Source organism: Manis pentadactyla, chromosome 15 (assembly GCF_030020395.1).
Source record: "Manis pentadactyla isolate mManPen7 chromosome 15, mManPen7.hap1, whole genome shotgun sequence".
NCBI classification, from domain to species: domain Eukaryota; kingdom Metazoa; phylum Chordata; class Mammalia; order Pholidota; family Manidae; genus Manis; species Manis pentadactyla.
Window position 1 is genome coordinate 5,669,065 of NC_080033.1, and position 144,179 is coordinate 5,813,243.

Consider the following 144,179-nt stretch of genomic DNA (forward strand, 5'->3'; position numbering starts at 1 on the left):
GTTTCACTGGAGATGGCTGGTAATTACAGATATGCTTTGGTTATGTAACTATACTCCTATTATGTTAATGTGTGTGTGCAATTTAAGTAGTAGCTTAAAACCTATACATGCTGAAGTTACTCTACAAGAAGATATGTCAAAGAAATAATCAATCTTCCCATGTTTTCTTCCCCCTGCTACTTCTATAGCTTTTCTTCTTCCTTCCTAATTACAACCCTTAAATAGAATTCGTGCCTCATATCAAATTTACCGAGTATCATAATTCTTCCAAGTGGTAAAGATACCTCAAGACAAATGCTGGGCATAGAAGCCACAGGGCATAAATATGCAAAGAAGTAAAAAGCTAACCTTTTCAAACAATAAGGCTTCCCTCTCACTTACCAACTTCACATTTCCCTGTATGGCCCCGGAAGATGACTGGTTAGCCAGAGACGGGTAAGATTCCTCAAGGGAGGAACAACCTAAGACAGGCACAGTCGCAGGGGGGCCATCAGGTGAGAAATTGGGGATCAACAGAGGTGAGGCTTAGAATCTCACCCCCCCTGTTCTGAGAGAAATCTTCTGCATACGTGGTGGATGTTTTATTGCCCTGGTCTAGCTTGGATTAACACATAGTCTACAGGCACACACCTGATCATCTACATTTGCTCTCTTACAACACTAAATAAACTATGTTTTCTACCTTTATCTTGTATCTACCTACCACTTAAGCATTTTATTAAAAATAATAATAATAAAGAGAGAAATGTGGTATCCACATATAAATCAAGTATACAAACCAAATGAGTATTCATATTTGAACTGACTGTTTAGAGTTCATAATGCATGAGCAAAACCGAAAGTTTCTGTGATGACTGCCCTTGTACTGTTCACTATGTAACTTATTCATTATGTAAGAATTTGTTCTACATGTAAGAACTTGTTTGTTATGCCTCAGAAGATTGGAGACTGACAAAAATTAGGCTTGGGGTGGATTAATGATTGTGCATTGAGCATTGACTCCCCTATACAGAATTTTATTGTCGTTAAAAACCATTTGATCAATAAATAGGAGAGATGCCCTCACAAAAAAAAAAAAAAAAAAAAAGGACAGACTTCCAATGGTAAAATAAATAAGTAACCAGGATGTAATGTATAGCATAAGGAATATAGTTAAGATATTGTAACAGCTTGGTAGGGTGATAGCTGGAACCTAGAATTATGTATATAAATGTTCTACCACTGTGTTGTACACTTGAAACTAATGTAATGTAATACTGTGCGTCAACTACCCTTCAATAAAAAATAATTATTTAAAAAAAAAAATGGGTCAAGGATGGAATTCCTGTGCAGCCCAAACAACATTGAAAGCACACTTCTTTTCCCAAAATTTGTATACTAGTTAAAAAGTCAAGAACTGCTCTAAGTCTCTACGGAATTTAAGAAGTGTTATGGACTGAGTGCCTCCGCTCCAAAACGCCTCTGGGTTGCAGCCCCACCCCACAATGATCCAAAGCAATACTTGCTCCATTTTGTCATGACATCATGTGCCTCCTCACTCAAGGATCGTAACATACTCCTAATTTGCTCACGTAAGCTCATGAGCAGACCTGGGGCACTCACAATTACAAGTGTGTGTGTGTGTGTGTGTGTGTGTGTGTGTGTGTGTGTGTAAAATGTGTAAGAATAAAGCTAGGAATGGGGTACATTAAAATATTAACTGTTTAGGTTGGCACAATTATAGGTGATCTCTTTTCTTTGTTTCTATTTTCCAAATGTCAGATATTGTGGCTACATGATGTTTATATACTTTATTCTCTTGACTGCAAGAAAGACATGAGGTAAACACATAGGCCAGGAGCACATAGATGTGCTGCACACGTACTCGCCAGATGCCGCATGAGCCCCGGGAAAGGCAGCCTGGCTTGGGTTCCTGGTCCTACTACCTCGTACAAATCACCTCAGCCCTTCTTTTTAAAGATCTGTACAATGGGTATAGTGCCACCTGTCCTGGCCTGCCTCTGTGGGTTTACTGTGGGGCTCAATGCCCATGAGGTAAGTAGAATGCTGTGCAAACAGAAGGTATATGGATGGGTAGCCTCTTTGAATTGTCACCTTTAGACTTCCCAGCACATCCTCGCATTCAGTGGGTGGGATAGTGAAAGTGGTCATGTGGAGTATGCCCACATGCCAACGAATAAAAGTGTAGTGAAATTAGCCCAGCTACTGCCTACTTTATAGCCACTGGGGCAAGACAGAGAGGGAGGCGGAATGGCTCAAGGACTGACCTTGGAGTCGGGGAATCTGTGCTGCCACGTGGAGTCCTATCAGCTCTCCTGGTCTCAGTCTTTCCATCCGAAACTTGGACGTAACTACACTAGTCCCGGAGGGCTGAGGTGAGCATCACATGGCTTAATCACCGTATTCCCATCCTCACCCAGCTGATACTGGGTGAGCAAACTCACTGAGTGATACTGTGTGTGAGTGTGCTAGAGAAACTGCAAATGACGCCTGTTTAGGAAGAGAAGCGGAAGGGAAGAAACATAGGAAGTTGTATTAGGCGCCCACTTGGTGGCATTTCTAGACAGCATGGAGTTTGCAGCTTACACATGGCTTTGCAACAGGCTTTAAAACTGGCAGGGAGAACAAGGGTTATCAGCCCCATTTCACAGATGCAGAAAACTAAGGTTTGCAATTCAAAGTTACCTGCAATCAAAGTCACCCTACAGGTGGGCACTGATGAGCCAGGCTCTTGGAAACCAGTCTCTTTCCCTCAACCAGGGCGCCTCCAACTGGGTAGAGGGGGCCGGCAGGGTGCTGGGACCGCGGCAGAGTCAGCCCTGTCCCGGAGGTGTGAGGCCCTGGTGATGAGCATGTCTCTGGGAAGGAGCCAGACTGAGGGTCAAGTTTTGACTCCATCGCTTCTTGGCTGTGTGACCTCATCCAGGCCGCTTCACTCTCTCTCCAAGCCTCAATCTCCTCATCTGTAAAATGGGGAAATAAACCCTGCAGGATGCAGGACTGCTGTGAGTCTGATGAAACAATGTCTATAAAATGCTAAGGACAGTGCCTGGTACAGTGCGAACATCAAACTGTAGCCACTATTGTTACTTTGGCACTTCTCCAGGGCTCCACAGGCAGCTGCTCAGAACCGACTAAATGACTAACCAGAGCCTGGCACTTCCCTGGCAGCGCATCCCGAAACAAGCTACCAGTTTAAGAATCAGACACGAGGTGGTTGGAGGACCCGAGGATCCACACACCAGCATGTGGTTATCATTTGTGCTGCTCAGAGCTTCTGTTCCGTAACGCAACTCCCGCAAATGCCTTTGGGAATTAACAAAAGCATAAGGTGAGAGCACCAGTAAGCCTGCTGGCATCATGACAGTGGCAGATCAGGGAGGAAAGCAGCCCTGGGAGGCTCAACTGCAAGAGAGAAAGGCAGGGCCCACCATCCCACCCCTCCTGAGACGGTCACAGAGGCTGACTTTTACGGCATACAGGGCGCGCCCAAGACCTTGCCGGTATCTTCTCATGACATTTGCACAACTCCGTAGAGTAGGCACTGCCATTAACCCCCTTCAACAGAAGAAGAAAGCAAAGCCTAGAAAAGAAGTGGAGTGACCCAAGAACTCACAGCTGTACAGGAGGAAAGGAGGCAAAGGAAGGAGGATTTGAACCCATTCTGGAGGCGGCCCTTTCAACCCTGTGCCAGACTTTGAGTCTTCAGCCCTTTACAGTTCACTGCATACTGTTCTCTTGTTGATCCTCTGGTTTGAAGTGTGCCTCACCCAGCCACCCACCCTGCCCTGAGGTCCTAACCCCCAAACCTCACAATGTGAGCTTATTTGGAAACAGCATTGTTGATGATGTAATTAGTTAAGATGAGGTCCACTGGAGTAGGGTGGACCTTAATCCAGTACGACGTATCAGGGGAAATGCGGAGGCAGACACGCAGAGGGAACCCCTGCGAAACGGAAGGCAGAGAAGGGGGTGACGCTTCTATAAGCCGAGGGACACCAATGCTTGCCAGCAAGCCACCAGAAACTCAGGGAGAGGCCTGGAAGATTCTCCCTCAACCCTGAGACGGAGCCTTGGCGGCACTTTCTATGGCAGCCCTCGGAAACTAATACACAGCTGCTCTGGGAGAGAGGGTCAGTTCTATCTATAGGCGGGGAAAGGAAGGCTCAGAGAAGTGAGGGTTTAGAGGCCAAACAGCCAGCAGGTGAGAGGTTAAGAAGCCCTCTGTGTTGTTCTCCTGTTCAAATGATTGTCGCATTTGATTCGAGTTGCTCCTGCTTTTTATGATATGCCCCATTTTGCAGAGTGCTTGACAGTTTACAGGAGTTCAGTACACATGGACTCAATCGCACAATAACCATGCAATCTTTGGTAATGGCAGGGGACGTGGCAGGAGCCACATCCTCGGGGGGAGGGCAAGTAAAGAGGGAGGAGGGTGGGTTCCCGAAGGTGGAAGTTTAGGCAGCATCCACCGCACGTTCGCCTGCCTGGACGTGACCTTTGTTCCTGCATCCCTTATGTTCTAGCAGTCAAATGACCTTGGTCTGCAGCACAGTATCCCTCTTGTCTGGTCTAGCAAATATAAAACAGTCAGAATCCAAGGTGAACACATTCACAGGTGCCTCAGAAAATACCTGAAAACAGTCCAGGTGCCACCTAGCAACCAAGACATAGGATGCGGTTCCTCCATCAATTTGGGCGGCAAACAGACGCGAGCAGGCATTTCCAACCTAAGGAAGCAGCAGAATCTTGCCTGGGTCTTTTAGAAACACAGCCAAGAACACCCTCCATCGACTTTGTCCTTGGCTCACAAGGAAATCCAGTTCTGCCATGTATTTTCAGCCAAATGACAGGCTTGAAGGCAAGAGCGACCAGTTTTTTCTTAACAGAAATGTATTTGGAGATGAGCTCCAGACCTCCAGCAAGGAGCGCTGCGCTGGAAGGCACCCAGTTCTGCAACACGCAGGGGTCTCCGGTGAAGGCGAGAGGGTCTGGTGAGGGCCTGCAGGGCAGAAGCTGCACCAGGCTGACAGAAACGCCGGCCCCGAGGCCCTGGAAAGCTTCTGCACAGCCCTTCTGTGTTCTCCTTGCTTGGGGTCTTGCCTAAGAGTCCCTCGCCCCAAATATCTCACCTCTGGGGCACACACTTGCAATGTGCTGTAAGCAGAAGAGCCGGCAAGCACGCACTGTCTGTCGAGCATTAGGTCAGACACCTTTTGTGCCTAAAGTCATCAGATTCCTTCGCTTAGGAACTGCTGGGAGATACCATTATTCTCTCCATCTGCCATAGGTAACTGTCCACGAGGGGAGCAAGCCCGTGGGACCCAAAAGCTGGAATTTCTGACCCGGGTTGGGGCCTTAGCAAGTTTGGGGGATATCGGGGATGTTTCTGCAGAAGAGCCAGCACCATTGCTGAGTCCTGAACGGTAAGCGGGAATTTTGCAGGAGGACAGGGACGAGGCAGGGCGTGAGAGGTGGAGAGAAGTGCATGAATAAAGGCCAGGAGGCAGCAGAGACTCCGGTGTTGGAAGAACCGCAACGGCCCGGCATGGCTGGGGGGATGACGGTGCAGTCGGGCAGCTAGTGGGAGCATCTGCCTGCCCAGTTTCCTCCCCCCTGCCCTCAAGGCCCAGCCTTGCTGCCCTCCCCTCCCCTTTATGCTTGGCTGGATGCAGCTTCTTCTGTGCTTGGATATGCCAACCCCTCTCCCCCCAGCCTCCAGGCCCTTGCCCGGGCTTGGTGCACGCCGAGGTCACATGCACTCAGCTCTCTCCCCTGTCTCTCTGCGACTGGAATTGTCTGGCTCTTCACTTTCACCACCCTGGCTGCTCCTGGAGTGCAAGCCCTGGTGTTCTCACTTGTGAAGTGGATTTTAAAGCCCAGCCTTTGCAAGAATGTGCTGGTTGGATGACATATTAATTTCCAATTGCTGCTGTAACATAGGACCACAAACTCGGTGGCTTAACACAACACAAACGGACTGTCTTACAGTTCTGCAGGTCAGAAGCCTGAAATGGGTCTCTGTGTTCAAGTCAGGTGTCGGCAGGACAGGTTCCTTATGGAGACTTTAGAGGAGAAGCCCATTCCCGCTTCCGTCAGCCGCCTGCGTTCTCTGGCTAGTGGCCCCGCGTCCCATCGCCGTTGCTCTGTCTCCTGTGCTGCATCCCCTTCTCTGCCTCTGGCTCGCCTGCCTCCTGCTGATGAAGACTCTTGGGATTGTATCAGGCCCACCCAAAATATCTAGGGCAATCTTATCATGAAACCTTCGACCACATGTGCAAGGTCCCTTTTGCCATATAAGGCAACACACTGAAAGACCTCAAGGATTAGGATGTGGCCATCTTGAGGGGCCATAGTAAATCCTCTAGCAGTGGCGGTAGGAACAAGCACCCAGCCCTCTCCTCTCATCTCCACGTGACCGTGGGTTCGAATCGCCTGTGGACAGCCCTACCTGCACGTTCTACCATCACTTCAAGTCAAACTCACGTCTAAGCGTATCAGTTTTTGCACAGCAGCTTCCGCCCGTGCCGCTGCTGACTAAACTGGTAGTGCCAGCACCCCCTCTCCCGGCCTCCCGGGTGAAAAGACCACCGTCATCTGACTCTTGCTTCTCTGGTAGTGCCGGCACCCCCTCTCCCGGCCTCTCGGGTTAAAAGACCATCATCATCTGACTCTTGCTTCTCCTTTGGCTTTTGTTTCTAGTGACTCAGATACCCCTCTTCTCTCTTATTCCACTGCCCCCACTTCTGTCTGGGGCTTACCTCCCGTGCCTAAATGTGTCCCGTGGCCCCCTGGCCAGACCCGCTGCCCCAAGTCCGTGCTCCAAACTGATGTGCACAGGGGCACCACACATTGCCTGCTTTGAAGCGATGCTTTTAAATTACTCTCCCCACACCCAGGTGTGCCTCTAAGGAGCGTCTAACCCTTTAAAGGAGGTGCATGCCAGCCAGTTGCCACCTGCCATAGTTAAGTGGAATGTCCACGGTTTCTTCTTAAGTCTTTCTCTGAGTTCGAGTTTGGGCATCGGTTTCAGATGCTTGGCTTCATCCTCTCCAGACTTCCCAGGCTGGCGCTGGAGTTGAAGCCTGTAGCCTTTTTGAAACTGACAATCACACCCTCACTCAGCCTCGCCTCTTGGGTCATTCCACCTTCTCTGCTGCTGCTGTTCAACATTAATCTTCCTTTTATCAAGTCACCCTTTTGCTCTGACACAGATAAGGGTGCCTGGCAAGCTCAGCATCACATGATTTTTCCTTCATTTATTCTTTTAAGCAGACCTATCTCTGTATAAGTTTTGCGATGGCATACGATGAAAGATACCCATATAATTAAACCACGACTATTAACATGAAGATAAAAATGCAGGGGTCACATAATGAGGAATTAGGGGCACTTACATCAAATAAGTGAGTGCATTTGGATAGTGGTGTTCACAACGGTCCAGGTAAGGAGAGATCCACAGGGAAGGGCGTGGGTAACATAGTTTAGTAAAAGGCGAATCGCGCCAGGTTGCTGGGAGGCGAGCTTTTTCCTACCTTCAAACAGAAGGATGACATCGTCTCACCGACCAGCTTCAGGAGACTCCTGCCCAGATGAGAGCGTCTTGCATGTCTGCGTGGTCCCACAGGGGAACCTCTGGCCACGTGTGGCTACTGGCCTTTGAAACATGCCTGATAGAATTAGGGAACTGGATTTTTAATTTGACTTAATCTTAATTCACTAAAATTTAAATAGCCACATGTGGCTAGTGCCATGCATATCACAGAGCTCAATCATAGATGTTTATGTAAATAATGTTATAGAACACTGTAGATAATGCCTTTAATAGAAGATATTATTTTATAATAAATTATATCAATTATTGTATTGTTAATTATAATTGTTTTATTAATATATGATCATTGTTCATTATTTTATTATATCACCAAGCTCTCCATGCTGTAGCAGTTTGCTGAGGCTACCATAATGAAAGCTCCCAGACCAGGAGGCTCAAACAGCAGAAGCCAACTTCCTCACAGTCTCCAGGCCAGAAGGCCAAGGCCAAGGGTCAGCAGGGCTGGTTCCATTCCGGGGCCTCTCCTGTGGCTGCAGGTGGCCATTTTTTCATGAGTCCTCACATGGATTTTCCCCTGTGCATCAGCAGTGTCTGTACATCCTAATTCTCCTCTTTCTTAGAGGGACACCACTCAGATTAAATCAGGGGCACCCATAGGCCTCATTTTAACTTCTTTAAAGGCCTTCTCTCTAAACACAATCACATTCTGAGGTCCTGAGGGTTGGGGCCTCAACAAATGAACTTAGGAAGCCCATTTCCACTCAGAACAGGGCCCTCTGCATACTATTCAATGGCCGGTGGGAAAAGACACTGAATCAGAGGCCACGGCCACACAGCCCAGCTGTGGGCCTTCCCAGTGTCATGCTTGGGACCTGGATGGGCTTCTGGGAATGGAAAGATCACATGGTGAATGCTCAGCCCCCCTCCCTCACCCACAATATCAACTCAGACTCCTGTGCTTGGCAGCAAAGCCCTCCAAGAATCGGCTCCATTGACCAGAACCAGCCTATTTCCTCTCCCGCTCAGCCAGTCGCCTCTGCTTTGTTAGGTCACACCTGTCAGCCCTAACCCACCCCAGACTCGCTCCGACTTCGGGGATTTGGTTCGCACTGTCCCTCCTGCTTGTAATACCTTGTTTTATTTTTTTCACTCTGACTCTGTATCCTTCCAATCTCAACAAAGTCCCACCTTATGCTTGAAACCGCCTCTGGACATTCACTCTCACTTAATATCATTCTTTCTCATTTTCAAATCCGGTGGCACCTGAAAACAACACCCCATGACTGAACGCTAAGCTTCTCATGTTTCATAGGTCTTAGTCTTGCTCAGAAACTAGATCATAATCTCCAGGGTCAGGAAACAAAGCCTATTCCTTCTGTAGACCTGACATCCTAAAATAGTACAGCACACAGCAGGTGCTCAATAATGTCACTGCTGCTTGGTTGACAAATATAAGTATTTTTTTGTCCCTTTCTCACTTCTGAACTGTTTGGAGAGATTAACTTTTTTCCATCTTAAAGTACAGTTGCACATTTAATATCTGGTAGCAAATCTGGGTCTGGGGCATATCCGCTCTGCTTCATGTATTAAATTTACAATAAAGTCAGGACAGATGGCTAAAAAGATATATATCTTTTTATATCTCTGATATTATTAAATCTTGTAGTTGGAGGGCTCAGAGAGCCCAGGAAAGTTTTCTTTTAATCTCTATAGGCTTTATATTCTGTAGATGAAATTATAGAACTGGCCTGAAAAGCAGTTGGTGAAATCGTTTACCAAAGGGTAGGGGGAGGGAACATTATACTCCTCCTTCTGAGGGTCACAAGTTATAAACATGCTCAAGCTCTCCAAGCCCAGAAGAGCTGTGTGGGCCTGGCAGATAGCTGAGTTTGGCCCAACTGCAGTTCTGAACAGAGGCCTGTAAATATTTCAGAAGAGAACCCTCAGGAAGTTGGTGGGTGTTACCGAAGAGTGGCTGTGGACGTTCGTGTTGGCAAACAGGCAACAGTTGTCTGTCTCTGCCCTGTGGATTGACTCGCCTGCTGTGGGACCTAGGATTCCTTTGTTTTCCTGGTGACTGTCTTAACCCATATGGCTTCTTTTAAACCACTAGTTCTCAACTAGGGGAGGTTTTCCCCCTCACCGCCACCCCCATTCCAAGTAGGGTGGCATTTGATAATGTCTAGACATACCTTATATTGTCACAGCTGATGGTGGAGATGCTCTAGGCTTCTCACAGGTAAAGTACAGAGATGCCACTAAACATACAACCATGCAGAGAAAGGATTAGTCAGCCACAACGTGAGTTGTGCCCAAGTTGTCTAAAGTAGTAATACCTTGTTTTAGTATAGCTTGTTCATTCATTCAACAAATACTTGACTGTCAAGCAGAAAATATTAAAGTGGTCATATCTTCCTGTATTCACCTACTTAATCAAGTATGCCTGTTTAATGAGCAGCTATTCTGTACCAAGTACTGGGATCTCGAGCAGCACATTCAAGGGCTTTCTTCATTTAGGTCTTACATTCCCCTGGAAGGGAGACAGAATCTAACCAAGTCAACCAACAGATGAACGAGATCATTTCAACCAGTGATAATGCAATGAAGAATATCCGGCAGGGTAAAGGGAGAGCAAATGACCCGGGCAGACGTGGCTGTAGGGGATGCTACCTTCAGGAGGGGCCTTGGGGGGGCCTCTCTCTATTGGTGGCATGGAAGCTGAGACATGCATGAGAAGCAAGCAGCTCTGTGACACTCTAGAGGAGTGTGCAAAATAGAGGAAGCAACAGGTTCAAAAGCCCAAGACAGGAAAGCCTTGGGTGGGTGCCAGGAACAGAGATGCGTGCCACAGAAGCTGGGATAGCGGAGGTGAGGTGGGGGGAGTGAGGCCGGTGAGAGGGCGGGAGTTAAGACTGGGCAGGGCTGCACCAGGCAGGGAAAGGCATGTAGATGCTGTTTCAGGGCAGTGTTAGGCTGTGGGAGGATTTAAGCAGGGTGGAGGCGACCTGGGCAAGGCGGTGATGAGCCCACTAGGGCAGCTGGGCAGAGAGTGCCCTGTGGGGTCAGGCAGGAGGGGGGACGTCCAGCTCCGGCTACACTGCCATGAGCAGAGATGAAAGGAAGTGGGTGAACTGGGGAAGTGTTTGCAATGAAGTCCCCGGACTCGCTTGCAGCTGACCCCTTACTCAGTCAGCCACGGCTGCCGGCTGTAGCTGCCCCATCTCTGGTCTCTGTGGGTCCTGAGAACCTCTGGTCTGCGTCCTCAGCTGAGCCACACTGACGTGCCCTTGGCTGACTTACGTGTCTCAGCTGCAGCTGGCCAGGTCCCCCTCTACTCAGAGCTGAGCTTAGTTTAGTGCCCCCTCCCATCTGGATTGAAATCTGGACATTGGACTTCTGCAGCTGGAGCCTGGAACCATGCCTGACAATTTCTGCTGCTTCCCTGGAGGGTGACACCCTTGGGACCACCATGTGGCACCCCTGACCCTGCAGCAGCCTCTCATGGGAACTTAGACGTCTGTCTGGCCTCTGCTGACCCGGAGGCTCTGCGCACCACTCCTTCCTTTGCTCACAGTAATCCCTGGGAAGGGGTCACGTCACTGTCCCTCGCCTCCACCAAGATCTCTCTCTCCTCGTCCCTTTGCTCTTGAGCGCCTCTCTGCCTCGATGCTCTTTTTCCAGTGTTTTGCCTCTTTCATGTCCCAGCTCAGTGACACTTGCCATTCCGTAAAGTCTAAAGTCACTGTACCACATGCATTCTCAGTGGGAATGACACCCCCTCAAACGGGTAAAGACTGGTTCTTGGAGGATGGAAAAAATCTTATAAATAAATCTGCAAGCAGATATATAAAGATATATATACAAGACATAGATGGATGATATGTAGGTAGAGTGATAGATATACACAGATGGCATACTTCTGTTTCATAGAGGGGTTTGATTAGGGGGGGGGAAGTCTGTCTCCCTGGGGAGTAATAATGAAAAGGAGATTGCAAACTGCCTGCCCCTCCCCTTACTTGCCAACATATTCCCTTATTTAATTCCTTCCAGGAACTTACTACAATTGGCAAATACCCTGCTTATTTTTGTTCTCATCAGTATTTGCTGCCCCTTGCAGCCTTCTGAATGTAAGCCCCACGAACCCAGGCCAGGTGACCCTCTGTTCACCGCTGTACCCCAGCACCTGCGCAGTCTAGGCACACAGAAGTTAGTCAACACGTATTTGCTGATACTCAATTACCTCTATGACCAGGGAATGATTTCAAATACTAGAAGAAGGACCCACTAGCCCAACTGGACCCCTCTTGGATTTCATCCCCTCACTTAAATATTACCAGGTCTGTTGGGTCCTTTTTAACACAGGGTTTAAGGATAAGCCTCCCCATCTGCCCCACAGCCACATTAATCTCTCAGCCTTGGTCTTGACTATTCCGTGTTCCCTTTTCCCTGACCACTTAGAACCCGGTAACCATGCAGTCCAGCCTGTCTCTGCACCACTGAGGTACCACAGTGAATATGATATGGATATCTGACTCATTAAATCAGCATTTTCAAGAAGAGCATTACAATAGGCTACCCATCTTGGAAATTACTCAGCAGAGGGAATGCATGATTATGTGATTCAGTTTAGCAATGACCTGATCCCGGTGAGCATCTGCAATAGAAAAAGAGACCCTAAGAAAGCAAACCAAAATGTTCACAATGTTGACCATCTCTGGAATGTGGGCTTGAGTTCATTTTCTCCCTGTGTTCTTGGTTAACTTAGGACTTCCCTACAAGGAGCGTGTGTTTCTTTTATCATAATAAACAAAGGTTTTCGATGGTTGGGTTTTTTAAAGACCATGACACCGCAGTCTCAGGCATAGATACAGGCGTACTCTGGGCCCATAGATGCAGGACCAGTCCTAATAGGTTACAGGGTGACCCCACAACATTTGGGGGGGGTTTCTGTATGTATTGAAGCTTTTGGACTTTGGGAATCCTGCTGTTTAGGCAAACAGCCCCAGCTTTCTTGACAGGACAATACCGACCATCCGCTGCACAGAAGTTCCTCAGCTTTTTCAAAGGTGTCCCTGCCTCCCAGAAGTACAAAAAAGCACTTGTACTGTAAGGTGCTCACCGCACAGAATGCAGAAACCAGCCAAGCAAACAAAAAGGATATTCCACGTATTTTAAAGTACTTCCCAGGGGCATCCTGGCTCCCTGAAGCTGACATCATGAAATCCTGACACAAGAAGATTTCTTAAGGAAACGCCTCTTGAAACCTACGCCCCAGCCCTTCATTTCCTCCTCGCAGGGCTGCCGTGACTGGCTTCCCAAGAGCTCAAAGTGTCCTTTGTCCTGAAGGGCTTTCTAGACCCTGGCTGCTCCTGTGGTGCCGGAAACCAGTAATACATCCAGTTCCCGCTTTGCTGTCCTTCAAGGTTCCATTAGGGGTTCTTGATTTTTATGTGATCGAGAAATGCTTTCAAATACAAGAACTCCTGGCAGATACAAAAAGACTCAGTGCAATACTAGATCCGGCGATTCATTCATAATTACAGTGCCCGTGGGGCAGCTGGCCAGCGAGGCCGCACAGAGGCGCCGAGCATCTGGGATTAGACCGGTTCCAGCCATGAGCCACTGTCGGCCCTGACCTGGATCTCATATACCCACAAGGTGACCGAAACGGCTCTGTAGCAATGTTCACACTCCCGTGTAGCCGAAGTGAATTGTATTGGACACACCCACTAGAATTTGCTGGCCCGCTTGGGAAGGGTTCAAGGCAAAAATGGTATATTGAGGCGCATGGCTGGAGAACCATCACAGACCTTAAGGTGTTTCTTACATCCACTCTCCTATAGGACAGGGACTCTTAGGACTCTCATTTAAAACAGACAAACCTGGAGAATAGTCATTTGCTAAAAGACTGTATCTGGCTGCCCAGGTCTGCCTAGACGGAAAAGAAGAGATTATTTGCTGGGGAAAAACGCCATGCTCACCTCCTCCAGGGCCCACATGGAATCCACCACGGGCTTGGTCTTCTTCTGGTTGTAGAGCCCGATGAGCTTGTCCACCACTCCTCGAATGAGGCCTGCACGGCCCTGTTTGAAGAGCACATTTACAAGGGAAAACCCCGCGATGACTGTTCTCTTCGTACCGCTTGATGGGGTTCACTTTCTCAACCTGCCACCCCTGGAAGGAGAGAGGGTGCCACGTTACAAGGACTCGAGGCCAGGCCGGGTTTGTTGCGCTGCAGGGTGAACAGGGCTGCAGGGACCAGGTTCCCGCTGGCCACGTGGCAGCTCTAACTGCTGACGCATCTTCCTAAGCATCCATTTGGCCAGGCACTACTGTGAGCGCACGGTGATGCTTATGAGAAGAATCTAGGTGGGAACAACTACGAGGCCTTATGTCACTGGAACATGAAGGCATATGATGAGTGTCACCATCAGCTGTAGGGCTGAATGCTGGCTCGACAGCACGCTCCCTGTTACTGCCTGTGATTCATTTTTCTCAGCTGCATACGGTGGCAGGATATTGCCTCCGAGGTGTCCTGGGAGGATTGAGTGTAAAGCGTTAGGCTTAGTGAATGGTGGTGGTGGTGGTGACAGGGTCGGTGAAGAGAGCAGAGTGGCAGAGAAGTTCCAGAGTGTGGCGGCGACTCGGTGGGAGTGACGCTTCTGACTACAGGAGCGGGTTTTCTAGCGGGGAGTGGCGGCAAGCCTGCAAAGGTGGGTAGGAGTCCGTCAGATGAAGCAGAGTGAGGCAGGGTAAGGGAAGAGGGAGCAGCACGGCAGGGCCACCAGGCCCTCGTATCAGTGCTTCTCACCTGGGGGACGTTGGACCCCCCATGGGACATATGGTAATGTTGGGGGCCTTCTTTTGCTGAGATGCCCGGAGGGAAAATTAATGGCATCTAGTGGGTAGAAGCCAGAGATGCTCCTAAACATCCTACACGCACAGGAAAGCCCCTCACACAAAGAATTATCCAGCCCCAAATGTCACTAGCCCCAAAGTGCTAGGTGGGACACACTTAAGTAGCAAAGATGGCTGCTCTTTCTAGTCTCTCATCTCCCACAAGAAAGTAAGTAGGTAATCCATTAACAAACTACAGAAATGGTTATTTAACTGCTTTGTTCTGATTTAATGCATTTCCTTGGGTGCTGGTTAGAATTTAGGAATTCAAAGTTCCAGTTTCTAGAGGGTTCTAAGAGGTGAAATGGTTAGTATCAGCTTAATGTAGAAGGCCAAGAGGAATGTGATGGTCATTTGTGAATATTTATAATATTTACACTTTTACTTTATTTGTATCTTGCTATTTCCCAGGATTGGGAGGCTCACAAAAGTAAGAGATCTTGACATATTTTTAAGTGGGAAAATTGTATCGTTAGCAAAATATGTGTGAGAAAGGTTGAAAACAGGAGTAAGTTTCATGCACAAATTCTTTACCAGTGTACATTTCCCCACAGCCTGGAGGCTGGGGAGACATGGATTTGGCCATGAATGGCTTGTGCAAAAGCAAAGGTAGGGAAATGGTTAATAACTTGATTCACAGGGTGTCTGCAATCAATGCTCCTGAAAGGAATGCTTGCTGAACCCACGATTGCTGCCCAGTTGTGGTTAAGTGAGTTCAAGAGCTGAATGCCTGGTTTTGAAATCCCAGTTCTGCTACTTACTAGCTGTGCAACTTTAGGCAAATAAGGTAACCTTTCTGTGCACAGTTTCCCTTCTGTACCTCATGGGGTTGTCATGAGGAATAGATGTGTTAATACATGCAGAGTATTTAGAACAGTGTCTGACATAGAGTAGGTTCTCTCTCAAAATAAAATTGTTATATTATCATCTTAAGTTGGAAGAAATGTTTTGATTTTGTGAGTAAGAGCTCTGAATTTGGAGTCAGAGTCTCTCTAAACATTAACTTCACCTGTTATTATCACCATTACTATGGTCTAAAAGCAAGTGGCATGTTTGACAAAGAGTTTAACAAGCTCTACAAGTTTTAAGGTGGAACATGGTTAAGGGAGACATTCCTGTATGATGCCAAATATGTCTTTAATCTCTAAGCCTTTCTCCAATGGATAAAAGGAAGTACCTTTCTAGAACCTTCCAGAGCAAAGTCACCATTCCACTCCTTGGCATGCCCTATCTTCAGTTGGCTTCTAACTGACCAGCTAATAAATGGACCAGGCCTCTGAAAGGCAACACTGTTCACTCTTGACCTCCAAGTATACATAAAGCATCCTGGAAACTGGGACTCCCTCTTTAGCCAGGAGAACCTCAGCCTCCTTCCTGGCTGCTCTGTGAGCGCCCTCATGGAACCTGGGCACGCTGCAATTACTTCATTAGCACTGTGTGTTGTGACTGTGCATTTAGGGGAGGAAGGGAAAACACTTCTTACAACTGTATTTAATTTGGGACCAATTTGGTTACCCACAGCAGGCTGTCAGCATCACGTTAATCACAGCCACAGCAATGAAACAGCTGTGAGCGGCGCAAAGCCTGTCTCCAGGGAACACGCTACTGATGGCAGGGAACACGCTCCTGATGGCATCCTTCCTTAGATTCTGTTCTTGCTCCCTTGCAGATTCTGTACTTGGGCTGATCCTTGACCTGAACTTCAAAGTTCAAATGCAAAGGCAGGTCCTCTAATTCTTGTCACAGGGCAGGGAGCACTAATCATTCCAGAATCAGGGAATGCCTGGGGGGTGACGCTTTTGGCAGTCAGTGTTGGCAATGAGGGGGCATATGGACACCCTAAGAATAAATTCCATACCCATTCCTATGGCCTTCCCTGGCCACCCTATTCACAATGCCTCCATCCTGTTGTTCACTATTTCAGAGCCCGTTTCTATCCCTTGCAGAGGTTTTATGACTATTTATATTCGTCTTATTAATACGTTCTACTTATTTCCGTTTGTTTCCCTCATTAGATATAAGTTACAGGGGGTCTAAAATGTACCCATTTCATTGACTGATACCCTGGTGTCTGGCACATGCCACAAACAGTAGGTGCTCAGAAGATGCTTGTGAAGCAAGTGAATCAATCAGTGTCGCGCTGGCTGCTTTAGGAGGCTGAGAGGAGACAAGACAAAAGCAAGCTCTTATGAGAAGCAGCGATCCCCTGTTGTGGGGGTGGGGGTAAGAACTGAAGTTCAAGCCCCAACTGGTTTAATTCTAGCAAGTGTTGCCCTCGGTGGGAATGTAGATCTGAGTAGGTTCCTAGTGGGGTGAATGCCCAGAGATGTTACCTCTCATTGCAGACAACATAACCACTGTGTTCAAAGCATGATTATTTACACTAGGGATTCACGAACTTGCTTTTGTCCAAAAATCACCCCAAGAGCTAGCTAAAATTGTAAGATCCCATTTGTATCTCCACTTCAGAAGTATGGAGATACAGAGAAATTTCAAGTATCCCCAGAAACCTGGGCAGAAAGTAGCCAAACCAAATGGTCAGTCTTTCCAGGGAGCACATAAAATGCACTAATACTAAGTTTATTTTTGACCAATGATTAAAAACACCAACACTTAAGTCATCTCTGTTAAAATGAAAAGGAAGCTTTCTTGAGTTTATCTGACAATCTCTGTGCTTCATTTAGACAAAAGCAACCCAAGTGTATATACAGTCTTGCCCATGTGTAGTGAGAAGGGAAGGAATGCGGGTTTTACTGAAAATGGATGGTGTAGATGAGGGACAAACATGATTTAGTTCATCGGGTCAAATCCTTGGATGGGAGAGCTCACAACATGCAAATCACTGCATGACCAGAGCACGGTCGACGTGCGCAGATACTTACTGATTTTGCAAAGCTAAAGAAGCTCTTGGTCTCTCCAGTCACCAAATTGGATGAACCTGCAAATGAAAGATTCCCAAGTCAAGCTATTGCTAATGAAAATCAGTATCTTTTGCTACACATGGAAGAATGGCAGTTCTTTGGTCAAGAACTTGAAAATAAATGTAATCCAGCCTTGGAAGAAAAAGGGAAATGGATGGGCGGCATCCAGTTGACTTAATTTTAGCCAAGTGTCACTGGCTCAAAGGGGAGGTGATATTTCTCAAGGTGATCATGTCATTACGTTGGAAACAGGTATGTTGCAAAACTGTAGGTGATGTAGGTCATAATAAAATGATGAGTTGCTGAAATGGTTGGTTCTGTTCTTCAAGACTAAGAAGTGAATCCCTGCGTGATTCTCCTTTATGATTTGAATTTGATTCCTTGAGAAGTGAGGAGGTTGGACTCTGACTGGAACTGGGTACTTGCATGATATGAGAGGTAGGGCTGAGCTAGAATTTAGATGGATGGAAAAAATAGGGTACAGAAGAGTAGGTGAGGGTGAAACAGGTTCAGAAGCCAAGGAAATGGTGTAACCAACATACTAGTTCCAAAGAGGTCTAGGCATAAAGGTGAAAACCACTTGAAGCAAATGTGTGAGAAACAGATTTGCTAATGGAAACAACAGTGTTCAGAAGGCAGATGAGAGGTAGAGTTGGGAAAGATCCCTAAGGTGCTTTTACAAAGAGAAAAGACCCCTTCGTGGGATTCCTGGAGGTGAGAGGGGATGAGAGAGCTTTTAACACATCAGATACCATATTGGTGCCCTTTCAAGGAGTTTCCTGCCTTTCCCTAAAGATTGGGAGCAAGTCCTTCTCAGAGAACTGTTATTTAGTGAAAATACAATGTCTTAAACTTAATTATTTGGCCTGTGTTAAAAAGTTAGTTAATTGCTCCTCCTGCTTTTATGGGGTAACTGCCACCAAACATTACGGTACCAGACTTTGATTACTTAGCAATCAAGAATGATTGTAATCTATTAGGTACTTATGAGATGATCTAGTTGTATTCTGCCGATATGATAACTGGTAAATAAGTAAGGATGAATCAATTATCCATCTGCATTTGACTCACATGTTAGCCACATCCGGTATCCATCCCTACATTGTGCCTTGACATTCATAGATTCTTTTAGCAATAGCAGTGATTTTAAAATTATGTATCCACCTGCAAAGACTATGAAATGTGTGGCCACTGTTGAGAATCCCAGAACATTTCAGCAGTGGGAAGCTTATTCCTTCTACCTGCCATAAAGATGATGACAAAAAGATGCTGGACCATCTGTACTTCTCAAATATCTTTTGTAAGCTTCTCAGCTTATAGCAAGGAAATGAGTATTTTTTTCCTGAGTTGTACAGAGCTAAGGCTTAATTTTCTATTGTACCTGCAGGGGACAGAGGTGCCAAAAATCTGAAACATCATATAATCTTAGTATCACTCAGCTTTAGAATGTGACATCTTGCTTCAGATATGCTTTTTTTTACTTGATGACGACTAATGTGTGCATGCGTGTGACAGAAGAGAAGAGGGAGAGGAAGCTCTGGAACCTCATTCTGCCGGAGAAAACCTTTCATAAGCCCCCTAAATCCAAGAGCATGTAAGTGGCTGCAAAAGCAGATGTGCGCGCCCACCATCCAGGGCTTCTTTCTTGACTGAGACATACAGGAGTAGGTCAAAGGGAGGAGGGTCTGCACTTTGCACCTTCATCTCCAGGACTAAAGAACCTCCCTGAAAATCCTCGTATCTCAGCCGCTCCTCCCCATCCAACTGTGAGTCCTTCATTCCTTCATTTTGAACCTCCTTTGAAGCCACTAATATTTCCCATCAGCACCTTCTGTAGTCAAGTCCCAGCTCAGTAACTACACTGGCTTGGCCTTGCTCTATCCTGTTTAGAATGAGGAGTATTCATGGGGGTAATAGGGCAGTAGGCACATATGTTACTCTAATAATTGAAAATAACAGCAATAGTAATATTATAGAAAACATGTAAAAATTAAATCCCCCAATCTCATTATCACAACATATCAACATATTTCATTTTCCAGAGCCTTCATCTGTAAGCACACGTGCAGTGTCCCCTGTCACTGGCCATGTCCCCTGCTTCTCTTGCCATATAGAATGTAGGTTCCCAGTGGTTTGAGAAGGCTGAGACCTTTCCCAGTGTTGTCCCCAGAGGCAATCCAAAACAACGTCCACTCCTTCAGCAGAAATTCTAGATGGTGTGAACACAAAGAAAAATTCTGTTACCTGTCAGGGTCCAAACTGTCATTCCCTTTCCCTCCTTGTGTCCTGTCGTTCACTCCCAGAATCACAGTGAGAGCTCTCAGAATTGCAATAAAGAGGGCCAGAGTCCAAGAAGTAGATTTACCCTCCCGGGTACAACTATAATAATTTCTCAGGGTTGGAGACCGCTCAGAATCTGGCTGGTGGCTGATAATTAGGAATCAGCCTCCGGTTGAGAGAACAAGCTTGGGCGTCAGTCAGTTTGAATTGCTGTCTAGCCATTTCACTCAACTTCAGAGTCTTCGTTTCCGCCTTTGTGAAGTGGAACGAGCAAGTTGCTTTGTCAAGAATGAAATGAGGTGAGAAATGAAATGCTTGGCCTATTGCCAGCCACATAACCATCACACCGTAAGTCAACTCCACAGGCATGTTCGGGGAACCAGAGCCAGGCTCTGTCCAAGGTGCTGAAGAGAGAGCAGCAAACATAACCAACAAGTTCCCTGTCTTCATGGGGCTCCTGATTTAGTAGGGCCCAGCTTTTCATTGCTCTCCATCTCCCTCCTCAGTGAAGCTAAAAGGCATGTTAATTTAACTTGCAAACTTCTATTCAGCAAAATAAATAGAAGTCCTCAAGTCAAGTCTGAAATCCAGCCCGGTACAAAGGCCCATCAGAAATGATCAGCTTAGCTTCTACCTACTAGAGCTCTTATCTGCCTGTGCGTCCTTTCAAGTCCCACCTGTAAATTCAGAACTAGGGAATTGGGCCAGTGGATCTCAAACATAAGTGTGCACTGGAATCTCATGGGGGGATCACTAAAACACTGACTGCAATTTGCTCTCCCTTCCTCGCTCTCCCTAGCTTCTGATTGAGTTGATCCTGTGCGAGGCCAAAGGATTTGCATTTCTAGTACGTTTCCAAGAGAAGCTGATGCTGTTGATTCTGGCTCCACACTTGACAACAACTGGTCTAAGCCAGTTACTCAGTAGCCAAACTAGCATGCAAACTAGCTTTTTTAAAATTAATATTTAATTTTTTCACTAAATATTTACCACTGGCACTTCACTAGGCACTGGAGGATATAGTGGTGAGCCCACACAGACTTGATTTCTCCCCTTTTGGAACTTACGTTTGGCAGACATTAACCAATAATTACACATTGAAATTGAAAGGCGTCTAGTGCCATAAATACACTATGAGACTGTGTAAATCTAGAATTTGCCTTATAAGGCCTGCCATAGAAGGGATCCCTGGGGAAGTGGAAAGTAGACGATTTGTCCAGGTAGGATGGCAGGAATAGTGTTCCAGGAAGGAGGAACACATGTGTAAAGGCCCTTTGGTGGGAGGATGCTGATGAGCAGGAAGACTGGGAAGCAGTCAGTTTGGCTGGAGTAAAGAAAATGAGAGGGAGCTTGCTGCCAGGTTAGGCCAAAGAGGTGGGAGGTGCAGTACACAGCCTTTGGTGGTGGGTTATAGTCTGGTACTTCACAACCAGTGACTGGGTCTCCACCTTTAATCATGGGCTGAGTAACTATACTCCTGTTTTCCTAATTTCTACCAGGCCCTTTTTATGCCAAGTCTGTTTACTCCTATGGAAATAGGACCTTGCTCTGCTTCTACTAACCAGCCCTCCTAGACCATCAAGTCTTCTCTCTGAACTCCATTTCCCTAAGACTTCTCTCCTAGCCTGCAGGATGCCCACCTGTGCTCAGGAGAAGCCTCCCAAATTCTAGGCTGTGCACACTTTCCAGGGCAACCCCGAAGGACCTGCCCATCCTAACTGCCCACTCCTCGCCTGGTGCTCCTCATATCTACATTCTACTTGTGAGTCCACATTTTCTTGCACAAACTGCCCATCATACCGCCTCCATTAGCTGCTTACCTGGTCTTGGTAGCTATCCTGTGGACTCTGGTTCTGTAGCAATGCAGGGCAGGCCACAGCCAGGGTAACTTGTAAGCTCCTGTCCACTTCCCCATCCTCACTTCCCACTAACTGCTCAAGGCATTTTGACTTTCTAGTTAGCCCTAAAACCTTTCTACCTCAGGGCCTTCGCATGTGCTATAGTCTCTGCCTGAACAGCTTTTCCCCAGTTTTCCTTAAGAGCTGATTTTTTTTCCCCTTTCAGGTCTCACTCATGTGTGACTTGCCCAGACAAGTTGTAACTAACAACCCCACCTGAAGTGGCAGCCCCCACCTCCAAAGTATCTCTTTTAGCTTCCTTTATGCTTCAGCATCTATACTCATATCTATCATGAGTTGTAGTTATTATCTATCATGGCTGTAATCACTCTACTTACTTGTTTACTTATTTATGGACTGTCTCTTCCACCAAAATGTAAGTTCCATGACCTAGGGGCCATGTTTATGCTGCTTACTGTAGTATCTTCAGCCTTTATCTTGCTGGCATAGTAACTGATTGGATGAATGAAGGAGTAAATGAATGAAAAGTGAATGGATGCAAGGGAATGAAGAAAGCATTTGAAGACTGGTGTTCCGGTCTCTATATGTATGCTTCCTTCAAAGGAAACACATTTTCTGAGTTCTGCTGCACCCCAGGCATTTCATAATTAGTCCTCACAACAAGTCTGTGAGGCAGGCGTTTTAACAATTTTTTGAAGAAGAAATGGAGGTTCTCAGATGCAGCGCGTTGCCCAGGCCTGTGTAACTGGTACGCCTGAAATTCAAACTTCGGTCTAGGTTAACTCCAAAGTGGGTGGCCCTTCCGCTATTCTGAACTTACCACTTCAGGAATGTTCAAGCCAGTGTAATTATGGAAGCATTGCTCTAGCAAACAGCAGTCTGTTTAATTCAGTCTTTGAAGAATTCTGACTTAAATTTCATCTTTTAAAATATTTATCCTAAAAAATAAATAAAATATTTATCCTGAGCTAGTCCATATTATTTCAAATAGAGATGCCAAGAGATATGCTTTGCCAGCACTTTTAGAGCTGAATCAGGTAAGATACCCTTTGAACATGAACAGGGCTTGTGAAATAAGCCACCAATTTGCTCCTTGCCTGCCTCCTGTCATTGCATCCTTTTGAAGGATGAGGATGCTTGATCTCTTAGCTTCCTTGGAGGTTAGAAATGCCCCTCAGGTCTCAGGTAGGAGGTGGGAAATTGAAGTGCTCCACCCCCACTCAGTCAGCACAAGGCCAATCAATGCTCACACTGAATGGGACTGGCTGGTCCATTTGAAATGCTCCAGGCCCCGTAAGGAGCCTTGGGGTGGGGCCTCCCTCAACCACACTCACACTGAGGGACACCTTAGCAGTTCTTTGAATGGGATAGTCATGAAAACCACAAGCAGAGCTAGGTAGCTCATCAGAAGCACGGGGTCATCCTCATTTCTCAGCACCCCCCACCAATATTTGGGAGTGTCCACTCCACTCCACTCCATTCCTCTATTTCGATTCCCTTTTCTCTGAGAACTCATCTGTGCCATAGCTTTAACCATCACTTCCAAGCTCGCAACAGGGAGTGAGGCGATTTCAGAGCATCCAGCACAGTTCCCGGCACACAGTAGGCTTCTCACAGATGACTGAACATAGCACCCCCCATACAACAGGCTTTTCAAAGGGTGCTGAGCATGGTGCCTGGCTCTCCTTAGTATTTGTTGACTGTTGACGGCCCCACACGTACCTGGCCCTGCCCCCCTCTTGAAAATCCTTTCTGGTTCACCTTCTCTCTGTTCTCTCCAGGTGATCAGGCATTCATTAATTTCCACTGATTCTCAGTTTCTTTGTAGGTACAGTGAGGAATGTGCACCTTGTAGGACTGTCTGAGGTGCACATGCAATGCCCTACACATGGTGCTCAGCAGAATGAGAGGCCAGGCTAGCAAGGCCTGGCGCTGCCACCCGCCTGGCCCCTGCCCACCTACCTGGCCTGGGGTTTGCCCCCTTCTCCCTCTACCTTCTGCAAACAGTCCCATCGGAAAATGCCTCGGCACTCTCTCTGGTGTGGCTCTCCTCTTTATGTTTAAAGACCTTACAGTGTGAAGACACACATGATTCAAGGCTTCGAACTCTTCTGCTTGGTTTCAAGCACAGTCACCCCTCCTTCCCAGAGAAGGGCCACGTGATGTCAAGGTTGGGTCCATATTATAAACATTTCCCCTTTACTGTGCCTGAGTCAAGGCCGAGAACATGTTCAGAAGAACCTTACCAACTGACTGGCTTATAAAAGAATTTTCCTCTCAAGAAATGGTATGGTAATTGTTTTTTTCTAGTTTATCACACCCAAGATAGTGTAACAATATCTGTGATCAAAAAATAAAGAAGACTCACTCTGTATTCCACTCCCACTGCATACTAGTGGCTGGATCTTTCCCCCTCTCCTTTCATTTTATGTCCTTATGTACCAAGAATTTATACAAAGCTGTGATCACAGTGTAGCTAGAATTTGGCACTCTGCCTTTTCACTCAATATGCTACCAGGGGCATTTTTTTCATTTTCTGACAGAGTCTTCATAATTATCATTTATCAATCATAAAACTCAACTGTGTGGGTGTAGCATAATCTACTGAACTGTTTCCCTTTTGTTGATAATGGGGGCTGGTTCTGAATTTTTGCTATTACAGACAATGCTACAATTCACCCTGTCAGCTTCTGCTCAGCACTACAGGGATGCAGAAGCCGTGCTGAGCTCTGCAATGGGCAACGTGTGCCTGTTGCTTTGATCTCCTTTTGGATTCTTTCCTGAGGGAAGGATTAGTGCGACAGAGGGCATAAACATATTTGCAGCTTCCCAGTCATTTTTGGTCCAATCCCAGGGTCTCTGCTTAGACGCACAGGAGCTTTTGGAAGCCACATTTGAAAGAAGGTGGTGGTGAGGTGGGTCTCAGATGCTGTTACCCTTTGCTTTTCTGACATCAGCATTCATCATGGATTGAAAGGCTAGAGGCAGCAGACCAAGGACAGGAGGAACAGGGGATGGAGGCGCTGCATGGACAATGGGAGGACAGGAGTGTCCTGCTTATGAATGGTCACTTTTTCAGAAGAGCAGCCGCCTCTCACTGTCCCCTCTCACTGCTTCGCACATGCTCCCACCTCCAGCGGCACTGGGCTCCTTCTGGATCCTCCACACTGCAGCTGCGAGATGCAGGCTGCCCGAGGGCTCGGAAGGCAGGCAAAGGTCTACCCTGGAAGACCTGAAAATATGCCTGCAATCTCCAGACATCTGAGACACGGCTGGTGAACTTGTAATATCTAGCTTCAAAGCTCTCTTTTCACATCCCACAGTCAGTACTGGGGCAACCTTAAATTTTTTGCAAATATCTACCTTCAAATTTAAAGGGAGATCTGAAAATATAGACCATCAGAAGATTCTCCAAGAAATGTCCCAAGCGTCCCCTAATCTGGTCTGAATCTATCACTTCAAACAACCACATCCTCTAGTCCTTTAAGTTTTCATCTTATTGTGTGATTTGGAGAGAGTCGTTTCTTTATTATGATGCTCGTTGGACAACTTAATTCCCTCACACCTTACAGCTCAGGGCTGGAAAATGAAAATAGGCAAACAGTGGCTCTGGGACATCTCCGAATTCCCTCAGGGGCCCCGAGTGAAGCAGAACCCGAGAGTCAGCCTCATGCCCTGAGCAGCAGCCGGGTGGCACACACAGATCACCCGAAAGCGGGGCGGCAGCTGGGTTTTCCATCTGATTCCCTGTGTTGACATACATGTGGCCATGATCAATGGCTTTGGGATCCCAGGTGCAATAGGGATTGGGTTTAAACCAGGGTCCCCGTCTGCTAGCTCCCGACAGCAGCCAGCCGCCTGCTCTCCCGGCCTGCAGCCCTTCCCACCTCCCATTCCTTCTCTACACACCACCAGTGACTGTTCAAAACCCAAAGCTGGTTGGGTCACTAGTTTGGTCCCTCAGTGGCTCTCAGTCACAGCCAGGTTGGAATCTACATTTCCTTGGGTTGTTATGTGAATGACTGAGAAATAAGCCTCTCTGTGCTAAGGTAGTGTTATAGCAGCTGTCATAATCTAGCTTCGTGAGTTATTGGACTGCTCTGTCCCTTGGTTTTATCTTCTCCAAAACAGGGATAACAAGGTTTTTCAGGCAGGCAAAGGTCTATCTTTTGAGAGAAGTACATGAGCTAATACATGCAAAGTGTTCATCACAGAGCTAGGAAAGCCAGGCCCCCAACATATATGTTTCCTGTTATTACTATTATTATTGTTGTCATCCCCCCTCTAAATGGGTGCTACTGCTCTGTAGGAGAGGAAAGAGCAAGGACCACCCGGGAGCAAACCCTTGCCTTTTCACTTCTTGCACATAGTCTGCATTTCTGTCACAGAGGTGGGTCACAGAGTCTTTGATGGCTTCACGCCTGAAAGTGGAAGCCATTCCAAAGATAGTCACCTTGGGGATAGTGGAGCACAGCTGAGCCACAGCCCGGCCCTGGAAGTGAAACACAATAGGGAAGTCACACAGGAGTGCTACCACCCGACCACCAGGCTTGCTGGGTGGAGAGCGGGATTTCTCAACCTTTGCCACTCTTCACCTTTTGTAGCTCAGTCTTTGTTGTAGGAGCTGAACTGTGCATTGATGTCTAGCAGCATCCTAGCCTCCACCTACCAGGTGCCAGTAGCAACCCGCAGTTTGTGACAAGTAAAAATGTCTCCAGACATTTCAAAACATCCCCTGGGAGACAAAAATCTCCCTCAGTTGCAAACCACTAGTGTAGAGGAAAGTGAGTGTGAGCTAGCGAAGCCGAGCACCAAGATAACAACTCATGTAACCACACTGAGCCTCGGTTCCTCATCTATAAATTAGCAATAAAGGTACCTCCTCCTTAGGGGGGCCTAAGGGAATATCTTAGTTTGGGTCCCTGAGAAACAGACCCTGAGGCAAGGATCTGAGAGTGCTTTATTTGGAATATGATTGCAGGAAATGCCAGGATACCAAGATAGAAATAGAAGGCAGCCATTATAGGCTTTTTATCAAGTCCATACCCACCAGGGGTTCCTACAACTCAATCCCTCTGGGGAACTCCATGAGCAAGGGCAGAATACACCTGTTATCCCAACCAAGTGGTGAGGAAGCTGGAGTATTTATCTACCAGATGTCCATCTGATATAGGTTGAGCGTTGCTGCTGTGGCAGTCTTTCTTGTGCACATCTGGCTCATCCTCATGGGCCAAGAAAGCTCCCGCAGCTGGACAGAAGCCCTAAGTAAGCAACCTTCAGCAGGCTGGGCTAAGTGCAGAGAAGATATGGTATGGCTGACAGCCTCTGCTACAGGGGTTACAGGAGGCATATGTAACACAGGTCAAGCACTTGACACAAAACGTGGCATTTCATAGGTACTCTATAAATCTTAATCATCTGTACCCTCTGGCGGGTTATCATAGCCAGGGCTGAGATGCCCAGTTACATGTCCAGATACAAAGGAAACGCCAATGGATGAGGTTTAAATGTTAAATGGTCTAAGAGACATCACAGATGCAGTTAGGAATGGGTGGTTTTTCCATATCCTTTTTCAACATGGTCACAAATTTACGTCATTCGACAAAATCCTGTGATCATGTGCATTCAGAAACCTTGTTAGACCCAATTTGCTGATAATTAAGCTGCATTCCCAAAGCATGTACTATGTCTTTCCAGTGCTCCATCTACCATCTTAAGGAGGCAGAAATTATTAAGGAGGGAAATTATTCTGCCTAAGTCAGCTGGGGCATTAGCTTCTGCCTATCACCTTATGTACATGTCTTCACATTGGTGGACTAAGTCAGGTTGGCAGGTCAATTTCTGGAAACGTCTCTTCCCCACAGTCACAATTAAATCAGCAATTAAAGGCAATGCTGAAAGAGTCACAGAATCTCAGAGCTGGAAGATTATCCAGTTGCCCCCTTCCCATCACTGTTTTATAGATGAGGAAAAGGGGACTCAGAAAGGGTAAGGTGACCCAGGTCTTCAGAGGCAGATCTGAGATTCAAACAAGGCCCCCTGACTTCCGGTTGTTGCCATTTTCTGTTAGGCCGTACTGTCTGCTTACTTTGACATTTTAAGATAAGCAGACTTTTAAGTTGCTGCCTAAAATAGACATGTTACTGACAGGCTCACTTGGAGGTCAACATTTCAGAACATGGCATGAACCTAAGACTCCAGAGAGGCTATAGTTCTCTGTTCTAAGAATAGCTTTGATATTTGCTTAATATTTCTATCCCCTGATTATGGAGAATAAAGAAGGGACTATCCTTCCTAGTGGGTATAAATACCAGCATCAACGCAGCAATCCTCTGAAATTCAACAGGGCTTGAGCTAACCTTGTTAGTACTGGGATGGGAGATTAGAACCAGTGCCAGTATCTGTGTAGTCCGTCCTGCCCTCTGTCTTAAGGAAATATAACCTTTATCCACCGGACTAGTTTTCAAACTCCTATTGTGTACAGTCACACTGCTGTAGATGCTGGAGTGTCAGAAATGATGACACACCTTAATCCATCTCCAGTGCCAAGCCCCCCACACGGAGGCCAGACTTGTGTATTGAACTACCATTTGGGTATCTGTTGGCAAGCCTATCCAAAAACAACACTCATCCAAAATGAAACTCATGGCTATCGGCACATTACTTCACAGACTGGGTGGTTTAAACAACAGAAAGGTACTGTCCATGGTTCTGGAGGCTGGGAGTGTAAAGCCAAGATGTCAGCAGTGCTGTTTCCTTCCGGTGTCCGTGAAGGTGGGGGCCGATGCGGCTTCTTGGCTTCACAGACCATCTTCTCTCTGGGGCTCTTTCCGTGGTCTTCCCTCTACGCCAGCCTGTGTCCAAATTTCCTTTCTTATGAGGACACCAGGCTACTGAATCAGGGCCCCCCTAATGACCTCATTTTAACTCGATTACCTCTGTGAAGGCCCTACCTCCAAATAAGGTGGCATTCCGAGGTACTGGGGGTTAGGACTTCAACAGTGAACTGAGGGGACTCTTACTGTATTTCCTGCTTCAGTGGGTGGAACCACACCGGTCACCCTAAAGCCAGGAACCTGGCGGTCACCCTGACCCCTCTGTCTTTGTCCTCCCACATCCAGCTAGCTAGTGTGTCGTTCCCTCTCGGCATCTCTGTCACCTCTCAGTCTGATGATCAAACTTCCTCCCCTGGCTCAGGACAGTGCCCTTCAAACGGGCCTGGCTATGTCCCTGTGCACTTCACACCGCGGGCACAGTGAGGCTCCTTAATACAACACTGAGCGTTTCACTGCTTGTTTCAAAGGATCCCTGTCATGGCTCTCAGAATGAAGTGCACACCCTTCAGTTGTTCCCAGGCTAGCCCTCCAGATCTAGCCCTGTGGGCCTCTTTACCCTGAGATCCTTTCACTTGGCCGGTATCACAGAACTTGAGCCACCGCTGACTGATACGCCATGACCCCGGCCCTGTGCCGCCCTCTTTCCGTGGCGCCCGCAGAACAAGCCGTTAGCTCTAGTTTCCTGAGGAAGGAGCTGAGGTTTGCAGAGTCAGGCACCTGGCCCAAGGCCACAGGGTAAGATAGAGCAGACCTTGGTCAGCTGAGCTCCGTGCTCACAGCCAAGTGGCCTCGAGTGACAGAGCAGATCCCCTGGGCACTTGTCTCACTATGCGGCGTGTAATTCCATATGTATTCTAAGATCGTGGCGGGATCGTGGATCTAATGCATCCAGGGGCTGACGGCAGTAGATGCTCAGTATTTGCCATCAGGACCGCTATGAATACAGCTGCTACTTTTCTTGGTGTTTTATCCTATCAGCAGGAGCACATCTGCAGTCCCCCCTCCTGAATGTGTCCCACTGCGTGAGCATCAGCGCTGGTTTTCTCCGTGCCTTTCCCCTCCACAGCAGGCCCATATTCCACTCTCTTCTTCACGTCCTTCCTGCTTCCCTGCAGACATCTCCTGTTTTAGAAATCCTTCCCAGTGTCCCAGGCAAAGTCACTTGGCTGCTTTTGTGGATCTGTGGGTCTGTGGCTCCTTCCTCCAGGACAGAAGCCCCACAGCCTTCTGAGGTGGCCAACTGCCCCATCTGTGAGCCCCACGAGGTCACGGCCAAGGCCTCATCTGGCTCCACACCCCAGTGCCCAGGGCAGAGCCCGGCACATAACAGGAGTTTGGTGAAACTTGCTGAATGGATGCTTGAGAAACTCGGAGAGTGGGATATAATGGGGGATCCCCCTTATCATTTTGCAGATTTCCATGTTCACTAGTATTACAGAGTGGGAATAAAGCATGGATTTATGTAACATATGTAGTATCTGACCTAAGCAGAACTTTACCATTTCCATTTTAAAGAGAAAGATACATGTGGTAGTGAAATAACATGATATAAATAACTGGGTTATTTTTATATCTATATTATTATAAAATATATGCACATACTATATATCATATAAATCATATATCATTAGAACAATGTATAATTATATGTAAATGTATAATTAGTGTATATAAACAAATGCATATTTAGTATAATTAGTGTATATAAACAAATGCATATACAATTCAGAATAGCATATTATATTTCACTTATATATTGGTATACCAATAAAATTGTTATATATGCATATATAATATGTAATTCTTGTAATTAGCATAGACAAGTGTTATGCATATAATATATAATTTATATTGCTATATAAAAACAGGAGGAAAACACAAGTTCGGTACATATCTGTTTGCAGCAGCTGCTCCCCTTTTAGTTCTCTATTAATTCACTCAGGCAATGAGAGGCCCTTGCAAGATCCTTAATGATTTTTGTAAGTAAATAATGCTTAACGTTCTGTATTTAAGCAAAAAAGTGCTTTCCCTCACCATTTGTAGAAAATCTTTACTCTCCCTATTCCAACTCCCAAGGTGAGTACAGGATCACCATCTAATATGTCCCTGTTTCTCCCCCATGCCTAGCAAATTGTGCAGACTCAATAAACATTTGTGGAAGACAGAATTAATCTTCAATAAAAAGGATTTGCAATTTACCTGCGGACCTAAAACATGAAATGAACAAGGTGACCCATCCTCCAGCAAGCCCAGCAAATGGAGATCTGCACGTACTTGCAACTGATTTTCCTCTCCCTCTGTAGAATGTGAGCATTCTGCAGCAGGCCTGGGCTTCGCTTCCCTGTGGCTACCAGCACGGCAAGAAGAGAGGCTGTGGTCCTTTTGTCTCACCACGGGCCAGGTACTGTGCTAAATTGCTTCATTACATCCTTAAAACACTCTTAGAGTAAATACGATTGGTTCCTTTTACACCTGAAAATGCGAACTCAGAGGAGGGAAGCAACTTGTCCAAGGCTCTGCGGCTTGGAAGTAATAAAGCTGGGCATCCAACTCAGGTTTGCCCGGTCCCAAGGCCACTCTGCTAGTAGCTGTCTTACCCATCCAGCTAAGCATTCAAGTTGCTGACTTGGAACTGAAGTCTCAGAGAAAACCATGGGTCCTTGGTATCAGTCTGGAAGGCTTCACTGATCTGAGACAAGACAGCTTTGTCTCAGGTTCATCCAAGGGAACAGATTTCAGCCAGCTCAGTCCAAGTTCCAGGGCTGTCGGGGCCTCTCAAGCAGCGCACAGACAGTGAGAAACAGGGACAGTAGTTACAGGACAGCTGTTTTGGGTCCCTGAAATCTGACTCTTATCGACACACTGGCAGTTCAAAGCAAGATGCTATTCCAGAAAAGCTAAGCACAGTAGACAGATAATTAGAGGAAAAAAATGCAGCTATACAAAAGGCCTAGTGCACTGCCTGGTACATACTACGTACTCAATAAATGGTAGCTTTTAAGCTGTAACTGCCCTGGAATTAAGGCTGAGCCTGATTGGAATTCTAGTTACCTCCTAAATAAGAATTCAGAATAGCTGATCCTGTCAATGCATTCAGGATTCAGTATCAGAAGCTCAACTGACAGACAAAGAATGGATGGCTTAAAAGGCTCAGCCTTGTTTCTCTTTATCTACAGCAACTCTAGCTTTGACCATAGGGAAACACACTTTCCTCTCCTACCACAGGACCCTTCCACATGCAGTTTCCCCTGCCTGGAATCCTTTTCCCTATCATGTCTCCTGGCTAATTCCCAGTCATCCTTTGAATCTCTGTTACTTCATTGAGTCATTCATTCCATCAATATAGGGCTATTTAATGAGTGCCTCTAGTAGATTAGACATGAGAGGTGCAGGAAAGATAAATGTAGACAAGTTATATATTGTCCCTGTCATATAGGAGCTTGCATTCTAACAGAGGCAACAGATACTAATAAAGCAAGTATACAATTCAGGGCACAGTGATATATACAAACCAGAGGGGTGAGGACACCAATCCCGACACTGAGTGACCAGGATAAGACCACACGGGTGCAGTACAGTTTTTGAAATGTGCAGAAAATGAGAGGCATGCACTAAAGTGTGTGGGTATGTAGGGGGGAGGCTGGATGATGGGAACTCGGACTTGACCTCTGTGCTCTCTCCAGCTCTCTGATTTCTCAGTCACAATGGTTGGTTCTTCAGTCAGGCGAGGCCAAAGCTGCTTGAAGAAGCCTCCCAGAGAGTGAAAGTTGACTCATTACCCTAAGTTTTGGAAAAATGGAACTTTCTATTGCTAACTTGACCATTTCCGAGATGACTTTTAAAATAGAATTATGTTCCTGTCTTCCAAAAGTTATCTTCACTTTTAAACAGCTCACGGAAACCACAGACCATTCCCAGAGTGAAAGAATGGAAAAGAATTAGCAAAATGAACTTGTGGATGGATGAATGGATGAACTGGTGGGCATGATGAGGTAAGACTTTTTATTTTCTCCTAAAGAATTTTCTGTATGCTTTTTCATCTGCTTCCCCGCATAGAGGCACAGGGACTAGGAAAGATCCCTGAATGTTATTACAAAATCTAGTGCATTGGGTACTTGAGCCCTTTGCTTTTTGTATGACAATCCACATTTCCACGTTGAGATTTAGACGCAGGTTTAGAAAAACTCTGGGACAAGTTATATATTTTTAGATCGATGCTGTCATCTACCTGCTCAACAATTCAGTTGACTCAATTGTTATAAGGAGAGGGAATGCAAATCCCACTGTGTGGGCTGATCTATGTGACCCCCCCATCAAAGGCAGAGAGAATATTCTATGTTCTCACCTAGTACACTAAGAATCAGTCAGCTTTTCTTTATCTTGATTGTCACTACAGAGGACACTCCCTATAACATACATGTACTAAGAATTTCAACAGCAAGAAGCTTCAGGGGTGCAGACGCATTTTTGCGTAAGTCTTCGTAGATATTGTGTTCTGTTTTCTTCTCTTTTATTTACTATACAGATCAGTGCTTCTCAGTATGCAGAGCCAGAACCAGCAGCATCCAATCTGGAGAAGTGTTAGAAAGGCAGATTCTCAGGCCCCACCCCAGACCTACAGAGTCAGCAACTCTGCACGTGGGGCTTAGAAAGCCAAGTTTTAACAAGCCTTCCAGAAGATTCTGATGCAGCTCAGGGTGAGAACCACTGATATAGATCACCCTTAATGGCACCACTCTACTCCACGTGATTTAGGCGCTAAAGCCCCATGATGCTCAGAATACCTTAACATCAGGTGTTTTATTTAAAACCACGGTAGGGCCTGATTATTAGTATGTATTTTGCAAGTTCCCTGAGTAATTTTAATGTGTGGCTCATGCTGAGATCCAGCACTCTGTACAGTTTTCCTTCCTCTAATTTGGTTGATAATGGCATTGTGACAATCCTCTTGTCCTAGTTGAGGTCGACATCAAAGCCCGTGGTTTAGTATGTGGGATCCTGCAGATCAGGGCATGACTAACACAGTCTTCTGGGAGTCAGAGATGCAGGAAGAGGAAACACCCACCCCCACTCTCCCTATGGTCAGGTCTGAAGCTCTAGATGCTTCAAGTTCAGCACCTTAGCCACTGCCCCATAATGCGGGACCAGAAGGGGTCTGGAGGCTAACAGGAGAGAAGGAAGGGGAGCCATCTCTTACTGCCTAGTTACTCTTTGTCAAGCACTCCCGCCATTGTATTCCCATCAAGATGTAGACCCAGGAAGTATTCCCATCAGAAGCGTAGACCCAGAAAGATGAGATGAACTTACTCAAGGTCATCCTGCTAATTCCCAGTAACTGGAACAGACTCAGAAAGGTTAAGTACTTAGCAACCCAAAGTGATGAGATTTAAACCCAAGTCTCCTTGTCAGTAAGCTAAGTTCTTTGTTCTTGACCCCCAAAACTGGCCAATGGGGATGCGGCCCATCAGAGGTTGCAGAGCCAGCTGACGCTCCTGGTTCCCATCCTTGACCGAGTCCTGGAGCTGCCACCCAACCCGGCTGAGCTTCAGATTCCTCTTCTTTAATCGGGGATGATGTCTACTTCACAAGGGCAGGTGTGGGACAAAGGAGGCAACATGTAGTGTGAGTCACCAGGGCTTTCTTCCCCGTTGCTCCCCAATGCCACCTCTTCCGGGAAGCCTTCCTGGAGATCCTCAGAAGACTAACTATCTCCAGCTTTGCCCCCAAACTCACACGCAGCATTTCTCAGCCATCTTCATCTCTGTGCTGTGACTCTCCTCGTCTCCCCCCTTTTCTCTTCCCCTCTCCTTTCTCTTCCTCTCCCACTCCTCTGTTTAAAAACCTCTTCCTTTTGTATCTCCCCCTAGGCATTCAGTTCCTTAAGGGGGAACCACATCTTATTCCCTTCTGTATCCAAAGTATTGGGCCCACTGCAAAGACCTCAGTTACTGTGTTGAGTGGAGGAAACAGCAGAAAAGACAAAAGCTTGGGGAACAAAGAGCAAAGTGGTCAAAGAGGACCCCTGAGGTCAGAGGGTGATCGAGGGCTGGGACCAGGGATGTGTGCTGGGTAGAGAAGGGATGGCTCAGGAGGGAGGTCGGACCGCTGCCATTTCAGCCCTTGGCACCTTGAGTTGCTCATCCGAACGGGAAGAGCTGGAGCACCGCATCTCTCAGAGCCAGACACGCGGCAGCTCAGCACGTGGGAAGAGAAGAGGGGCCCCAAGGAAACTGAGTGTGATTAATAGAGGAAAAAGCTGTATATATGTAATATGTACATCTTCATGAATCTAAAGATAAGTATACTCCCATCACTGCAAACAGTACTATCAACTGAACCACCATCACCTCTAAATGTCCTCCTTCCCCCTGTTTTGTGATAGCATTTAACATACAATCGACCCACTTCACAAATGTTTCAGCAGTCAGTGCAGCAGTGCTAACTAAAGCCTGGGGTGCAGAGTCTGTAGGACTTACTCATCTCCTACAATGGAAACCATGTGCCCTTGACCAGCACGTGGCCGATTCCATCTCCTCGCAGCCCCTGGTGACCATCATCCTACTTTCCCTCTTTGAGTTTGAATATTTTAGATTCCTGGTGTAAGTAGGATCATGTAAGATGTGTTTTCTGTGTCTGGCTTATTTCAGTTCATATAATGCCCTCCAGGTTCACCCATGTGGCAGCAAAGGGCAGGGCAGAACTTCCTTCTTTTTTCAGGCTCAATGACAGCCCACTGTATTTCTGTACCAGTTTTGTTCTGTTCATCCATTCATCTGCTGATGGACATTTAAGTGGTTCCTATGTCTTTGCTATTGTAAACGGTGCTGCAGTGAACTTAGGAGCATCCGCATCTCCTCCGTGTTCTTATTTGAACTCTTCTGGATGGATACCCAGAAGTAGGGTGCTGGATCATATGGCATTTAGTTCTTGGAGGCGAGGCACCTCCCTACTGTTTTCCATAATGGTTGTACCAACTTACATTCTCAGCAATAGTACATAAGGGTTCTCTTTTCTCCACATCCTCACCAACACTTTCTTTTTAAATCATGGCCATCCTAATAGGCGTAAGGTGATTTTGATTTGCATTTCCCTGATGATTAGTGACGTTGAGCACCTTCTGAATCAGGCAAACCAGAATTTGACACCTTGCTGTACCACTGACAGGCTGTGTGACTTTGGGAAGATAGGTCATCTCTCTCTGAGCCTCAGTGGTCTCATCTATACAATGGCAAATGGGCTGACTGTGCCAAGTGCTGTTTAGTATGGACGAGAGTACATGCCAGGCACAGAGAAGATGCTCAGTAACGGTCAGGGCCCTTCTGCTCTTACACTAGACAGTGCACATGCTATGCTAAGATCTTCAGCCTACTGGGGTTCCAGGCTAAGCAGCTTATTTTCTCAGGCCCTCTGAGATTTAGGATTGTCAACTGCAGGACAGGGAGCTGGATGGAAGGGTTTGATTTATGGCCACCCTCCCCAGCCACCTACCTCCTGGCTGGCACAGCTGTGAGCCCTGGCAACTGGAGTATAGCCATCTGTATTATAAATTTTTTAAATTTTCTTTGTATTATATGGTGTTTTGCCATCTTAAAAATCCTTTCTGTCTGGGGAGAGGCTGTCTCTCCCTGGGCAAGCCAATTCCTAGAAATAACAAAGGGCTCCACTAGGATCATGTCTTTGATATGCTAACAAACCGAATCCAGAGCCAGACCTCCTCTATCTAGTCCATACCGGGCAGGAAGCAGTATTCCTCTGTCTTAATTAACCCAGGGCCAGACACCAGGCAAGCAGAGACCACCCCTATAGCCCAAACCCCTCTGAAACATTCATGCTGGCCAGTCCTAAGCTCCCCACCCTGCCCTGCCCTGCTGCCTTCTGCAGAAACCCCAGGAAAGGCCGTGCCTAAGTGACTCTCCAGCACCTGTCTTCAGCCGCCTGACGCCCTACTGACTTTCCCCCAGGGCCCTGCGCATGTTGGGCCTCCTGTCTTCAGGAGCTGTGAGCATCACACGCTTGGTTTTCCTGAGCCTTTCCTGCTGTCCCCTTGCGGCTGCATCTGACTGACCTGCTCCTAAAAGAATATGGAAGCGCATCCGTCTCTTGCCCCAGGGCTTGGGCAGTTTTGTGCAACGTACAGCTTGCCCCAATGCACAGGGCAGCTCCACTAACCAACCCTCTTGGGGTCATAATGAGTCACGGGTCTCTCATCAGTACCACTTCCCAGCTGATGGAGACCGTGGGTGGCCACAGGACAACCCATAGCACACAGACTTCCACCCATCAACCGTGCGGCTGGAATCCCAGCGAGGGAGCCAGCCCAGCCCACCAGAGGGCAAAGACTCCTTCACAGGGCTCTCGATCCTGGTGGGGAAGAGCCACTTCCAGGCTGGCTGCCTTCCATGCGGTGCATCTGGATACATTTCCTGGATGATTGCATTTGCATAGTGGGACGCCGGATCCACATTTCCAGCCACACTACAATTTGTGCCCACAGTTTAGAGCATCATTTCCACCAAATACTTGTTAGGTAAATCATACAATCTATTGTCTACATTGGGAAACTGTGTGAGTAGAGGGGGATGCCTTTAGTAACTTTGCCCACTCAACAGGCAGAACCTGGAAGTGACCGGAGCAAACCGGGTCACCCTACCTGTGAGGGTGTGGCCATCCTAATAATAAGCAAGGAAAGGAATTCACAGGGTGGCCAGAGATGAGAGCAAAGGCATAGGCGTCCATTAGGCTAGGATTTGGGTCCCTGGATCTTGGTTCATGCATCCCTTCAGGGGCTGTGGTCCATTTATTCTGAACTGACAGCCTCACCTCTAACTTTGGGATAATACCACCTGCCCGACAGGATTGTTATGAGTGTAAGTTGACCCATATGGAGAAAGCTCTGCACAGGATGAGCACACAGTGGGGACGTAGGGAGTATGTGCTGGCTTCCCTGCTCCTGCCTCTGCCCGTCTGGACACTGCCTGCTCCCTAAGCACAGGGGTTTGTGAAACCAACATGTGACAGTTCCCAGCAGGAAGGACGGGCCCTGGCTCCAGGTTTCACACCTTTTTGCCTTTTTCTGAGTGTCCCTGTTAATTGAAGGCACTTTATCAGCCAGGCCTCTCGACAGGACCACGAGCCTGACCTTGGTGTTGGTGTCCCCCGATATGATCAACACCTTCACCGGCAAGCACCCGCCCTGGGCATGGAACGGTGGAACTCCCAAAGCGCTGCTGTCCCCTGCCAGCCCTCAGAGACCAGACGCCCGGACTCGGTGACTGCAAATCCTCCAAGGATGTTCCAACCGGGCAGGGCCGAGCCCCTCACAGCCGGAAGGTGGCATCCAGTGCTCCCAGGTGGGAGCACGCTGCTATTCCGCCCTGGAGGGGAGGGAAGGGCAGCGGCCGGGCCTCCAGCTGGGGCTTCCCATGCGACCCTTAGTCCTGTCCCCCGACCTTGTCTACGGCTCCCTCCTCAGACCTGCTGTCTTTAAAGAGCAGCTCACCGCCCAAAGCTTCGTCCTGACATTTCATAGGAACAACTAACTTTAAAGTAAACTGAATTGCCTTGTAAATGTAACAAGTGTACAATTATTTCACTGTTAATACCATTTATCAAGTCATCTCCTCTACTTAAACAGTGACAGCACCAGGGCTAATGCTGTCTTTAATCACCTCTTTATCTGAGTACCCCCGCCCCCTGCTGCTGCGTACCACCAGGCATAGAGGAGTTGTTCATGAAATGTGGGATAGAATGGATGAAAATCTCTTTGCATTTCTTTCTTCAATGACACATCTCAGGAGTCAACACCCCATTCCTTTCATGGTATCCTTTTCACTGTCCCATAAATTGCATGTTTATTGTTCCATTCAGAGAAACCTTACGTGCCACACACATTAACCAGTGTGCCCTGTGCACATTCACTTGGAGCCACACATGGTGCTAAGGCTCTAGGAATACTAAGCGGCAGGTTCTGAACATGGGTTACCTGAGGTGTACCCCGACCGCACTTACTGGCATCTGGATTGGGCAAGTCAGGTGAGCATTCAGAATGTCAGCTGTCACACACACGTGGTCATGGTGCCCTCCTCAAGGTGGGAGGAAAGCACGTGACGCTAAAAGGGTTGAGCACCCTGCCTGGTACCAGCAAATACTAATGATGAAGGACTTCAAGTCCTCTTCTGTCTCCCACAAGATCCCCAACCAGGCAGCCACACCTGGTGGGACGAGAAGGGAGACACAGGAGGAGCTTGGGAAGCATCAATGCGGAGACGCGACACCTAAAAGCATTCCATGGGTCACACCCTCCAACCTCCTGCCTGGGGGAGGAGGCCTGACTCGGCTCCCCCCAGCATAGTTCCAGGACAAAAGCTGATGAGACGGAGATGGCCAACTAATTGCCTCCCAAGTCGACTCATTCTGTTTTGTGGGGAAACTCTAATTGTGTCGAAGGTCTTATTTGTATTGTGCTATGTACGGCCTCCCTGTAGAGTTTGCTCCTAGGAGGCATAGTACTCAAAACAATAGGCTCATGGGTCCCGTACCCCTTATAATTACTCTGTTGGCTATTTCCAACATTGCTCTGCACCCCAAATCTTTTTCCCAGCCTGACCATGTTGAACCCCTTCAACTCCTCTTTCTGGCAAATGGACCTATGTCCAGTGGGCAATGGCAGGTCGAGGGAAAATCCCCTTAAATGTGGCAGGGTGAGAGCACCTCCCGCTACCCAAGCATGAGTGGTACTAGTTGTTCCTGTGTTTGCAGCCTGCTTTCATATGACAGAGTTTTGGAGTAGCGGCTGAATAGATCAAAAGGACCGGAATAACACTAAAAAAGCAGGGAGGATTACACTGCTACGCACAACCACAGTCATCCCCAGGCTTTGCCAATTGATTTTGGAACTCCTTAGTGGCCTGACCGGGCTCTCTTCTCACGTATGCACAAGATAAATTTCTTGCATGGCCCAGTAAATAGGTGACCTTCCTTAGACAACAAGCTTCTCCCGTTACTCACAGCAAGGTGTATTGCCTGCTACCGTGCATTCTAGAGCTCTCTCATGTCCCCACGGGCAGGCAGGATGTGTCTCCTCAGTTATAGCAAAAGTCAAGGGTACCCATGGGTCAGTTATTGCCAAGCTTTTGAGGAACACGCTGGAACAGTATTAAGGCCACCCAGCTGGGGGACCATAGGTTTATGTGTCAGGAGCGTGGGGGGCAGAGGGAGGGATGGGTGGCTTGGCTTTTGTCTGCCTTCCTCCTCCCCCACGCCCACTGCTTTTGGCCCCTACGTATTTATAGGTCATAATTAACGCAAGAGCTAAAGGTGAGCCGCTCACAGTTCCGAGTGTCCTGCCGCTTCCTCATTCCCAAAGGGCTCTTGTCAGGACGGAAGCTATTATTTCCCCAAGCACGGTGCAAACTGAGCATATTAGTAAACTCTCCTGATACATGAGAGAATGAAATGCCACATTTTGCAGGGGAAGGATCTATTCTGGTCTCTACTGAGCTCTTTTAAAAAGTATTATTATGAAAGCAACACATGTTCATGCCCACTGTAAAGAGTGAAGTTGGAAAATACAGAAAACTGTGTCAAAAGTAATGCCACATCTCATAGACAAGGACCCTACGTAACTTGGCTTATTTTCTCCCAGCAGTTTTCCAACACGAATATATCAGTATTTGGTTGTTCAAAGAATTGGAATCACACTGAGTATATCCTTGATTTTTTTTTCTTTCTAAGCTTATATCGTGAGCATTTGTGCAGATCATGAAAAATTCTTAAACATCATCATTTAGAATGGCTGGGGAATATTCTATTGTGTGGATATACTACAATTCCTTTTAACCAATTCCTGCCTTCTAGAAAATCATACTGCTGTACTATCATAAGCCATATTTCAGTGAACATCTTTGTACTTTTCTATCTTTGTAAGCTTCAGAAGGCAGTGCCTAAATTCGTTTTATCTCCTAGTGGGTACTTTGTGTCTGGCACATTGTTGAACAAACTGCAGATGCGCAGTGTTTGAACACAGATTGGCTCCCTGCTTGACTAACTCCCTGATTATTTCTTTACAGTCTTACCAGTAGATAGGATTGTATCATATATTTTATATGGCCCCCCCACCAGTGTGAGGTCAGATGGCTTACTACGGTTGTAAATAGAAGATGTGGGGAGCAAAGCAGGAATTCCGGACTCGTCCAAGAGTGATAAAGTAGAGCCTGCGGAGGACCGTCTGTGTCTGCTTTGAAGAATATTTTTTGGCTTTGGGAAATCAAACGCGGCCACTAACTTAATGGCTTGCAAGCTACTTTAAGTAATGGAATTGTGTCTACCTGTAGTTCACATTTTGATGATAACATACTCATTTATTAATTCCACATATGTAATAAATGTACTCTCCTGTATGTAATTAAGAACCTCATTATCATTACACAGATGCTGTCTGCCTGGAACAGGTGAAGTTCATCAATTTAAATGGACCAAACGATTGGCAAACACCCACTCCTTCCGGGACTCTGCTCTGTGTGCTGGAAGCACAGACACGTCTAAGACTCACTGTGACCTCGAGAAGATCCGTCTGGATGAGAAGACCTGGATGTGGGTGACTGTAGCTTGCTAGTGCCTGGCATATGGAGAAGGTAGTTAACACGTATCTGTTAGATGGATGGGTGGGTGGATGAATGGATGGATGGGTGGATGGGTGGATGAAGTCTGGTGAAGTCATTGTTTACCAGTAAAACAATGTCAAACATGTAGAGATGAGAAAGCAGGGAAGGCTTCCAAGGGAAAGTAGCATTTAAATGATGAATAGGAGTTGCCAGGCAGAAAAATAAGGGTATCTAGCAAAGGCTGTCAGGTTGCAAAGTATGTGGCTGCAAGGGGAGATGACAGACAGGTATGGCTGGAGCTGAAAGGGTTGGCAGAGAGGAGATGGTGGGGAAAGGTGATTGAGTTCACCTTTGGCTGATCACGAATGACTTGTTCAAAGGGTTTTGGTTTCCCCAAAAGCAGACCCTAAGATGAAGATTTGTGTGCAGGTGGTTTATGTGGGACTTGATCCTGCAAGTAAGGCGAAGCAGTGGTAGTGAGACAGGCAAGGGAGGAGAGCCTATAAAATGTCTTATCCTGTGCGCAGCTCAGCTCTGGTGGGGACCCCCTGAGAGATCACGCAGACCACACTTCCCAGTTCTTCCCCCGCAGCCGGTGGCTGCCCCCCGACTCCCGTACCCCACCTGTTGACAGGTGCTCCTGGGCGTTCTAACTCCTGCACGTTTCCAGCCTGCCCCGAGGAAGGGCCAAGCTGCAAACCAGAAACGACCTTGGGCAGAGAGCTGAAGGAATCTGCAGGCAGGGACCGGGCCTGTGCACTGGCCTCAGGGTGAGGGTAGGGGTGGGCATCCAGGGTGTCAGCCCCAAAGCCTGGCTATCTCAGTGACAGGCTAGATCTCAGCAAGCCCACTCTGTGATGAGACAAGGAGGACAGTCCTCTTCCAGTGCCTCCATGCCATCGGCAGTCCCTGCTCAGGGTGTTTGCTCTTTCACAGCCTGCAATGGGCTTTCTTGCTTTTCACAGAACTGCCTCGTCTCCGCTTAAATGTCACCCACTCAGTGAGGTCATCTTTGACGATTTGATCTGCAGCGTGTCTTTCTCCCTGTTTATTCTCTATGATAGCATGTTGATCCTTTCCATATGCATATATAATATATACACATATACATATGCATGTGTGTACATATATTATTTATACATAGACAAATATATGGACATATGAACCTATACTGATTATTTGGCTATATGCCTATCTCCTTTATTTGCCACTGCATTATAGACACCCAGCATGCTGCCTGGCACATAGTAAGTGCCTGCTGGGCGAATGAATAGGGCCCATCACCAGCCTCATGTACTTTATGGCAGGGGAAGGCCGTCTTCCACTGTCCCCCCTCCATAGCACCAGACTTCAAGTTCCTGTCATCTCTCCATGCTGTGGCTGAGGAACAACCCTGAGCAGCAGGCGCCTGGCCCTGGAAATGGGAGTCCTGGTCTTGGTGTTGAACTTGGAGCCTGTTTCTCATCACAGGGATTCTAGAGAGCAGGGCCTCACTTTCCTTGAGGCTTAAGGTACTTGCCATCCTTAATGCATGCCTGATGGGATGCATCTCCTAATCTCCTCCAATCCAGGATTTCAGCCCCACTAATGTAAGTGATCCCCCAGAAGGGTTACACCTTTTTGTGGGAGATCTTGGGAGTCCCTGGGAAGTAAGAATTGACAGATAAAATCCACGTCTGCTTATCTGGCAGCCGTCCTGGGCCTGACCTTCTGTTAGAGGCAGGAAGTAGAGGGGTAACATGCCCACCCCTCTCAGCCAGCGTGTTGCATACCCACCACCTTGCCCACCCTACGGCTTTCCCCCTGCCCTCCTGCTGCTCAGCCGGCTTCTCAGAAGCCAAGATGACACTACAGGCCATCAAAAAAGGCAGCTTGCACCAAGGCCACTCTGACGCTCCAAAAACAGGAGAGCAGGCAGAAGCGATGAGCGGGTGGGTTGGGCCTCTCCCTGCTGTCTCCCTCCACGCTTCCTGACCTGCCTTAGCGGTTTAAGACAGGCTTTGTGGAAGAGCCCTCTGGGGGTGGAAGGCCTCCGTCTCGGCCAACTATGCAGCTGTGGATAACGGCCTTCCCCTCAGCAAGCCTCAGTTTCCTCAGTCTCACCATGGGGTGGTGATAACAGTATATACCTCACAGGGTTGTTGTGAGCGTACAGAAAGAATGAGTGCAAGGCACTTGGCATCATGCTTGTAAAAAATTAAGCAAAAACCAATTCCCATGCTTCATTTTACACATATATAATATTCATAAAATCCACAAAATTTGAAAAATTGTCATTTGACAATGAAAACAACTTAACTGCTACTAGGTATTACCTTGGGTCCCATTCATCCATCAGCTTATCCTTTCAAAGAGTTATGATTAAAATTCAGTGAGCGGAGCTGGAGGAGGGAGAGGGGAGGGTGGTTCAGCCGGCCTCCCGGGTGGGCCGGGGTCCGCGTGCCTTACCCGCGCCCACCTCTCGCCCTGCCGTCACCTAACCCATCCCCGCAGCCCCATGCTCTCCTTGGGCTGCTGCGCGTTCTTCTTGGCAACCTAGAAAACTCTTGCTTATCCATAAGAATTCTGCTGACAGACTATCGCTCCCCATAAAGAATTCATCATTCTTTCCCCCAAATTATTTTCATTGCTTCTAATAGTGTAGACTTCACCCTCTGCTTCACATATTCTTAGTGATAAGTCAGTTACTTATCTGACTCCTACTGAGAACTAGGCGTCCTCCCATCGCACGGACTGTGTCCTTGGCCATCTTTGTCTCCTCAGGGCCAAGCCGAGTGGGCACCCACATACGGCTCGATTTCAGCTGGACCACAGGTGCATTTAATCCCAGGAAGCTTCAGTTTCCCCTTGGGAAAGAGCAACAAGCCTGCTCCTGGAGCTGTTGGTAGCTTCCCAGATTTCATACCATCTTGGATGTCACTATGCCCCTCAGCGAAAACAGAGTCTGAACCTGTCCTTACGTTAGTTGAAACTCCTCTTTGACATCACATCACAACCCCACACTGAGTTCAGGATTGATTTCCAGAGGAAGCAGCCTCTGGCCTCTTCTGATCCCAGGAAGCCCTCTGCCTTCCTCTCCCTGCCAGAACCATGGTGTCCCTGCTTGCAAAGGACATCCAGGAGACACAGCGGCAGCTTGATGCCACTTCCTGCCAGCTCTCTGATGCACCAGCATTCCTCTGCCCCTGACACAGTCTGAACCCCTGGCACAGGCCTGGACATCTATGGGAGCGAACGGCAGGAGTAGTTTACCCCTCTGCTGCTCCAAGACCACACCGTCCGTGGCTGTGACGATCTGTCACGTGTAACAGGTCAGCAAGGAGGGAGTACAAACGGGTGCTCCTGCCTGACGCCAGTTACATACGATCACTTAGAAATGCTCACAAAAAATGTACAGTTGTATACAGTGCATTTGGTTTAAGGGCTAACTTTTTCATCTGTGTAGTTGGCCTCAGGTTTGAGAATGGAGTTACTGTAACTCCAGTTGAACCTGAAAATGGAGGGGAAATCAAAACAGTGCAGCTGCAAACGTAAATATTTAATCTGAGTGTCCGCTCCCTTAAATCCATGCGGGATCGTCTAAAACGTCATTTCCAATAGTACAATTAAAAACAGCTAAGTAGGATTTACATGCTACACCCTGTACTGACTACGTGATACACGTTAAAATAGTTTCCTCATTTTACAAAAGAGACTCGAGAATGTTAAGAAATGTGCTTCAGGTTATACGATCAGTAAATAGTAGGGCCAGAATTTGAGCCTTTGTCTGCCTGGCCAGAGCCCTAACCACTGCCCCCTACACGGGAGGAAGCAACCTGGGTGTATATGTGCTCCTAGCGTGCCAAGCGAAAATCCTGCCCCGGCCGAGGAACACAGACATGAATGCCAAGCAGATTTTATGCACCCAAAATAATAAATGAAACCGAGGAGGATAAATAACGTCCTTAGTGTCCAGCTACTCCTGTGGGTTGTTTTTCTTGTCATTTTACACAAAAATGTGTTCCTGGCACTCTCTAACTAATACGTCCATGCTCCAGCGAGCAGTCAGCCCTTCAGCCTGCTGGGCAAGCAGCCCGAGAGGCCAGGCATCGGAAAAGCTCAGAAGTGGAAGAATTCACAGGTTTGGCACTGAGAGATTCTGAAATAGCCATTCATTCCAGTGGGACACAATGGGTGCCATTTCACAAGGCCTTCCCTGCTCACCCTCCTCCCCACCCAATAAGCTGGGTTACACATCAGCTTTTATTAGCAAACACTAAGACGTGAACAAGGTCATTTTTCCATTACTGTTATCTCCGAGGTAGGGCATGACTCGAGCAGTCACAGGCGCCATTTACTGCGTGCTCACTTGGCGCAAGCATTGTGCTAAGGGTTCTGTCTGTCATCTCCTTAACCGCACAACAGCTGTAAGGGGCGGCACTGCTATGTCAGTCTCACACACAAGGACCCTGGGGCTTGGAGAGATTGAGCAGTTTGGTTAAGATCCAATAAGCTGTTGAATCTGGGAGGCCAGTATGGGTTGATCTGACGTCAAAGACTCTAAACTTCGATGCCATACTAACCAAGAATCAGCCTGTACTAATGCAGGGTCATAATGAGTAATGAGGAAACGAACATTAATTTATTCCTTACCTGTATATTTAGCATGCATTACCCATCACAAAACACTGTCACACAATGACAGTGATGTCTAATTCCTCGTCAGCATCTGTCCTAAGTTTCTGTATCACTGGTTCTCAAACTCAAGCGTGCACTGGAGTCACCCAGGGGGCTTGTGTGTTTTCTTTTACTAACTAGATGTTTTGGGGGTATATTTATTAATACCTTCAAGTCTCAAGTTTCCTCATCTGTGTCATTAACAACTTATGGGCTTATCAGTGACTTAAATAAGGTCCAGTGGGCTTGGTAAATACAGATTGTTGGCTCTCCACCAGTTTCTGATTCTATAGTAGGTCTGGGGTAGGGCCCAAGAACTTCTAACGGGTTCCCAGGTGGTGCTGAGGGTCCGGGGACCCCAAAGAGGGAACTGCTCTGTTTGAATTAACTCACTGAAACTTCACCTCAATACTTCAATCCTCAGTGTGGAGATGAGGACACCATAGGCCTGAAAGGTTAGGTAAGTCGCCCAAATAGAGAGAAACACACCTCGAATCTTTTACTTGAGCTTCTCTTCTTTAAGCTGAGCCCAGGATAACTTCACTTCTCTCTCCTTGATGCTGCCAGCAACTCCCACCAAAGGGGCTAAAGCCCAGGGTCCAGTTTGCCCAGCTCAGGGCCATGTTGCAAAGTTACTCTGATGTTTTGGCTGGCCTAGATCCTGGGTTTCTTAACACTGAGAGGAGCCCAAAGAATTCAGGAGGAAACAAGTATTCACCAGCCCCCTGCCCACCCACTTACTCAACCCATCAGCATTTAATAGCTGTTCTGGGCCCTCAGCAGAGCTCGAGACAGCAGGGGGGATTCTCAGAAAAGAGAAGATAAGCTTCCTGAACTAAGTGAGCCTAGGGATGGGAAGCGAGGTCTAAATGAAGGTCATCATTGGGGAGCTTTGACCAATGCACCAGGTAGGCATCAATTTTGCACGGGCTACAGATATGATGCCCGATAACCACGAAGGTCATCACAATGATTGCCGCAGGCCAAGGTGCCTGAGAGAGGACCCTGGAGATCTGTGTGCCAGACGTGCAGTGGAGGATACACTCGGGAACAGCGGCTGCAAAGGAGTGAAGGGAGCAGGATTGCCCCGAGAGAAAAGTTGAGCTGTGGTGCAGTTGCAACAGATGCTCTAGCCAGTGCCACGAGGAGCTGCAAACCTGCGCTAGCCCTCCAGAGCTGTCCCTGCTGAAGCATGGGCACTAGGCTTCTGTAGCTCTGCATCCATTGGGGATTAGACATGGGCTGCCCAGCAAGGGGCAGAAACCTTGGCCTGAGGGCTCACTGGAAAGGGCTCCAATCCTGAGTCTTCAGAAGCCAATACACCTGCCAGCTAGGGAAAGAGCACCTCCGTCCTGAAGGGTCTTCTGGATGGCACACCACAGCATCCATCACAGGTTCACCAGGGAACAGTTTTTATTCAGGCATTATTTAAATGTTTTACCCACATAGATTCATCCAAGCCTCCCATTACTGTGAGGTGAACATAGTAACTGTATTATACATGCAGAAACGAAAGCACAGCTAAGTCCTCAGTCATAGAAACCAGGATTCGATTTCGGGAAGTCTACTCCAGACCCTGAATCCTGATCAGCTGTTGTTAACTCTTTATCTGACTCTACAAATTTAAACAGGGGGATCATGGTGGAGGCAGAGGTTTGAGAGCAGTGCTGGTGAGGGGAGTGGTAAGTAAGGAAGTCTTCAAGTAGGAGGGAAAGACTGGGAGCATCAAAGGAAGCCCAGGACCGTCAACATGGGGCTACCTCATTCTCCTGAAGAAGTATTGGGTCTATTCCATTCTACAGAAGAAACATCTGGTCTACCTTGTCTTATAGAAGAAATACTGCATCTGCCTGAGGCACGAGGATGGAGAGGGGCTTGTCTAGGGTTATTCCGTGAGGCTATCAGAATGAAGGATGGAGTCCAGGTGCCTGCGGCTCTGCATACAGCTCTTCCTCTAACCTGCTCTGATGAGAGGAGATGCTCTGGAACCCAGCCGCCTCTAAGTCTCCCTGCTTCTTCACGGGCCACTCCAGTCTCTTCCTCCTCCAGCAATGCGGGACCTTATAAATAGGTCAGCCATGAGTTAAATCTCTGCTCCAACCCTTCTGATGACTCCACATGGCTCTTGGGATACAGAGAAGGATAAAACTGTCCCCGGGGCTGCTCTGTGTCACTGACCTGCCGGTCACTCACTGTTCCTTGTTTCTCTGTTCTTCTCTCTTGCTGTACTTTGGGCAGTTCCGTCAATGTGTCCAGATTACACATTGTTGCCCATTCTTGGAAATTTCTCTTTTCAACTCCCCATCCAATCCTCATCCTTAGATACCAGTTCTAAGTCCCCTTCCTAAGCACAGTCCTCTCTGACCCACTAGACAGGTACTCAGGTCCCATGTTCTACAGGCCCAGCACCCTCCCTTCCTCCGTGGAGCACCTGCCACCGCTGCTGCTGGTGATTCCTGCACCTCTGGAAACGGGGATCATTCCCACGAGGCTGCAGGCTTCGTTCAGCAGGGTGGGATCAGGCCTGCGTGTGCCACTGTGGAAAACCCAGACTCACACGGGGATGCCCAGGGTTCGTACTGGATACCACAGTTCCCCCTGAGCTATGGTTTCTCTTTCTGCAGTTTCAGTTCCCTGTGGACAACCATGGTCCGAGAGCCGATGGTCCTCTTTCTGATGCGTCATCAGAAGGTCAAGAGTAGCCTAAAACTCTGTGACACAACGCCTCCATCATTCCCTCACTTCATCTCATCATGTAGGCATTTTTTCATCTCACGTCATCACAAGAAGAAGGGTAAGTACAGTACCATAAGTGAGAAACAGGGACAGAAACCACATTCACATAACTTTTACTACAGTATGTTTTTATAGTCACTGTTTTATTTCTACTTATTGTTCATTCTCTTACTGTACCTGATTTATAAATTAAACATTGTCATAGATATATGTATATATAGGAAAAAACATAGTGTGTATGGGGTTCAGTACATAGTATATAGTGTGGTCTCAGGCATCTGCTGTGGGTCTTGGAATGCATCCCCCATGCATGGGGGAACTCCTGCAGATGCTGAAAGGAAGAAAAACAGACAGAAGGGGAGGGAGGGGAAAGAGAGAGAGAAGGAAGGAGAAAATGAGAAAAAGAAATGTAGGAAAGAAAGGAAGATGAGAAAGAAAGGAAAAAAAGAGAAAAGAAAGAGGAGGGAGAAAGAAGAAGAGAAGAGAGAAACAGAGAGACAGGAGAGCTAGGCAGAGAGATGGGAGACAGAGACAGGGGGGTGTTTCGACTGTTTGTTGGGGTGGGGCAAGGAAGGACGGGGGCAGGGTGGGAGAAGACCCCGGCTGTTTGAGGGAAAGGGGGGGTTCGTGGCTCATCTCATGTGCTGTCACACAGCTGAGGAGCCCAGGCACATTGGGAACTGGGGTGAATGATGGCCATCACTCATCCTGGAGCTAGCTGCAGGCTGGACACAATGAGTGCCAGTGGCCAGCCTGGGAGCCGGGGTCCCAGGGCCGTGGCTCACAGCTTGGTGTACGTGACAACAGACGCGGCTGCCTCCTCCTATGCATCTCACTCTTCTCCGGCTGAACTGATTTTTCATCTTAATAAGGGCAATAATATCCTGAAAAGCAACTGTGGTCTTTCAGGTGCGTCCCTGGGGAAGTGGATGGGTCCTCAGGGTCATATAAACTCAGTAAGGACTGGTCCCTGTGTGTGGAGTTCTTGGCATGTGTCCAAGGGCTGGAACAATGGAGCTAAATTTTCCTTAAAGTCTAATTACATCTTATGTATTTAGGGAAAACGCTGTTTGGGAAGGGGCGTGTATGACAACGAGGACCTGAGAACACTGAGCAGCCGCTGTCGGGGAGAGAGCCCCTTGCTCCAGGTTCAACCACCCGCTGTCGGTTCACTGTTCTATTTGCTGCTCTCTTGCTTCTGGCTATAAGTGAGTAATATTTCCCAATCAGACAACGATAATAATGTGATGGTAACAACAATAGTAATAGTGGCAGCTGACGTTTGAATTTTCCATGTGCCAGAAAGCAGGCTAAGCGTATTACATAATCCTCCTTTAAAACACCATAAAAACCTGTGAAGTAAGTATTATACCCACTTTATAGATGAAGAAACAAGGTCCAAGGAAGTCACAGTACCTGTCTGAGGTCTCACTGGGAAACCAGAGACACTGGGATGAAAGACAGCTCCACTCTAACCTGGGCCCTTAGGTTCCACACTGTCTCTGTAACTCAAATGCTGCCTTTCTGGCCCATTTCCTTCTCCTTTCCTTTTCTTCCTTTCTTCCCTCTACAAATATATTTCAAGTAACGGCGATGTGCCGGGAACTGGGCTCATGCGCAGGACCCAGGGACGAGGAGATCACCCCATCCTGCCTTCGTGGTAGCCTGGGGCTGAATTTCAGCCAGCCAGGCAACACCAGGGGCAGCTTCTGCGCTGAACTGCCCGATGCCTTGAGGAGCTGGCTGTGTCAGAGGAAGACCCTCCCCTCCTCCCGAGGACCCCTTAGCTCCTGGGCAACCCCAGGTTGTCCTCAGTTCCTGGGGAAGAAAGCTCACCAACAAAACCACGGGGTGGGATCCTTCCCGGCTCAGTCTGCAGTGGGATCCATCCTGGCTCAGTCCGCAGTGGGATCCAGCCCGGCTCCATCCGCAGTGGGATCCATCCTGGCTCAGTCCGCAGTGGGATCCAGCCCGGCTCCATCCGCAGTGGGATCCATCCTGGCTCAGTCTGCAGTGGGATCCATCCCGGCTCAGTCCGCAGTGGGATCCAGCCCGGCTCCATCCGCAGTGGGATCCATCCTGGCTCAGTCTGCAGTGGGATCCAGCCCGGCTCACTCTAAGCAGAAGTAGGGCCCCTTTCTGCACTGCCCACTTGTCAGCACATCCCATACTTAAAAAACAGGGGCTCTGCTTCAGAGACCCAATTCACACACCAAGATCTTCCTCTTTATCGCTGTGTGACCTGGAGCAAGTTACTTAACATCTCTGTATCTCAGTTTCCTCTATTAAAATGGAGATGTGATAGTATTTACCTCTTAGAAAGTACACGGAAACTACTGGACTCAATCCTCCTATTTCCTCATGAACTGACATATTTATTAATCTAATACTGAATAAACGAATCCTGTCTCAGGGTCTAGAGTTAACCTTTATGATTTTATGATAGAGTTGCTCTGACCCAGTCATGATTTACTGTAAAGAAGTAAAAAGCAACTAGAAGAAAGATCAAATGAAGCTTTTACAGACATAGACATAGCTTGGAAGAAGTGTTTCCCGATGTATTTTTTTTCCTCCCCTAAGCCATCTGGCCCACTCGTGAGGAGTCCGGGCACTGGCGGCCAGCGCCAGAGGTTGTCAGAAGCAGGGGTGTGGGCCTTGCTCCCTGCCTCTGAAGCATCTTTGACATTTAGGAAGGTGAGGGCCTGTTTCTCAGGGTCATCCCATGGAGAATGAAGGTGCTCAGCTGTCCATGAGCCCCGGGCCACGGCCCTCCCTGCTGATGCTGACACGCAGTGGGTCCACATCCCTTCAATTATTCATGAAGGTAGGACAGAGCCACTTCACTCTCTATACATTTTCAGAGGTTCTGCTTCATATCATTGCAGGCCCCTGGGGACCGGGAGGTCTTGCTGCAGTGAAATCTCCCTTATCTGTGAGTCCAGGAGAGGGGCAGGCAGAAGAAATGGGGGGAGACGCAGATGTTTCTGGGGGCACTGCTGTGTTGTGGTGCCAAGAGCACTGGACTCAGAGTTCCTGGCTGTGGATATGTGGGTTCAAATTTGATCCCTCCTTTTAATTCATACTGCAGCCTGGGAAACAACACTGACCCTCTTAACCTGGGAAACTGCAGTAGCCAAACTTCACTGGGTTCACCGTGTGCCAGACACTGCTTCAAGTTCACAAACGCCACCTAAGCCAGCCCTGCTCCCACCCTGCTTTACAGGTGAGGAAACTGAGTCTTAGAGTGGCTGGGAAGGTGGGGCTGGGGTTCAGCCCAGAGAGTCTGACTCCAGAGTTCATGACTGAGCCCTTTGCCATCATACGCTCTCCAGTGCGGAGAGGGGGGCTGTACGGAGAGCCAAAGGAATAATGCTTTCCGAGATACAGACTGAGCGTAGCTGAACCTCGGAATGATGCAGGGGGCGGTGGGTGGCCCGTGGTAGGGGGGCCGCATCTAACAACCCTCACCGGACACAGACAGAAACTCTGGGACAATCACTCAGAGTGCTGGCTGGCGTGAGCGAGAGCGCGGAGGACCGCTCGATACACTGACATTTATAAGACCACTAGGAATGACCTTTCTTTTCTGGGATTAACTCAATGACAGTTGCTCCTTAGCTCAGCAAATAACTTTCTAAAACATGGAAAAATGGCTTGCAACAGCTTTTTGATTCAGCTTTGTTTACTGCATTTATTATGTAGCAAAGAAAAGGCACAGAAAGAGTAAGACCAGCTGCTCCGATGGAGGGGCTCGTGTGTGGCGGGGAGGGCAGGGAGGGCACATCAACCATTAAAATCAAGAATGATACAGTGAATGCTTCCTTTAGGTCTGGTCCTATGGTTAGTGCCTCCGAAGAAATAGCTCACTTAACATTGCATAGAAACCCTCTGACGAATAAATGTGTTGGTACCATTCTCGTTGTTTGAGTGAGGAAACTGAGAAGTTGAGTAGCTTGCCCGAGGAGGTGCACTTTGAACATAGACTGTCTGACTCCAGGGCCTGTGCATTCGGCGTTGCCCTAGGAGAGCAGAGGGAGAAGGTGGGTACAGCCTGCAGGCGCAGAAAGCCAGATGCCCTGCGAGTGGAGTAAAGGGCCCGCCGGCTGCTGTACCAGGCAGTCCCTGGGATCTTACTAGTAGAAGGGCCTTTTTTCCCCCTTGCTCTTATAAAAGTCTAAATGGCAGTGGGGCAGGTGCAGGCCAGAGCATGAAAAATGCATTTTTGAAGGTCCTGGGTGGGTGGGAGCTCTGCCTTCTCTAACGTGTGCTCCCAGGTCAAGCCTGCATCTGCCAGGAAACTGGGGAGAGAGAGAGCGTGGGGGACCTCACAAGGAGGGGCTGCCTTGGAAGCAACGTGCTTCACACAGCCTCTGACCCACCCCACGGGCTCAAGCTCGGGTGTGTGGGCCCCAGCTAGGTTCAGGGGCTTAAAAACATAGCTGCTCACTAGCAACAACTCTGTCTACAGAAGGATTATACAGAGCCTGACGGGCAGCCATGTTGGCCGCACACCTATGGAAGCTGCAAGTCCTTCTGTATCGCTGACATAAGAGGAACAGAGAGAAGTGGCCACAGAGAGAGACAGAGAGAGAGAGAGAGAGACAGAGAGAGAGAGAGAGAGATGAGGGTCATTCATACCAAGGAGTTAGGGAGACTGAACTCTATCCTGACAACAACAAGGGAGTCTGTCGATTATAAGCAAGGGAGAAACAGAGCAGATTGGTATGTAGGGAAATCAGTCTGGCTGCAAATAAGAGCGGACTGAAGAGACAGGATGCCGCACAGGATGCCAGTTAATTGGCTGCTGTAATCTGAGTGAGAGACCCCAGGGCCATAAGAAAAGCAGCAGTAGAGGAGACAGGGAGAGAAATATGAGAGCAGTGATAGAGCGAGACCAGCATATAAGAGGTGTCTACTGGCTGGAATTCTTTATATGCAGGCCTGCCTACCCCGCTCCCCACCTCTACTTCATATGAATGCCCACCAGCGCCTCCACTTCCACTCTTGTGCAGTTTGCCTACTGTTCATCCTGAGATGGGAGTGCAAATGCCACTTCCACAGTGAAGCCTTCCCTGATTTTGTCCCCATCTCTATCTCAGGTCAGTTCCCTATCATATGCACACACGTTGGCTTGTGTCTCCCTTTCACAGCACTTGGCAAAGTGATCCACGTGATTATTCGATTCATATGACCACCTTTGACTTACAGGGCTTCTCACTGAATGAAGAAAATCTGTCTTTTTCTCTGTTGCATCACTAGTGCCTGATTCAGTACCTTGAACCAAGTAGGCCCTCACTACATATGTGTTGGTGAATGAATAAAGGAACGGGTCACTGGATATGGAAACGTGTAGCATGTTGGAAAAGGGCTAACCAGGCTTCTTGAACAGCTGGGTAGATGTTGGTGACTTTCATGATCAACCATAGTTTGATTCTTAGCAAAATATTCTCCCATAGTGATTTGCAGACAGTTGTCTCTTTTCTGCTGAACTTGAATGACTTATGCCAAGTCCTCCAGCATGCTGAGGGTTCCTGCTCACCCGAGGCTCTGAGCTTCCTGTCAAAATGATGTGTGCTTAGCCGTTCGGGGGGGACCGCGGGCCCACAGATGAGGAGGGCAGCCTCAGGCTGCCCCCTCTGTTGCTTCTGGCCTTCCCTCCTGTGGCTTTGCCTTCAGAGTGATCTGAGTGACCCAGGGAAGTGCCCCACCCACCGTGAACAGAATCCAGTGACTGAGTAGCAGCCTTTGAACCCTCTCTGAAGGTTAAGTTCCGCTTTCCTTCCCGAGATCCGTGGCCCATCTCAGGCTGCTCCCCTCACTGTTCAGAAGAGATGACGAAAAACATGCAAGGACTCTGAAAAACGGAAAGCGTCCTGTGTCAGGCACAGATCCAAGTAACCACATACAGTCAGGAACGTCACTCGTCAGAAATTGAGCACATCCCCAATCCAGATGCTCAGAGTAGCTTGTTAAGTGCGACTGGCAGCAAGACCCTCCTCATGAAGCTCCTGGCATGAGCCCCACTTGGTTACTTATGTTGTGGCTTCTCCTTTAAGAGAGTGTCAGCCCATTTCCAGCCTGGTCCTAAAGACTTGCTAGAGGCATGACCTTCTGAGACCATCTGGCTGTGCTATTGTCAAAGGGAAACAGTGTCCTCAGAGGCGACAGAGCAGTGTAGACCCTTGGGCAAGCCCACTGAGAAAGCAGCCTGCTCTGGACCGAATCATTTCCCTATTTAGTGGTGCCCCCTCATCCGGGGGGCTGTAGTTACCCACAGTCAACTGAGGTGCAGAAGCAGACGATCCTCCCCCCATATCATCAGAAGCCTAACTGTGTTGCTGCGCCCACAGCATTGCCCTCATCACACAGGCATTTAATCACCTCCTATCATCACAGGAAGAGGAGGGGTGCCTAGAGGACAACAAGGTACTTAGAGAGAGCGAGAGACAGCACAGTCGCAGAACTTTTATCATAGTTTATTGTAACAGTTGCTCTATTTTACTATTTGTTGTTGTTGCCAATCTCCTACTGCACCTGTTCTATGAATTAAGCTTTATCACAGGTATGTGTGGATAGGAAAAAGAACATAGTGTATATAGGGTTCACTACTATTCATGGTTTCAGGTATCCACTGGGGGGCTTGGAATGTTTTCCCTGAGGATAAGGGGGTCTTCTGTTCTGTGTTAAAGTTTCCTTCAAAATTACTGGTTTGGTCTGTCTGAAAATTGCCCATCCTGGCCTTTGATGAAAACCAGACAGAGGTCTTGGTGCCGTCAGAACTGCACATTTATATTAAATCAGTTTAGGAAATTTTATCTGAATTAGGTTTAATCTTTTTTATTTTTCTTATTTTGGTATCATTAATCTACAATTACATGAAGAACATTATGTTTACTAGGCTCCCCCCTTCACCAAGTCCCCCCCACATACCCCTTCACAGTCACTGTCCATCTGCGTGATAAGATGCTGTAGAGTCACTACTTGTCCTCTCTGTGTTGCACAGCCCTCCCCGTGCCCCCCCACATTACACATGCTAATCGTAAGGCCCCTTTTCTTTGTCCCCGCCCTTATCCCTCCCTTCCCACCCATCTTCCCCAGTCCCTTTCCCTTTGGTAACTGTTAGTCCATTCTTGGGTTCTGTGTGAATTAGGTTTAATCTTGTCGTCTCATCAATATCGACTCAGGGAACATGTATGTGGCCCAGTCTTTTGACTCGAAAATGTCTATAGTTTGCACAGGGTAGAGGTTGAGCAAATATTTGTTCAATGAATGAATGATTGGGGTTCAACACCCTGGGTGGTCAAGTGGAAAGAACAGGTTTTGGCATCAGCCAGATGAGGGTATGAGTCCTAGTTCTGCTACTTGCGAGCTGCGTTTCCTTCGGGCCTCTGCGGGTTCTCGGCGCAGGGAGAGGGGGCAGCCTAGGGAAAGTGGCGCGCTTACTTCCTGTTGCTGTTGCAACAAGTTACCACAGAGCTACTGGCTAAAAACAACAAAACCCTGTGCAGATTTCTTACATCACAGTTCTCATGCTCAGAAGTCCAAAATGGGTTTCTCCAGGATAAAATCTAAGTGTTAGTTAGCAGGGCTGTTCCTTCTGGAAGCTCCAGGGGAGAATCCATTTCCTTGTCTCTTCCAGTACCCAGAGGCTGCCCCATGCCTTGGCTCATGGTCCCCACCTCCTCTCTGAAAGCCAGCAGTGCTACATCCTTAAATGTTTCTGACTCCTCGGCCTCCCTCTTCCGTCTTTAAGGACCCCTCTGATTACCCTGGGCGCACCTGGATAATCCGGGATAGTCGCTCCGTCTCAAGGTCCTTGTGCCATGTAAGGTGACACACTCACGGCTGCCAGGGATTAGGATGGGGCCCTCCGGGAGGCTGTCGTCCTGCCCGCCCCAGCAACCACACAGCTAGGGGCTGCACTTAACCAGGTTTGCCGAGCAGTGACAGGAATTCTCTCTCCATTCCTCTCCAGGATAGCACAGGTAGTACACAAAAAAGTATTCTCCAGGGAGGTTCCCCCACTGTGAGAGTACTGGCTGGTCTTACTGGGGGGAATCTAGTTCTGTGGGGGTGACTCATTGGTCTTTCCACAGTGGGGCAGTGTAATGGAATGCTCTGGGCTCTCCTTAGGGTTCCTTGGTTTTTGTGAGACAGTGTCACCTCTGCCTGGGTTAGTTGAGTGTTTACATACGTGGCTGTGCACTTTGCCAGAAGTCTTTCCTGTCGGTAACATTGAACTCAATGCTGCACACTGCCTGTGCTATTTATGGAGACCCACTCACCTGAAAGATGGGTGGCCCAACCACACCTTTCAACCATCCACAGAGTAAGCCAGACCACATCCTTCTGGCCCCAGGATATTTGCTTTCATGAAATGTTGCTTTACTTTGGTGCTATCAGACTTCCTTAGGGGCACACAGTGAAAAAAAGCATCAAAGAAATAGTTGCATTTACTGTAACAGTTTTGTTGAGGGCGTTCATTGCATGTCAGCACACATTTCTTATGAGAAACCACAGAGAGAAACATTTCCCCAGTCTCAGAACCCAGTACTAGTTAGTGTCCCTAGTGACTGGTTTGTTTCCATCCAGTGAACACTAGGTTAGGGCTGATCTTCTTGCTTTCCTTGCACCCACTGCAAGGAAGCAAGGGTCCTCAGCAAAGCTTTAGGACATCATAGCCCATGCTTCCCTCATTGGCTCTTTCCCCAGTTCTTCATCTGTTTCACATTTTAGTTCTTACTGTTGTAGCATCTGTAACCCCAGATAAGGCCTGGTAACAATGTTATTCCCCAAGATTTTTTGTTCTCTTTTGTGAGACACATGCCCTTGGTACATGCCTCTTTGTTCCAGGAAGTAACTCTGATGAAAAAATAAAAATATTAAAGGAAACATCATCAGTGCCAATGTTTAAACACTGAGTCTCAGAGAACTAAGTTCAACACCACTGTCAAAACTGGAACTGATTTTGAAAATATGAAAACAAGTCTCTAATACTTGTACGCTGAGCACGCTCAGATCATAAATACCAGCAATTCAAATGGCTTGCTTGCTGTTTGTAGATTCACTGGCACTGAAATCTATTTCTTTGCAGAGGGATATTTAGCTTTTATTTTATCTTTACTCATGGTCAAAAGACAATAGCGACTTTGCTAACATGATTGAAGATATTCCTCTCAAAGAATTTCTAAAGCTTGCATGTCTTTTTGCCTTCATGTTTCTGTGTGTGAGCTGGTCTCCTTGGAAAGCCAAGACAGCGATGTGCTTTATACCAAGCAGTGGTTCGATAGTTATAGAAATTCAAGATTGAAAAAATCAATGTTAACAACACATCCAGTGAAAACATCTTCAAGATAGACCCAGCCAGAAGAATTCATCTCTGAGTTCATCAAACCACAGAATCACCAACACCGAGAAGCTCTCAAACCCTACTAGATGGTGTAATCAGGACATTCTCTTTTTAATCTTTGTGCCCATAGTATGTACTCAATAAATACTTGATGAATTAACGAATAATCCCTCTCACTCTCAGAAAGACTAGGATTCTTCTCCAATGCCAATAGACCATGATGAGAACTCAGTGCTTGCCTCTGGCAGGCATACAACATGTGCTGAATACCTGGCACTGACGTACATCCAAACCATGGAAGAAATTTCTGCCATCCCTGAACTGCACAGAGGTGATTTTTATTTCCATTATTTTTCCCCTAGTCAAAGACACATGTGACAGGTGACATTCCCCTCTGCACTCACTCTCGTCGGGGTACTTGGGTTTATGTGTAATTCCTAGTGTGCTTGTACAGTCTCCAGTCACCTCTCTCCCACTCAAGAAAATATAACCGAACACATGAATAATGATGTCAGTAATATGGGAACTAACTCAAATCCATGGCAATTTATTGAAAAAGTAGATCATCCGCCATTTTGGTATTTCAGGTAATATTTACAGTACATGAGTGATGAGGCGTCTCACAATGACTGGCATGACAGTTCATCGGAGCACCAGGACTTAGAGCCCTTCTCCGTAGAAACCACCTGTGACACCCACTGAGCCCCCACGTGCCATCTTGGAGTCCTTCCCAAACTCCGGAGAAACCAGCGCTAGGCTCACCCTGCCTCCAATACAGTCACCTATAGGAGCCCCGCCATCCACGTGGCCTTCACCTGAGCAGTACAGCTCATCCGTACTGACGGACATGCCACCCAGGAATCTCATCGGCAGCTGCTGCTCCACTCTCACTGCTACGACTTCCAGGAAGACGACTCACACGCACAGGCACCACCAACTTACCACACCGCCGCCAGCCGAGTGCACGAGCACGCACGTCCCCTCCCGGAGGCGGGCAACTTCAAAGAGCATCATGTAGGCTGTGACCAAGTTCATGGGGAATGCAGCAGCCTCAGAGAAGCTCATGACATCTGGGATCTTGTAGACAAATTCCACTGGCGTGCAGACCACCTCTTCCCAGGCATCGTAATTGACGAATGCCATGACATGGTCCCCAATCTGGGCATGGGAAGCACAAGGTCAGTGGAGGTTTCTTAATCTGTTTAGAGGAATTTCTCAAATACTCTTTAAGAATCTGATGAAACGTATAGATTCCATCCCAGAAAAAACAAAACAAAACATTGAAACCCTCAAATATGCACACCTTTACCTGCCCTGAACTGCAAGGCATGGGTGGGTACGCTGAAGCCCATCTAGGAAAACTTCTCAGGGGCCATGGAGGCCAGGTTCTCTACCCTCTTCTTGAGCATAAACAGACAACATGCATGGGCAAGGCCAGGAGTCACCTACTCTCCTCTGTCCCCCGCCACCCTGGGAGCTTCCCTGCCAGGCTCACTCACTGTATTATTTACATCAAAGGTTAGCACTGGGTTACTACTAATTGCAGGGGACGTGACACATGGTGCATCGGAAGAGCCATGTAAACCTAAGGGCGGGAGACTGAACCAGAGTAACCAGGTTAGGGCAAAAATAGGAGCATGCCACCAGGTGTGAGCAACAACAGTGAACATTTTAACATGTTTTGGATACATATTACATGGTAGGTATTGTCTAAGGGTGTCACATGTTCAGACTCATGTAATCCTTACAGAACCCCTCTGAAGGCATGGCTGAATACTTTTTATCAGTATTTTATATAGCCAGACACCATGCAAAAAGAAAGAACAGTCTTCCCTTTAAAGTGGTTATGATGGTCTGCTAAGTATTTTCCTAACAGATCACTATTAAAGGGAAATACAAACCCAAGAACTGTTACCAATAGCTTGTATGAGCTGCCGAGTGCCAGTTAAATTGAACCGTTCTGCTATTTGAAGTTAATTGCATGTGCTACGACTTTCAAATGCAATCTTCAAATTGCTGTGGTCATAGTGAGTTCTCCATAAATTAATGGCTTTCCTGTATGTGTGTTTTAGTTTATGTATATTTTTACAATTGACTCTCCTGTTCTATTTTCCTTTTAGCTTAGCATTTCTCTCTACCCCTACTCAACAAACAACAACAGAAACCTCCTATGAGATGAATCCCACAAGAGTCCCGGTTTACCGATGGATGACTATAGATTTCACAGACAGTTAAAAGGAGGCAAAGAGAGATTACAGCACATGCTCCAAGTCATGTAGCTAAAGAGTAGCTGGGCCAGGATTTGAATCTAGGCAGGCTGATTCCAAATAAAAATAATTAATTCATGACACCTGAGATAAGTGCTGCCAAGAAGACAGAGTTATATAAGGATGTACAAAAGGGGATCCTACCCAGTCTGGAAATATTAGTTTAAGTGTTCATATCTCAGTTTCCTCAACTCTAAAATGGGAATAATATTAGTAAAGGGTCTTTATGAAGATTAAATAACATAATATGCATGCAGTGCATGTCGCACCGTTGCATGTAAAAGGAGGAGAGAGCAATCAGTGTTACTCTTAAAGTGAACAGTTTGGTTTCTGATCTCATGGAGTTCACAATTTACTGATCAAAAGCTAAATACAGACCCACTATATTTCATGAAGCAGACGGAATAGCTATTTAATGAAAGAACTGATGGGAAGGAGAGGCTGAGCTCCTGGCACAGTGAGGGTCCCAATTCCTGGAAAGGTTAAAGACCAAATGATGACTGTCAGGAATATCATCTTAGAGGATATTTAAGACCAGAGGATAACTGAGGTCTGACCCTGACATCCTCTGCTGCACAGGATCATGAAAACCCCAAGATGCGTGACAGCACAGAGGAGCCGACTGCCTCCGGAGCTGCCGCACCAGCTCTCTCGTTCAGCTTTGCGCCATCTCTAACATTTCATTATCAAAATGGCAAAAGTGGCTAAGCCACAGCATCGGCCCCAGGCTGAGTCCAGGAGGAGGCAACTTAAAAAAATACATATCCAACTTCACCTCATTATTTGATTCTTTTAAGAAACAGAAATGAGTTCTGGGTGACTGAGTCCAAATTTTTGTTTTACTGCTGCACCCCTGGCAACACCTTCTCAAGCCTCCCTTGCAATGGATGAAACCAAGGGAGCTATTTAGGGTTCTGCCACACAGAATCCCACCTCCGGCCTGATGGAAGGTCTTATGTAAAAACTATAGAAGGAAAATTGTATTGATTTTCTTCAAAATCACACCGACTGGAAACCTGTAGATGGCCTCTTGTATTTTATTTGTGCAGCTGAAAGTCATTAGCGGGGAATGGGGTGAAGGGGGGGTTGACAATAAGCAAGCCAGGGCTACTCAGCAGAAGAACCTCGATAAGGGAAAACAGATATGATCAAGTATAGTAAGTCCTCCCTCTAAACCAAGGCCAACAGCATCCTTAATCCACTCTAATGTTCTGCAATAATGGGTTATTTATCCATGCTCAGGATTAACAGAGGAGCTCACGGTCCTGTGGGACCATGTGGAGGAGTGAAGAACACAGAGTATTTCTTATACACAGCTCTTTCAGGGAGACGGTGCTGCCTCTGATTATATTGCTTACCTGGGGACAGAAAATGTAAACGTCTTAGGAAAGGAAAGAAAAAAAGTGCATCTTAACATTATTCTGCTGTTTGACCTGGAAACCACTGACAAAAAGACTGAGATTTCCAGACCTTCATCAGAGTGAATTTGGAGCATATAGATATTCCCAGAGTATACTGAAGCTCAGGTGCACGAGGACTGAGACAGCAGTCTAGTCTTGGCTAGATTGAATGCCAAGGGCACCCTGGCATTGCACGCTGCAGGGTTTTCTTCCCGGCATCTAATATGGCAGCATTTGCAGGTTGAGAGTAGGGATGAAGATCATGGCATTGCAGGAAGAGTAAAGAGACTGGTGACTTGAATCCACGTCCAACTCTTACTAACTCCTTTCTGACCTTCTGAACCTCATTACTTGCTGAACCCTCCTGAACCTCATCTCTGAGCAGGTAATAACAGCCTTAACCTTGTAGGGTTGTGGTGATGCTCAGAAAGATAACTTGCCCAATTTCTGGTTATGGTGGATTCTCAAATGCTAGCTCCACTCAGCGCTCCCTGGGGAAGCACTTAGTTATAAGCAAGAGCTCTTGGACCTGATTTCTATTGGCTTTTCTCACTCAGAACTGCTGCAATTCTGGGCAATTGATTTGCCCACAGTTTTTATAGACTGGATCCTATTTGATTTGTACAACAATGGTAGGAAGGGTCATATATCTTTTCACCGATCAAAAATTTTTATTATGGAAAATTCTGAACATGTACAAAATAGAGTAATTTAATAACACTTTGAATCAATTGCGCCACTCCAGAAGTCATCAACCCATTGGCCAATTCTGTCCTCTGGCTTTAAAATCTCCATTCAAAGTGGTACGTCCCCAATGTCTGGAATAATGATTTATAAATGGTCACTTCAATGCATCACGTTAAGTATATATGTAAAGGAATCGAATCATAAAATACAGAGGCTATTTCTCCCCAACTTTTGTGTTTTGCAAGTGATTTTTGAACCTGACCTGATAAGACAATGGTGGGCATGGGCCAGGGGAGGGAGGGTGTACACTTAGTTACTCCAAGGCTAAATACTCTTATTAATAGCTATGTAACGTGAGTAAAGAAGTCCTCTGGCTACTTCACCAGATGGTTGCCGGAAACAACCAAGATGGTACACAAGAGAGGTGCGGGACATTTAGAAAGTCCTATCATTTATAAACATTGTTAATAAAGCTAATAAAACAATAACATGCATCATAGATTATTTCAAGCATTTGTTGTATAGTCTTTTATAATCTCAATGGATTCTGGATAAATATTACTCTTTCAGCCAGAAGTCAAAATATTACCTCATATCCTCTCATGCTGTCCCCCAGAGCTTCAGCAATCCCGGAGCACTTGATCCCCGGCACCAGGGGAGTCTTGGGAGGGTTGTCGATATTCCCTTGTTGCACCATCACGTCCAGGAAGTTTAAACCACTGTGAACCACAAGCGTGAAAAGAGAGAAATTCAAAACAAGATGCCAAAAAACTCACTGGCTCGACTTTTCTCTCCTTCCGGACCCCTCCCTGCCTTGCTCCTCCCCCATCCCTCTCTACTGTCTTTTCTTTCTGGAAAATGGGCCTAATCACTTGGCCAGATGCCATCCATAAAGGAGAACAATGATCTCTCTAGACAAGTAAAGCTCCCCTGGCAGGCCAAACAGCAGTTGCACAGTTTACAGGAACTCCAAAGACAGTGCCTTTGTCCCCTCTCACTGCCTGCTTCCTCTTAGTTTGAAAACACAAACTGACTAGCTTGGTCACTAGCCATTCCAGCACTTAAAAGAGGGTAAAAAATACGCCAGGAAGATGTTATAAGGAGACACAGGAAAAGCAGCCAGACACGATGGCCATTGGCCAGGCTATGAGAAAGCAAGAAAGAGAAAACAGACCCACTAAAATGTCTCTAAACAAGTGTCACGCCTCAACCATCACGCAGACTTAACCCAGCCCAGGGTGCCATAAACAGCACCCAGAGTGGTGACTGTGATCCAAGAGACCCCATTTTTTTCCAGCTGGAGGAGGGTGACTCGAAAAGAGGGCTCAAAGGGGTGGACCCGTGGATATGGGAATACTGGGGGTTTGGTTTCAAAATTCTTGGTTATCTCTGGATAAGAGAAATTAGATTATTTTCTATTAACATATTACTTTTGAAATAGTTATCATTAAAATATACTTCAGTCATCATCTTGGAAAACCATCTACTTGATTTTAATAATGCCATCAATGCTCCCAATGGCTCTTACTTTTTTTAGAGCTACTCTTGGAAACTGCGTGGCACATTATTCACTAGTCAAATGACAAAACACATCCCACGGAGTGTGTACTTTTTCCACCAAGTGTAGTTTTCATGTACTTCCTGCTTTCATTAGCCACCGTCTAAAGAAAGACTCGGGTTATAGAAACCGAAGTCCTTGGTCCGGCCCAGGGTCCAGGAGCCCCTGGCCACAGCTTCTCCTCCGAGCAAGATGGCTGAGCTACTTCTCACGCACGGCCTGCCCATTCCTCTCGTGCACTCTTTGGAGCCTGAATCGTCTAACTCTGCCTACATCCCCTGGTCTGTGCTCAGCAGCCTTATCCCCGGGGAGTGACTAATGACGAGGACGAGGACTCCTTGAAAGGTGGGTGTAAGAGTCATCACCCTCTCAAGGTTTTCTGGCCCACTAATCAGGCAAGCATCACACGTTGTCCCAGTTGCAGTATCTCTAACGTGTGCGTCCTTGGAGGCAGCCACATGCCTCCTATTTCCTCGCTCCCAGAGTGCCCGGCATACATCAGGCCCACAGGAACAGACTAGGTACAGAAGTAGCATCTCTTGAATAAAGGAATATTCATGAATACTTAAAAATATGTACTGCCTGATTGAGTACTAACTTCTTTTAAAAGGCAGCCAAGGGATGCTCAGAGTCATGGACATATTTATGAAATGTATGGGTAGACTTATAAGGGCCCTACTTTGTTTTTAGGGTCACAGGGTTGTCTGGAAAATTAACGAGAGTTACGCACTTATGCACGGTGCCAGGTACCTGTGTGCATACAACAAATGCTAGCCTTTACGTCGGCATCTTCTGGTAAGAAGGCAGGAGTGCATGAGACGTCGTAGGAAGACCCATTACACAAAGGTTAAAAATAGTTTCAGGCCTGAAATGGGAAAACTTCAGCTATCTGTAAGCATCGCTTCTGTGACACAGCCGGTTTTCCAACACAACTGAACAAATGCAGCATCACGGTGTAACAGGGAGAGGAATTTCCACGTCCCAAGTCAAACGCTCCCTACCATTTCACGCATATTGTAGCTCACTGTGTTTGTCTTTGTGTGATAAACCTATGATTTCCCAAGACCCCGATGGGTAAAGGCCAGGAGCAATGACTTGACAGTTCTGTAAATGTGCCAGCCCCTGGAGAAGGCTGCATCCTGGGTACTCGTCACCCTCCACCCAGCATGGGGTGGGCCCAGTGATGGCAGCTACTCAACACCAGTGAGAAGGGCTAAGGCTGGCTTCCCAGAAGCCTGTAGCATCCCCTTCCTCGGGGAGGCATGCAGCGATCCCGTCAGGATCCTGGGGACAGCCGCCCATCTTCAGGAAGGAAACAGGAAGCAGGTATATCCCAGGGGACAGGGGATGGGTCAGTGCTGTTTGTCTCAGCTGGAAGAGGTGGTAAACAGCTGCTAATGGAGTATCTTTATGTTGTCCCTGCCCTGTGTCGTGGCACTACCCGTGCACCTCATCCTAACACAGATGGGCATAGCTGGCTTTTACTGAGGGTTCAGTTTGTGGCAGGAACTGTACTGAGTGTTTTGCTTTTGTTATTTAAGACTCAGTAATAGTCCTACGAGGCCTGAACTATCACACCCATTTCTCAGATGAGGAAACTGAGACTCCGCAAAATTAAGTAACTTGCTTAAGGTCATGTCTTTAGAACCTGTCAAAGCTAGGATTCAAATTCAAACATGTCGAGAACCCAAGTGCTAACAGAAGACATTCTGTGACCTCTTTGTGGGGACATTTCCCACCATCTTTGGTAAAGGGTCATCCAAGGGCCCACGTTTATAACTTACCTCTTTGACAGCAGGCAGCACCAGCAGGGAGCCTAGTACTGGAGGAGCAGCCATTCATAATCTCAGCAGGGACCCACTCCTTACTATGAAATAATTGAGCTGATCTAAGAACTGGATGTTCTTTCAAAATTATGAATTCGGAAACATGCAGCAAGAAAATGGCCTAGTATCAGAAAGGATGTCAAAATAAAAATTGAGCTAGAGGGACCTACTGACCTTTGCTCTGAGAAAGCATTAAGTGAAAGAGCCAGAAGGTGAGGGAATTGAAAGAAAAGACATTCAGAGCGGTGGACTTAACCCAACAGCCTGCACCGCGGTGGACTTTACAAATGTCATTGCCGAGTTACTGAGAACGGGAAGGTCCAGTCTCTGTGCCCGGTGGGGCCAGGCCCCGGCACGCCTCCCGAGCTCTCATTTCCAAGAGCTCCTTTGTTATTTCACACACACCTTGATAAGAGAACCTCTTTCTTTGGCTGACGTGTGTGGTCTCTGCCTCGTGAAACCAAAAGATACAAAACCAAACCAAATACTAAACCAATAACCCTAAATCACCTACTGAACAGACATCATTGATCTCATGTTTTGTTTTGTTTTTTCAGACAAAACCAATAATACTGTTTAGAGATACTAAGTTATTTGTCCAAGGCCACACACACAGTGAATGGTGAGGCCATGGACTTAAACTTGGAACTGCTTAGCACTTTTCTTTTTTCCATCACAACAGGAAAAAACAGGGGCTTATCAAGCTATACAACTTCTTAATTATAGTTTCCAGTGTTCTGTAGGATAATTTGATGTTCATTTAGAATTTTTTGGGTGGTGGTAGTGACTATGCCTGATGATTCAGACCTACAGAGTGGGTGATCTTCAGATATTACCTAATATTTATGTGGATCAGTGCAAAAGAAAATAGTGCTGGAAAGTGCTTGACACCATGTTCTGCTACGGAATTTTATTTTTCTTGATGATTGGTGTGATTTCAGTAAATAAGGCTTTTGTTTTTCCTCTCATACTAAATTATTACTGAAAGCCTAGGTATAAAGGATATTTCCCGAGATACAACATCCTGAAGGAAGGAAGGCAGGGATTTGAGAAAGGGACCCTGAAAAGCTTGACAGATGAGGGATGTGATAGCAGATGCAGGGAAATGTGGGGACAATCTCTTTGAAAACTGATGCTTTCTTACATTTGCACTACAGAGTACAGTCTACACTTCCTCAACCTTGTAATAATCCGGAAAGGCAAGAAGTACAGCTACTGCTCTTCCCATTCAATAGATGTGAATACTGAGACGCCTTAGATAAGAAAGCTGACTTGTCAAAGACAACATAATAGGTACATGGCGGAGCTGAGATTTGAATCAAGGTCTTCACACTCCTTCCTTATTGTATATCCCATGCACTATGAGATGTCAGATGCAAGGAAATCAAATGTTGCTAAAAATCAGTAATTTCAAGATTCGGGAGCAAGAAGGTTAAGAAAAAGTGCAGAAAGGAAACAGATGCAGGCCTCATGGGTTCCAGTTCCTGTACTGCCATCGTTGAGCAGCGGGACCCGGGCTGAGTCTCTGCAGCCCTCTCCTGCTCTCACACTCAGGCCACCACCTGGGGGTCCTTTATCCTGTGGCTCTGCTTAAAATAGCATCAAATCAAAGCTTAGGCAGAGAGGCAGAGATGCTTGATGGTCTTGGGGAAACACACTGACTCGGGATGCTTAGATCTTGTCTAGAAGCTAAAGGAAGGCAAGCTCACCTTGGCCTCTATATTTCCTATTATCTGTTAAGTGATGGTTGTCAGCCTTGTAACATCTCATGAGAAATGTCTGGCTGTCTTCATTTTATGTTCTACCAGAGTCCACAAAAGTTGTTGCCATGATGATGATGCTACATGTTAGGTATTAAAGTCTGGGCCATTTTAGTCTCCATTTTGTGCAAGAGCAGGGCTAGACCAGTCCAAGGCCATATGGCAGGTTCCTGCACTGTGACACAAGCCCTTTTCGCCTGACTTCCAGGCTTGAGTGTTTGACTGGTAGGGTGTCGTTCTGTTATCTACAGACTGTGGTAGGCTGCTGTGTCTTCTTGTCACCGCAACTCAGTGATCTGGGATCTGTTCGTTGCTTTTGGATGTGCTAAGTATACCAAAGAAGACACAAATGATTTCTTAAAGGACACCACTAAGTAGACGACAGAAGAACCAGCCCAGCTATAATTTACTGATTTTCTAATTTGAGACAAAATTGGCCCAAAGGAGTTTAGCAAAGCAGACACGCAGAGGAGGAGAATATCCCCCGTATTGCATTCTCCAGGTGAAAGGAGGGTAGGGGTCACCCATAGGAAAGGAGTTTCGATCTCCTGCCATCTCTTTCCTTCGTCAAGTTGTCAGGATCCCCAGTACTGACGATGGGAATCCAAACGTTGCCAGACCATCATACAGAGAAGAGTAGGATGAACAGCAGCTTAGCCTCTACTGATGCTGAAGCACACATTTTGAACTCATACTCAATAGGAATCCCGTCTTGCCCCATCACTGGTTCCATTGAGACAGCCAGCCAAAGAAATGGCATTCAGAAAGCCACCGTGTTTCTTCCTTTGAGCGTATCATTTGTTACAATAGAGTTTGATTCTTTATAAAGACAGAAGTATTTCTCCTCAAATCTCAGCACAAAGATTGGCTGTATGGGGTCTTACAGGCCCAGTTCTATGGATAAACTAATTATATTTCTTTCTTTCCATTGGCTATTAGGAAGCTTGAATCCAAATTTGTAAAACACACACACACACACACACACACACACACACACCAAACTCCCAAGCTGCAGGGCTCTGTGGCATTCATTCTCTATGTGATTCTAAATTCAACTTCATTTTAACTTACTGAATGCTTCAGAGTTTCCATTTTTTTAAATCATAAACTCTTTTCTGGTGGATCTCAAACTTGATCATGCATCAGAATTTCCAGGAGGTTTGTTAAAACACGGATTGCGGGACCCCTATCCCCAAGTTCTTCTGACTTAGTGGGTCTGGGTGAGGTGCATGAATTTGCAATTCTAATAAGTTTTCAGGTCCTGCTGCTGCTGATCTGGGGACACACTTGAGGAGCTGTTGCTGTATCGTTTCTTTTTAAGCTATTTCAAGTCCTTTTTGGAATGAGGCAAGGTAAAAATTAATAGATGATGATTAAATAGATAAGAAAATGAAAAGTGCTCTCGTTGTCCTCTAGAGCAGTTGAATTTTTTGATCCTAGTCCAAAGGATTATATTTACCCTTGTTAAATGCAGCCTTATTAGATCAGGTTCATCATTCCGATTTGTTTGGCTTGCTCTTGGATCCTAATTTTTTCATCCAAAAAATTGGCTCCTCCTCCTGGATTTGTGTCCTCTGAAAATGTGGTTATCATGCCATTAACTTCTATGTCCAAACTGCTGATAAAAATTATAGGTAGGCCTCACGTTCCTGGTTACTAAGGGTGTTTGTGAAGATGTCAGAGAAGGGATTTAAAACACAGGACTAGGTGACATGTTTTAAGTTTCTTCAAATCCTGAGCTCTTACAATTCTCTGAAACATCTCCAAGACACTGAATTCAAGTGTGACAAGTACTCAGTAAGTCCATGAGGCCTCTCTGTTTGTGGGGAATGGCAGTGAATTTCCCTTCCCCTATTGCAGTAATTCCTGACCATAGAGGGTGCTGCCTGATTGAGCTTCTTCTAGTACAATCACTTTCTGGATGCGTGTCAGGGTGATAATGGTGTACACATCCTGGCCCCAGCTCCGGGAGTCTCTTTTAGCCCAGGCACATATTCTCATGTGCCTTTAGGGTTGAAAATACTGCTCCATTAGCCCAAAATCAGCTTTCTGATCCCACAAAGAAAAATATCCAAGAGAGGACCTTTTCCATGATTCTCACATAGGGTTTTGTGACAGAAGGGACCCCAAGACGCTAGCAGATATCCAGAATCCTCCACTCTAATTTCTCTGGTGATAGGGCATAGGGACAAAAGGAATTATTTGTAGCTAGTAATTGTAACATTCAGTAACAGCTAACATTTATAGGGTGCTTACTATATGGCAGGCATGGCATCAAGTGTTTTATGAGCATGGTTATCATTTAATGTGTTCAACAACCATAACAATGCTAAGAGATAAACCACGTTACCCACATTTTACAGAGAGCAAAACCAAGACCATAGACATTCACAAGCCAAGGTGTGAAAGCAAGAAGTGAGACGGCAGAGACTGTGCTCTTAGCTAATTACTTTGCTCTCCTCTTGTGAGACTGTCACTCCGTTTTCCCAGTTACAAAAAGGAGACTTCTTGACCATCTGTCTCAGTGGGCATTTACTATATGCTGAGTGTATACTAAGTGTCCGATATCCACAGTTAAGGGGGACTTAAAATTCTCATGGGGAAACAGAATCACAAAAGCTGATTACATTACGGAGTGATGAGTGGTTCTGTACAAGTGCAGGCAGAGTGCTCACCCCACCACCACCGGGAGGTGTGCAATCACACAGACAAGCAAGCAGTCAAAATAATGACCCCAGAAAGGTTTTCCCAAAGAATTGTTCTCATGGTTCTCTGCAGTCATCAAAGTTAAATTTAAATCCTTAGCATTAGCTCTCTGGCTCTTCCTCAGGTGGGTTGCTCCATCTCCTCAAGCCTTAGTTTTCTCCTCTCAAAAAGGGGATAGTAACGTATTGACCCTATGGGGAGTTGGTGTGGATTGCATTGACAGTACATGTAACATAGAGTGCCTCGCACACAGTAAGTCTCGGGGAGCATAAGCTATCGTTGCGACCGCCACCACCGTCCTCATTATCACCATCACACCAAGGTGTCACAGGTCAGGATCCCTGGGAAGCAGACTCTGAGGTGAGATTTGCGTGCGGGAGGTCTGACAAAGAGTCCTGTAGGGAACAGCGCCCGTTTTGGTGTGAGGGAAGCTGAACTGCGTAGAAGGAGAAGTTGAACACTGACGTCATAGTTAAAGGGTCTCATTTTATCCAGAGAAAGTTCCATAGCTGATGGTCCCTGAATTCATCATGAATCGCGGCAAGGGGACGGGGCCTTTATACCCTGGCATCAGCCAGTCATGGGACAAGAGCTGCCCCCAGGGAGCAGGTGCAACCTGGAGCAAAGAGGCTGCCTTCAGCTGAGGGCAATTCCTCAGGAGGGCTACAGAGCCAGCCTTCCGCAGCCATCACTCCCGGTGGTGGGGAGAATGAGTGCCAGGGTCCCCAAAGGGGGTCCCGGTGGGTGGACCCCAGCACCCAGTACAAGAGAGCTGGTGTGATCGTCCTTTTCAGAGTTTTAATCCCCTGTGGGCACAGAGCAGTTGTGACTGATGGCGGACATTTACGGAGCCCCTTAGCGTGGTGGTCTTTAAGGAGGAAAGGCTTACGGGTTCTTATAAATAATTCAGAGAAGCGGAAAAAGAATGGCATCTTTAAATTGGGGCCCGAAAGAACGAGAGGAAAGGGCAATGGATGACTTGAACAGATCAACGCATCAGTGACGCGACAGAGCCCAAGGAAAAAGAAGGGTAAAGGCAGACAAACGGTCATAATACACGCAGGACTGGCAACTCTTGGGGAAATCCATGAAGAAAAGTGGTTCAGCCCTTCCTACGTGTCTGCGGGAAGTACGGGATCCCAGAAGCCAGAGGAGACCCGGCCACAACGGGGGAGCACGGCCGAATCCCAGAGCGCGGGGTACAATTCCCGCCGCTTGCTGAGCGGCACGGCCAGCTTCCGGGGCAGCCCTGCCAGGGGGGCTGGGGGCCTGCCCAGAGGGAGGCTCTGCTCTGGGCCGAGCAGCACCAGGTGTGCCCTTCCTCGTCCTGCCCTAGCCTTGTGGCTGCTACCTGTGCTCACCCAAACATCCCACTCCAAATCCACGGTGTGGCCGAGAAGCAGATGTTTGAGCCATTCCCTCACTTCCCCAGATGTTTTCATTTTTGTTTCTTCATCTCAGCTGATAACATGACAATGCCTAGAACAATCGGCATTGATCTCAGAAAATCTTGCTATCAATTCTTTTTTTTTTCTTTTTGGGTTTGTTTAAGGACTCATTTTGTTACCTTGAGACTGAGAGAATAGACTGATACAAATCTGCTATGGAAGACAAACATACACATTCATTGTCCTAGGCCAGGACAGCTTTTAGGCAAATCTCAAAGGGCATCTCTCCCTTCAGAACAGCAGAACTGTCCTGGGTGGACCTCAGGAGAGAGAGGCCACCTGCGCTCCGGGAGAGGTGGGAAGGCGCGTGTTGTGGGTACTCGGGTTCTCCTGACATTGTCCCTCAGTGTCGGGCTCCACATGACCCTCCGACCCTCTCCACCACTATCTTTATTAAAAACAGACCACTGCAGCTATAGGACACATATGAAGTTCTCTGACACATCTGGTGTTTTTTGGTAATCTACCACTTTATTTCTTAAGCAAATCATGCCATTGTTGCCCCACTCAGATCCCTTTAGCTGTACAACTGGACTGGTGATGAGGGCATACAGCTGGGGCTACAGGTGTACAAATCTGTTTTATTTCCTCTGAGAAAGGAAATATATCTTTTGTCCAAATTAGTATTCAAAACACCTGTCAGTAGTATTTCAAACACAGAACAAAATGGCCAAGGAGATACACTGAGAAGCTAAATATCAAGAGTCTGTTTTCAATAGAAACAGAAAAGCCTATTACCGATGGGTCCCAAACAAGGTCCCCTTGATGCCAAGAATAACCCCTTGGTGTTTGGAGCTGGAGTTATTTATTTACTCTCAGCCTCTCCTGGGAGAGGAATAGATATTTATTCCTAAGAAGGTTTCCGAAAAGGTTAAAATTTCTATGTGCCATGTTAGTGTTCACCAAGTCACTGACTTTAAACAGGTGCCTGGCAGTGATTGGTGATATAGAACATTCAATCTAATTCAATTTACATTCAACAGATCCTTCAAGGTTTCGGGGGCTAGGTTCAGACCCAGGGTGACAAGAATGACAGTGATGTCTCTGCTTCCCAGGAATGCAGAGATCAACAAATGAATCTCTCAGAAATGCCACTGGTCCCCAACAAGAGGTGGTACAAAGGTCATGGCTAGCAGAGAGAGGGCTCCCTCACCTTGCAGGAATCGTGGATGGAGGCCTCCATGGGAGAGTATACCCCTTAGGAATGGGGATGCCCTTTGCACCTGTTCTGCTAACGTCTCCAGCTTCCTGCCCCCCTCCATGGAGGGGAGAGGCCGTATCAGACAGCGCCAAGTGGTTTTAGCTTGACTTCTCACTGGAGACCCAGAGGGGCAGGGCGCCCTCGGAGGAATGGTCCATTTTTGCTGTCACATGACACTAATCCTAAATCGTTGCTGCTGATAAAAATAATTTTTTTCGTAAAACAGTTGTTTCAATAGGAAAAATGGAGCGATGACTAGAGCAGCATTGTCCCCTGGAACATTCTGCAATGTGGGAGCGTTCTGTGTCTGCGCCGTCCGATGGGGCGGCCACTGGCCATATGCGGTTACCGCACACTTGAAATGTGGCTTGTGTGACTGGGGAACTGAACTTCCAATTTTAGTTCATTAACATTTAAATGCAATTAGCCTAAGAAGGAGGCAATACTGGAATCACCACTGGGCTCTCTCCCCCATAGACAGTGAGCACCTCAGAAGGGGGGACAAAGTCCTGTCTTAAAATCCACTTTGCAGTGTCCATTGCAACACAGGGCACACTGGTCTCACAATGACCCCTCCACTGAAGGTGTAAGTAGGAAGCAGGAGTGATTCAACCTCTGTCTTTCCTTCTTGCTAAGGAGAACCATCTCTCAGCCATGCATGGCAGCAGCCTTGTGTACACTGGTATCAGAGCACAACAGAGAAGACCAACGACCTTGATGACTGTGCTTCGGGGAGAGCAAACATCTACCCCTGGAAGATGAAAGGATAGAGGTGAAAGGCAAGCAAAGGTCGAAGCAAAAGATGAGATAGCAAGGGCAAGATTGGAGAGTCTGGGAGAGTTTGAAGAGCTCAGGGAGAGAGTTAGAGCAGGAGGCGTGTAGATGGGGATGTAAATGAGAAGAGAAAATTTTTGTGATGTTCTCTTTAGCACAAGGTCCAGTTTTGGTGTTTCCTAAAAGACTCAACAGAATTTGACAGTGCTTCTCATTATATTGAAGTTGGGCTTCTATTCAAGAGCCGACGGGCCTGGCTACATCAAGCATACAAAAGGAGAAGAGAATAAGAAAAGGAAAGAAAAATCTTAACAGAGAAAAAGGAGAAAGTCAACTTTCCTACACACACGGCAGGCTGAAGGCAGAGATGGTGGGGCTCCAGGGGGTGCGAGGGTGAAACTGCTTTTGCTGTTTCTTTCCTAAGAAGAGGCAGTCCCAGAGGCACAGCCATCTGATTGCAGTACGAGAAGGATGTGGAGGATCTGAAGCCAGATACATCCGAATGGGCTGTTAGGGGAAGGAGGGCACGTCCTTAGCTGCGTTATGCATCCCAGGTTCCACTCACAAAATGTTGAGTCAGAGTTAATAACAAGGTCCCCAATCGGAACAGTTTCAGCAAGTTTAGCTGGGAGGATGAAGAGAATCCAGTCACAAAATCATTCAGACCAATCATAGGAACGGTGGGTTTAATCGCTCCCCCACCAGCTGATTGAACTAGGCGTAGCATAGATCAATGAAAAGCAGTTCGTTCTGATCTTTCGACAAGGGATTTTTTTTTTCTTTTTCTAAAGCAAGTCTGTAGCTTGATGGATAGTCTATTCAAAAAGCAAATGTGTGTGCATTGGGAGGAGGTGGAGGGGGCTGTGTGGCATGCAGTTTGAAAGCCTCATTGGAGATCACTGTAGAATTCAGACTCTCTGGGCTAGTGGGGCTGCCCTACTACGAACCTACCTGTGTGAAGAGCAGGTAAGCCTTCTGGGAGAAAGAAAAAAACCTCATCCTAAGGGAAATTCAAGGAGGAGAATATAAGCCCCGATGAAGATGCCTGTGGCAAAACCAAAGGAAGGCTTGATTCTGACTGTGGTATTTGCTAGGACTCAGATGGTCCTTCAACTCCAGACAGAGTCAGTGACAAGTGGGTGTAAAATGCGTGAAGATGAGGCCCTCAAGAGAGACAAACCCTGGCTCCAGCTCAGCTCTCTGTCTTACTAGCTATGGGATCTTAAGAAAGTTCCCTCACCTCTTTGATCCTGTTTCTTCATCTGTGAGATGTTTGGTGTCAATGAAATTTCTATAAAACACTTAACATCACGCCTGTGGCACACAAAAAGCCCTCAATAAAGGTCATATGATAATAATGATGATACAAAATTAATGATAAAAGTGTCTTTATTATTAACTCTGAACAGTAGAAGTATTAATATATAAGGTCCCAATGGCTGCTTTATAACCAGTATTGGGTGGACAAGTTGCCGCAGCCTGAGCAGAGGGCCAGACTCCACCTGGGATGGACAGGTAATGAGGAAACACACTGGTGGCTCCGGTGCATGGCAGGAGGGCAGAACAGGGCGACAGGAGCAGCTCAAAACCAACGGGGAACCAGCTGACCTGTGTTTCTGAGTGCCATGCAACACCTTCTAGGAAACCCTTGCAACTCTCTGGGAGGTATTGAAGGGTGGGGGCCCTGATACCTGCAAAGGAAGGTAGGAACAGAGTCACGGACATACTGTTCATTTTAAAAGATTGTTGGGTTTTTTTTCAATCGTTCGAATTATTTATTTATTTTCCAATTTTATTTTATTGAGCTATAATTGACATATACCGCTGCATTAGTTTAAGGTTTACAACATCATGATTTGAGATATATAGAATATACAGATATTACAAAATGATTACCACAGTAAGTTCAGTTTAGTTAAATATTGTTTTAACCTCCAGGCTGGTGGGGCCCCGGGCCCCCAGGTGTACAGGTCTTTCAGCAATGCCTGAGTACGTGCTCTTGGAATAACTATCATCGGAAGCAGCACTGGTGGGTTCTCTGCAGGAGCCCTGGCCTCCACCACTCGACGGAGGAGGTGCATGTCAATGGGGAGAAATCACAGAGTATCTTGAGAAGACAGAGACTCACATTACCCAGCCTAGGGAAGGCAGTTATTAAAGTTCAAAAAGTGAACGTCTAAATTCAAGAGAACAGATTGTGTTAAAAAAGGTAAAGCTCTGCAAATGTACCTCCTTTGGTATTCGTTTGCGTCTCCCGCCACGAGACCTGCAGCTGGAGGGACTTAGGCCTCCTGCCAGAGAAAGCTGAGATGACACAGGGAGCATGAAGTCATATTTACAAGTGACATTGCAACTCCTGCAGAAATGCACGCCCAGCATTTTGGGGGAAGTCGGTCATATATTCACTCATCCCCCAAACATTTATTTAGGGCCAACTGTTAACCAAGCACCAGGCTGGCATTCATCATTTCAGTGAAAAGACAGGAAGTTTGTAGAATTTCCAAGATCAACAAACAGATTTAAAAGATGATGGGCCTCAGAAGGGAGTGGCATGATGTATTTAATGCCATGAAGCAGAAGGGCCTGGAACCAAGATTACTTTATCCGTCAATATTAACATTTAAATTTGAAGGAGGGATTAAACAATTTCCAGGTAAGCAAAAGATGAGAGAATTTGCCTCCCACAAACCATCTCTGCAGTCTATTTTGGAGGGACTGCTATATATGGAAGTGTTCCTAAGGTTGAATAGCTGTCACCAGAGGTAATAAAACCACAGTGAAGAAAGTAGAACAGCTAATTACGAAGCAAATGCAAAATTAAATTAACTATCCTCAAAGTCAATCAAGGGATAGACAAAAAGTACAGAATCTGATACTTAATATATAAAGAATGAAGGAGGAAGAAAAAGGAGAAATAGAAAAGAACCTTTAGATTGTGTTTGTAACAGCATACTAAGTTAGTTAAGTTAGACTCTCAGATAGTAAGGAAAGTAACCTGGAACCTTTGGTAACCATGAATCTAAAGCCTGAAATGGCAATGAGTACATACCTATCGATAATCACCCTAAATGTAAATGAACTAAATGCATCAATCAAAAGACACAGAGTCATTGAATGGATAAAAAACAAGACCCATCTATATGCTGCTTACAAGAGACTCACCTTAAACCCAAAGACATGCACAGACTTAAACTCAAGGGACGGAAAAAGATATTTCATCCAAACAATAGGGAGAAAAAAGCAGGTGTTGCAGTGCTAGTATCAGACAAAATAGACTTCAAAACAAAGAAACAAGAGATAAACAAGGACATTACATAATGATAAAGGGCTCAGTCCAACAAGAGGATATAACCATTATAAATATATATGCACCCAACACAGGAGCACCAGCATATGTGAAACAAATACTAACAGAACTAAAGGAGGAAACAGAATGCAATGCATTCATTTTAGGAGACTTCAACACATAATTCACTCCAAAGGACAGATCCACCAGACAGAAAATAAGTAAGGACACAGAGGCACTGAACAACACACTAGAACAGATGGACCTAATAGACATCTACAGAACTCTACATCCAAAAGCAACAGGATACACATTCTTCTCAAGTGCACATGGAACATTCTCCAGAATAGACCACATACTAGGCCACAAAAAGAGCCTCAGTAAATTCCAAAAGACTGAAATCCTACCAACCAACTTTTCAGACCACAAAGGTATAAAACTAGAAATAAATTGTACAAAGAAAGCAAAAAGGCTCACAAACACATGGAGGCTTAACAACACGCTCTTAAATAGTCAATGGATCAATGACCAAATTAAAATGGAGATCCAGCAATATATGGAAATAAATGACAACAACAACACTAAGCCCCAGCTTCTGTGGGACGCAGCGAAAGCAGTCTTAAGAGGAAAGTATATAGCAATCCAGGCATATTTAAAGAAGGAAGAACAATCCCAAATGAATAGTCTAACGTCACAATTATCAAAATTGGAAAAAGAAGAACAAATGAGGCCTAAAGTCAGCAGAAGGAGAGGCATAATAAAGATCAGAGAAGAAATAAATAAAATTGAGAAGAATAAAACAATAGAAAAAAATCAATGAAACCAAGAGCTGGTTCTTTGAGAAAATAAACAAAATAGATAAGCCTCTAGCCAGACTTATTAAGAGAAAAAGAGAATCTACACACATCAACAGAATCAGAAATGAGAAAGGAAACATCACGGCGGACCCAACAGAATAACAAAGAATTATTAGAGAATACTATGAAAACCTATATGCTAAGAAGCTGGAAAACCTAGAAGAAATGGACAACTTCCTAGAAAAATACAACCTTCCAAGACTGACCCAGAAAGAAACAGGAAATCTAAACAGACCAATTACCAGCAATGAAATTGAAGTGGTAATCAAAAAGCTACCCAAGAACAAAACCCCCAGGCCAGATGGATTTACCTCAGAATTTCATCAGACATACAGAGAAGATATAATTCCCATTCTCCTTAAAGGTTTCCAAAAAATAGAAGAGGAGGGAATACTCCCAAACTCATTCTATGAAGCCAATATCACCCTAATACCAAAACCAGGCAAAGACCCCACCAAAAAAGGAAATTACAGACCAGTACCACTGATGAACGTAGATGCAAAAATACTCAACAAAATATTAGCAAACCAAATTCAAAAATATATCAAAAGGATCATACACCATGACCAAGTGGGATTCATTCCAGGGATGCAAGGATGGTGCAACATCCGAAAATCCATCAACATCATCCACCACATCAACAAGGACAAAAACCACAGGATCATCTCCATAGATGCTGAAAAAGCATTCGACAAAATTCAACATCCATTCATGATAAAAACTCTCAACAAAATGGGTATAGAGGGCAGGTACCTCAACATAATAAAGGCCATATATGATAAACCCACAGCCAACATCATACTGAACAGTGAGAAGCTGAAAGCTTTTCCTCTGAGATCGGGAACAAGACAGGGATGCCCACTCTCCCCACTGTTACTTAACATAGTACTGGAGGTCCTAGCCACGGCAATCAGACAAAACAAAGAAATGCAAGGAATCCAGATTGGTAAAGAAGAAGTTAAACTGTCACTATTTGCAGGTGACATGATATTGTACATAAAAAACCCTAAAGACTCCACTTCAAAACTACTAGAACTGATATCAGAATGCAGCAGAGTTGCAGGAAACAAAATTAACACAAAGAAATCTGTTGCTTTCCTATGCACTAACAATGAACTAATAGAAACAGAAATCAGGAAAACAATTCCATTCACAATTGTATCAAAAAGAATAAAATACTTAGGAATAAAACTTACCAAGGAAGTGAACGACTTATACCCTGAAAACTATGACACTCTTAAGAGAAATTAAAGGGGACACTAACAAATGGAAACTGATCCCATGCTCTTGGCTAGGAAGAATTAATATCGTCAAAATGGCCATCCTGCCCAAAGCAATACACAGATTTGATGCAATCCCTATCAAATTACCAACAGCATTCTTCAATGAACTAGAATAGTTCAAAAATTCATATGGAAACACCAAAGACTCCGAATAGCCAAAGCAATCCTGAGAAGGAAGAATAAAGTGGGGGGGATCTCGCTCCCCAACTTCAAGCTCTACTACAAAGCCACAGTAATCAAGACAGTTTGGTACTGGCACAAGAACATAGCCACAGACCAGTGGAACAGAATATAGACTCCAGATATTAATCCAAACATTTACGGTCAATTAATATACGATAAAGGAGCCATGAACATACAATGGGGAAATGACAGTCTCTTCAGCAGATGGTGCTGGCAAAACTGGACAGCTACATGTAAGAGAATGAAACTGGATCACTGTCTAACCCCATACACAAAAGTAAATTTGAAATGGATCAAAGACCTAAATGTAAGTCATGAAACCATAAAACTCTTAGAAAAAAACATAGGCAAAAACCTTTTAGACATAAACATGAGTGACCTCTTCTTGAACATATCTCCCCGAGCAAGGAAAACAACAGCAAACATGAACAAGCAGTACTATATCAAGCTGAAAAGCTTCTGTACAGCAAAGGACACCATCAATAGAACAAAAAGGCATCCTACAGTATGGGAGAATATATTCATAAATGACAGATCCGATAAAGGGTTGACATCCAAAATATATAAAGAGCTCACGCACCTCAACAAACAAAAAGCAAATAATCCAATTAAAAAATGGGCAGAGGAGCTGATCAGACAGTTCTCCAAAGAAGAAATTCAGATGGCCAACAGACACATGAAAAGATGCTCCACATCGCTGGTCATCAGAGAAATGTAAATTGAAACCACAATGAGATACCACCTCACACCAGTAAGGATCACCACCATCCAAAAGACAAACAATAACAAATGTTGGCGAGGTTGCAGAGAAAGGGGAACCCTCCCACACTGCTGGTGGGAATGTAAATTAGTTGAACCATTGTTGAAAGCAGTATGGAGGTTCCTCAAAATGCTCAAAATAGAAATACCATTTGACCCAGGAATTCCATTCCTAGGAATTTACCCTAAGAATGCAGCACTCCAGTTTGGAAAAGACAGATGCACCCCTATGTTTATCGCAGCACTATTTACAATGGCCAAGAAATGGAAGCAACCTAAGTGTCCATCAGTAGATGAATGGATAAAGAAGATGTGGTACATACACACAAGGGAATATTACTCAGCCATAAGAAAAAAACAGATCCTACCATTTGCAACAACATAGATGGAGCTAGAGGGTATTATGCTCAGTGAAATAAGCCAGGCAGAGAAAGACAAGTACCAAATGATTTCACTCATATGTGAAGATAAGAACAAAGAAAAACTGAAGGAACAAAATAGCAGCAGAATCACAGAACCCTAGAATGGACTAACGGTTACCAAAGGGAAAGGGACTGGGGAGGAAGGGTGGGAAGGGAGGGATAAGGGCGGGGAAAAAGTAAGGGGCCTTATGATTAGCATGTATAATGTGTGTTGGGGGGCACGGGGAGGGCTGTGCAGCACAGAGAAGACAAGTTAGTGATTCTACAGCATCTTACTATGCTGATGGACAGTGACTATGAAGGGGTTTGCGGGGGGACTTGGTGAAGGGGGGAGTCTAGTAACCATAATGTTTTTCATGTAATTGTAGATTAATGATAATAAAATGAATTTTAAAAAATACTTTAAACTATAAAAAAAAATGACGATGGGCCTCGAAGTTGAAAATATTATACATGTTATTTAATATAATAAGTTTGTGCTGAGAGATGAGGTCCCAGGTTAGGGAATGGAGGTGCCTCCGCCAGGCCCCTCCCTGATTCTTTACTTTTTCTGGGTGAGGGGGAGAGTTTCCTGTCCCTGATGATGGCTCCCACTTGCACCAGTCCAGTGGGTTTCTTACCCTGTCTTCTGATATCTTCTCTCCGTTCCTTTTAGAGTCTCTACCCTCCCCCTCCACCACACACACACACACACACACACACACTGCCCCCAACACACACACTCTGCATGTGTTCCTGGTGGGCTATCAATCACGAGGCCCCATTCTTCTAGGTGAGGGTAGGAGGGCCTGAGACACAAATGTGGCCAAGCACAGCACTTCATTCCCTTCGGCCAGAGACAAAAAGACACCCGGGGGGCCGGTATGTGATCCATAAAGGGCCAGTCAGATTCTTCCCTTGATATGTGAAAATTGGAAGAAAAAGGTTCTCTGTGCACTGGGCCTTGCTCAACTTGCACAAGGCAGCTGGGGCAAAAGGCTGCCATCTCTCCGAGTCTCAAGAAGGAGGCCCATTGCAGGAGGAGCACATGAAACTAACTCAGGAGGGAAGAGAAGATAAAAGATGGACGGGGAAGGGGAGGGCAGAGCCCAGAAGGCCAGGAGCAGGCTCATCATGACGGTCAGCACGGCTGAGAGACGGAAAAGAGGCGTCAGAGCAGAAGTGGCTGGTCTTCCTTTGGGAGCTCCTGGCACACGGTGGGGGCACATTCCGTGTCCTCTCTTGTTCCATCGGGAATTCATCTAGATCTTCTTGTTTATGTCATGGCACGGGGGCATATCCTGTCTGGGCTACTTTTGATGTTAGGGTCCTGTGCCCTTCATGAGAGACACGTGGAGTCTGAACAGGGACTCCAGCAAACTTTATGAAGTATGAAGGGACTTTCTAATGGCCCATTTCTTTGCATCTCCTCCTCATCATTAATGTGTATTAAACATATGCTACATGACAAAGAGTTCATTAATTCAACAATTACTAAATGTGCTAGATACGTCAGATGCATTTACTTTTGATGCATTATCTTTTTATCCTCACACGAAAACATTTACCCCACAGTACAGACAAGCAAACGGGGGGGTTCAAAAGACTAAGTCATTTTCCTAAGGTGGGATATAGGTTGCTGAATTTGAATCCAGGTCTGTGTCACTTCATACTTTAACTGCCTTATAACCAGAGAGTGTACTGCCTCCCATGCAGTCTGGGTGTTTAATCAGTACCCGTCCACGGCAAGAATTATTATCATCATTCCTCTCACAGAAGATAATTGTCCTGAGTCGGGCTCTGGGGGCCTCAGCCATTTTAGAGGAGTCAGAATAGGAGGACCCAAAGCCTGAACTTGCCAAGGGGACTCTGTTTGTGAAAGCACTGTTCAGCATGCCCCTGGCTCCAGAACAATGCTGGGATGACCCCTGCTGAGGGACCAAGGGTCACTGACAGGAGACGGAGGACAGAAGCTCACTGCATGCGCTCACCAAGAAAACACCACGTTCAAAGATGAAACGGCCACCATCACTGGAGCATCTATCTTGTCTCCTGGGCCTTCAAACATTAAATGTACACGTTTTAATACTACGGCTCCAACTGATGTTCTGTGTGAGATCACACACAGAGGAATCAGACTAATTTGAGATTATATGCCTGCTGTCCTTTCCTATGAAATGTCTCTTCCTATTTCTAATTAAACCTCTTCTTCTATGACAAATGCCAAGATGTCAAAATGATCCTTGTTAAGTATGAGAAATGCCAGGAACCTGGGATCATGGGGTGCTGTTTCCCCAAGCCCGGGTGAGCTCTGTTGTCAGTGCTGAATGTCAGGGATACATGTGCCCAAAGGTCAGGGAATTTGGGTTCCTCTGAATGAGAGGGAAGCAGGCTCCAGAGGCTGGACTGTTTGCACAGGAAGCTATCACATTAGTCCCTGCTGCCACCCATGGGTGGGTATGCAGAGAGCTGGTGTGAGGAGAGCAGTAGATCCATCCAGATCCATCCCTGATGCTGGGAATGAGATGACAAAGTCAGCACCCTGTGCTCCAGCCAGTGTGGTTGGTGAGAGGCCAGCAGGACAAGGTGCCCAAGGATGACACCAAGTCCCCATTTTGTCTTTTACAGCCAACTGACTCAGTAAAATAACTTTTATTGAGCACCCACTGTGTACACGGAGCAGTCAGGACTTTCACAGACTCTCCACTAGTCTTCAAAACAATATCAAAAAGTGGTTATTATTACCACGATGAGGATATGGGTGCGTTGAAAGTACTATTTGCTCAAGATCACACAGCCACGGTGAAGTAGAGTCAGGGTCTGAACTCAGATCGTTGTCGTTTCTCACTGTTGCGCTTCATCTCTGAGTCCTCTTTTCCTCTCTTAAAAAGTATGGATGGTAACCTCATGGGTGTGAGGGTCAGATGGAGAAGGAAGAGCATGGAGAACAGGCTTGGCCGCTGCAAAGATGCGGCAGGTGGGGGGTGGATGAGCGCGACTGTCACTTGTCGTTCCATCTGCCATTGGTTTCTGACATTGATGTCTGTGTAGCTACAATTAGGCGGCTGTTGATGGGCACCTATATAGGTCAGATGTCCTGTAAAATGCTCTATATTTCCCTTTCTATGAAGCAGAAGAATCACTGATTCTGGGCTTCCTTTCTGCCTCAAATGGCTAGGGAGACAAGAAGTCCATTCCATTGTTGGACAAAGAGCAGTCATTGTCACCATCCCCAGACTACATGAGGGAGGACATAGTTAATGGGAAAATCCGAATTTTGATGAGAAATTTTGATAAGAAAGACCTGGGACGTAGCATCTCCACCTTCTCATCACCAAATGAGACTCAATGTGACTCAGAACAGAATCATCCTTTTTTATCAAATCCAGATATCTCCATCCAACACAGAGTGATTTACAACACTTCATTCCAATCTCTCTGCGAGAGTGACTCCTGGCTTGGCTATCGGAGACCCTCCAAGCAGTTTCTCAGTTTTATACAAACGTCTGTGTCCCTTAAGCTCATGCACTCCATTGATTTATGTGAACAAGAACAGGGAGGATCATCCCGGCCATCTTCCACTGGACTGACCGAGTCACTGACAGTCTGATGCAGTGCTGTTTGGGGGCATCCTACACTCAAGTTGTCAGCCCACTCCAGGCAGAGGAGGTAGGAAGCCAGGCGCTTGAGTGAATCCAAGCAGTGGTGATTGTGTTTAACCGGCATGGGTATTCTGGGTCAGCAGTCATAGCAACTGATCCTAGGTGGATCCCCAAAGGGTCCCGTACATCCAAAACGGAGGGGAAGCGGACAAGGTTCACACACAGTGGCCATTTTTGATGGGCAAGATGGCACTGTGCAATTTTGAGTCTTATCACTTATACTTCAAATCAACCCGATGCATTCATGATTTCTCTGTATTCCTGATTCCAGTCTTTGTCTGACTCTGTGTTCCTCTGTCATCTCCTTTTTTATGCCTTTGTCACTCTGTCTCTCTGACGTTATGACTCCCAATTGTGAAGAGTCCAGGAACGAGTCGGACTTGGATTTTTACACTGCTCTTCCCCTTAGCAGTCTGTGATCTTGACATGTCTCTGAACGTCAGTTTCCCCATCTTTAAAATGGAGACAGTAATAATCATCTTGTTGAGTTGCCATGAGGATCAAAATGAAACAAAGTATATAAAGCAGACAACTCTGTTCCTGGCTCATAACAAGTGCTCAATAAATAAAGTGCTCCCCAGTGCCCTTTGCCCTCATGACAGATTAGAATTCCACCAATCTGTTGGCTTCCTTCTAGTGTGGCCTGCCCTCGGCCCATTTTCAGGTCAGCCAATGGAGCCAGAGCTGGCTGGAACCAGTTTTCATCTCATTGTCTTTATTCCAGCAGTTTCATGTGGCCTCTTGCTGTAAATCAGTCCCGGAAAATAAATGCCCCCAATCCATTAGGGCCTTTCCACAAGCCAATCTGAGCCACAAACCGGGCAAGGCTTGTTAATGGCCACTTAAATACAGTCCTGCATCCCAGCCTGGGGAGCCTCAGCCTCAAATCCTGCCGGTTCCTGTCCCAGACAAGCTCCACTGTGATAAGACTGCTGGTGGCAAAGGCCGAAGACAGACCCTTAAGGTTAGGGGAACCACGTACCCTGGTTTGCCTAGAACAGTCCCCTTCCCTGCTGCTGTCCTGGGGGAATTATTAGCAGTGCCCCTGCACTGTCAAGAGTTCCAGTTTGAAGGGGAACCTACAGAGAGCCTACAGAAACCAAGAGTAATAGTTGAAATAGCAATAGCTATCATTTTGACTCGGAGCCAGGCATCATCGAAAAGGTCTTTACGTCTGTATCTCATTTAAACTCCATTACCACACTCTGAAGGGAGGTGCTATTATTATCGCCATTTTATAGACCAGGAAACTGAGGTTTAGAGGAGTAAGCGGCACGTTCAAGATCACAGGGGCACTAATTGTGCCTCACTCGGATCCCTTTCCCTGGGCAGTGCACCCATCTTCCAGCTGCTCACAGTGCTGGCCACTTAAGGCTCAGTGGGGTCCCCTCGCCTCCCCGCTGGCCTCCTTCCAAGGGGAACTGCCGTCTGTCAAACAGAAGCCATCTCCACTTGAGAGGCTCCAGACCCCCACTCAGGAGGCAGCCCACAGCCCATAATTGGGAAGGGGGGACAGGGGCACAAAAGGCTCCCCGCATTGCTTGAAGGTCGGATCGACTCTGTGGTACAATTCATGCTCCAGGACTCCTGGTAGGACCCAGCTGAGACCACTAATTGGTGAGCTCCTGCCCCGCCCTGTCCTGCTTCCTGTGTCCCCATTCTTCTAAAAGCACCCCCCTAAAAAAGCATTGCTGTCTCAGGCTCTGTCTCCTGGGGAACAGACCCAACACATCCCATTAGCAAGTGGCAAAGCTGGGACTCATGCCTGGAAGGTCTCACTCTTCACCACTAGGCAGATGTGACATGATAGCGCCTATAGCATGTATATGATCAAAATGTGTCATAGAGGCATAAATACGACAATGCAAGAAGCCACAGCGACCACTTAGTCCCAGTCTCTCCCTTGCATCTGATCCCCTCAACACCATGAGCTTCATCCTATCGCTCCATTTTGTAATTGAGGCACAGAAAGCTTGCAGAGGTTGAGAGCGATGTCCACTGTGGTTATACTGATAGAAAGTGGTGGGGCTTGGGCTGACATCCAGCTCCATTTTTCTCCAAAAGCCACATGCTTTTTCCACGTGGTCACTTAAATCATTTGCTGTATAAATTGTTCAGTGGTTGGTGAAATGGGTCTGATGGTTCCCCCATCAAAGCTGATGCTCTTGGAACAATTTAGACAGAAGACTCTGCTAACCCCCCCACCCCACATGCTTCACAGTGGTCCGTCTTGAGCTGCATTTGACCATGCATTAGGGGAAAAGTCATATTACTTAGGTAATAGCCAGGGAATGCTTCCCTAAGCCAGCATAAAAAGATCAAAGGAGCCGTATTCATTGAAGAAAGGGAGGCAAGCAGGTTTACATGCCAGAGGGGTAAATCACATTCTTATGGCTTTTCCATGGAGGAAAATAAAAGGAAAACTGCAGAGCTTTAAGGAAAGACAGAACAGGACTCAAATCTAGATTCTATTATGTGTGTGATCTTTTTGGGAAATTAGTCAACACCTCCAAGCCTCAATTTGCTATGCCATAACACTTATCTCATTGGGCCATAAATGAAAGGGGGCAAATGAGGTAAATATGTATTTCCCCCCCTCTTCCATTTCTACAAAGTTTATAGAGTAACCATGTTGAACCCTCACTCCAGGTCTGAATGATACTAGTTCAGTTGGATTCTGTTTTATTTCCAAGCAAAAAGCATATTCTATTTAATGATAAAAGGTTTCTATTAGAAAAGAGAGAGCAGATAAAAGGGAGACCTTTATCCAGGAGGCTATCAGCTGATGCATAAAAATATGGAATGAGTCATGCTGGCTCCCAAGGCTACACTGACAGTCAGTGGGCACCTCTGGCCAGCCAGTCTCAGCCCAGTGGAGGAGGAAGAGCCCAGCGGGCAATCTTCACAAACCTATTCCAATCTCTTCTTGCAAAACCAATTAACTCTGCTTCCAGGTGGGAGGAATGAAAATCAGTCTGAGCCCTCTGCAATACCATATTCCAAATGCTTTCCCGTGCCCGCTTCGCTTTCTGAACAACCAGGGTGGAGGGTCTGCAGTGATTCCATTGGGTGCGTGCAGGTGTGTGTGTACAGCTCCTACGAAGGCTTATGTGTCTGGCTTTGGAAATCAATCTCCTGACCTTCATCTTGACATTTATTACTTCAAAATGCTTCAGTTCCTATCGGTATTTATGCAGTTAACATAAGGCTGGAGAACCCAGACCTATCCACAATACAAATGATACTCTTTTCTTTAAAAAGTAGCTTCACCACTTTCATTCTCTGAATATATACTCTGATGGAGCCCCAGAATCCAATCCTCAATTTGAATGGAGGGATTTATATATCTCTATATAAGGATATGTTAAACTATATATATTCTACATATAAGGAGAATTATCAATACATGGTTTAATTTACCTAAGCAAACATTCTTCCACCAGCGAGTAAAGAAAAATAATGACTCCACAATCCCCTCCCAAGCATCTTTCCTCAGTCCATTCATTCAGCAATCACTTGTTTAGGACATTTCATGTGCCAAGTACTGTGCTGGGCATTGGGGATTTATTGGTGAAAAGGGCAGGTGTGAGCTCTGCCTTCTGGGTCAGTTTGGTTCCCCCAGTTTGTTTCTGTTCAAACAATAACAGACCTGTATAGGATCCCCTAGTTTGCAAAAGCCTCTTCCCTTAACCTGAATTCCCCAGGGAGAGGCTCAAGGGTCTGTTTCGAGTCCAACCTGACCAGCCATGTACATGAGGAGCCGGCCAGAGATCAGCGCCTGCCTCTCTCGCCCGCTGCCTTGCAGTCTGGCAAATCAAACGTGCACCTGCTCTTGCCAGAAAGAGGAGGGGATCTCCTGGCATTTTTTCTTGCCTCTAGATCCATTCCCAGATTCCCGGTTTGGGGCGTGGAGGTCTAACCTGGGAACTGGTGATCTGGCTGCTGCTTTAGGGAGCAGAGTCTGTTGGGGGCTTCAAAACAGGGAGGTAAGGATAGGCCTGTCTCACTGTGCTGACAGCAAGTCCCCCATAGGAGCTCCCTGTGATGCTGGATGCAGAACTCAGTGCGGGGTCCAGTGAACCCCGGGGGTGAGCCCTCCCTCCCCAGAACTTCAGGGAAATGATCATATAGTGACAGCACACACACACACACACACACAGGCTTAAACACGCCAGAGGAATCCCAGCGGGGCAGGGAGGGGTGGGGAGTGAGCTCCTTCCGAGAAGCAGGAATTCTGAGAAGATTATCCCTGTTTTGTTTGTTTTTGTTTGTCCTCTTGGGAGAAACCCAGAAGATGCTAGTGGGGAAGAGGGAGCCTCGGCCTCACCCCGCCCCAGGCTCAGATGCTTGGTATGGCCACCCTGTCCCCATACAGGGCCACCTGGAGTTAAGTGTGCAGGAGCGGGGAGGAGGTACAGTCTCCCCAGCCCTGCCTCCCCGTCCCCGGCCTTACAAAGATCCAGGACCAAATCCTGGCCATGCCACTTAGTGGCGGCCGAGGGATCGTGGGCAGAGGACTCTCTCTCGGTCCTGCTTCCATCGCCTGTAACAGGGATAACGGTGGTACCTACTCACTGGGTCCCAGGAAGTATTAAATAGTATCACACACAGGAAACTCTAAAAACGACGTCCGTACGCAGGAAGCCGACAGTTAGGATTTTTTAACCATGTATGGTCAGACCCCCTCTCCTGGCAGCTGAGCTCTCCTACCCCACCGAGCGCTCTGTCGGCGCAACCTTCCAGACCTGGAGCGCCGGGCGCCACCGCCCACCGCTCTCCTCCGCGCGCAGGAGCTCGGTCCCCGCCCCCCCCCCCCCCCCGGTGCCCCTCGGATCCGGCTTGGGGAGGGCAACTGCCGGCTCTCAGTATCCTCCGCGCAGCACGGGCCGCGCGGAGACCGAGACGCCCGGAGGGCGCGGTGGGGTGGGGGCGCGCCCCCAGGCCCCTCCCAGGGCAGCGTGCCCGACGCGGCGCTGCCACCCCCCTACCCCCACCCCCTCCCCAGGCGCCGAACGCGCGGAAAATCGAGCAAGCGAGTAAGGCGCGGATACTGGACCAGGCTTTGACGCGGATCTTGAGCTCGCCGGCCTGCGGCTCGGGCATGGCCTTCCTGGTGACCCGCAGCTTGCTGAGCCCCCCGAAGCCGGCCAGCACCGCAGAGCGCATCTCCGGGGCGTCCCCGAGGCCGTGAGAGCCGCCGGCGCCGCCGCCCTCCGCCGGCTCCTTGCCTGCCTCCTTCTCGATCATTTGCTCCGTCCCCTCCGCCTTCTCCACGCCTTCCTTGGCCAAGGTGCGGGGGACGCGGGGCGCACGGGCTGCGGCGGCTGCGGCGCGGGTCTCCGGGCTCGCCTCCGGCGGGTTCCTCCCGTTGAATGTGGGATGCTCGGCGGTGCAATGGCTGCAACCTCCGCGAGCAGCGCGAGGGCCACAGCCTCCGCCGTAAAGCTGGCAAGAGCCGCGTCCCGCCTGCCCCACCCCTGCGCCCCACCTCTCTTCCCTGCCCGAGGGAAGCCGCAACTCCAGCTCCTGAACCAGCCTCAGGTCGGGCTTTGGATCGCAGCCCCAGAGCCCGTAGGTGGCCCAAGACTCCTGAATACAACGCGCAGGGAGGACGCCGTCTTTGCGGTGGGCGCTCTATTCGGTTATATACGGCGCGTGCTGGGCGCCTAGAAATGGACAGAGATGAACGCCTGGGCCTGGAGGACGCCTCCCGCGACCAGGCTGCCTCCTCTCCCCACCACATCTGCGGGGCAGGAGGGATAGACGGGAAATGCGGCCGGTCCCGCTGGAGGGCGGAGAGGTTGGGGAAGCGGGAAACTAGAAATCCCACTCACCGCCCTGAAGGGCCCAAGCCCAGGGTCTCGGCCTCGGGACCTCCAGGGTCAGCGGGGATGCTCGTCTCCCGGCGTCGTCAGCAGAGTCGGCCGTGGCTCATTCTCCCCACCCGCACCATCTAGGGCCACGGGAAAGAATCCCGTGCCAGAAGCCGGTCATGTTCTTGTTTTGACCCCCAGAAGATCAGTATGCACTCCCTCCCCAACACACACACACACACAGAGCAGTAAATGGCTTTTCTTTTTTTTTGGTTTTTGTTAAAGGATCCCTCTGAAAAGAGCTCGTAGGAAAACTTGGATTTTTTAAGGAGAAACGATGGGGGAAGTGCTGGTTTGCCCTGTTCAAGAAAGATACAGTTGAGGAGTGGTAGATATATACGCTAGTTCCGTGCGCAGCACAACTGCCAACCGCGGGGTCTTGGGCAATGCATTCAACCTTTCTGAGCCTCAACTCTCTCATCCATAAAGTGGGCACATTCTGTTTGTTTACTCACACTGTGCTGAGTGCTGGGTGAATGTGGCTTTCAGCGACACATGGTCCTTACCTTTAAGGAGCTCATCCCCAGAGCATGAGGCAGGAAGGCAGGACACAGCCAAGTAGAGGGGACTCAATGGATGGTTTAAGTGCCTCTTCTACCTCCATTCTCCCTGCTCCTCTCTGCTTTAAATGCCCTGGTCTTCTATTCCTCAAAAGCAGTATTGTGTTCCCTCGTACCCCCTGTTGTTCCGAGACCTGGGATCCATTCCACCTCCTTCATATGGTGTCATCTCCTACCCACTTTGAACTCAAGCACCCATTCCTCCTTGAAAGCTCTCCAACCCCCAGGCTGGGTCAGCATCCGTTATGGTTACTCTCAAGGCAGTTTGTAACAGGCCTTTGTATGATTATCTACTGCCCTGTCTCATTTTTCCAGCTGTGAATTATCTGTTTTTATCCAGCATGGTTTCCCCCCAGGGATTAGCTCATGACTGGTATATAGCAGAATATGCTCAGAAAAAGGCTTGTTGAATGACTGACTGAGGCCATGCCTTCAGATGCTGCTATAGAGGCCCAGAGGAGGGAACTGTTAACTTGCCTGGGGAGTGGAGAAGTCCTCGCAGAGGGGGGACATACGAGCCAGACCTTGATTGATGAGCCAGGTTCTTCACACGGGAAAGATCAAGCACATTCAGACACATCTGAAGGTAGAGGGTGAAAGGCCTTTTGAGAAGACCCTGGCTTGTTCTGTGTGGGCAGAGCATCAGCTCACTGGAGATAAGGCTGGAAGATTGGTTGGGACCAGCTTTTGAAGGGTTTTACATACTGTGTTACAAAACTTAACACATAACCCTGGAGGCAGCCAGCGCCACTGAAGACTTAAGAAACAAAGACAAGGGACTGGCATTTCCCGAAGTGCATTTTGAGGTAATAGCGTTGGCAGTAAGTGGCTGATGAGTTAGATGATACAGTTACTGGAAGCATGGACAGCAGACACAAATAAATTCAAAAAATAAATAGGAAGAGGCTTAACTGAGGCAATGGCTGGGGGATGGAAGAGAGGGGTTTGGAAGAAGCTGAATAGACAAGTCTTGGCTAATGAATTGAATATTTTATTTTAAACCCAATCGTCCAAAATACTAAGCCTGTTTACATTGTGAGATACAGTGTTGAGGCTGGTTTCCATCCTGAAACTAGAATCTGAGTGTGAGCGGTTATTCTGGAGGCAATCCCAGAAAGCCCCTGCCAGGAGGGAGGAAAGTGACATAGGAAAGCGACAGAAGCCAACACAGGGTGCGTGAATGAGCAGGTTACCACATGGACAAACGGAATCCAAGCGCCCAGGAGGCCCTAGAAAGGCAGTATGGAACAAATCTCAGAGTTGTCCACCCAAGGAGTGAAGAAATGGGTATGTATCACTAAGTTTTCTGCATGATTGGCTAGGGGCTGTCCCTGGAAGTGTTAATGTCCTGGCCCTTCCAGCCTGCCCCGTGTACCTGGGCAGAGAGAACCCCCAGGCTGAGAACTTCGGATGCTCTCAGTAGGAAGCCATCCTCTGGTACAGGAGATGGTGAGCTCAGAGGGGATATGAGTTTGAAACTGATAACATCTGCAATATATGGTACTGTTTTGGGGTGTATCTACTGTTGGAGATACTTTAGGTATGTTCTGTAATTTGAATCTCAGAATAACTTTACTAGGGAGGCATTATTATTCCCACTTCACAGAAGAGGAAACTGAGTTTTAACATGGTAAATTATCATGCTCAGAGGGACAGAGTGAATGTGGTGAGAACCAAAACCAACTCCAAATAGACGCTCCTACCATCTCACCACGCATATTTATTTGGATAAGCCAAACCACTTCTTCCCCTGGTTGATAATACTCTGTGGCATTTTTTATGTTGTCTGCCCCACCTTTGCCTGGATTCTGAGGGTTTGTTTCCCTTTAGCATCAGAAAAGTAAATCCACATTGCAGTCAGCACACAACATGTTTTAATAAAAAGTGTTTACCTTATAGTATATTACAGGCGATCTAATTACTCCTCCAAGGGAATCTTCTGGCTGCTGACAAACTCCAGAGTGTAATTGGTATGCGCTGATTGTCACAACAACTGAGAAAAACCACACCACAGTCTGTGCTGTCTCGGAAGGAACACCTTCCTGGGAGTCCCAGACACCACCATTTGGGTTGTTAAGTGTTCCCAAATCTGCTCCTCTCTGGTGCAGTGTGGGGCAGGAGCCGTGCTGGAAGGCATCTCCACAAATAAACACAATCAATCTATTTTCAATTTATAAAATTGATTGCTTGGACATGCATTCACTCAGAGCCTCGGTTTGAAACAGCTTACACTGAAGGGCAGCGTGAAACAGTGGCCCCTGCTGGTGAAACCTGGCATTCCAGCTTAGCTCTATTAACTTGCACATAGCCTGGGAGCAGGTTTGTGTGCCCTTGGGAAGAGTGTAGAAGGTCAAATTCAGGAACCCCTCAAGGTACTGGCCATCTGAGGGGAGTGTCACACAGCAGAGGTGAGGTCTTTAAATAAGAATATGTGAGAAAAGATGTTAGTATGATTTTTTGGAGTGGTTTTCTAAATAACTTGGAATGGTTCAGTAGCTTTCCAGAGAAATGTTACCTTTGGGCAAGTGGTTTATGTCTTCAACCATATCCTTTACTATTTCTTCTATTGCATTTTCCTTAACAATTAGATCCGTTTATTATACATGTATTATAGTATTTAATATGCAAAACAATCCTGTGCTGTAGATACTATTATCCCTATTTTATGCAGGAGGAAATTTAATAGAAACTGAGTAACTTTCTTAAGGTCACCATCTGAATCTCTGGCAGAGCTGGGGTTTGAAATGGGAGCCATTTTGACTCTCGAATGTGGATTCTTAACCACTATTCTATAATGTCTATGGTTTGATATGCTGTTATGTGTTTTAAAAATTTAAGAATAGGTCAAGAGGAAAGAGGCAAATTTAGAGGGTCAGTAATGAAGAAAGGTAGTAGATTCTGGCCATTGAAAGAACTTAGTGAAACCCAAGGGATCATGTGAAGGGTGTGTGCCTTAACTTCTTATAGCTTGGACTGATGTAATTTCAAGGATAATGGAGCATGATTGCCATGAGCAGAGCATTATCTTCAGAGAAGTCCTGGATAGTCATGTGTGGCCCTTCTTGTAAGTAGTAGAATGTAGTTCCTATTTATATCTTGCAGGACCAGTCATAGGCAGTTAACTCTAGATGTGTCAGAGGGAAAAAAAGTGAACTGACATTTATCCATCACCTCTTGAGTGCTGACCTTGTGCTATTGCTAAGTAGTGGAGATAGAATGGTGAATAAGACAAACCTATTCCCAGTCCTAAAGAAGGTAGCATTCTAACCAAGGAGACATATAAGGGGTTAGCTTGGGTTCCCTAGAAGCAAACCCTTCTTAATTGAAATATTTAAGAGCAAACGGCTTATTTGAGTGGTGAATCCAGCAAGTAGGGGCCTGTGGGGGAAATGAGACAGCCAAGGAAAGGGTCCCTACAAGGTGTAGCGTCTAGCAGGTCATCGTTCCCATTAACTCAGTTTATATCCTGCGGAAGAGCTCTAGATGACAGTGTAGAACACCCCTCAAAGGCATCCTATTCAAGAGGCAGTGTAGTGTCCACCAACTCTTGTCAGTCATTGGTCAAGGGCTGTTTCTGGGGGTCTACTAACCGTCTACCCTTTCTGGTCTGCCCTGTATGTGGGCTGATTGAGGATTAGCAGCTAGACCAAGCTCTCCCCAGAGAGGTGCAGGTGTTTCTGTTTAAAGCCATTGCACCCTTGCTCACAGCAATGGTGAGTTCCAAGAGCGTGTGGGTGGGGCATCGGCAGCATCCACTACAGATATTAAACCAAAAACAGAAAACAAAACAAAAATCACATAAGTAACTAATCATTTACCAATATGATAAGCTCCGTAAGGATGAAATATAAAGTGCTATCTAGGTCAGAGAAGGCTTTGGTATGCAAGTGAGAGTAAAGTATTAGATTCAGCTATGAAAAACAAAAAACCTGAAGTAGGAAGTGCCTTAAGAAGACAGAATATGTAAGGGTGGTATTGAGTCCCACAAAGTCATCAAGGATCCATGTTCCTTCCAGCTCTGTACTTCAACTAGATGAAGGATAGGCCCTCATTCTCACAGCTCAAGATACAGCCCTCACGTCCTCATTCCAGGTAGCATGATGGAGATGAATGGGAGGAGGAGAAGGGTCCTTAGCTTTAACTACACTGCGGGAGTCGGCCCCAGTACATCTACTTACCTCTTATTGGCCAGAGCCTTGCAACATGGCTGTTACAAAGGACACTGGGAAATGTAGTTTTTTCTTAGTTAAGTGGCACTCTCCCAGGTAAAGGTCAGGGTTCTACAATGTATGGTGAAGAGCAGAGATAATACTGGAAGGTATGGCAGTGGTGTAAAGCAGATGCTGCTGAAGGGCTTAAACGAAGGATAGGATGTGTGGAGGATGGAGGCTAGTCCCCATGCCTCCTGAGAGCAGAGCTCTAAGACCCCAGCACTTAGTGCTGCTCTCAATTCCTTTAGGAGAACATTTCACCCTCTTGGTTTTTTCTCTTCATGGGAATTAAGTGGTAATTTTATAATGGAGGTTAATGGGAAAACCCACTTCTCTGTCCAGAACCAAAAGATGCTCATCATAAGAAACTGAAAATCATTTTAGCTCTTTATGAAACTGACATGTACAAATAGAATCAGAAACATTTCACCTACTCTTACTCGTTTATTCATTTAAGGTTTATCTGTTAGTAGTTGTTACCCCTGGAGAGATGATCTTATGAATTGTTCAGTAACGTTTGGTAAACATGGTCGCCGAGTGAGGAGGAGAATATACTGCATAAGATTGAGTAAGGAATTTCAATAAAGTAATTTATGTTCTGAAACCTTGCTTCTGCTTAAAGATGATTTCTGAGTGGTTTCTTTCACCCCTTCCCCTGAATATGATTACCTGGGCTTTTCCCTCAGGGTGAGGCTGTTTGGTTTCTTGTGTGAATCATTGCTACAATGGTGGTGTTTGCTTCTTTCAAATGCTGCGGACGGCAGTTTACCCCAAAGTACTTTGCTATAGATCATCATGAATAATGGGAATGGGGTGGCGATGTAAAATTCAGATTCAGAAATGAGCAAAAGCATTTATTCCTCAGAGGGAGTCCACGGGAAGCCAGAAAGGAGGAACATTCCCTCCCCTACCACATCATCACCATTTTTTTCCCTTACAAACTGTGAGCATCCTACTATCATAAATCAGGAGGAAATCACCCTCCAGCTAACTCAATCTCTTTTCCCTGATGTCTCTTGTTGGGGCTAAGAGCTGATTTCCCTGAGAGTTTTGTCTGCTTTATTATTTTGCTGGCCTATATCCAGTTGGTCGAGGCTTTCTCAGAGTAACGACTGTGGGAAGCTACGAGACCTTGAATGCAAACTGCAAATGCTAATAATGAGAAAGGCACATTTTGCCTTTTCTGTTCTGAGACTAGAAGGCACAAACCCCAGGAGATGGGAAAAGCTCTTCCAGGGGACAGGCATCTGACCCTACTCCATTCAAGATGCCTCTCCTCTTCACAAAGGTGAGGTACTTTGCAGAAAGTAAGTGGGCAAGAAGGGATGTGCATCCATAATCCATCCACCCAGTTCCTGTATTCTTACTATGCAATAAACAAAATGGAAGGAACACATACCTTGTTTCCAAAACTTGTTCAGATTCTAATTTTCCATTTACTAGCTATGTGGCTTTTAGGCTCCAAGATGGTAAGAGAGTTGCCCAATTAAAGGGTAATCAGAAGACCTAGGTTTCAGGCATGCTGTGAAAAACTGCATGAGATACCATGCCAAACTCTTGCAGATATTATTTCCCCAAGTTGGTGAATGGACAATAATTCCCTTTCTGCTTCCCTCATGAGTAAGGCCTGGTACACATCCTGAGAGGGAGACAGACACATAAACAACTTGGCAAAGTATCCCAGGGAGACAGAACAGTGTAGACAGAGGAGTAGTACATAGGCTCTAAAGTCCAGTGGGCTACGGTCCAGTCCTGGCTTGAGCTGTGTAACCACAGGCTAATTCTTTAATCTTTTACTGTTGTTTTATTTTCTAATTTGTAAGATGTGGGTATTGATGACACATGCCTTATAAATTTGTAGGGGAAATTTAAAATATGTAATCCAAATAAAAGTCTATGCTTGGAAAAATTACCCTTTATATGTTACTTTATATGTTTTACTCATGTTTGTATGTCTTTACAGTTTACTGCCTTTGTCATAGCACTTAATATTTCAGCAGCTGTGTTTAATTTGAAAACTTTAGAGTTCAAATCCAGGCTTTTCCAAAGCATGTTCAATAGAACAGTAGTTTCTTGGGATATTGATTGATGCTAGGACAAAAGGGAGTTCTATGGTCAAGTTTTCTTGGGATACTCCAGGTCAGGTGCAATTTAAGTTTCCTTTAATGCAGGGCCTTTAAAAGCCTTGTGCAAATATGACAATTGAATCTCTAAATGGGGATACGGAATGCAACATCACCCAGACTGGCTTGACCTCCAACCCTTTGCCCTTGAAGTCCACAAGACTAGTATTCTACAGGATATCTTTTGGGGAAAACTGCTCTAAACAAATCAATAGATAACTGTCTCTGAGTGTCTGCTCAGAGCTGGGCATTGTGGGGGAAACAAAAGGAGGAAATGGCATGAGTTGTGGGCCTAGGGACTTACTTAAGGGAAAATAAAACTGCAAACAGTTTTGAGAAGTCTTAAACACTAAATTGGGGCCCAGGAAGATTATGAAACAAAATAGGTCTGATGTAGAGCACAGTAGAGAGTGGTGGGGACTGTGACAAACAGGTGTACAGGTGGTTGTTCTACAGGGAGTATCAACTGACCTTCAATCCATCATTGCCATGTGAGAACATGTGCTCAGGGTTGCCAGGTCTTCCAAATGTTCAAGAGAAGCCAGAAATCTGGATTTTTATGTGAAATCTCCCAAAATTTCAAAATCCTGATAAATATTGCATAGGATGAACAAAACATGTATGTTAGCCAAATTTAGCCCATGTGGCACCAATTATAATTTTTGCCCTTATCCAGGGGGTGATTTTGTGCCCCTCCCCACCCCCACCCCAGCCTGATATTTGGCAACATTCAGAGACTTGTGGGGTTATCACAACTGCTGCTACAGAAAACTAATGGGTAGAGGGTAAGGATGCTGCTAGATACCCTAAAATGTACAGAGAAGCCCCCACAACAAAGAGTTATCCAGCCCCAGATGTCAGTACTGCTGAAGCTGAGAAATCCTGCTCTGAGCCCTGGATCCTTAAATCCCAAGGGCAAGGAGGCCTGTGGTTCTGACTTGCACACGTGTGACTTTGGAAATGTCCTTGTTCCAGTTGGTAAAAGGAGAGAATTGGACTAATTGATGCTCAGGGGACTTTCCATCTCAGGGGCTGAGATCACATCAGTCGTCCATGTTGGCAATGGCCTAGCACAGGGCTCTCTCTGCAGAAAGGACATTGATCAGAAATGATAGTTACTGAAATGACAACACCCACTAAGGGAACGTTTCCAACCCGGAATACGGTTTGTCCTTCTGATGAGTTCAGAAGCCGGGTTTCATGCAGGTCTCACTCCAGACACTTGAATAAATTTGGAGCTGATTTTAGAAGCCTACTAAATCATCCTGGGCAAATATGTTCTAGAGACTGTTCATATTTTGTTGAGGGGAAAAATCAAAAGGCACACTTTGATGTAATACACTACTGCCTTCCATACAGAGACAGAGTGAAATCGATTTGGAGGTTTGGCATCTCATGAGCCTGTTTATCTCAGTGGTCATCACAGACAAAGTTGAGTGTGTGTGTGTGTGTGTGTGTGAGTGTGTGTGTGTGTGTGTGTGTGTGTGTGTGTGTGTGTGTGTGTGGAGTGTGTGTATGTGTGCTCACAGTGGCAGTGAGGCAGACTGCAGGACAAGGTGATGAGGGGGTTTGATCCTTTAACCAGGATAAGCAATGACAGAGGAAAACAGGGCAGCAGTAAATGAAAGTAACAAAAACTGCACATTCCTGCGGGTGTCTGCTCAGACCCACCTCCGGGCAGGGGGAGTCACTCGCTGCTCAGGCTGCCCTTGTGCGGCTTCATTCCTCCTAGTCCTTGACATGCTGCAGGGCTTCTCAAGTGGGGATCAGTGGCCTTCTGCAATCCTGGAGAGGTAGAGGCAGGAATGTTGTTTAGGCTTCTGGGCAGTGACCCCATTCTCCCTGCAAGAGGAGGTTGTGGCCTTTGGGGCACTGGGTTCATTCTGCGACCAGGAGACAGGCATTTGCCACATTTGCTTTAGCAGCAGCGTGTAGAGTGTTAGGGTAAGTTCTTCTGGAATGGTGATACAAGCTTAAGGACATAAGGGCAGTGGCAAAGCACAGCCCCGTGCTGTGTGAACAGTATTGTCAGCCCCTGTTAGGGCCTCTGGGACCCAGAGGAGCTGCACCAGACACCAAAGCCGCCCCTCTGGGAAGCGTTCCCTCTTGCAAGGGCATCCTGTACCCTTAGATCATCACGTTGGGAGGTCAATCTAATGGTATGGCAGGAATATACGTGAATGCGCACAACCCTGCTGGTCCCTAATGCACATGATATGCAGGCACAATGCTGACTGATGTGTGGGTGTCTTGGTTAAGGATTCCCTTAAAGCAGACCCTGAGACTAGGGTTTGAATCCAAGCAGTTTATTTGGGAGAAGATCCCAGGAAATACATGTAGTGGAGTGAGAAAGTTAGATGGGGATTGCAAAGAAGCAGCAAGAGGGTGTATTTTCAAGTAAGTGGCACCTGGGGCCCATTCCCACTGGGAATTAGGGAAGACAGGGTAGAACATGCTTTTGGAGCATGTTGTAAATGGGCAGTGACAAAGCTGAGGTGTTTTTGCACCAATAATTACCTTCTATGATTTACTGAAGGCTGCTTGCTTTCAAGAGCGTTCACTTTTAGGAATGTCTGGCTTGCCCTGCTTGCTGGCAAAACAGGTTCCCATTGCAAAAGCCCTGTGGCAGAAAGCAGCAGGTATTCACAGCCAGAAGCTTTGGGAGTGCAGAGGTGGGTGCTTAGGGCATATGGGCTGGGCAGCACGGCACCTGCCGCAGCACATTGATTTAGACTATTATTATCATCTTACTACTGATAGGAATGCAAGCCAACCAGAAGGTCCTGATGTTTATAGCTCTTACGAACAACTCCAAAAAAAGCAAAACATGCTTGCATACTACATTTTTGAGCAGTAAAAGGAATGAAAGTAAAAAAAAACAACAACGGGCTGGGATTGTTTGATCAAACAAAATCAAGCCTTGCAATGCCATATGCTACAAGGGGCAGGTCATTTTGAATCCAGATTCCAGTAACGTCTTGCGATCACTAGACTTCTCCCTGCCTTTCTATATTCCAGCTGCTGCAAAGAGTCAGCCCTGCAGCTATGAGGTCATTTGGTCATGTGACATAGTGCCTCGTTTCCTCCTAAGTCTTTTATCAGTCAGGGTTCTTCCTTGAAACTGGCTGCTTTAACCATAAAGGGAAGGAACTAACTGGAAGGATGTGCGGCAGTTCACAGGGTCCCTGGGAAGTCTGCAGAATCAGGCTTTGGAGACCTGCTTGAATGACAGAGGTTGAGAAGCAGCCGCACCCCAGCTGAGATCATGCCAGGAACCTGTCTGGTGAGGGCACCACTCTTACCGATTTGGCAAACGGGGGACCCTTTACTTCTGCTACCACCACCCCCAGTAGGCAGTGGGAACCGCTGCGGCTCCACCACCCTGTCGCCGCTAAGTCTTGCCATTGCTGCCCCTTCAGTTGCCCAAAGCAGAACCTATTCTGTGCTTCCTTGCTTCAAGGCCCAGGGCAGGTGTGATCTGATTACAGGAGCTTGGACCATAGTCAGCATCCTCACAGGGGGGGAGGCTGCCAAAGCAAGGATCTTGTACCATCAGGTTCTTGAGTGGGATTCGGGTCTTGCCTACTCTGGGGTTCAAGGTGGGGTATTCCCCAGGCATAGAAAGAAGGCTCAGGGGTTGGGCAGCCAAAACCGTGACTGATACCTACTATGGTCTTTCCCTTCTCTTTTCTCATTAGTGTGTCACAACGAAAGAGGGGAAGGAAAACTTAGTGGGCTGGCAGCAGTCCACTGAAAGTATCCCAAAAGACTATTAAAGTGGTCAAATGAAAAAACTAATATTTTAAAGTTCCCCAAATAAGGAAATGGGAGGTGCTGAATACATGAGGGGAACATAGTCTTGTCTCTCCATGCCTCTTTCTACATCTCACCCTAAAAGGCAAGGGTTATGTCTTATTTATTTCTTTGTGCATGAGACTAGGCATTGAATGCATGCTTAAAGGCATAAAAGGAGGTGGCAAGGGAGGGTAGGAATAGTTTCTATTAGGTCTTCAGCTCTTGAACATGACTGGGGCATTGTGCAAGCAAAGCCAGAAGACTACTGCAATTTTTAGAATAGAGCAGAAAAGAATTCCAGGTACTGTGAGAAAAGGGACTAAGAAATGGTATTTTGAAGGCTAGTGAATCTCAGCTGTGCTTTGAAGAAAGAACTCATGGGTATAAAACCAAGAAAGCAAAATATTTATAAGAATACTGAGTGTTCTACATGAACAAGTACTAGAGGAACATTCAAGGGTAACTTGGCTTTCCACAGTTCCTGCCCTGGAAATAAAACAAAAAAATTATTAGTCAAGCCCCTTGGACAGCAGCACTCACTGACTTCAGTTAATACTTAGAGCTTCTTTGGAGGAAAATGAAGGTTTTATTCATTTTATTAAAATATTCTAGGGTCCCAGGTAAATTTACTTTACCAACTTTTCTCTAATTATGTAAAAATAAACTTTTTCCCATAATAGCAGTATTGGACACAGATGGGCTGCATAATCTATGTAAGATTTTTCTATCTGTATTCTCGGCATCTGGGTATTAACTTGGGATTTCATGGAACAGCATATGCTCAGAAGTGAAAGTCATTTTCAGACAGACACAGCTCAAGTGAAAATACCCTCTCTATTCACGGAGAAGGCCCAAGACAATCTGCACAGGGCAGTGATTTATTTAGGAATGTTCCAGTTGATAAGCAACTGAAAAAATAAGCTCAAATAAATATCAGTTTAAATGCTGACCTCCTCTCTTTTGCCAGTAAATTTAAGAAGTATGTGAGGAGTGTGTGTGTGTGTGTCTTCGAATGCTACAGTCCAGGGTGATTGTCAGTATAGGGCAAAGGACCCACATGGCGTGTTTGGGAAGTGTAAAGTGGTACAAACATTTGACAGGGGAATCGGTGCATGTGAAACCAAAGACTTGAGGAGATGTAAACTTTTGACTCAGCAATTCCTTTTTTAGAAATCAGTAAGGATATATGCAGGTATTACCGCTCTAAGCATTAATTCTGATGCCCCAGGCCTGCAAACCTAAGCTTTCATAACCTGAGTAGGATAAGAGGTTTGCTTTTCATATCCACAAAATTGAAAATCATGGGATCTTTGAAAATATTATTGACGGAAGACTATTTTAAGCAGGTTTTCAGAGCACCCGGGTAAGTGACGCCGCACATATGCATGTGTACTTGATGTTAAGAAGACCTGGGAAGGTCCTCGTGGTGATCATCCCTGGTTGCTGCTTTTATGAATATCCTGAAAATTTTATTCTTCATGCGCATCTGTACTTTCTAATTTTTCTACAATTAACATGTTTTTTATACGAGCATTTTAAGTGACCTTGTTTTAAGAAAAAAAATAATAACTGCCAGCATCCATCTTCCCTTCTAGCTTTACTGATGAGAGAAGAAAGAGGTAATTTTTCATAAGAGGAGAGCCACATGGTGTATGATGTTTTATATACATGATCTCATAAATTGACACAGTATCTTGTGAAGGAGAAAGTACTTTTATCTTAATTTTACCTCTGTTTACAAGAAACCGAGGCGCACACCACCAGGACGCGGGGACTCCTCCCCTCCCCCGCTCTTCACTCTGCGTCCCAGCCTCAGACTGACTTTGAGGGGCCAGGATTCCTTCTGGGAAGTGGGGGAAACAAAATCTCAGTCTGTCACACTTGAAATACCCAACAAATATTTGCCCTTGGGGTGGGATTATTTCTCTCCGTTCTCCTCTTCCTGGGACAGAGAATGTTCCAAGTCCAGGAAAGCAGGCAGGATTTGGTGACAGGACGTGAGGTGGAGAAAGAGACACTCTCTGGAGTGGCACAGAGGGAAGGTCACAAGTGACAGTGTAGAGCCCAGCTGCCATGTAGGTGCTGTGCCGGCAGGTCCACCACGAACCTGCACCTGCTTTCCCAGGGAGCCAGCCAGGAGAAACTGAATGAATGAATGAATAAGTGAGATGAGCTTTCCCATGGTGCGCAGAGCTAAAGGATTAGAGACTCCAAGGGCAATGGATGGAAGGAGTAGAGAGAATTTCCCAAAGGAGGAAAGTATTTTTTAACCTTCTAACTGCAAAATAGGTGGCACTAAGGCATGACCTCAGATATCTAGATGGAGGGTCCCATCTCTATTCAGTTGGAACCAAATTGAAGAAGTAGGGGAGCCACTGGCTCTAGGGTTGGTATGGGCTGGGTGGTTCAACTCAAACCCAGCAGGAAGGACCGTTTGGCACACGTCAGACCTTGTCTCATGTTGACCCTGAGCGTGTAAGTGACCGGCTGACGTTGGATTGCATAACATTGGATGGTATCACTCCTCCCTTCTTGTCCTTATTGATTTCACTTTATTTAACATGCTTCCAAAAAGCATGTTAGAAAAGCCAAAACTACCCAAAAAGCCAGAGAAAAGTGACTCCCTTTGCACCCCTTCCACCCTATTCCTCCTACCCACCCCTTGTAGGCACCACGTTCATTGTTTTTTGGAGTACCCGTTGTGTGTCCTTTGGAAAGATTAGTGCATATACATATACACTTTCTTTTCCCCTCTTTGAGCCCAAGAGGCAGTGTTCCCTGGGTGCCTTTCTGCTCTTCGCTCTCTTCACCAGTCTCCCCTGGAAACCATTCCAGGTCACAGAGCTCTTCCTCATTTTTTTTATAGCCGCTTAGTAACGCATTGTGTGTGTGTGTACCAGAGTTTATTCTCACCCATTTAAATTCAGTTTTTAAAATAGAATAAAACACATCCATTAGCTCTGAGCCCATCATCTCTGACCTGCACGTTTGCATGAGTAGAAATGTCCCGCAGGGAGGGGGCAGGTTCCGGGGTTGGGAGACTGGGGAGGCAGCAGCACCCAGCGCTCGGATGGGCACCGAGAACCTCTCCCAGCCCAGAGGGGGCGGAGCCGTCCGCCAGTGACTGGGCCCCGCGCCGCACTCCCTCACCGCCCCCCGCAGGGGCGACGGACAGCAGAGCCAAGCGGCCCAGGGCCCCACACGTCTAAGAGGCAGACACGGCATTCAAGCCCAGGCCGGTCTGAGTAAAACCGCACTCTCTGACTAGAAAACAGGAAGAACTTTCCTTTTTCTGGCTCCTATATGGACCGATTGGGGACTTCGGATAAGATGCTACAATGTTGTAGGAATGAGGAGAACCTTCTAGATGGGAAAAGCGCTACTCCTACCACAGCCGTCAAGTGTAGACAAGACCTCGGGATCCGGATTGGCGGAGGAGTGAGATGAGCTGGACCAACACCGGACCAGATCCTGACTTTATTACAATGTGGCTTTGGGGTTATCGTGAATTCTTGCATTCATTTGGATTTCTGGAACTCATGCATCAGGATGTTATTTACTGCGACTGCATTTGGCATCTCAGTGAGTGCCTCGCTCCTGACCTCGTCCTGCCCTGCACTGCTTTACCTTAGCAGAGGGTTTCCCAAGGTGGGGAACACACAGAAGACACCGTTAGGTGGCACATTGTGGTGACATGAAATATCGCTGCTCTCTTCATGAGAAAGTTATTTTCCCTTTTCCCCATTCTTCTCCAAGCCTTCTGATCAGTTAGGGAGAAAGTATCAGGTTGGATGTTAGCAAATATTGGACATCTCTCTGCATCTTGCTATTGTGTTCTTTCCCTCAGAGGTTAGACTTTCGGCTCAAATACCCCGGAGGTGTGCTTGGTGTCTCCTGTTTGCCCTCCAGGCCACTCCCCCCCAGCGTCCACCCTGCTTTGTGTCCTGAAAGGCTGATCTCCATGAGGTCATAGGAAGACATCAACAGGCTCACCTGCCCACTAGTTTCTGGATTGTCTGAAGAATGGGAAAGTCCAGAAGGCAACGGAAAGGCTGGAGGAGGAGAGGGAGTTCAGTTCTGGGTTCCCCCGGTGTGGTTATGGTCCTTGCCTGTATGGTTCTATCCCTCTGACAAAGGCTACAACCCCACTAGGCAGCCCCTCTCCTGCAGACACTGCGCTGCCCATGTGTTCATAACCACTGCCTGCCCTAGTCTTTCCCACTGGGGCAGTGTTTCAGGAAAAATACAAGCTGTCTGGTTAAATTTTAATTTCAGATAATAACAAACAATCTTAGTACAAGTAGGTAGCAAATATTGCATGGAACCTACTTATACTAAAACAACTATTTGTTGTTTTCTGAAATTCAAATTTCCCTGGACCTCCTATGTTTTTATTTGCTAAATCTATCAAGCCTACCCTAAGTGGGTCATTGCTGCCCACATTGCTTGCCCCTTATTCATCCCCCTTAACTCTTGCTCATATCTTTGTTAATTGTTTCCCCATTTGAGGGGGCCGCCTGCTTCCCGATGAGTCCGGGACTCGCACTAGTAAGCACTAATACCTGGCTAGAATTTTATAGCCATGCTTTGTTTCTCATTTTGAGTTTATCTTCTCTTTGTGGCACGCAATATTGATTTTCCATCCATAGTAGTGAAATCTATTTTGCCTTTAAGATAAGGGTATTTAACTTTGGAAATGTTTGTAGAGGTGGAACATGGCTATGACAAAAATCTCAAAGATGGTGTAGGAGCCTACTGGCTTTTGAGAAAAAGGAGTTGAAAAGCATGGCGTGTGGAGTCAGACCATCTCTGGTTCAAATCCCAACCACACAGGGTTGTTGTGTTGTGAAGATTAAATGAGATCCTGAATGCAAAGTACCCAGCAGAGTATGGGGTGCTATTTATAGTGGGCCATGTTTACATATAAACAAGCTTGTGCACCCTCAGCCACCCAGAGAGGTAAAGTGACTCGGCCAGGGGCCCACAGCAAGCAGGAGAAGATCTGGGGTCGAGTGCAGGGACCTGGCCCCACGCCACGTGTGTTTCCATGACACCAAGGGCCTCCCAGTCATATGTGCAGAGGAGAGGCTGCACCCACTCTGGCCCTGATCTTTGCTTTGCAGTCTGTCTGGCCAGAGTGGTCAGTCCGCATGACTCTGGTTTTTTGGAATGCTGGAATGAAGGCCTTTGAGTCTGGCCAGGTTGATGTTTCAGAAGGAGATGTCCAAGACAAAATTTTCCTTGAGTTTCATAAACTCAGAGAAGGAAAGGAGTGGCGTCATGTACTCGTGGATGAAGGAGGGAAGGAAGGAGCTGAGGGAGATGTGAGGTGAGACTCAAGCTGCCGAGCTCTGGCTGTGCCCCACCCCATGGCTCCTGGACACACCTCACCGGCCGCCAGTTGCCTTCTTGGGGCAGCGTCTCCTCTCCTGGCTCCCACCACAGGAGGTTGGGTCTGGCCAGATCTCAGGTAACCTATGAAGTGCTGTTGCACTCTTCACAATTACTAACAAAGAACCTACTGCATGCAAAGCACATCATTCGGCACAGAGAAAGCCCCCAAGAATGAGCAAGAAGGAAAGAAGGCCCCCCTTTTCCCTAGTCAAGGACAGGGATAACAGCCAGTGAGACACTCCTGCAGCCACGGGCTCTCCTGGGAACTCACACACCTTTCCTCCCGTCCACACAGACATCCTGAGATGGGGACGCTGAGCCTCACACAGCCATGGTGTCATCACACATGTCCTGTTAACTCACCGATCCTCGTCACTTACACCAGAAAGAAGGTACTATCATTTCCTCAATTTACAGACGCGATGCTGAGACTTCCAGGGGTTTGTGGTTTGTGACTTGCCCAAACGTGCTAGATGCTGTGTGCTGCCACATGCTAGACTCATGACTGAGACTCAGAAATGTGGCCCCAGATCCTGGATTTTATCCCACCAGGGCCTGTGGGGCATGGCAGTTAAGGGATTTGCTTTTGCAGCTGCAAGAGGCAGACTGAGATTTAAATCCATACTCTTTTCTTTATACAGCAGTGTTTCTTAAGAAATTTAGTGTGTCACAGTCTTAGAACCTATGTTTCTGTTGAACTGAGTTAAAGTACCAGAAAAGTGCTATGGGAACTAGACAGGGAAGTGAGGGGGTGGGGTGGGGGAGAAAGATCAAAGATTGGTGTAATAAGACTTAACATTGAAGGATGGCCAGGATTTGGATAAGATGGTTGCGTGGAGCAGACATTACAGGACAGAGAACAATGTGGCCAAAGGTTGGAGGTGGGAGGGCAGTGTAAGGACACGATTGAAGACTGGTGGTGCCTCCTGTGCATGCCGATCTCAGCTGGCTCTGTTGGCAGGGTTCCTGGTGTGTGTCCATCTGGGGCCCATTCTTCAAGATTCTGTAGAGATCGTCCTTCTGATATTGGACTCTAGATTTCTCAATAGAGAGCCACCTATCTCGTGCATCTTCTGCACCTTTGGCTTTCAGTTTTCATGAGCAAAGGGTTTGCTGGGAGAGCTGAGGGCAGGCACAGGTTGCATGAATAGAGAGACAAATGTCCCGAACCCTACAGTACATTGTCTCTAACACACCTGCCTTTCCTGGGTTAGTGGTAGTCGGGACACACTTCCAGGGCCCAGCACTGACATCGCATTTGGCCCTGGAGGGACACATACCTGTTATAGGGTATGTGTCAATTAGATGACCAGCCAGCCACATTACCTTCCTTGGAAAGAAACAAGATTTTTTTTGGCAAAACACCCTATTGTGTTGGGCCTTTTATTTCTGGAGCGAGGAATGCATGGCTTTCATACTGGCTTCTCTGATGAGAGGACAGAGCTGAGGACTTTGCATATTTCTGACCTCTTTGCAAAGTGGGCCCTTCAAGAACGGTAAGCAAGTGAAGAACTGTCATTTGTACCATTTACAAAAAAGGCCTTCGCACTTTTGATCCTTAGTATAACTAACTGGAGGGACAGCTGTTGTTCACTGGTGTGGGGTCGAGCAAGTCATTGAGCTCTGTACACAGCTGAGGGCTCTGAGACTGGAGCTGGTTAGCAGGATTCAGGGAGGACAGTGAAGTAAGTACAGAACTTCCAGGGCTCAGTTCTGTACCTGTGCCATCGCATTGCTGTTTCGCTGGGGCTGTATCTCCTTCCCTTAAATTAGGTTCACATTACACTTCCACTGGCCCATTGGCCACTGTGTCGTCAGGGCTTACTTGTTATTTTCTATGTCACCACTGTGGCTGTGACCACTTCTCTGCTGCACTGAGGCATTTGTCCCCCTCTGTAAGTGGCCACACAGGGGGAGAAGGAGCTTAGTTCCTGACGGGAGCCAGTGCGGAATCATGCCTTCGAATTATTCCACCCAAGAGGTGAAGAGGCAGGGCTGTTAATACACCAAATTCCACCAGTCTTTTGTCGAGGACTGATGTGGGGGTGACATTACTTTTCTGGCACTTTCAACCTACCTACTGTGGATTTAGAAAAAGTCTTTAAGAGGAGAATTGGCTGTTGGACGTGGTCTGGAGCTCGCTGCAGTCGGTAGGGCCCCAGAGATACAGGAGGGACACCGACTGTGTCTGCCTTGCGGGTAGGGTGAGGGCAGGGTCAAGGGCAGCTCAGATTTCTGGGTTCAGCTACTGAGATAAGGAACATTGGAAAATGTTGCCAGGCCCTGGGAAGGCCAACAAGGTAGAGACCCTGCCTTCATGGAATTGACAGTCCTGCAACTAAGCTAATTAGTGACAACACCCAAGCTGTTGAGCAGAGAGCAGGCAACGGTCTCTGGTGCTGCTTGATCCCAATTCCAAGGGAATTGCCGAGCACATAAATCCTGATTAACTGAGTTTGTGCTGTGTCCCAACCCCTGGACAGTCAACAGTGGACTGCTTCCAGGTTAATCCTGAGACAGGGGAGAAGACAGCTGGTCCTCAAAATGGGAGGGTGTCCGGAGCAGGGGATATGCGTTTCCTAGGGATGGTGTGACACAGTGCTGTGAACTCGGTGGCTTTAAACAACAGAAACCCATTTCCTCACAGTTCTGGAGGCCGGAAGTCCAAGGTCAAGGAGCTGGCAGGGCCACTTCCCCTGAAACCCCCAGAGAAGGAGCCTCCTCACCTGCTCCAGCCCCTGGGGCTCCAGGTGCTCCTCGGCTTGTGGCCACATCGCCCCCACCTCTCTGCCTCTGTCTTCACGAGGACTTCTTCCCTGTATGTCTTAAGTCTCCCTCTTCCTTCATTTGTAAGGACGCCAGGCATTGGATTTAGGGTCCGCCCTAAACTCAGAATGATCTAATTTCAAGATGCTTAATTACGCTTGCAAAGACCCTGTTTCCAAGTAAAATCACATGCACAGGTACGGTGGGTTAGGACTTGGATGTATCTTTTTAGGGCCACTATTCTATTCACTATGGGGAGTTAAAATAGACTGATACGTGTTTGCAACAGGTTAGGAGCCCTCGCAAAACTATCTTCAGTGAAAGGGTATCTCGCGTGACCCTCCTTACCCCAGAATGACTCAGGAGACACGGGCCCACCCCAAGAGATTTTATCATCTGAAAGAGAAAACAGGCTGCCCCCAGAGAGAGTGGGCAACCGGCTCATTGGTGGTGATTGGATCTTAAGGGGTGGGGGTCTTAGCGCACCAGAATTTGCCTTCATTCAATTTATCATTTAGTCTGATGCTAGGCCATACAGATCTATAGTCAGAAAAAAAAGTAGGCCACTGCTCAGAATGCTTTATGGGCTCCACGGATGGAGCAGATTTAGCAGAAAAACTCCAGGCTTGTGAAAGGAGAGGAAATGAGCCCAGAGCAGAATCTGTTCACGAATTAGTAAAGAGACTCAAATGAATTAAGATGGTAGAAAATAACCAGAAGGAAAACTTCAGTTTCACATGTGAAATAAACAAAAGAGAGAGAACAAAAAAGGAAACAGAAGTACCATTGATGATCGTGATGTAAGGAATAAAGGCTTGAAGATATAAAATGAAAAATGCAGAGAGTTAGAGTCAAGGAAATACCAATCAGGCCTACACCTACAAAATAGAGATTTATGGACTTGAGTATGAGACCTTAAAAAAAGATCTTTGAGTTGCTTTAGGAAGTATTTCTTCTTCCATTTGTATCTAGTGAATCTCTGACCTGACAACTACTGCCTAGATCAAAGAGACATTTCCACCAATTATTGGCCAACTAACCTTTCAACTCTGACTTCTGGGACTTATTCATTAGCACAAAATGAGCAGAATAGCCCCCCAGTATATATTATCACCTGGCATAGTTCAAATTCTTTGGAATATCTAATAGACTTATCTCAAGTATTTAAGTACAACACAAGTCTAGATTGCTGGCCATCAAAGCAGAAGTCACCTTTGGGCTGGCCTTTGATCCCTGCTCTATTCACCAGAGGTCAGGGGAAGTCAGAATGCGGGGGCCTCATGGTGTGTGGCTCTGTCCCTTCCAGGAACGTGGATGGAATCAGCACAAAGACACACATCTATTAAGCAGATACGCGAGTATGCCGCGTCGAAGACAACCGGAGCAGGTGACGACCACTCCGGAGATTTTTATCAAAACCTTGCACTACTCTCTGATTAAAAAAATACTGGAAACAAGAAGAAGACTTGAGTTATATTTAATCATCCTATTGAAGGGGCGGAGTAATATTTCCCCATCTCAGTTCTTTAACAGGAAAGCTGGCACCATCAGCAGAGTTGTTAAATTACCAAGTACGTCAGGACTTCTATTTATTAATTGGCACATTCCATTTTAATTAAAATCATCCTAGCTAATTACTCATCTCACTGTGCGCAACACCAGCTGAATAAGCTGGAGGACATGATGAAGGTAAAAATACACTCCGCTCTCTCTCCAGTTTATTGAGTTTGTATGGCTTTCTCTTTCTTTTGTGGTGAATCCAGGGAAATGTAAATTCAACCTTTTATTCTTGCCTCTGTCCCCGTGAATAAGTGGATATAGCAGAGTGTGGGCTTTGAAATTCATACATGTCGGTTTGAATGTTGTCTCTGCCATTTGTGAACTGTGTGACCATGGGCAAATAATTAACTTCTCTGATCCTCAAGTTTACCTATATAAAGATGGGAATACTACTAGTATTCCCTGCAAAGATTTGGTGTGAGGGTTAAATGATGTAAAGTGAAAGACCAGGTATCTGAAAGGTTCTTAATGAGTGTTGGGCCCCATCACCACCACCACCACCCATTTACCTGGATCACATCTCCTTACCCATCACGGCTCAAATCAGGCCCCACCTCTTCTGGGAAGGCTTCCCTGAGTCCCAAATTGGAGTCTGGTGTCTCTCCTCTCTGTGTTTCTGGGTTTACCCCATTAGGCAGTAGCTGAATCTTCCGTATACTTGTATGCCCAACTGGGGCTCACCTCCCATCAGCAGGCAACTGTAGTTATTTAAGATTCCAATGAAAATAGTATTTTTCTAGTATATAGTATATTTTCAAATGGCCACCAGGTTAGTAGGACAAACACTTACTAAATTGTTTGGATATAACAACATAAGCAACATTTTTAGGTGTCTGTTGTGGCCTAGATGTGCCATGCAACAATTACTGAGATGCCAAGGGCAACCTCTGTGAACCAAGAAACTACAGGAACCTCTGGTATAGAAAAATGATGATGTTCTGAACTAGAGAAATGACAATGTTAATTGTTTTATATCACAATATATATAATAATGCCATAATTACAAGCTCATAGGTAGTTGAGCCCTTGCTATTTCCCAGGCATTGTTCTGAGAATTTAAGTGTACTTTAAGTAAAGGGGTCACATGTATTAACTCCTTTAATCCCTCAAAAGTCCTAAAACAAGAAGCTTATTTCACCCATGTCACAGAAGAGGAAACTGAGGCTTATAGAGAATGAATAACTTGTTACAGGTCACTGAGTGGGCTGACGCTGGAGCTGGGATTCGCCTCCAGCCATGTGCACGCCAGACTCAGGCTGCTAACGGTTTGTTTTCCAAGGATGTGAGCACGCAGAGGAGACAGGGTTGAGCTGTCTGGGAGGCAGAATCTGCAGATTTACAGATTCTAGGGACTTGAGACCGTAGATGTCTTGGGATGTCTGCAGCCCACTTTCTTCAGAAATGCTCCCACCCACATTCGGTTGACTCGGGTCTTAGGGCGATGGGTGCATCTGTGGTCCTCACCGCGACCCTCACCCTTGAACACACCCAGGTTGCTGGAAGTCTGCTAGTGACCTACGCGAGGCCAAATAAAGCCTCCTCTAAGGGACTGGGGGCCGAAGCACTGAATCTCTGTTGCTTTCCTAGGTCTTCATCAATCAACTCAAAAAGATGGTTATTGTCACAATAATGTCACAATAAAGAGGACTGGAGTCCACCTCTTGTTTTGAGGTGGCCAGCTGAGGTTGCTCCCCATCGCCGTGCTTCCTGAGGTTGATTTGTTTAGCGGCTTGTAGATTCTCTGAGATCTGTAGCCTGCCAACAACTTCTTTTATTAAGCCAGATTTGCTAGACTTCTGTTTCTTTTCATCGCAGGATGTTTACCTATAACTCTGAACAAAGATGTCATAAAATGTCACCGCTAACAAAAGAGCGAGCAGTACCACCATTGCTAAATATTTAGTCCCTTAAAGTGGGTGGCCACGAGCGTCACAGATTGCAGACTTCAGCTGGGCCAAATCCTTTTAAAAATCAAGCAGGTCTGTGGAGTTCACATAAACAAACAGTTTGGGAAGGCGGCTTTCTGCACCGCCAGGGAGGCCAACAATTCAACCAGTAATTACACTGCTGTCAGACTGTAAATACACATTTGCAAATGCCTCTATAATTGCTCAGAAACAGTTCAGGCCTGTTCACGCAGGGCTAGTTACAGAATGTTAATGGTGACGATCACCCAACATCTACTTTGATGGTTGGAGCCAGATTTGTGCCGTTTCAACATTTATGGGTATAAAGCAGTGGATCAGATATTTTTCATCTGCCAACTCTCAGAAAATAAAACCTCAGCAGCAATGGACAGTCATGTGTGGCTGATTGTGGGTTTAGTGTGGGCATCACGTTTTCAGCCGTAACAAAGTCTAATAAAAAAGGGTTTGGCTTCCTAAACATCTAGTAAGTCAATAAGATCGAAAATAGCCCTTAGGGATTTGAGGTATGTTGCTTTACTCACTGGCCTCCCTGACCTCCTGCAGGATGGCTAATATCATAATTAAAGCAAAGAAACCCATCTAAAGCATGATATATGGCGATGCCCGTGTAAGAAGTGGCAGATCTTAAGGCACGCCGTTCAGGTTTGTCTTCTGGACTTTTGATTTGGGGCTTGTTCTTGAGATCTGGGTTTTTCTGCTCTCATCCTCTTGAGACAGTTACCATTGTCTCCCCTGACTGGTAGGCATATGGGCCTCTCATATTCCTTCATTTCATCTGCTCTGAATGAGGGACAAACCCCACTAACACCCAAGTGCATCTTGTGCACATCACAGAACCTGTGTGTAAAGTGATCAAGATTGTCTCAAATTCTAACTGCTGCCAATACCTCACATTTGGGTGAATATCCATCCAGCCATTTGCAAGTGTTCTGGTATATTAATGAGGGTCATAGCTCTGCTCCAATGAGGTGACCCCAAATCACAGAGGCAGACAGATGACAGAATTTTATCGTCCACCTAAGGAACCATCCCAAGGGAGCAGCCCAGGGCGGCGGGTTGCCTTGCTCCAGAGTCGCTTGGAGATCCAAGCTCTTTCTGTCTTTGGGTTTGGCTGTTCCCCCAGGAGTTGTCTGCATCTGTATGGTCAAGGCTGAGCTGCAGAGAAGCAATGTTAGAGCTCCTGGAAAGGAGAAAGGGAGGCCAGGGAAGCTGGCTTATCTCCTAAATTGGAGATGACCTGCAAGGCCACGTTCACTCACATCGCACTGGACTATGTTAGTTCCAGTGGCCACGTTTAACTACAAGGGATCCTGAGCAACGCTGTTTCCAGCTGGGGAGCGACGGGCTTAGGTTCGATTCCACTGCTGTGGAGGAAAGGGTGGGTAGATTTTGACTGCTGGATGGAAGTTTCTGTCACATGTAAGTACAGACAGAAAGAGATATTACCTCTTACATAAAAGATAAATGCCACATGGTCATATTTTCAACAAATATTTATTAAGTGCCTACTATATTCCACATACTTTTTCTTGCACACGTAAGAAAAATAATTGTTAACATCTTGTGGGTGATATTATGCAACACTAAAAACATATTTTTCCACTTCTGAAAAACTTTTGCCCTTTCAAACAGACGGCAACTGGAAAAAAGGCAATGTTTCTACCTTCAGATTGCAGGAAGAATATTCACACCTGTCAAACTCCAACAGCTGGCATTATATATTGTCATTCTGTGCATAAGCACACACAAAAATCTCTTGGCTATCTGGGTGTTAGTTGCATAGATCATAACTTGTTTGGAGCTTGTTTATGAAGCCTCAGGAAGGGCTCTTCAGAGGATGACATCAGATCACTGAGATTAAATTCAACCTCAAAGATGGTTTTATTCCCCCAAATGATTAAGGCAATGAACATGGTAACTTTTGCAGTTATTCCCCTGATGTGGTAAGTGACACCATCGCCAGGGGTTGTGTACTCAAAGCAGTGGATCAGAAGTGCTGACCGGAATGTGTCAGGTGGTTCTGGTGATAGATGTGTGGATGGAGGAAATATTCCATGGTCGCCAGGAACACATTCGTAACTTCATCAGGATAAGGCTGGGCCTGGAAGTTGTGGTCTATAAATCCTACTACTGGGGTTATCAGTGAACCTGTCTAAAAGCAGAAAACAAAACACACAAATTAAGAAATGATGAGGTATTGCTGCAAGTGCTAAAATCATGCCCCTTGTACGTGAGCAAAGGAAGCAGGCCAAGGCAGTCCATTATACAGGTGGGCAGGGCAGGAGGTGCAACTTGCTCCAGACATTAAACTTTATGTTCCCCATGAAATGTGGGCAGTCTGTGCCCTACCTGAGGCAGCATCTGCAAGATGACTCTGAAAGCACTATCTTTGGTGAACATAAACTGGGTCAATCTTTTGGAGTGGCAATTTGGCAATATTATAAAAACATGGTTTCTCTGACACAGCAATTCCATTAGTGTAAGTATATCTGTATGATGAATTCCTACCAGTGAGAAAAGAGACAAGACTGAAGCATTGTTTGCAATAGCCCCAAACTCTAAAGTTACCACTGCTCAATTAATGGACGAGAACATGCATATGAGACACTATACAGCCCTTAAAAAGAATGTGATAGCCACCTTTCCCTATCAGTATAGACAAGGCCGTGTCATCTTATCAACAGAAAATTAAAGTGACATATTAACTGTGGCACATTCCCATTTACAGGAAATTATATACATAATTATATATGAATTGTTTTACATAATATATGTACTTTTGTGGGGGGCAGTATTCTGTTTAAAACCACAACTGCCTGCAAATGAATGCAGGGTGCCGTTGAGAGATTCCATGGGGAGGCCAGAGGGGGAGGCTGGGGGGTTCAGCTAGGAGCCCACAGGAGCTGCATGACCTTGAATTAGCAAGTGAGGACAATCTGGAGTCCCTGGGGGCATTCCAAGAGGAAGCTGGAGGGAAAGCCAGGGTACACTCTAAGACTGGGACACTGTCGGAGGGGAAATGGGCCTGTGGGAAATTCGGAGGGACAGCTGAAGCCTGCTTGAGAACAGTGAGGATTCAGACCGTGGCTGGAATCGATGGCAAAGGCAACACTGGGGCCGAGAGTGGGTGATGGGACAGGGACTTCAGCGGCCCTCCAGCGGAGGTAATGGCGTAAGACTGAGCATTTCAGATGGGAAATCAGGCATGCTCAACATGGTTCACGCTAAGAAGAGTCAGAAAGACTGGAAATTTGTAGATGAAGCAGCATCTCTGGACACATGGTTTCTAAAAACACAAGTGTTTGTCTTGGATGGATTCAAGGTGGTAGGTGGCAATCATCCTAGAATCAGTTCAAGTCTGAATTGTGCCCATTTGCTGAGTTGGAATCCTGTGGAGCCTGGCTTCTGCAGTGAGGTAGGCTTTAGGGCCCTGGAGGAAGCTACAGGCCATTAGAGACATTCCCAGAAAGTTAGCACATGCCACTGAAATGCACTGGAATGTCTATGGAGCTGGAACCTCACAGCTGGCCAAGTGAAGGGGAGTGAGTGGGAGGCTATGGGGCATGTACAGAGGAAGAGGAGAAATAGCCCTTGAGACCTTTGCAGAGAACACACATGAAGGATGGAAGGACAACTAGGCTGGGGGGTGGAAGGCCAGAGCCACAGGGTCAACGCAGTAGGTGGGAAACAGACAACTGAGAACCCGCCCTCCAGTTTTGACACCCAAAACATCTCCAGACATTTCTTGCCATGTGTTCCCTAGGGAACAAAATCAGCTTTCATTAAGAACCACTGAATTAAATTATGCTAATAAGTATTTTTAAAATGGTATTTTTGTCCTACATTTAAAAGATCTGCTAAGTCCAAAAAAAACAAAACCACCTTCGCTAGCACTTCCAGACACAGTACACCTTTCTTGGAAGACTTCGTTCATTCTAATTTCTTGATAATGTGATTAGCACTCTATTAAGAGCAGGTTGTTTTAGCCATCTCCTGCCCTGGGCAAGAACAGCCCACCAGCATCTCCGGAGGACACGCATACTCCTGTGGAGACTGAGTATTCTACCCGTCACAGGCAGAACTCCGCTCCAGGGCACCTGGAAATGGAGTGACTCTCAACTCTGCAACTTTTAACCAATCTGGTTCCATTTATCGAGAGTTCTAAAATCCCCAAAATGTGCTGGGGATCTGCAGACATTCACTGAAAATGGTTCCCATTAGAAAACACAGTTGAAGAGGCTGTAATGGACACGTTTCTTGTCCTAACCCCACATTACTTTTCTCTCTGGCCCATTTCTTTCTCACTTAAGAAGCATTTATTGAGTGGCCATTAGCTTCTTCCAAACGGTCTCTCTTAAGTGGTGAACTTCCTATTTGTAGATGAAGGAGCATCTCTGGACACATGGTTTCTATTTTGAAAATGGGCCAAATTAAGACAATGTCTCAGCATCACTGATTTTCCCTGTACCCCCAAGACTTTGAGCCAAATGGAGCATAAAGGATGCACCACTGGTTTTCTGTTAGGCATCGGTGGGTCTCTCCTTTTGAAATAAAAATGTATGTGAAAAGCCCAGTATATAAAACATCAAAATGCTTATACCTACCTTTATGTGATTAGAGCACTTTACTTCTGTGGAATTCTTCCCCCAAAGCCTGAACCCTGCCTAACTATGACAAAAATATCAGACAATCAAATTGGGGGGCATTCTACAAAATACCTGACCACTGCACCTTAAAAGTGTAACAGCCTTGAGAATAAGGTTAGTCCCAGGGTTGTCACACAGCAGAGGGGACTAAGGAGACATGGCCATCAAACACAGCACGGTGTCCTGGATGAGATCCGGGACAGGAAGGGACATTAACAGGAAAACTAGTAAAAAAAAGGTGAGTAGAGTGTGGAGTGTGGGTGACAGCAATGTATTAACATTGGTTTCTTAGTTGTGACAACACCCCAGTGATGTAAGATGTTAACATTGGGGGAACTGGGTGTGGATATATGAAAACTCTGTCATATCTTTGCAACTCCTCTACAATCTAGAACTATTCTAAAATTTAAAGTTTAAATTAATATTTTATGCAATAAAGTAATGCTGTTATCCAAGTTCACATTAACAACATTTAGTCCTTCTAAAGTCAGTTAATACTACAGGTAGGTTGTTGTGGTTGAGCTCATGAGAAATAAGATCTGGCTATTTCAGCCTCAGAATTAATTTTTATGTTTTTTTTCACACGCACGCATGTGTGTGCATATATATTCTACCAAGGTGATTCTGATTCACACAGAAATCCAGTTACAAAAAATAGTTTTTCAACAGCTTGCCCAGTGATCTCAGGGTACTGCTCAGTTAATGTGAAATTGAGAAGCTTGCTTTTATGGTATGTATAAAAATGAATATTTTTAGGGCAAAGGTGGCCTCCACGGGGCTAAAATCTGATATGCAGCATGCTCAAGTGAGTGTTATTTTATCAAACTGCATTCTCAGAATAAATGTATACCAGAGAAAAATTAATACGAATTGAATGTTAATGAAAACATTCTGAAGCACCTACAGGGTTCCATGGCACCCAGTCTGAAAATCATGGATGGAGTCCAGCCCTTTCATTTCTAGGTGGAAGAGGGGCCCAGACAGGAAAAGGGGCTTGGCCAGGGCCACACAGTTCACGAGGGGGCGAGTCCACATAAGAACCAGTCTCTTGACATTACGTACAGCACTTCCAAGGGTCTTATTTGGCCAGATGAGGAATCCTGAAGACAGGGGATCTACTGGGAGCTCATGAGAGTCTAAGAAACCCAGTTCCACCCCAACCCTTACGTCGAGCACAAGTGGCACTAGGTGGCAGACAACCTCCACTTGACGAGGACGCAGCCCCACTTCCTCCTGGGCTTCACGGAGAGCCGCGGCCACGTCATCCGCATCTGTAGGTTCACGCTTGCCTCCAGGGAAGCAGACTTCTCCAGGAGACCTTCTTAGCTGGACATTGAAAGAACAGAGCTGCTGTGTGGGATTCTAATTTTGGAACCGTTCCTTTATGCAACAAATCATTTATGGAACTACTTCTTTGTGCCAGACACCAATTCTCACACTTGTGGTAATAAGTGGGGAAGAAGGCCAAAACAAAAAGTTTTACTTGAATCCTTCAAAAAGAATGGGCTTTGAGAACTTCCCTCACTTCTCACTTTTCTCTACATGCCCCCAAAAGATGCCCTGTGCACACAGATTTACACTGATGGATAAAAGAACTAAAAGGATAATGAAAAGGGCAATGTTATCAGTAGATAACCTTCACCGAGACCTCACATGTTCTGGGCATGCTGTTCACTAGGGGTTTTTTCAGAGTCCTCAAACAGTTCTACGAGCTACTATTTTTTTTAAAGTTTCCCTTTATTTGTTAGTTTAGGTGAAATTCACATAACATAAAATTAACCATTTCAAAGTGAACAATTAGTGACATTTAATACATCACAAGGTTGCACGACCCCCACCCCAGTTCCAGAACAGTTTCTTTGCCCCAAAAGGAGGCTCTGTACCCACTAAGCAGTTGATTCCCCACCTCCCTCTCCTCCTGGCCCCTACTTTCTATGGATTTACACATCCTGGATTCTTTCATATCGATGTATTTATATGATATGGGACCTGTTGTGTCTGGCCTCTTTCACTTAGCATGATGTTTCTGAGGTCCTTCCACACTGTAGCATGAATCAGTCCTTATTCCTTTTTATGGCTGAATAGTATTCCACTGTATGTATATATCACATTTTGTTATCTATCTATCCATCTGTTGATGGATATATATCCTCCTAATATGCTATTATAATTTCCACTTTTAGATAAGGGAACTGAGGCTCAAAGAGGTTAAATAATCCGAACAGGCTCAAACAAGGGGTAAGTAGTGTAGCTGGAATGTAAACTATGTTAATTCTAGAGCCCATGCTCTTAATCAGCATACCACACACTTATTAAGAGTTTACTAAACACTGGAAATATAGTCACTTGGGGCCATTAGCAATAACCTGTGTCTGTGCTTCTGCATCTTTTTGCATATGTAAAAGAAGAAAAGGACTCTCTTTTCTGTGCATTGCCCCTTCCACCTATATCCTTGACTCAACACCTTCCTGATTTCAGAACTGATTGTGTCTCCATTTGTGGCATCCTTAAATTGATCTTCCCTTTCTTACCTCTGTCTCATGATGATTTCTCTCCTGTCTTAGGCACGGGTGTAAATCTCCAGTCTTCTCTCCTCTGCACAACTGAACTTGTCAGCACAGGTGACCTCAATTTCTTTCACACTCCTTCCTGCCCATGCCCCCCACTGTTCCCACTGAGCTGTCACTCAGGCTCAGCAGAGGTCCTGGGTCTGCCTCTTCCCAACTGTCTGCCATGGGGGTAACATCGGTGTGTACCTCCTGGGTCAGGGAGGTGGCCATGTGAGCTGAGGGCTGAAATATTTATTAATGAGAACTCATAAGGCCAGTTCTTGATGTTTAGAAATGAAATCAAGAGGTCATGTTGGCATTTTTAGCACCAGGGCCAATATATCTGTGTAACAATAAAGTAGATGCCATTCTAAATTTTGTAGTATTCTATAGTGTAAAGTTCCACTTGGGCAAGCTTTTTAAAAAATGAAAGAAAACTTTTGAAAGTTCCTCTCTGCTACTAAATCAGTAACACTGGGAACTGCTACAATACGTAGAAACCTCACACACCATCGTTGTCACTTCTAGTTATGAGAGTGTGTGAAAACAAAGTGGATGGGTATGTTTCTACTGTCTTGAACATTCACCACCCAAATGCGTAAGACACAGACCTAATGTTTATGTTCCTCTGAAAAAGTACTCCATTGTGTTGGCACATTCAGCGCCGAGAATTGAGTTCCTGAGCACGGACCAAAGCCCACACCTAGGCAGGAAGGACCGATGACCAGGGTCCCCTTCCCCACCTACTGGGAGGAAATCTGTGAGTCCTACTGTGTGACTCCAGGGAATGACAGAGCTAGAGTTACCTTTTTAAAAATAATATGACCTTTTCACATCAGAGTTTATGATCTAAGATGATTTTCACATAATAATCAACAGGCAAAGCTACTCTGAGTGAAAGAGACCAGAGACTCATTTTGGTCTTTTCAAGATTTTCTACATTATTATTATTGTATTGTCTGATAATTCAAAAAATGTATTTCAGCTTCTCCTTTGCTTTTTAGCAGAGCTGGGAACAGGCCCCAGCCTCGTGGCACCCAGTGAAGCATCTCCCGTTGGAACCTGGATTTTCATCTTCTTGCTTATTTATGTCATAGTTGCTTGGCCCAGACAGAAGCGTCTAAAGTCTAATCCCAAATCCACAAACCTTCAGCTGATTCCTCAGCTTTTTTCCACACCCATGGGGACATTTTTCATTATTCTGCTTAGAAAACCATGTTATGGCCCATTTATGGCCCATTTTCTTTTTTGTATGTGGATAACTTTGAAATTAATGCTTCTTCAACTTTTCCTCAGAAGTTTCCCCAATTGCGAGGGAGAATGATGTACCCAGGGTTGTATTCAGGGGATCAGCAGCCCCAGCTTGACATTGCCTTAAAATACAACAGTTTATCTTAATACCTCAGGCCATGTCTGCTAATGGCACTAATGACAGGTGACACGTACAGAATCCTTGTCAAGGGCCAAGGCTGTTTTAGGTGCTTTACATTTACTCTGTGAAACCCTCACTGCAACCTTATGAAGTAGGTACAATATTTTGTCCTCATTTTGCAAGTAGAGACTGTGGCACAGAGAGGGTAAGTAACCAGAACAAAGTCACACAGCTGGCAAGGAGAGAGGCTGCATCCAAACATGTGTAGCCAGTTTCAGGGCCCAGGTTCTTAGTTTCCATGCTCCAGAATTTTCATATTATACCCGGGGTGAGATTAGTCTAAAATAGTGGTTCTCAGTGGGGGCAATTTTGCCCCCCTACCCCGTGCCTGGACAGTAGGCAATATCCGGAGACATTTGTGATTGTCACAAAGATGTGTGTGTGTGTGTGTTACTGGCACCTAGTGGGTACAAGCCATGGATGATGCGAAACCTCTCACAACAGAGAATTATCCAGTGTAAGAAACCCTGTCTAAAACTATTTTAAATTACCTGCTAGCTAAATTAGTTATTTTTCTTTATAAAAACCTCTCCAAAATTGCTCTCTTATCCTGTGGCGTCTTGTATCCCTGGACATCACAATTCTGAAAGTCTATTTGAGAATCTGTGGCCTTAAAATGTGTGCAAGGTACAAAGTTTTGTGGAGTTTTCAATGTCCTGAGACTTGAGTGGCAGGAGCCTTTTTGTCACCTGCCTTCTCTGACCGGAGGGTGAACAGCAGATGGAGTTTTCCTTCTTTTGCCAGCAACGGTAAGAGGATGGAGTATTTGTCAGATGACAGTGAGAATATTTGGTCCCAACATCATGCTTTCTTAAATGGACCTTAGCATCATCTATCAAACTGTTTCTAAAATAGAAACAAACCAAACATCATAGTAACCAGAGTTACGATAAAAGGCTCCTAGTCCTGCGTATGTTTCGGCTGTGTTGTGTATCTTGGAACTCACCATTTCTGAGTCTCCATGTGCTTTTCAATCACATGACTGTAGACAAGATAAAATAAGGCAAAAAGCTACTAAGAACACAGTTTAGTACACAAGTTCACTTTGAAACCTAACTTAAATTATGATGAAATATTCTTTCAGTAATGCAATACTTAAATATTGAAATCCATAATCATGTTCAGGGAGGACAGGTTTGCTGAAAAAGTCATTGTTAAGGTGAGACCCTTGTAAGGTTAGGGACTTTCTCTTAACCGGGCCCTTATCTCATGTAATCAAACCGTATGTCTTCAACTGCTTTGTATCAGTGGTTCCTAAACTTTAGTGGCAAGAGTCATCCAGAGGGCTGGTTACAATGTGGATTGCTGGGCCCACCCCACAACTGTGGCTCAGTAAATCTGGGGTGGGGCCTGGGAGTCTGCATTTATATCAAAGTTCCAAGTAATGGTGATGCTGACGGTGCACCAGGGCAGCACACACTGAGAATCAACGGCTGGTGATATACAAGTACATGGATTTATAACAACTGGTGCCCTGAATTCATGACTGTGAATTTGTCATGGTCCTTTTGACAGGTATATTTTGTTGCTGGTTTGATGTTGATGAGATAGGTTAAATAATTCAAGCCTCCCCCCACAATTCATGTCCACCCAGAAGCTCAGAATGTGACTTGATTTGGAAACAGGGTCTTTGCAGATGTAATTAAAGATCTTGAGATGAAATCTTCCTGTTTTTAGGGTGGGACCCCAATCCAATGACTGGTATCCTTATAGAGGGGACCTAGAAAGATACACACACACACACACACACACACACACACACACACACACACACACACACACACACACAGGGAAGAGGCCATGTAAAGGTGGAGCAATGCTGCTATAACCTAAGGAACTCCAGAAGCCATCAGAAGCTGCCCACAAGCAAGGAAGGCTCCTCCCCTAGAGCCTTGAGAGAAAGTGTGGCCCTGCTGACACCCTGCTTTTGGACTTCTAGCCTTCGGAACCATAGGACAATACATTCCTGTTGCCTTAAGCCACCCAGTATGTGGTACCTTGTATGGCAACCCTAGAAACTAATGGTGTGGTTTTAACTTTTCTGTGGGAAAGGCAGTTTTGCATAGTAGGCAAAATCAGATGTTTAAGTCAGCCAGAACTGGTTTTAAAGTATTTAGGAATGAACTCTCTGGGTCTTGAATGTATTTGTGAGGATTTAACGACATGATTCATATACTGTGTCTGGCACTCAGCTAGTGCCCAGTGAATGGTAACTGCTGTCACGTCTCCATCGTCAGCTGGGCCGTTATTTGCCCCTTTCTCCAGGTCAGGATGCTCAGTGATTGGGTAATAGCCGAGGATTTCAAAAACCACCAGACGCCTGAAATGAATCACAGAATGCTGGCCCTAAAGGAGACCCCGGGTGCATCCCATGCACACAGGCCTCCCCCAGAGCACACACCCTACCGAGTGCGGCTTTTACGAGGCCCCAGAACGGACCGCAGGGACCAGCAGAAGCAAAAGTCTGCAAAACCTTGTCTGTTCCTATCAGGGGCTGGTCCTTGTAATAATCACCATAAAAACACCACCAGGAGAAGCCACCACGGACTCGCCCTTTTCCCGCTTTTCTCCTTTTATCCTCACAGCAGCCGGGTGAGGTGAGAACACGGTCACATCCAGGCTCCGAGAGGTTCTGTGACTGAGAACCCAGAGCTGCCCGGTGCAAGCTCGCGGTTTCTGAGGTCGAATCGTGGAGACCCGGTAAGCCGAGGAGGGAAGCGGGCTGGGCAGGGGCCAGGGGCAGGGGGTGAGCCCGTGACCGCCAGGCCCGGCTCTCCCTCCAGCGGGGAGGGTGCCAAGCCCCGGGCCTGCGCGCTGCCTGGTGAACAGTCCTGCCCGCGGCGGCGATCTGTGGCACCACCGCGACCAAGGCCGGGGCAGGGCGAGCTCTGGGTGCCAGGGGCCGGAAGGCTTTACCTGACTGGCTCTGCGGGCGGCCGGGCTTGCGACATCGCACCGGGATAAGTTTGCTCGCGCTGGGCACTGCTCCGTGCGGCTGACCGGATGGGCATGCGCAGCACAGCCCTGCGACGTGACGCCGAGAGAGGCGGGGCCTCGGGGCGGAGACGAGGCGGGGCCCCGGACGGAGGACGGGCGGGGCGAGCGCGGGGGCGGGGCTTAGGGCCAGGGCTTCCGAAAGTGCAGATCGGTTTCTGCCCAGCTCCCGGCTCTACCTCAAGGACTAGAAGCGGGTGAGGAATTATGAAGTTGACAAGTGTAAAAGAGGGAAAAATAGTAAAGTGACAATGCAGTGCTGGCAGATTCTGATACATTCGCCGTTGCTGGGAGGTTAAGTTGTTTCAACTTTCCTGAGCGGCAGTCAGCGCGCGTTTCCTGAGCACCTACAACGGGCTGGGTGCAGATCCCACAGGAGCGGAGGCACGTGGAGCTTACGTGCAAATGGGAGAGAGAAACACGAATAAAAAAATTCCATGAAACAGAAGGGCCTTTAGTTCTCGGAGAGCATGAAGGAGAAACGTGGCCAAGTCAGGTCAGAGAAGACTTGGCAGAGAGAACGGAAACGGATAGGACCTTGAAAGCAGCTGTACTCCAAGTGGGGTCCTGGGACCAGCCACAGCAGCCTCTGGGTGCTGTTAGAAATGCAGGCTCCTGGGCCCACCCCAGAACTGCTGGCTCAGAAACATGAAGGAAGGTCCAGCCATCTGTGCTGTAAGGGGATTCTGATACTCCCAGAGCTGGGACTCTAAGGTATGTGTGGGGAGTAAAACAAGGGAAAGGGGCAGGGGAAAGAGCTCAGGAAAAAGGTCAAGTTTGGGCAAAGGTAGTGTGGTGGGCCAAGAGCCCAGAAGCGGCTGGAGAAGAGCGGTGAGAAGGAGCCTGTTCCCAGCTGACGCTTCAGAGCTGAGGCTGCAGAAACGTAGGGCCAGACTGACTTCTCCATCCCGCACAGAAAGTGCCATGTTTTGGGCCCACGATATTTTTAGGGACCCACAAAAATGTTTTCATTTTAATTTCTTTTACTATCAGATGAAGAAAATAAAATAAAAAGCAATATATAATAATGAATTCAGCCTGAATTATATTCATATTTATACCAATGCAGTCATAAAATATCCATTTTTTAATTATTTTATAAAGGAAGGAGTCCACAGAAACTAAATTACCCAGAGCCCATGAACGGGTGGTCATGGGACACTCGGGCCATAGTTCCTGACACCTTTAAAACCACTGAGCTCAGATGTTCTCCTGGCCAGTCCTTGCTGAGGCTGGGAAAGCCCGATCCCAAAGCCTGAGGACATCCTCATAATGATAATGGCACTTCACCTACATTAGTGCACTTAATCTTCAGAGCAACCCCATGAAGCAGAGAGATTACCATCCTCACGTTCCAGATCAGGAAACAGAAAATGTCTTGCTTAAGGTCCTACAGCTGGGATTCAAAGTTAGATCGTTCTGACCTCTGAGTTCGTGTATTTAGGCACTACCTCTCCGAAGCAACTGACCTATGAATTATGTGGATGGGATTGTGAGTGAGAAGGAGATATATGAACTCCTCATCCAATACCCAGTATATAGCTACTTTGTGCTAAGCATGTCTCAGTTGCCGCCTCCTGACCTCTGAGACCTCCTAGTGTATTGGAGGTGAATCCGCTCTAGAAAGGCACAGGGTGCTCTCAGTTCTGTAGGAGATGGGAACGGACAGTGGTCCGATTAAGTTGGGGGCTGAAAAATCACCGTCTGAGGATTTTACTTTCTCTTCTTTCAGATGGCCTTTGAAGATGAGCAAAGAGGCTCAGAGTGGTCAAGTGCCTTGCCCACGGTCACACAGCAGGTAAATGGTGGAGCCAGGTTTCAATCCCATCTGCTGAGCTGCAGCTGGCGCTCCAGTGGGATTTGAGGGATAGGTGGGATTTAAAAAGGCCAAGGTGGGGAAGATGGCATTCCTGGCAGAGGGAACAGCAGAAACCAAGTTTGGGTGAAGGGTCTTGTTCGGAGGGGCTGTTAGTATAGCCTGGCAAGAAGAAAATGGGCATTTTGCAGAGTAGAGCCCTGGGAACAGCTGAAAGGGCTTTGGAAGCCAAAGCAAGATGATGGGTCATCTTTTTCCTAAAGGGAGAAGAATAACAGGTTTGGGTTTTCCAGAAGAGCTCTGTGGAAGCAGGTTGATGCTGGATGAAGGATGCTTTAAACCTTGCAAAATTTCCGTACCGCTGACATCAGAGTGTGGCAGGGGTTGGATTGCTTTAATGTGGAAAACAGCATCTTGTGCTGTGTCCCAAGAGAGTATGTACAGAGTCTTCTTTCAACATCACTGCTGTTAAAATACTTTGCTTTTACGGCTTTTGTAGGCTGGAAGCCATAGCGCAAGGAACATCACAAGGTGAAATGCACATATATATATATATAGTACATACACATACATGGTACATGTACATAGGCATCACACATGTATACACCTCCATATCTGCAAAACAACACAGGCTTCACAGTTCATGGGAAATGTCTTAGGGGAAATGACTTGTTCCTGAAGTGTTTGCACACAGATTTGTTGGTAATCACATAATTCTGGAAATGTGTTGACAAGTAATTGTAAAAAGGCCCAGGCAAAGACACCACCTCAAAGTGCAGTTCTCTCAAAGCACATCCCAGGGGTCTGAGTGGAGCTTATCTGCAGCGTACCCACCTGGCACCCTCCTTTAAGCAGCTCCTCTTGGGCAGGCCTGCGTGGTACAAAGATAAGAAAATATCAACCAGCCTTCAGGAGCAAAGAATGCCTGGGGAAAAGACGTAGGCAGACAATTAGCTTTAATGCCAGATAAGTGCTCAATGCGGGACAGGGGCCGAGTACTCCGGGGAGTGCAGAGTAGCAGGCAGGCAATTCATTTTGCTTGGAAGTAGGCAACGGGGTCTAGGTGGGCTGTGGAGAGAAGAAAGACAGTCGGGAATGTTGAGCACTTAGCATTCTTGTTCTAGGAAAATAATGCTCAAGGAATGGGAGTTTCCTCCACTCCTTCAATTTGCAGGAAGGTCTCTAGACTCTTGGAGGGAAGTCTCGGGAGGCCTTTCAAATTAAGTCTCAGTACCCATCAGAGTATAACGGTTGCACTTGCTGGGTTGGGTATTTGAAAAGCAGAAACTTCCTCCTGTTGCTGCCAACTGCCTGCCCCTTCCTCCATGAACTCCACCCTCTCCCCCTCCCTCCCATCAGGGCGAGTTTAGCAGCATAGCCTTCCCTCCTTTTGGAGAGGAAGTTGAGAAAGGACTAGGTTTAAATGGGGATTTATCTATGAATGGGTCAGGGTCCTCAGCATCAAAATCATCTGAGGGTGAGGATGCTGAGTAGACAACTCAGGGCCCCGGGTCCTACCCAGCAGGTACTTATTTCAGGGTAGACGTTCACCTAGGCACGTGCATTTCCAGAGGCATCTAGGAGATGTTGCTATAAAGGTTGATGATTCTGCTTTGAGTGCTCCAAAGGGAGATGTCTGGTGTGAAGAAACGAAGGCCACCTCTTTCTAGCACTTGATGTGGCAGCCCCGTGGGAAGGATAGATAGTGGCCACCAGTGCCAGGAGGTGCCACTCCTGGTAGCACTGGAATAGTCTTCCTTTCTGATTTTGAGAACTGGCAACTCCAGCAGGTCTGTCTCAGGAGGGGCTCCAGGAAAGTTGAATGGACTGTTTTTAGGAAGTTGGCTGGAATGGACAGATGCCCTTGAGGTAGTCCTTGCTTTTTTAAACAAAGATCCCACTGAAAAGGAAAGATTGTGAGTTTGGTTCAGCATTTTCTCGGGTTGAGTGCCCGTTCTTGGCTAGGCAGGAAGTTGGATGTTGGAGAGAGAGACATGACAGTTGGTCTTTGCTCTTGAGCGTTTGTTGTCCAATACGGTGGTAACTTTAGTCTGCCCAGCAATCTCCTGGTGCTGATTCAACATGTAGGTTCTTCACCTGCAGCCTTGGGCGGGCTGACTCAGGTGAGACCTGAGCATCTGCATTTGCAGCCACACCCTTGGGTGATTCTCTTATGTCTATACTTTGAAGTTGGAAGAAATGGAACTTAAATCTGAAAAAAAGTAAGAGTGGACATCATCCAGACCTAGGATGTCTGGATAGGCACCTGAGCCAAGAGGTCAGTGACCTGAGACAGGCCTGGATTCCTGGCAGCAGGTGTGGACTGGGAACTAAAGGTTAGACAGGAATTAGAGGGAAAATGCTCCTAGAATTGCCCTGGATGACAAAAATGTAAATTGCTGGTAATTTATTTCCAGGCACTGCAAATGTGATTTTTCAAATTAATTCATGGCATTTTCCATCCACGTTTAATTTTCATTGGGTAACAGTAAAACAGATATATGCTTGCATATTAAGATGCCTTAAATCTCTGAGTTTTCATGAGCGAGGCCTGCCAAAAACTGACAAAAACTGATGGGCATGCGTCATTCACGTATTTTAGACCAATGTTGGTTCTCATTTCTGGGCACTTTTAGAAATGAAATAAAGGTTATTTATGTCTGATTCCTTTACTGTCATGTAACGTTTGCATAAAGGAACAATCAAGTAGGTTTAATTAGCAGTAACAACTGTGCGGGGAGATTTGTACTCCAAATGAAGGCTCGGCCTAAGATGCATGTAATGGTGTGACCATGCCACACAATGAGGAGCAGTCTGGTCTCAATTAGCTTGGGAATTAGTTGTGAAATTGGCTTAAGATTTTCCAGTGCATGTGGGAAGCTCAGTGTCTGGGGGAAACATGAGTCTGATCTGCAGGGAATTCACTTCCTGGCGCTGGGTTTGCCCAGCAGGAGCTCATAGCTCAACCCTGGTTATACTCTTTTGCTTTTGCAATTGAGGTTGGGAGATGGAAACTCCTGTCTGTCCCCAAATCCAGACTCTGCCGTTCACCTACTTGGTGCCTTATGCAACCCATCCCTTGTATCTCAGTGAAAACCATGCTATCTGTGCTCTGCTCAGAGGAATGACACATTCTGGTGTGTAGCCTCTCCTGCTATATCCGGAATAATAACACCCCTGGGTGGGCAGAGAGACAGACGGACAAACCCTTGAGAAGGAGGGTGTCCATTTGCTGCTAGCCTCTGGTCTCCTGTTTGTCCTATGGCTGACTCTCTTAAAATGGCCACTCAGTGGTCCTTTTGGGGAGGGAGGATACTGGTCATTGCCTGAGGTCTTCAGTGGAAGCCAGAAAAGAACACGAACTGTTCTGGAGTTATTTCTAGGATCTGACGGTGGAGGGTTGTACTTCTAGAACCTTCTGCAATGATGGGAATGTTCTCGTCTCTGTTCTGTAAGACAGTGGCCATGAACTAAATGTGCCTGTTGAATGCTTGAAATGGAGTTTGTGAGACTGAGTAACTAAATTTTACATTTTATTTACTTTTAGTAAGTTTAGTCACATGTGGCTAGTGGCCACCATATTAGCACAGTCTGAGGGTTGTAAATTCTGAATTTCCTTTCGTCCTACTGTCTTCTTGGAAATAATCAGCTTGAGTCCTCCACAAAGGGTACCCTGTCTTCCAGTAAGACACATGCTTTGGGGAAAATTCCTAGAGGTTTCTTCCTAGGGTATCTTGGGAAGAAGAAGGCTAAAAGCATCATTAATTCTTTTCTTTAAAAAAAAAAGTAGGCTCATATTCTCCCCAGCAGGCTTCTCCTAGCACATTAGTGAGAGATTTGAATCAGGCCTTTAGATTTACCCAAGACATTAGGCTATTAGCCACAAAAGTGCTTATTTGTTTATGCCTACTACACGGCCTCAGCTGTGTGATGTATTGGTACCAACAATCAGATGTCATACCTATTATTAAAGAGTTAATATTCTAGAAGTGGAAATACAATATTTCCCAAAGTGTGTTCCCAGCAACCTCAGACCTGTGAAGTGCCCTGTAGGAGGGCACTGTGGTCAAAAACATTTTGGGAAGGCTGCATTCGATATGCTGTCTGGCAGATATACAATCTGTATTAACATGGCAAAGTTTCCAAAAAGTCCAGCTGTAAAAAAAATGTGCTTTATTTTGTTTAGCTCAACTGTCCTCTGATGTACTTGGCCACAGAGTTCTTTTTGCCCCCATAGTACCCACTCACGTGGATCTGAAGCCATGTTCTGTTGAAGGCACTTTGGGTGGTGCTATGTTAGAGGGATGGGTGGGGATAGAGGGGCAGGATAAGTTATTCCCTGGTGAGTTTAAAGGAAAATTTTGTGGGAGCCTGATACCGCTGCCCACAGGAGTGTCTAAAACCCTGCTATTCCGTATTCCTTTAACCTTTATTTTTCTTCATAGTGCTCATCACTAGAAAATACATGTTTAGTTTTTCTTAATTTTCTGCCCCAAATCTGAATTCCAGGAGGCAGGGAGCAATGCATCTCTTTCCTACCACCATTGCCTCAGCACCCCAGATCATCAATACATACTTTGTGACTAAATAGGGAAATGAAGACAACGTTTCAACTAGGCTTTGAAGGACAGGAAGGATTTTGATGGGCTTGAGTGAAGTTGACAGTTCTAACTGGACAAGGGTCCACTGTCTAAAGCTCCATAAGCCAGACATGGAACACCTGTTTTTTTGTTTCCTTGTTTTTTATTAAAGTATCATTGATATACAATCTTATGCTCAGGTTTCACATGAGCAACATTGTAGTTACTACATTCCCCCCTATTATCAAGTCCCCACCACATACCCCATAACAGGCACTATCCATTAGCATAGTAAGATGCTATAGGGTCATTATTTGTCTTCTCTGTGCTATCCTGCCTTCCCCGTACCCCCGCCTCATATTATGTGTGCTAATCATAATACCCCATAATCCCCTCATCCCTCCCCAACCCCTTTCCCTTTGGTAACCGCTAGTCCTTTCTTGGGTTCTGTGAGTCTTCTGCTGTTCTGTTCCTTCCGTTTTTGCTTTGTTCTTATACACCACAGATGAGTGAAATTTGATACTTGTCTTTCTTCACCTGGCTTGTTTCACTGAGCAGAATACCCTCTAGCTCCATCTGTGTTGTTGCAAATGGTAGGATTTGTTTTCTTCTTATGGCTGAAGAGTATTCCATTGTGTACATGTGCCACATCTTCTTTATCCATTCACCTGCTGATGGACACTCAGGTTGCTTCCGTGTCTTGCTTATTGTAAATAGTGCTGCGATAAACATAGGGGAGCTTATGTCTTTTTGAATCTGTGGTCTTGTTTTCTTCAGGTAAATTCCTAAGAGTGGAATATCCAGGTCAAATGGTATTTCTGTTTTTAGTTTTTTGAGGAAGCTCCATATTGCTTTCCACAATGTTTGAATTAATTTACTTTCCTACCAGTGTGTAGGAGGGCTCCCCTTTCCTGCATCCTCACCAGCATTTGTTGTTGCTTGTCTTTTGGATGTTGGCCATCCTAACCAGGGATACCAGTTTTTGCAAAAGGAAAAGCCTTTATGGTGAAGCTGACCAATGAGGGGAAAGGAGACAAAGCTCAAAATCTGTCTCCCTGGCCTTGGAGGGAGCACAGAATTTATAAGAAGGTTTATGCCTATTCAGTAGAGTTTATATATATTTAGCAGGGTTAGTCAAAGTAGCAGGAAATGAACAGAGTTGGGACAGGACTATGCTCTTATGCCTGCCCACACTGAATGTTATAGAAAGTTAACAGGCTACTTTCTACACCATATGCTCTAAAGATGGCAGCTAAACCGAGGCCAGCAGCGGAGATTTTAGTATGGTCACGGGGACAGGTGCATCGAGGACATCTGGAACTGGTCCTGTGCGTGCCTCCCAGTCCAGGCCCAGCTGGTTCCTGGCACAGGTGCAGCTTCTGACAGCTCTGAGTTCCTATTGGCTCTGAAAAATAAGCTGGACACGTTTTGTTACTATTGTTCTCTCTGTGTCCTCAGCCTACAAGTTCGGCTTGAATTAACTTTGTGGGGTACAGTTTCACAGTTCCTCCAGAAGGAAGGAGGCATGGAAGAATAAAAGCGCTTGGAGAGTGGTGGAGAAGCTGGCTTGGGTTGAAGGATGGGAACTCAGTAGTGGCAGACAGCACTGCAAAGGTACAGTGAAGCCAGTCAACGAAGAGAGAGAGAGATGAAGAGAAAGGGAGGGCGGGAGGGAGAGAGGTCAGCTCACTTTACAAGAGCAACTTCTAATCAGGGAGAGATGTTGGAGGTGCCCCCCTGCACCTTCCCTCTTGGGGCAGAAGCCGTGTGGGGAGTGAGCCACTCTCCATTTTCCGGAATTCTGGCTAGGCTACCAGCCCTATTTATTGATATAAATACAAATAAAAAATTGCTATACTTATATATAATACAAGTATATATATATATATAATATATCAAAATATATTGGTGCCTTATCCAACCCATCCTTTACACCTGATACATGCATGGTATTTGTTTTTATAGATTTTGCAACATTGTACATTCAAAATGAACTTGTTTCAATTTATCTACATGCAAGTAAAATACACAGCCTAAAACATGCCCAGCCAGAGCCCCTCAGAGGAGGCCGTCCCGTGGACATGTCTCCGCAGGGCATTCGCTGAGGAGGTGTCACCTTTCTGGGAAGAGCCATTGTCTGTGGGCTGTCTTTCCTTACTGCTTGGTCATTCAGAGTACAGATGTGCTTTAGAGGCAGGGATAAAAAGTAGAACACGTTTCTTTTAATGTTGTTTGTCTTTCTTCATAGTTAAAAGTAACATCTTGTTCTCCAAGTAGAGGCTGGGTAGCTAAGCAGACTCGTTTGTGAAGCTTCATGGGAAATGAGATGTTTATAGTTTCTACCACGAGCCTTCCTCTGAAGTTGCCTAGAGTTTAAAATGTACATCCTGTGTCATATAGGTGACAGGTGTCCCTCAGAGCCTCCTCCTCCTCCGGGGCAGCCCAGGGGCCGCTCATTTAACTTCCCTCACCCCACGCTAACATCCCCGGGAGTTTCACACTCCTCGTGACACCTGAGTGATGAGCATCGTGGAAGAGAGCAGATAAACAAGTGAGTGTCATAGAGCAGGTGTAGACGGAGCTAGGATTTCAATAACAGCCATTTCACACCAGTGTGGATATCCGCTCTGTGACAGTTTGCTCCTTTTGCACATGGTTTTTATACTTTTTATGGCTACTTATGTAAGTGTCCATATGACTACTGCAAATATATACATATATACAGATATATGTGTATGTACATATATGTATTCAGATGTCCATTATTTGTAATGTAGACCCTGCTTATTAACAAGATGGCTTAAGGCAGTTTGCCTCATATTAAAACTGAAGATGACTGGATAACATGAATCATATACATGGGAAGGGGGAGGAAATTGGAGCAGAGGCTGGGGGCAGGGTGGCAAGATGTTCAGTGCATTTATGTTTGAACTTCCAAGTAGTCAAGGGGAGAAAACAAGACTCCTCCTTTCTTTTCCATTCCATGTTGACATCTTGCTAAATGTTTCCAGCCTGTAAAATCGGGTATCCATTGACTGTCCACAGACAATGGGCTCTTCTAGCATCTGGGAAGGACTAGGGCCCCCATTTCTCGCAAAAGGATAGAAAAAAAAGTGAGTAGGTCAGCATTTAAGCCATAAGGCTGTGCTAACCCCTGAGAGGTATGCGCATAACTGATGATGTTTTCAGGAACGTGACTTTGCAAAGTCCTCACTGGCTGCAGCCCTGGACTCAGCCCAGTGCTAGAGGAGACTTTACAGAGGTGGAGGTCCATCCCTAGTTGGATTTGATTTAAGTAACTACATAGTCTAACATGTAACCAGAGATGCTTTGAGGAAATGGGAGAAAATTTGCATTATTACCCAAGAGTATGGCACATGGGTTCTGGAGTCAGATGAAACTGAGTTCAAATCCTGCTTCTCAGATTGGCTAGAGGTTTACACTGGCTAAATAAATAATGGGACCACCTCACAGAGTATTTTAGTATCAGTTGAAATGGTAAATGTAAAGACAGACAGTCAGTACCTGGCTCATAATAAATTCTTCATAAATGGCAGTGTTGCACATATTGATTTATAGAGATCTTACTGAGTTGATTGCTGCCCATGTTTATACTTTATCATAGGGATTCAATTGCTTATGGGGATTCACAGGCAACATATTTCAGCTTCATGTGCAGGCATACCTACTGTTTACCAATTGTACTTCTCTCTTCCTGGACGTATAGGCGATGACTTTTCCCAGCTTCTCTAGCAGCTAGTCACAAAAGTCTAGGCAAAGTCACACGACTTGTTCTGGCCAGTGAAACAAGAGTGGCAACGACGTGCATCACTTTCAGCTGAGAATGTGAAAAAGCCTCGGCTTAAGTCTCCAGTTTCTGCCCTGCACAAATATTGTGCAGCTGCAGGTTAAGGTAGAAGTGTACCAAGATGATAGAGCTCTGACAGCCTGGGGTCGTGAGTGACTAGGTGGGGCAGAGTAGTCCTGCCCACTAACCCCCACTCCCACCACCACACACACACACACACACACACATGCACATGCACACATGCACACATACATCCTATGCTACACATGTCATGTAAGCATGAACGACAAGCCACTGAAAATTTCTTTTATTTATTACTTAGCCCAGTCTGTCTTGACTAATACAGATTCTCTGTATCCAGAGGCAAATTTGACTAGAGTGGAAACACACAGCTCAATTTCAGGGCTCATAAAAATTATAATAATAACCTTGCTTGCACTCTTATTGAGAAATTATTACTTTTCATCTAACAAATACTGAGATCATGTTAATCAGAATGAGTTGTTTTTCTGTAATGCTGCATGTTAAGAGTTTTCATTTCTATTATGCTGTTGTTAAATTTAGATCTTAGAAATGTTCCTTCTAGCTAAGTGTGTATCTTGCCACAAATCTGTCAAGTAGTACAAAGCTTACATATGCAAAAAAAATTGTGTGTGTGTGTGTGTGTGTGTGTGTGTGTGTGTGTGTGTGTGAATATTTGACAGCTATATAATTCAGGAAAGATGGATCTGGATAAAGGAGAATCTGGGGTCTGGCCTGTGGTGGTAAGAATGCTGCCACACAATTTACCGTCTCCGAGAAGGTGAGATCGATTTGTCTGGAAGGGTTCTGCATTGGCCACCCCCCATGCATGCAGCAAGTACATTAGAACTTCTTCCTTCATCTGGAGGTGACACAGAGTATCCAGCATACAAAAAAACTGTAAATGAGAAGAGCAGAGAAGAATATCCTGCTTGCTGTCCAGAGCAGTGGTTCTCAAACTCCAGTGTGAATGTTTCACCTGGAAATCTTGTTACACAGAGTTTGCTGGGCTCCACCCTGGACTTACTGATTCACTTGGTCCAGGATCTGGAAATTTGCACTTCTAACAAGCACTCAGGGGACAGCTGCTCCCCTGCCACTCTAGGAACCACACTTCGACAGCCTCCGCCCCAGCACCTTGTTTGTCCAAACGGAGCCTCCGGATTAGCAGCGTCTGCATCACCTGGAGCCTGCTGGGCATGCGGAGTCTCAGGCCCCATCCCAGACCTACTGAATCCAACTTTATCAAGATTCCTACGTGAGTTGTATTCCCAGTGAGGCCAAGAGGCATTGCACTGGAGGACGGAGAAGGGTTGTGGGGAAAGGAAGTTCCTGTGGCCAGGATCCTCACCTGCTGACGCAGCTGGCCCACTGCTCGGCTGCTGCTTCCGCACCCTGAGCAATAAGCTATCGTGGACTGAGTCACTACCTAAAGATCCCGCCCAGGGCTCTGGGCACAGGCAGAGGAGGAGGGTTATGGACCTGCTGACTGCCGGATGCCCACGTGATTCTAGTGCTCGACCTGCCGCTGGGAGGATAAAGCCGGGTATAAATCACTTTACCCCAAGAATGTCCCATTATGTGTCTGGTCTCACTGAATCCACAGTGAACAGCCCAGGGCTGAATCCCTCAGGCAAGGCAAGGGTTTTCCTGCACCATAGGAGTGTTTGAGAACCCAGCTGCCACCAGTAATGGCTCAGGTTCCCTGGTGTCTACCAAGTTCAGGCCTAGTCTGTTTCTATTGTCATATCGAATGGCTTTTCACGTTCCTCTGATACCCAGGTGGAAGCGAACTTCCCAGATCTGAATGCCCACATACTGCCCTGGAAGCAGTACACCCACTGCGGTGTGGGTGTGGTTTTGAATTTCAGTGCTGCCTCCACTGCTTCACTGCTTTGTGACTTTGGACAAGATGGTCTCCCTAAGCCTCCTTTGAAAGGGAGCCCAATAACAGCATCTATCTCTTAGGGTTATGGTGTGTTGTTAATATGCATAAAATTCTTAGAACAATTGTGGGCATACAGCAAGTATTCCCTAAATGATGGTCATTATTATATTCCCCTATGAAGCTTTTCAAGTCTCAGCTTGTAGCATGACTCTCATGTAGACGTCTAAACACACCGTGAGCCATACTAACTGCTGAGCTTGAAAATGTCTCCTTCCTCACTTGTCTTGCTGGCACTGAGCACCGGTCCTGGCATTTGCCGGATGCTCAGTAAGTGTTGGCTGAGCGAGTGAACATCCAAGTGTCTGTGTGTCGTCTGCGTGCTCGCCGTGCCCTTCAGGCTGGGATGTGGGTTTCCCTGGAGCACAGAATGCGGGACTGAGAAAGATCCAGTATAATCAGGGAGGAAATGGTCTCCCCAATCTCCCTACTCTTGGAGCTAACTGTCAGAATGAGCAAAGTCTAGGTACTGTCCAAATATCAGCGGTGCATTAGGGATCAAAGATGCACCCAGGTCAAGACAGCCATGGAGAAAGGGCTTAGACACCACGGGATATGGAGCTGAGCCCCAAACCCAGCCCTGGGCTGGCTGACTCACTTTCCAGGGGTGAGTGGACTCTGCTTGGCAGGTCCTGAGACTCACCTGCTCACACAGGCTGTCACGTCTCCTCTAATGACTTCCCCTCTCTGTGTCCACCACCCCACCTTCTGCCATCCTGGTCAAATACTGATGAAAGGAAAGGAAACCCAAGGGGGGGGCCTGGCCCGCTTGAACTGCTGTGACATTGCAGACTGTAGGACTGTCGTTTTATTTGACTCCAGACTCTGCACTCCATGAGCGTAGGAGCTGCCTACTCTGTTCCCGTCAACAGCCTGACAAAGACCCTCCCCTTGGCCAATCTTTAGTCAGGCTCCTTGGAGCTCTTTTCTACCAAGCCTCAGCCTCGGCCCCTGTCCTGTCTTCAGCCTGCCCAGCCCAGTTGTACCAACAATTCTGCTAAGTCAGTTTAGTGGGCATCCCCCCACTCCATGTTGATATCTGATCAAGTTTCTCATCCCCCACCTTTGATCTGTAAGTCCTTTGGCAGGAATCCCCCTCCCCTGATGTTTCCTTTAGTACTTTCCCATCCATTGACCCTCTCATAGCTCATGTCTTTGAAACCCCAGTTGTCTCTCTGCTGTACTCAGAGGTGAACCTGATCTTTCTCCCCTATTGCTATAGGCTTGACACTATTGTAATAACCATGGATAAAGTGTTCCTTAAATGTCAGAATAATTCTTTCTTTAACAGTCCCTAGATGCAAACACAGTGGCCTGTCTCCATTCAGGGAGCTCTGCCTCTTTCTAGCTGTGTGACCTTGGGCAGATTGCTTAACTTTGCATTGTAATTTCCTCTGAAAACAGTGGTAATAGTTATATTTGACTCAAAGGGTTGTTTTGAGGGTTAACTGAAGCAATGCTTGGAATACATTTAGCCCTGGGTCTGGCACCCTGCGGGCATGGAAGGGCTGGAGGGGAGAAGGGTACTCAGAGAGGTGGGCAGGGCAAGATCTACAGGGTTTTTTCAACCATATGAAGGAATTGGAAATTCACACCGCTGTTTCAAACTAAGAATTATAAGCAGTTGAAGATGCTCTCCTTAAACTGCCTCTTAGCTGCCATGTGTTTTAAAACTGTTTATGTGGCAGCTGCTGCCGTGAAGCTTCATGTTTTGTGATTACTTGCCCAGCGTACATGTGTCGCTTCCTTCTAGAACTCTGTTTACCTAATTTGGCTAGGCTGGCACACTGGACCAATGGGCTTTGATATGATAAACGGTGCATGAAAGCTAAAGGAGTAGGCGTACAATGCTAATTTCCATTCTCTGCAGGAATACAGAAAAGGTTACCAGCTGTGAAAAAAACCCAGATTAGAAGCAGATTTCTGATTGTCAGCCTGCTGGGAGATAATCTTGTCAGCATGACCTGCAGAAGCAGTAATAATTGGCAATTATGTACCAGCCTTTCTCTTAGGACACACAAACACTTTCTAAATATTTCCCTAAACTCAGTGAAGCAGAGATGCTGGGATAGTATTATTTTGCTATTAAAAAGGCATTTTAAAAAGAACCACTTTAATAATCTTTCTCATGCTGCGCATTTGGGAAGCTTCTCAAGCTGATGTTCTGGGAGGGAAGTGTTACCTGATCATGTTACCTGGAGGCCTGAGCTTGAAGCTTTGGTTTCCTTTTAATGCAGAGTCCATCATCAGATATGTTAGAAGAAAAGGGCTTTAAGCCATGTGTCCTTCAGAACCAGCAAGGCTTTGGTGAGTCCTTAAAGTCAAGAGAAGTAATGGTGACCAGCTCCTTAAGCTGTTCCAAGAACTTCCTGTGTGCTTGGTTGAGAGCTTATCATGCTGATGGGCTGCTGAGCAAAGTGTTCATTTTTCCTGTTTCAGAAAGCTTTTCAAAACGGAGACCAGGAGGTTTGCCAGGCATTATGGTTCAAGGCCCTGCTAGGAGCCCTGAGAAATGTAGGTTCTAATCCTAGTTTTGAAAGCCATTAACACTGCATGACTTTAGGAAAATCTTTTAACCTCTGTGAAATGTTTTTTACCCTTTATCTGAAATGTCTGACTTCCAAGGGTGTGGAGAATACCAAATGAGGGAACATACGGAAAAGCAGTTTGGAAACCATACAGGAATTGTTCAAAAAAAAACTTCAACTGAATAAATTCGAAGATCTAATTGGCTTTATGAAGCAATTCATGAATTGGGCAGCCTCCCATCCAGCAAGTAGAGAGATGCACCCAGGAGTTGTACAAAACGGAAAACTTTCATAGGCAGGAGAGCGGGTCAAGAGTGTTAAGCAAAAGATAAGAAAAGATTGTTTCAGGCAAGGTCACCCTCCCTTAAGTAGTCGGATCATACAGTTTACCTCATTTTCTTTTGGTAGGTGGGGAGGGCTCCTGTGACAGATTACCTCATCCTTGCTGACCAGAAAATCTCTGACTGACTTATTAAAATGTCACATTTCTAGAATAGGTTGAAACAATGTATTAAGGCTTGGTTTGGGGGGCAAATGATTGCATTTGAGCTTGTTTCTTTTTTCAAAGATTATCATATCTGGGGGAGGATTTTTATCATGTTATTTGGGATTGAGGCCTAAGATCAAGCATTCTTTTATGCCCCATTGTTCACGCCTGCTCCCCCTAGAAGTGGAGGGGCAAGTGCATAATATACATAGGATACATAACTCTCTCTCTTGTCATTTACCCATCACAACTGATATCACTATTTTAAAAATGTGCCTACTAGAAAATTTAGTTACAAATATGGCTTACAATTGCAGCACACATTGTTTTTGTTGGCTATAGCAGACCTAAGTGTGTGGTGATGTTAAAATGCAAATTCCAGAGCCCTGCTCTAGACCAGGTGAAGAGGATCTTAGGTTTTTTGTGGTTCAGGAACCTCAAAATTATTAAATTAAAAATATTCTCAGGTAATTCTGTTGCAGACTACATTTTGAGATTAGAATGTGACACCAGTGGCTGGAGATACCTGGCTGCTGCCACTGAAGGGTGGGGCTTGCCATTGACCTTTGAAGAAGTCAACTGATCCCAGAAGGAATGCCCTGCACGTTGTACAGATCCACAAACCACCGAGAGGGGCCTAGAGCATCTCTTTGCAGCCGATGGCCGGTCGCTGCTGATTGAGAGTGATCCAGGCACCCACTTTATTGGACATGCGTTGCAAGGATGGGTGCAGCAATTGGGAGTAAAGTGGACGTGGCCCTGGACATTTCAACACATGGACTGGCGATGTCTGGCCCTTCTGGCACCTTGGGGAAAAGGCCTGGAAGATGGCCTCCGGTGTATTCCTGGAGTAACAGCAAAGTGGCCCCCCACAATCACAGTTATTTGCTTCCACAGTCCTTGTGTCCTGGATGCACCCCCTGGCTGGGGCTGCTGCATTATGGCTAGAATGGATGAGCTTTGGACTTAATTTGCATGGGACTTTGAATCCTGTTGAATCCTCTGGCTTGAGAACTGACATGATTGTATTGCTGTTGTCAAGAAAAAAGTGCTTAAAGAGGCTTGACTTTGTCTAATGTTTGGTAAAAGTTTTGTGAGCAATCTAGCATGGTTGTTAGGAATGAGTAAACACGTGTAAAAATGTATTTTGTGCTTAGTGAGAGATTGTGCTGTAAAGTACATTTACTTAATCTGAATAGGCTGAATCATCTGGTTTGAGGATTATCAAGATTTTATTGCTGTTGCTATTGTATGTTACTAGATTGGTCGCAAGAGGGGGAATGAATAAATTGTAAGGCGAGATTTTTGAAGGGGTAGCCTGTGGGTAAAATTGTAACATTTCCAGAATATCTTGCCTGGCTTTAGTACATCTGCATATCAATAGGCATTCAGAGGTGGAAAGAAGTATGGCTTTAGTGCATTTGCATCATTCCTCAGGGGTGGAGAGAAGTTCATCTCCATGTGGGTAATTACCTGGGCAAGGAGGGCTTATCTGTGCCTGAGAGGGGAGGGGAGGGCTGGTTTTGCTGCTGCTGGAGTGGGAGAGAGAGAGGGGCCAGACTGTAGTTTTGTAAGCAATAAAGGGGTTTTAAACTTTATTTCTCCGTTTGACTGCTTTCAGTTTTTAGAAGTATTTTGCCCCGGGATTTCCTCTCCCCGGACTTATAATACTCCTTTCCATTTTTCTTGCATTAACTTAAAAAAAAACAGCTATTTTATCAGCAAAAACTGGTTTATTTGGGAATAGCAGAGAATCCAGGACATGCAAACAATGGCAAAACCATAGGCACGTCTGCAGAGCAAGCAGAGGAGTGCTCTTTTACAGAGGGAGCGGCAGAGTTGGGAGGGCTCTTCTGAGCAGAGTCCACTGGGGGAAACTGGGAGTTCCATGTATTATTGCTTCTCATTGGCTCAGTGGTGACCGTCTCTCATGGCCTGGGCTGTTGCTGGGAGACAGAAGGCAGAATCTTCCTTCCTGTTGGGGAGTTAAGAAGGGAGAACAGTGTGGCATGGTCTCTCTCTTCATGTGAGGGCTGAGATTTATGAGATGTGGGCATGAGAGCTTCCTCTGCAAGCTCTCTGACACCATGTCAGTGAGGTTTCCCTTTATTAATTTTCACACTCAAAGCACAGAATATACTAAATGTTTGCTAGGCAATGTTCATGAATCATGAGGATAACTCCATCTTGCTTCATTAGGATGAAGGAGTAGGTGATCTGCCTGACCCCTTTGGCCATGGATTTGGGGGTCCATCTGTGGGGTAAATAGAAGAATTTCCAGAATCTCCTGCCTGGCCTTAGTTCATTTAAATATCAATAGGTGTTTCCCGCTGCAGCCTGCGACAGCCTCCAGGCCAAGGGGTGGAGAAGTAAAGGCCGTTCTCTCCTCGCCTCTGTTCCTGGTACATAATTGGTTTGGCATCTTCCAGTCACCAAGGACCCGCCAATGGGGTTCCTCCTGGAAGGGGTGCATGGGAAATAGAGAACACACTATGGCCTCAGAGCATGAGGGGGGCTGGAGGAGATGGACAGGGCCAGGCCTAGCTAGTGACTTCGAGCAAGCTGTGAGCAATAAAAATGGTTTCTCCCTCCTGCCCTTTCCCTTGACTTATTTTAGTGTCACCAGTGTCATAGGAGATTTGCCCCATGCGGGGAACACCCTTCCCTGCTGAGCGACACCATCTAACCAAGGGCCAGAGTCCCCTCTCCACCTCTGGCACATGTGATCCTGTCTGGAGTAGTGAGAAACTGTAACACTTACTTCCCCTTTTTGCTTCTCTTTTGCACTGGATTTCTGGAGAAGTGAGAGGACTTAAAGTGTGTTTGCATTTTTTCCCATTTTGTTTGAGTCTTTGACTCCAGGTAAAGGTCATTTATCCATAGAAGAAAAGTCTGTTTCACACTCTCCTGGAACTAGGAAAATAGTCTTTTATCATCTTAGTAAAGTTATAGATTAAACTTAATGAATCAAGAAGAAATATTATCCTGGCTCTTTCTAGATTCTTCAATATATCAAATAGACTTCTGTAAATTTCGGGATAACCTGTGAATAACATCAGCATAATTTTTATTTGATTTTGTAATAATATGTTTGTGTGTGTGTGTGTGTGTGTGTGTGATGGATCGAATTTATTCTTATCTCTGGTGAAACAAAGAATTGAAAGACAGAGACATAATAGCACAGCAGAACAAAAGTTTTATATGAATACATTCCAAGGGAAGAGTGGGCCTCCTTTTAGGGGAGGGTCTATTTATCATGTCCTGGCCTGGGAAATGCCTCTTTGATTGACAGCATGAGGTCATTTGATGGACAGTTGTAGGTTTACACCTATTAGTCTTGGTGCGCTCGTCTTCTCCCAAAATGCACACAGAAAATCCCATGGAGGTCAGGGAGGAGAGCAAACCCCAATTTTATTTTAATGAGATTATGATGAGGTGTGGTTTGAGCAGTTCTTGGTTTTGTTTGATCGTGCCTGCATTAGGATCTGGTTGGGACCAGTTTGGCCTGGTCCCTATGGGCAAGGAAGTTATCACCTTCCAAAGCTATTGTTGTCTTCAAGTGGGACCCCTTAACTGGGCCGTTTCCCTTGGACCTTATCTTCCCTTTCCCTGGCTGCTCATGTCTGTCTTTCTGCCTAACATGTAGATTGAAATTAAACTTTTCCAGATGAAAGACTACTGTAAATGTCTCTAGAAAACTTGGGACATAGAAGACAATTAAAGAAGAAAATAGAAATAATGCCAAAAATCACTACAGTGTTTATATTTTTTATGGGTTTAAAAAATATATATATTTTGACTCATATAATATTTAAAAGGTTATTGTCCTATGTCCAAATTGGAGTATGCTATAGAATATAGACATTTTTATATCCCACTTTTATCACTAAACATTTATAATGTTATCATGGACTTTTCTCCATATCATTTTTTTCAGAAATATTATTTAAATTAAATAGAATAATTTATATATATATATATATATATATATATATATATATAAGTTCAAGCCAGTTCTTGTTTTATCAGTGGAGGCTGGACACATGCTGTCATTAAAATTATTTTCTCTCTACATGATGATGATGACAGTTATACTAATTATAACCTCTAAAAGAAAGTTCTTCTTTTCCCTTCCTGCTAGAGGATAGGAGCCTTCCTACACAATTTAGCAGAATGGAAAGTTGCTGACTTTTCATGTGTTTAGTATGGAATATGAGGCTGCAACTAGACTCACTGATGTTTTCTCAGGTAGATCAAGTGCCCCTTCATTGTGTGCTCAACAGAGAGGCAGCACAGAACAGGATTTTCAAGCATGGGCTACAGGATTTGAACAGCTCCACAACCTGTAGGCTGCGTGACTTGGAGCAAGTTCCTTAGTTTTCTCATCTGTAAAATGTGGATAAAACCAGTGATTTCTTCATGGGGCTGTTGAGTGGATTAAATATGACGATAAACGTAAAGCAATTTACACAAGTTCTAAACAAACAGTGAGACTTCAATAAATGGCAGATATTCTCCTTCTCCTCTTTCTCCTTTGCCCTTCTTGCCATCAGTCACCATCATCGTTTTCATGTTTTCTTTGATCTTTTCTCTCTCTCTCCAGTGTGGAAACCTCTTGAAAGGCAAATGTTATGTGATGTAGATCTTGTCTTCATCTAGCATAATGTTCTATACTTGGCTGCATTTGCTTAATAAATGTTTATGATTTCTTAAGTCTTTTCCTGAATCTATAAATAGATGATAAACATTTTTACTCTAAAGACTATGTCTCAGGAATTGCTCCAAGAAGCAGAACAGACTTTTGTATGCAATAGTTATACAGTAGCGCTTTATAATTTTACTAATTTATTGCTCAAATATACCAACGAATGTATTTTATCGCATTATCATGTACACGGGCTGGCCTGAACTGAATGCCGCTATGTCAGTTCCTGTCATCAGGAAGCCCAAAGTCTAACGTATCTTTTGTGTTTGTGATGTGCTCAGCATTTTGCTAGTCTTCTATTTTGAACACAGAGAAATTTCAAAAGACTGTACCTAACTTTGCCCGCATACCTTTGTTGTTTTTGGCTGGTACACCTCTAGTTTGGGGAGCAGTGTTTTTCCCATCTTAAACCAATTTCATTAAGATCCGAATAAAAAGGAAAATTTTATTTTGTAGGGGAATTCTGAACTGAAATATTCTACACAAATCATACAGTTCAGACATGTTTGTTAAAGTAAATTTGTTAGCCTGATTGGACTTCCTGCTCTGCCCTCCCTCTTGCAGAAATCAAGGAAAATGGTACCCGGGTGTCCCTGAGAAAGGTGCAGTGATGCAGTGGTCACGGTCAGGCTGGACAAGTCCGGTGCCACTTGAGGCCTGGAAGCACCTCCCATTCCTTTCCCTCCCTTTCTCCTCCCCTCTCTTTCTC

The 144,179-nt window shown here is 46.3% G+C and overlaps 1 protein-coding gene, 1 non-coding gene and 1 pseudogene across 2 annotated transcripts; 1 reads left to right on the plus strand and 2 right to left on the minus strand.

The window, feature by feature from the left end:
- Window positions 1-7,535: 7,535 nt before the first annotated feature.
- LOC130681112 (uncharacterized) lies at window positions 7,536-108,479 on the minus strand. The gene is made up of 8 exons (XM_057493306.1): window positions 108,432-108,479; window positions 103,292-103,516; window positions 88,806-89,383; window positions 62,635-62,764; window positions 58,634-58,849; window positions 17,335-17,390; window positions 13,537-13,729; window positions 7,536-7,670 (listed from the first exon to the last, which is right to left on the minus strand). The coding sequence occupies exons 1-6, from the start codon at window positions 108,477-108,479 to the stop codon at window positions 17,373-17,375; spliced, it is 1,215 nt and encodes a 404-aa protein (XP_057349289.1). The 3' UTR covers window positions 7,536-7,670; window positions 13,537-13,729; window positions 17,335-17,372.
- On the plus strand, window positions 59,455-59,592 carry LOC130681178 (small nucleolar RNA SNORA15). Its single transcript, XR_008994233.1, has one exon. It is a non-coding gene; the product is annotated as a small nucleolar RNA SNORA15 (small nucleolar RNA).
- Window positions 108,480-113,429: 4,950 nt separating the features above from the next.
- LOC130681113 (peroxisomal coenzyme A diphosphatase NUDT7-like) lies at window positions 113,430-119,385 on the minus strand (annotated as a pseudogene).
- Between the last annotated feature and the right edge of the window lie 24,794 nt (window positions 119,386-144,179).

Coding starts and splice junctions, on each gene's coding strand:
- LOC130681112 (XM_057493306.1), bottom strand. CDS start 108,479: ATGTGGCCACAAGCCGAGGAGCACCTGGAGCCCCAGGGGCTGGAGCAG. Junction 103,517..108,431: donor AGCCCCAGGGGCTGGAGCAG/GTGAGGAGGCTC, acceptor TCTGCCTCTTAG/ACGTGTGGGGCCCTGGGCCG. Junction 58,850..62,634: donor ACAGCATGAGAGGATATGAG/GTAATATTTTGA, acceptor TCCCATGCCCAG/ATTGGGGACCATGTCATGGC.